Source organism: Heterocephalus glaber, unplaced genomic scaffold, assembly GCF_053883595.1.
Source record: "Heterocephalus glaber isolate CG9 unplaced genomic scaffold, H.glaber_assembly_v1.0 deba00001608, whole genome shotgun sequence".
In the NCBI taxonomy this organism is placed as follows: domain Eukaryota; kingdom Metazoa; phylum Chordata; class Mammalia; order Rodentia; family Bathyergidae; genus Heterocephalus; species Heterocephalus glaber.
In genome coordinates this window covers 40,403,889-40,525,194 of record NW_028258379.1, presented here as the reverse complement: position 1 = coordinate 40,525,194, position 121,306 = coordinate 40,403,889, and the positions used below count along the sequence as shown (strand labels likewise).

Sequence of the window (121,306 nt, the reverse complement as noted above, 5' to 3'; positions counted from 1 at the left end):
ACTTGCTCTTCCAAAGTCTGATCATTAAGTTTCTAAGGTCATCACCGTCGAAGAACCAAAAACTTCAGCCAAATGTGGTCCACGAATGCTGATGTGGAATCCAAAGCCACCCGGGCACAAGTGCATATGCTCAGGAAGAGCCAGGGAGTGGGCTCTCCATCCCCTCATCCTGGAGGGAGGTCCCTGGCAGGCTGTCCCCACCAGGGCCACAGTGCAGTTAGGGCGGGACAGCCCCATCCTGGGTACAGCTGTGTTGTGTGCTGCTGGCTTTGATTTGCTGCTTTCTGTTGAGGACGCCTGATCTTTGTTCATGAAGGACACTGGTCTACAGCTTTCTCCAAGGGCTTTTGTTTCTTGGCGGGGGTTGGGTCTGGCTTTGGTGCTGGGGTACTGCTGGGCTCACAGACTATGTGAGAGGGAAGAGAGGAACTACAGTTTGTGTTCATTCTTCTTAATGTGCTTCAGAGTATTTGGAGGTGGGGCCGTCTGTTCCTGGACTTCGGTGGGAGGTTGTGGTGAAGGATTCAGATCTCTCCTTGCTTCAAGTATCTTGAGATTTTCTATTTCTTCTTGAATCAGTTCTGGCAATTTGTGTTTCTGGAAATTTGTCCATTTCATCTAGCAAAAAAAGCCAACACTAAAATTATTACAGGAAAAAAACAAGCTTTCAAGATCTTTGATTTGGTAATGGCCTGATTTTATACCAAAACATAGGCGACAAAAAAGCCCGATGATTTGGGCTCCATCAAAATAAAAACATTTGTGCATCAAAGGACATTATCAAACATTCTAAAAGATAATTTACAGAATGAGAGAAAATATCTGCAAATCACATATTTGATAAAGGTTTAACATCCACATACATAAAGAACTGCTATAATTCCACAAAAGGTCAATCCAATTTAAAAATAGCCAAAGAACTTGTGTTAGTATTTTTCTGTCATTATCACAGAATACTACAGACTGGCTAATTTATAAAGAAGAGAAGTTTAAGTAGCTCATGGTTCTGGAGACACAGCCACAGCATCTGGGTGGGCCAAGTGCTGCATCACAACACGGAGGAGGAGAAGGCAGAGGGCAGACACACCTTAGAACCACCTGCTCTTCCGATGGCCAGCCCACTGCCTTGACAGTGACATGAATCCCCTCATGAAGGCTGTGCCTTCACAGCCCAATCTCTCTCCCAAGGTTCTGCCTCCCAGCCCCATTGCCCTGGGAGCCAACCATCCACAAATGCATCGGGCCTCCATCCAAACCACAGGAACTTGGGTAAGCATCTCTGCAAAGATGAGACACTGTGGCCAATAAGCACATGAGAGGTGCTCACATCATTTCTCATTAAGGAAACACAAATGAAATCTACAGTAAGATACTACCTCACACTCATTAGGATAGATTTAGTTTAAAGGGAAAAAAAGCAAAGGAAAGAAACAAGTACTAGCAAGACTTCAGAAAGCAGGAATCTCCATACACTGCTTCTGGGAATATAAAATGATGGCGTCACTGTGAAGAAGAGTCTGGTTCCTCCAATAGTCAAACAGAGTTACCATATAACCCAACAATTCTACTCCTAGATATATAACCAACAGGTGAAAACCTCTGTCTACACCAAAGCTTGCACACAATTGCTCATAACAGCATTATTTAGAATAGCCAAAAGGTAAAAACAACCCAAATGTACAGCAGATTAATTAGTAATCCAATTGTGATACATATATACAAGAATATTGTTCAACTAACAAAAGGAATGAAGTAGTGATATAGGCTGTAACCCGGATAAACTTCAAAAACAATATGCTAAGTGGAAAAAACATTCCAAAAGCACACATTGTGTGGGCTCTTTTATATGATCTATCCAGGACAGCCAAATCCATAAAAATGAGAGGCACTTAGTGGTTACCAGGGGGTAGGGAAGAGAAGAATGAAGAGCGGTTGCTAAATGGGCACAAGGTGCTCTAAAGGGAAACATTTTTAAACTAGAGAAAGAGTTCTACAACACTGTGACTGTAACAAATGGCACTGTACACTCTACAGTGGTTAGCTGTAAGTTATATATAAAGAAAATGTACCATGCTGATACGAATCAAAAGCAAGCTGGAATACCTATATTAATTTAAGAGGAATAGAAGTCAGAACTAGGAAAATTAAAAGAGAGAGGCATTACATAATGTTATAAAGGGCTCAATTCTTTGAGAAATAACAATCCTTAATGTTTGTGTATGGCTAACAGCATAAAACACACACACACGCACACACACACACACACACAGCAAAACTGATAGAACTGCAAGGAGAAATAGACTAATTTACTATAATGGTTGGAGCCTTCAACATGTATCAGTAATGTGGCAGATTGGCAGGTGGAAAACCAGCAGAAAACATAGCAGAACTGCACAGCACCATCAATTGGCTGGATCTAACTGACATCTACAGAACATCTGTCCAACAGCAGCAGGCCACACCTCCTCAGGCTCACAGAGAGCAATCGCCAAGACCAACAGCATTCTGGGACATGAAACACACTTAACACATGTAGCAGAAATTGTAGAAGTTACGCTCTCAGACCAAAATGGACTTGCACTAGAGACTCATTAACAAAAAGAAAGCTAGACAATCCCATAGTATTGAGAGATTTAAAAACATATAGATAAAAGACAAAATCTTACAAAACAATTCAACGTATTTTGAACTAAATGAAAATTAAAATATGACTTATCAAAATTTATGGCATGGAATAAAAGTAGTACTTGGAAAAAGATGTATAGAATTGGATGCATATAGTAGAAAAGAAAGTCACAAAGTTGCCTGTCCTGGGCTCATAGTGGCAATCTGCCTGCCTCTGCCTCCTATAAAGCTGAGATTACAGCTCTGTGCCACCATGCAGGGCTATCATCTAAAATCAAGCATTTAAGAGAGAAGCTGAGCTGGTCCCAGCACCCGGAGGGAAGCTCCCCCGCCGCCATCCCAGGCTCCTAGGGCAGAGAAGCTGAGCCAGTCCCAGCACCTGGAAGGAATCTCCCCCGCCACCATCCCAGGCTCCTGGGGCAGAGAAGCTGAGCCGGTCCCAGCACCCAGAGGGAAGCTCCCCTGCCACCATCCCAACTCCTAGGGCAGAGAAGGTGAGCTGTGCAGGCGCCAGAACCACACCCCTGCCCCCCCCCCCCGTGGAAATGAGAAGACACGTAAACAAGCCTCAAAAACAGACTTCTGGATCACCTACAGCAACCCCAAAGGGAAACGAGATGGAACAATCTGATACTCAACCAACTGGACTCTCTTAACTGGCAACAAAAGAGGATCTGGGAAAAATGAAATCAGAAATAATTACTCAGAAAACAGCAAAGAAATTGCTCATGGTGCAAGACATGATTAATAAATCTAGAGAGGACACAGATAAAAAACAGAGGATCTGAGGAGCATGATGGAATCCCAACATAGGAAACAAATGGAATCCATAAAACAGATACAAACAGATTTCCAAGAGATTAAAAACTCCATCAAAAGTCTGCACAGCAGAAGGAACCAATGTGAGGCTAGAATTTCAGATATAGAAGAAAAGATTGCAATTAGTGACCAGGAAAAGAAAAATTGCTTTAAAATTGTAAAGGAACATGAGAAATCAATCCAGCAGCTGCTAGATGATGCAAAGAAGAATAACATAAGACTGACTGGATTCAATGAAGAAAGAGGAGAGAGTGCAGATGACATAAAAAAAACTGTTCACAGAAGTGATGGCAGAAAACTTCCCAAGCAGGGGAACAGAACTTGACATACAGATAAGTGAGGCATATAGGACTCCAAATAGCCTTGATTAAAATCAAGCATTTAAGCTTCCTGTCGGGGATGTAGCTCCGTGGTAGAGCACATGCTTATGACACATAAGGCCCTGGACTCAACCTCCAGCACCAACCCCCCAAAAAGCAAACAACAACAAAACAATAACTTCTATTTTAGGAAATGAGGGAAAGGAGCAATATAAATCTAAACAGAAGAAAAGAAACACTAAAAATTACAACAAAAATTATGAAATTGAAAACAGGTAAAATTTGAGAAAATCAATGGAACTAAGATTCTTTAAAGAGATCAATAAAATTGATAAAACTCTAGATAGGCTAACCAAGGAAAAGCAAGAAATGCAAGTCATTAGTAACAGAAATAAAAGAGGGGCCATCTCTATTGATACCATGGACACTGAAAGGATAACATGGGAATATTAACAACTCTCTGTCCACAAGTTTGATTTCTAAGATTAAATCTCTTGAAAGATACAATCTGTCAAAACTCAAAGGGAACAGATAATCTATCTGAACACGCTTATTTCTTTTTTTTTTTTTTGGTACCGGCGATCGAACTCGGGACCTTGCGCTTGCAAAGCAGGCAGCAGAACCATTGAGCTAAATCTCCAGCCCTGAATATGCTCATTTCTACTTACAAGCAGAGGTGACAATTTTGCAGTACTACCAGCGGTAGTGGGGGTCTCCTTGCCCCAAACTCCCGCACTCAGAACTGACAGTCTCAGGAGTTGTAGTCTTCCAACAAAAGTCCTGGTTGGCAATCTCCCATTGAGATTTTAATTTGCATTTCCCTGATAAACACTGGCATTTAACATCGATTGTGTGATTATCATCTGTATATCTTTTCTGTATCTGTCCAAGTCTTTTCCCCTCTTTTATTTCTTATTTTTTATTTTTTTGGAGACAGGGTCTTGGTACGTAGCCCAGGCTGGAATTGAACGCCTGGCAATCCTCCTGCCTCAGCCTCCTATGTGCTGTGATTATCGGCATCTGCCACCCCGCCTTGCTTTTTCTCCACTTTTAGAATGGGTTTGGCTGTCCTGAGTTTGATAGATACTCTAGGTCCAACCTCTTTTTCAAAGATATATATGGAAAATGATTTCTCCCAGTGTATTTTTAATAGTAAATTTTTATTTTGATAACATTTGACATAGTCATTTTTCTTTTATGTCCTGTTCTTTATGTTCTTTTTATGTCCTTTTGGGTAAGCCAAGGTTGCAGAGAGCACCTACTACGATGTCTTCTGTAAACCCTATTGTCTTAACTTTTACGTTCAGGTCCACGATCCATTTTATTTTCCATGTTTGTGTTGGGGGAAGATGTGAACAGTAACGTGGGTGGAGGTTTATGTTTTTCCCTGTATTTGTTGAAAAGAATATACGTGTGGTTTATTTTTGGACCCTTCTCTCTGTTCTGTTATGCTATTTGTCTGTTCTTTTGCCAATATCACGCTTTCTTTAAAAAGTTAAATACACACTTACTGTATGACCCAAAAATTCCATTCCCCGGAATTGAATTTCGAGAAGGATGAAATATATACCCATACAAAGACCAATACAGAAATGGAGGACTCGTCCTCCACCGGACATTCGCCTTCAGCCGCCACCTCGACTCCAGCTGAGTTGACCTCCCTGGAGCAGCTGGACAAATAGCAGATTAGAAAGGCAGTGGAAGCTTTGTTGACACATTCTAAGTCCAGGAAGAACAAAAATGGATTGCTTTTGAATGAAAATGAAAATTTCTTCTTAATGGTGATATTATGGAAAATTCCAGGAAAAGAACTGAGAGTCAGATTGTCCTTGCCTCATAATATTCAATCAGATTTGTTTATTTACCGAGGATGAACTCCAGTCAGCTGAACAGACAGAACGCTTCTATAAAAAGCTTTTGAACAAGCATGGAATTAAAACAATCTCTCGGATTATTCCTTTCCGAATTTTAAAAACAGAATATAAAGCCTATGAGGCCAAGCTCCGCCTCCTGAATAGTTTTGATGTCTTTCTTACTGATGAAAGAATTAGGCGACTTTTGCCCTCGCACATAGGAAGGCACTTCTACCAAAGGAAGAAAATTCCAATACCTGTAAACCTTCAGGCCAAGAATTTATCAAAAGAGATCAACAGCGCTCTAACTGGGACTGTCTTAAACATCTCCAAAAGTGGTTCTTGCAGTGCTATACGCATCGGTCACACTGGAATGCAGGCTCAACACATCACTGAAAACAAAGACCAATATAAAAGTTGCTCAGGGACACTTTGTCAATAATTAATCAAAATCTGAAAGCCACCCAAACGAGGTCACCGAGCGAGGATCGGCAGCGCACACATCCTGGTGTCTGTAAGGGGAGCGCAAGGGCGGTCTCAGAACGCGCTGGCCGAGAGCCCCGCCAGGGTCCGCAGGCGGATCAGCCCCTCAGGGGGCTTCCGGGCGGCCACAGCCAGACTAGACTGCTGGCCGCACCGTGGGCGTGGCTCCGATGGGCCCAGACTCAGGACTCACTGCCGACTCGACCCGGCTGGCCACAGCGTGCAGAGCTGGCCGGAGCATCGCACAGCAGGGGACGGAGCACGCAGGTCTACGTCTGTGTGCCGCCCACTCTCCTCTTTAAAATTTGATTAACTTTAATTAATTTGGTGCTCTTGGTATTCATAATGATCACATTCATCACAGGGATTTGGTATCTGTACATCACACATCTTCATTCTTTCTTCCCCATTCCCCTCCCCTCCCCTCAGCCCTTCCCCTCACCTACAAAAGCTTTTCCCCACACTTTTTCCTTCTCTTCTTTTAGTCAGACTTAGCAAAGGGTTAAAAATTTAAATAATGCCAAGAGGCTTAGTTATAAAAGGAGCCCTGCCTCCTCACCGAATCCTCCCCTGCAACCTATTACTGACTCCGTAGTGACAGAGCAAGCTGTCCTGTGGGCGCCCCGTGTAACCCGGGGGGGCCCCAGAGCCTGCGCCCAGGACGCTGAGCACTGGGGACGCAGCCCCTCCGGGACTGGGAACACAGGCCGGGCCAGGCTGAAGAGCAGCAGGTCAGGACAAGCCCAGGCTGAGGCTGCCACATCAGGGCGGCCAGGGCGCAGCCCAGTGCCCTCCCCACACGGCGTCTGCCCACCTGCCCCAGTTCTGGGGGTGCCCAGGGCGCACACGCGCACCCCACACTCCCCAAAAGCTCTGAGAGCCACTGGCGGGCACCCGCTGCCCGCCCCTCAGCAGCTGGTCTTCTGAGGTAGCACTGTGCCTGAGCTGACTTTCTAAGATTTATATTCCTTCATCAATTTTATAAACAGAAGCCTTTTATTTTTTTGAGATCTTTTTACAATAAAATAAAGTACATATTAATCTCCTCTGATCAAAAATTGTGGAAACAGAAATGTTGTCTAAGGTTTTTATTGTTTTAACACAAATATAACAGTTGCCAGGTCATTTCTGATTTCCAAAATGTGAACCAAAAACTGTAATTTAACTAAAAGCCCTACATGTACAAAACAGATTAATTTTACCAAAATTAGGTATTTTTCCTCATGGGAAACAACCTCAAAAAAATCAGAAAATGCCACATGGTTTTTAAAAACCGCACACACAGCCCCCTGCGCAAACCAGCGGCCCTGCCTGTCCGGGCACAGGCCTGAGGCGGGTAACAGGCAGGACCCGAAAGCCCACGCTGGACCCTGTCCGTGAGTCTGGCCAGCAGCCTTCACCTTCACACGTGGAAGCAAACCGCTGTTTCCAGCCTTCGTCCAGAGCAATTCTTTTCTTTCCAAATACCGAGTGCAGTGATTTTCTTTCCAACCCTTCCCGCCTGCACAGAAACCTACTCCCGCCCCGAAGAGGAGGGCACAAGGGCACAGGCAGCCATGCTGAGACACACAGGTGCCTCCGCGGCCTCCCACAGTCAGGGGCTGAGCACCAGCAGCTTGTGAAGCTGGTAGAGAAGGGCACTCTTCCCTCGGCAGCCTTTCCGGTCAGCCTGCTCCATGACCAGCTTGGGATGCACCTAACAGGACGGACAAAGGCACCAGTCAGGCTCTGCGCCACATACATGAGACGACATGCACACACACGCGACAGGTGAGACAACCAGAAGCACTCTTCCCCTTGTCAGAACCGTTCATGTGCTCGTCTACTCTCAGACTCCAAACTATGTGTCTGAGAATTCAGTTTCAAATCTGTGTCTGATAACAGGGTAACCTGGACTGAAAAATCTCCTACTCTCTCCTGAGTAAAAGTGCATGGCAGCCTCAGCACAGGTGCTCGTTGAAAAACAGGTGAGTTTTCTCAAACACACCAGGCTCAAAATGAAGTGCTGCTTTCCAACTACTGCTGCCGTCCTATCAGCGTCTCGCCTACAGGTGTGGCGGCAGTCGTGGGAGAGCCGACGTCAGCAGTGCAGGGACCCGAGACAGGGGCACGAGCTCCAGGGCACAGTCTCACCTCACTGCCAAGGGAGGAGGAACCACTGCCCCGCTGGCTTCTTTACAGACGTCTGTGGCTCCGGAATCAAAGCCTAAAATCCCTCTGCTCCTCTGCCTGAAGCCACACCTCCTTTGGTCTCCCAACCCCTACACAGGAAGGGTGAAGGCACCCAAGACGGGCCTTGCCCTGCCTCACACTGTGTCCTCCACACCGTGATGGGGAGGCGCTGACCTGCAGGGGCACTGGAAAGAGACCTTCGGAGGGCCCGGAGGGCGAGGCAGAGTGGGCCCTCAGGGTCAGTGCCTTGTAAGAGACACCACAGGGGTCCCTGGCTCTTTCTTGCTGTCGTGCGAGGACACGGTCCTCACCAGAAATGGTCCTCTGCGACCCTGACCCCAGGCTTCCAGCCTCCAGGTCTGAGGGACAAATGTCTGCTGCTCCTCAGCCGCCCCTCAGCCGCCCCTCTGGGGAGCTTCCTTACAGCCGCTGAGCAGGCAGCACCGCGACCTGCAGCTCACGAGCGCCTGTTAGCGGACGGCAGCACAATGTCAGGAAGAGCTGCAGGGTCCCAGCCAGGGCTCGACCTGCTTTCCCAGGCCAGGCCCATCCTGTCTGCCCTGCTGACCTGTCACTCAGGGTCCCCAGAGCCCGCTCACCACCACTGCTCACTCTGCCCCGGGCTGTGCTCTTGGCAGCCTGGGCCGGTCCACCCAGAGGCCTCCCCGACCAGGCACCCGGCTGCTCACCTGCAGCTGCTTCTTACTCACCTGATTCCACTCGTAGGGCTTTTCATGCCACTTCGGAATAATCCTCTTTCTAGGCTTCATCTGACAGAACAAACTACAATTTACAAAAAGGAAATCCAGTTATCTTAATTATACAGTAGTAACTGAAAATACTACTGTAATTTAAAAAATTTAAATCCTATACATTTTCCTCAGAATTAGAACTGCAGTTTTTTGAAAGGTAAAAATTTTATGATATTTTCACTTGAAGCACATTAGAAAACACAAAGAATGGAGCTCAGCAGACTCAGGAAGGCTGTTATATTATCTACTGGGTCCGATTTTCATTAACAATTAGGGGTGCGTAAAGGCACAGGGCCGCGTGCCGGAGCTCAGGAACAGCTGCTGGGGGAGAGGGCCGAGCGGCCCGTGGGAGGGGAGCCCGCAGAGCACCACAGCCTGACAGCAGCCTCCAAAGCACCCAGCACCCACACCCGAGATGGAGAGCCAGCCACACTGGAGGGTCACAGGAAACAGAGCAGTGGGAGTCTCGGAGGTCCTCCCCGTGGAGCCAGAGCTGGACGGAAACGGAGCCCAGGTGGAAGTGGGGGCCGGGAGTGGGCACCCTCTGCCACTCCCCTGACTGACCGCATCCACTCTCCTCCCTGCTCCTCCAGGCCCTGAGCTGGCTCCCAGTCCTCTGCACTCTGGCTGAGTCTGGAGGAGTCCAGCGAGAGGCGGGAGGAGTGAGGGGTCTGGTCAGGCGACCGCTCAGCCTCCCGGGGCACTGCACCACCCCACCCCCAGCCACCCATCTGGGCACCCTGCCCACCTGAGCCCGGGGGTACCCATTTGTCATACCGCTCACACAATTCAAATCGTCTGAAATCCAGGCAGCCAGACAGTGGGCCAGCCGGAAGGGAGAAGCCCCTCACTGAAGCGCTTACCTCAGAAGTTTCTGACGCGCACTGTCCTGTAACTGCATGACTCTTCCTGGCCCCAGATACTTGGATCCATTCGGCCCATCACACACTAGCTTGTTGATAGCAGCCCTGAGAATATTAATCTGTAAATGAATGGTGACATAAATACTTACATGGCTGCATCCCATAGTAGATAAATCATACCTCTCAGAGTCACTCATGAGTATCATCAGTATGGCTGTTGGGAGGACTATTAAAACAACAGAAATAGTATCAGTCATCACTATCACAATTTAAGCAACAACAGCAAAGAAAAAGTTAAGAATCAGCAAGAAAAGTTCAGATTGTTCAGTGTCTTTTAAGTTATTTAAGGCAGGGTCTCACTGTATAGTCCAGGGTAGTCCTGAATTCACAGTGATCCTCCTGCCTCAGCCTCCTGAGTGCTGGGATCACAGGTGTGCACCACCATGCCCAGCCAGACTGTTTTGTGTCCACATGCTTGCTCTTATAGGTAACACCGCTGTGCATGTATGTGAGTCTTCCTCGGCTCTGCTGGCGATGTTCCCAAGGGAGTCTGACAAGCCCCTGACCAAAGTACGAAGATTTTGCTTTACCATCAGCCTGTCAGTTTTTAAGTTTACCTCAGTTACGAAGACAGGACAAACAGTTCCTGTAGCCCCGTTCCGTCACACCTCAGAACCCGGCTCCCTTGCTGTTAACCAGCCCCCCCCCCCCCGCTGTGTGGACCGGACCCATCTCCATCCTGTCCCATCTCTGCTCCAGGACGAAAACCCAGGCGCCACACTGGACTGCACATCCTCCTTTCCTGGCAGTTCTTAGCTCCTGCATGGTGCTTGTAGACTGTTTCCAAGCCTGCTCTGTCCAGCGTTGTTCTCGTGAAGACAGAGGGGAGGCGCCCTCTCATCATATTCTGCAGTGTGCCTGTGTCCCAGAGGATATGACCATGACACGACACTCCACAGGGGCAGGGCCTGCCAGCCTCTCTGCTACGAGGACCCACACTCCACAGTCACCAATCCTCCCGCCACAGGGCCAGGAGCACCTGCCCGAGCTGCTGGGCTTCTGTGAGAGCTGCCTCTCCCACACTGAGTTCAGCAGCCACCTCCCTCCACTGTATGGACACATGGGTATTTTGCACTCTGGCTACAACCTGAATAGAAAAGCCCTGCATGCAACAACACCGTGCTATTCATTTTCCTGCCCATGCCATTCAGGCACTGGCCACCAGGAGCTCCTCCTGTCTCCTGCGTCCTCTGACCCACCCCACCCCTGTGTCGTGAGCACAGCCTTCCTTCTTGGTGCTCCAAGAAGCTCCAGTCCACCATGCACATTTCCTGCCCCTCCCAGAGCCCACTGTTTCTCCAGGCCTGTTCCTGAGCCGAAGAACCCCATTAGAATCTGAGTGCTGAGCCCATTTACTTCCCTGGTGTCGCCGTCTCCTGGCCACCCAGAGCTGGACGCCGTGTGAACAGGAAGCCACGCACACACAGACCGACACTGGGTCTACAGCTGTCCATCCCGAGACATGAGGTCACACAGACAGGACACACCGATCTCATCTGGGCCACAAGGTCACTCTAGCTTCCTCCCCAACAGGGAGAGACCCGTCTCCCACATCCACCGACCTCCTTGTCCAAGCCAGGGGCGTGTGAAACAGCCTCAGAACTTCTGCCCTGCACCTCACAAGGAGCAACCTAACCACCAGAGGGCGACACTGGCACACAGGTCCTTGGTCTGCAGCTTTACGGTTTCTGGTCAGAGCTGCTCTCCGGGCTGCTTTCCTCCTCACCCCTTTGATGCACATGCGAGACATTTCAACACAGACCCCTATGTCCTGCCTGTGTCCCATCCCAGGAGCCCTAGCTGACACACACCCGTGTCCACCCTTTGGGGACAAACAGGCCTGTGGGTCTCGTCGCATGCACAGCCATGCGCCCACCACCTCCATCTGCATCAACAGCTCTCTGCCCCAGGGCCCAGGTCCCCTTGCAAGTCATTCTGGCAGCCACTCGCATCCTTCCTGTGCAGAATTATGTGCGTGTTTCGGGCATGCACTCGAGACTCTCACACACGACCCTGTGAAGCACACATTCTTTTTCCATTGCATGGCCGTGCCAGTTTGCCTATCTATTCCCCTGTAAAGGACATCCTCAAGCTCCCGGTTTTGGAGATGAGCCTGTATGAGCTCCCTGTGGGTGTAAGTCCCCAAATTTGTCTGACAAACAGCAGTAGGTGGGACTCCAGGGCCACCTGGCAGGAGCTGTCCAATCTGTTGTCCACATGCAGCGCCATCCTCTGGCTCCACCAGGAGCTGACTCCTGCAGCTCCGCCCTCCCAGCAGGGCCCTGTCCGCCCCTGCAGCCTGCCACCTCAAGGTGACAGTGGGTCCTCGTTTTCATCTTCCTTGTGACTCGTGGTGCTGACAGCCTCTGACTTGCTTACTGCCGTCCACATTTTCATTTAGTCGGTTTATTACTGCCTTGCAAGAGTTCCTTATATACTGTGGACACATGTCCTATATCAGACATGGGATTTGTATATATTTTATCCTACTAGGGGCCTTTCTTTTCATATTCTTAACACACCTTTCGCAGAGCATCTTATCGATTCACCTTTGATAGATTGTGTTTTCAGTGTTGTATCTATAAACTAAGGCCAAGTTCAAATGCATGTAGCTCTCTTCTGTATTTACTTCTGGAAGTATTAGTTTCATATTTTACAATGGGGTCTGTGACCTAAGAAGTTTTTTTTAGTTGGTTTGTTTCATGGGACTGGGACTGAACCTGGGGCCTTTTTATGTTTTTTGAGACAGGTTCTCACCAAGTCAGTACGTTGTCCAGGCTGGGCTCTAACTTTCCACCCTCCTGCCTTTGCCTCCCAGAGTGCCCAGATCACCGGTGTGCACCGGCCTGCCTGTCTCCTGCTGAGCCTTTCTAAGGCTTAGGCGCCTCACGTGAATGGATGGTTAACATCTAAGTGCTAATGTAAGCGATAAAGACATGGAGAAGAGGACCAGCCAGGCCCTCGGGGACTCCCTCCACTGACTCCGCTCCTCCTGTCCTCACCCTGGCACCTGTGCCCACCTCCCCCATCCCATGGACTCCTGAGAAGGAAAGGAGAAGGTGCTCCAGAGTGGCATTTCTCAACTATTTAGGAGGAAGGATCAGTTTTGTTTCTTTCTGCTTTACAAAATGCAAGAAAATGAATTTTAAGAAAAATGAAATGTAAAAATAAAAACACAAAATACAAGCACATGTTTTTCATTATTAGATTCAAAGACAAGCCAGGTGTGGTGATGGCTGCCTACAACCTCAGCTACACGGGAAGCTGAGGCAGGAGGACTGTAAATTCGAGGCCAGCCTGGGCAACGTAGTAAACCCTGTCTCCAGAAGACAAACAAAAGAAAAGTCTAGATTCAATGGACGTACAAATGGTCTTTCCAGTTGCTTCATAAGTCTAAAAAGCTGAACCTGGGCCTGGTGGCCCTGTCACAACCTGGCCGGCACTGGGACAGTGATGGCCCCACATGCACTCAGCCCCAGGCTCAGGGAGGCCCGCAGGGCACAAGCCGGCACTGGGACCTGGTTCCCTCCTTTCCTCTGTGAGCCACCAACCACTCCTGCTGCCCCGCATCTCCTCTGACGGCTCAGAAGCCCCGTGCAGGAGACAGCGCATGTGAGAGGCAGAAAGAGGGCAAGAGCCCTGCAGGCCAGGCCGGAGCAGAGCGGTGCTGTGCTGCTCACCTCGGTGATGTCCTCCACACCGAGCTGCACATCAAACGCCAGCTCCATGTCGTGCTCTGGGAGGATGGGGGCCGCTGTCACTGGGTTCCACCCTAGGCCACAGAGGACACCGGTGTAGCATTTTCCCTCCTGGTCCAGCCTGAATTAAATGTGATGAAAGGGGTTAGTCATTTCACAATTGGTAAGCCACAGTTTTAACATTCAAGAATTGACCAATAAACCATCCTACTTTCATTAGGGTTTCTTTCCACTTTTTACACTAAAAATTTAGATCGAATATGCACTGCAACAACAGCAAATTAAATATTTATGTTCCCCTAACAGTAAGTTTCTAATTGTCACTGTTGTGTGTAAGACAGTGGAAAGATTATTTTGTGGCATATAGTTTCCCATGGGCTGAGTTCTTCCCAGAGGGATTTTTAGAGGAAGCCATCCATGCGTCTGTGAGGCAGCCTAGCACGCAGTAAGAGCCTAAAGGCTGTGTGTCCATGCTCCTATCCTCAACAACTACACATACTTACTTGGGCTGCAAAGCTGCGCAACCCAGTTACGCCCCACACCCTGCCTCCTGTGTCACCCACCATTGCCACCTCTAAGGTCCCGCTGAGTCTGTCCGTTCCCTCCACCTGCTGCCACCGACCTGTCAAACCACAGCCACTTCCCCCCTGAACCCACACTGCAACTTTCACGCCAATGAATCTCCCCACCTCCACTGCTTCTGCCAACCTTTTTCTATGTTGCAGAGCAGGAGTTTTCCAAACAAATTCAGCAATGTCTTCCCTGTTGGAGGGCTTATAGTACTTTCCAGCTGTGTTCTGAACTCCCCAGGGCCCACAAGCCACAGTGAAATCTTCTTCCATCTCCTGCGCAGCCTCCCACAGGGCCCTCTCCGCCTGAGCAGCACAGGCACCCCTCTACTGCGGCCCCCACACCGCTCCCCTGTGCCCTCAGCCCCAGGGCCCCGAGGCCACTCAGTTCTCACCCTGCAGGAATGAGGGGTTTGTTTTGTGGGGTTTTGTTTTATGTTTTTGAGACAGGAGTCTCACTATGTTGGCCAGGCTGGTCTCGAACTCCTAAGCCCAAATGATCCTTCTGTTGAGCCTTTCTCATAGCAGGGACTACAGGCCTGAGCACACACAGCAGACGCGACAGTCAGTTTCGAGGCCATCATCCAACCCACAATGGGTCCAACAAGGAATTACAATGAACAGACACCAACACCAGATGCCTTTTAAAATATGTTGCTGATTTTCTTTGGTATTTCACTGGGAAGTAACATCATCTTTCCCCATCATCTGAAACAGTCTCTTCTCCAGCTTTACTGTGGTTTGACTGACAAAACCAGATATCCCATGAGCTGATCACCACAATCGAGCCTGAGGCCATATCCATCACCACAGCTGCCGTTCCTGTGCACTGACCAGGGCCTGCTCTCTCAGCAGATCTCAACCAAGTAACAGAGTCATCACCACGCAGACATTGACTCCCAGAACTTATCATTTTACAGCTGCAAGTTTATAGATCAATTAAGTTTTGTTTTTTGAGACACAGTCTCCCCAGGTTGGCCTGAACGGGGCTCAAAGGATCCTCCTGCCTCACCTCCCAAGTCCCTGGGACCACAGGAACGGGCCACAACACCTGGCTTACTTAAATTTTGATAAAAATAAAAATCTAGCTGGGCATGGTGGCACACACCTGTAATCCCAGCACTCAGGAGGCAGAGGCAGGAGCACCGCCTCAAGATCAAAGCCGGCCTGGGCCACATAATGAGTTCAAGGCCAGTCTGGACTATAGCAAGACCCTGTCTCAAAAAATACATATACAAGCAAAACAGTCTTCTTCTTAGCCATGTATGTGATTAGATATATACATCTACATATATTCCCTGTTTTCCTCTCCCCTTTTTCAGTTTAATAAAAATGAAAGAGAATCTTGCTTTAAGTAAACTCAAAAGACAGAGTCCTAAAATTCAGACTCATAAATTAAGTGTTAAGTATTTGCTTTATGAAACAGTTACAAAAATTTTTAAGTAACTAGTTCCTCTACATTATCAAAATAATTTATTGTAGTTTCAATTTTTGTAAAACCTTTCCAGGACAAGGTGATCAAAAATTAAGAGGTCATCTCATAACTCAGCAGAACCTCCCAGAGCCTCCCACCCCAACAGCTGTGGTGGAGCAGGCTGGGACTCAGTCACATGTACAGCTCAGCAAGGGCGGCCAAGGAGGTGGGCTGGCCATGACCCCAGAGAAGGCGGTGCTTCTCTCTTTACCTGCTCTATGTCTCATGTGAGGGAAGGTCACCTATGTGGCGCTATGGTTTGGATCCTAAGTATTCCCAAAGGCCTGCATGTTAACATCTTGGTTCCCAGCTGATGGTGCCACTAGCAGCATGTGGGATCTTTAGTGGGGGGTTTGAAGGAAAGAAGTTCGGTCACCGGGACATGCCCTCGAAGGAGATATTGGCCCCGCCCACCCTCTCTCTGCTTCCTGGCCACCGTGAGGTGAACAACCTGGCTCCACCAGGCCCTCCCACCTGATGCTCTCTGCCTTACCACAAGCCCAAAATGACGTAGTCAAGTGACCATGGACTAAAACCTCTGAGACTGTGAGCCAAAATAATATTTCCTCTCTAGAAGTTGATTTATCTCATAAATCTTGTCACAGTGATTGAAAGCTGACCAATACACAGTGAGCTTAATTCTCTTCTAGGAATCCTAAATACTTATGTGAAGTTAAGAAGCAGCTGTAAAATCACAGAAATATGTTTAGTTCATCTCTAATGCATACTTTGATTACAGCTGAAATTGTAAAATTATGACAAGAACCGAAGCATGTGCCATGCAGAGCTCAGCAAGACATTACCAGGTGAAATAACTCCTTCAAGGGAGCCACGTGCACAAGCTGGCTGCTGCCACCATTTGGACAGGTGACTTCTCAGATACTTTCGTTTAAAATAAAACAAGAGAGGAAGAACTATTCCGAGCTAACAGGCCTCTTTATGGGTCCCAAATAAGGACATATAGTTCCTTAAAAGTGAAATGTTAGCCAGGTATGGTGGCACACATCTGTCATCCCAGCACTTGGGAGTCTGAGGCAGGAGAATCACCATGAGTTCCAGACCAGCCTGGGCTACATGGCAAGACCCTGTCTCAAAATGGCCCCTGCAAAAAAAGTGAAATGTTAGTCAATCTGAAATGTCCACATAAAGAACTCTGTCAGATATTCAGAAACTGCTCCTGGCTTAACCTGCAAAGGTCCAAATGGCTGTGTCTGTGGGAAGTCATGAGGTTGTCTCCCTATGAAGCTCTTCCCACCCTTCTACCTCATCGTCAGACTGCTGCACAGGTTAAGATTTTTTAATTATGAAGCAGCACATGAACATTCTGCAGATGCTCCAAGCATAAAGTTGGTGCACAGACTGGCAGGCTGTGCCTTCCATGCAGTGTCCGCGTGTTTTCCCTCCTGCACATTGCTCTTATGGTGTGCACGGCCACTTCCAGGACCAGTGGGGTCAATGGTCCTGCACTGTGAATCAGAGAGGGTAGAGCTGCGGCCTAACCCATGCTGTGGCATAGCTAACACCTAGCTCTCTCTCGGGACTGACTGTGCCCACTCAGCACCAGCCAGCATGACGCAGATGCCCACTCCAGCCCCACAGAGACCATCCAGGGAGGCTCCCAACACATCAGCACACCCACCTGAGCAAAGCGGATATGATTCCCATCTTCCAGACTGCCAGTCTCCCAGCCGAAGTCCCTAACTTCATGAGGCGGCAGCAGCTACCTCTAGGGAACACTGTCCCAATGCCTCACCCACAGAACAAAATATGGCTGCTGTACCTTACCATGCTGCTTTTTTCCCCACCTTTTTTTTTTTTTGGTACCAGGGATTGAACTCGGGACCTTGCGCTTGTGAGGCAGGCACTGGAATCACTGAGCTAAATCCCTGGCCCACCATGCTGCTTTTTTGAGACAAGGTCTTGCCCTGTAGCCCAGGCTGGCCTCAAATTTGCAGCAAGCTTCCTGCCTTGGCTTCCCAAGTGCTGGGATGACAGGGGTGCGCCACCACGCCTGGCTGCCCAGCTACCGTGCTCTGTGGCTGAGCTCCAGCCACAGGAACTAGCTAACAGCGCAGCCCCCTTTACCCACTCACTACACTTTTATCAGCTTTATGGAGAGAATGTTCTGTGGCTGCTGTCTCGGGGCCTGGAAGCAGTGCCACGTCAGGCTGAGCCTGCCTGCAGGTCACATGGCCCTGGGCCAGGATGGCTGCCTGGGCCACCAGCACCCACACCAGCTCCAGAGCTGGGGAAAGGCAGGCTTCGTTCATCCCTGCACCCATCAGGACATCTTCTCAGCCTGGAGGTGTGCAGCTCCCCACTGCAAAGCACCGATTGCCAGGGAGGAGCCTGCACAGGGCACAGTGCCCACACTGAGCTACGCCCGCACCGGGCACTGCTCCAGCTGCTCATGGAGGCACCATGGGAATGAGGGCAGCGAGAGCAGCAAGGTACCCCGGGGCAGGTGTGGCTACAGATGAGGGGAGGTCAGCACCTTCGCTCACAGGCAGAGCCACGGGGCCTGGCCCAGCTCTCATTGGCAGCTCACGCAGGGCACCCATGGAGGAGGCACCAAGGAACTGAGTGAAGCCCAGCCCCCAGGCCAGGAGCAAGAGAGCAGTGCGGTCCCCAGGGGATTTCTGGCTCGGCAGTGGGGACAGCATACACCTCATTTTCCTCTCTCCACCGAAACAGAAGTTAAGAACTTAATTCTCCATTTATTTATCTTCCCTCTTCCCACTATGGTACAAAGAATGTATCAGAGGTGGCAAAAAGCCTTGAAGTCAGAATCAACTGTGACAGGACATGGACAGACCCACACTTGGCCAGAGATGCAGCTTTGTTTCCAACAGGTGGCCCCGGTGGCCTCTGCTGTGGCAGGCAAATGCCACTGGAGCAGGAGATGAGCTGCCCTGCAGGTGGGTCACCAGGGGCAAGACGAGTGTGCCCTAGCACGCCAGCTCCTGAGGAGGGTCCTCTGGGGCAGCACCCCTGAGACAGGCCAGAGAGACCTAATGATCCCCTGCTTGCCCAGGTGAAAGAACAGCTGTGGTGGAAGGAAAGGAAAATGCTCACCTCAAACCACCTCTCTCTCTCATCTTCCAAAAGTCTCTCCAAAGTGATTGCTACTGACTCAACAAATGGGCAGAGTTTGGACAAAAATTTACCAGGCCCCTCTTCCATTCCTGCCGGCCACCTAGCTAAGGGTTCAAAGACAGCTACAGAAGATCTGTGACACACGATGGTCCCACTTAGCATTTTTCAGCTTTTACCATGGTGTACAAGCAATATGCACCCAGCAGAAGCTGCGCCTTGGATTTCATCCTTCGCAGACGCTGCTGCATGACACATTCGCCTGATGCTGGGGCAGCCACAGAGCCCCAGCTCTAGCCACCCTGTGATCATGAGGAGAAACAACCAACACTGCAGGGCACTGTGTGGCTAAGACACTGTGCAGCTGGTCAGGATCGTCAGCGTGTTCTCCATTTCCAGTACTTTCAGCTTATGACACAGCTGTCGGGATGCGATCTCACACAAGTGGAAGGGTATCTGTAATCTTATTCACACTGTGAGACACAGTGTCTTACTTCTGGCTCCTTTAAGTTAAATTCAATAGAAATGAATATACTCCATCAGCTATGTGCAAAGCATTATGTACTGTTTATATATGTATCTTTCTTCTATTAAGCCTTTTCCCCCTAGAAAGATACTATTTTACCATACCAATTATCTGGGTGTTTCTTTTCTTTCCTTTCCTTTTTTTTTTGGTACCGGGGATCGAACTCAGGACCATGTGCTTCCAAGGCAGGTCCAGTGCCTCTGAGCTAAATCCCTGGGAATTTCTTAAATGTCCACAATATAACCATCTGCACTCTAGAGATTTAAAAATAACACATTGTTATTCAAATCCTAAAAAAAAAGCTTATTCTTTCTTTATTTATTTATTGGCACCGGGGATCGAACTCGGGTCCTTGCACTTGCAAGGCAGGCGGTGGAACCACTGGGCTAAATCCCCAGCCCCATAAAGCTTATATTTTAAAAGAAGAGCTGAAGCGGGAACGTGGTCTAGTTAAGGCAGGAAGGGTACTGAAACTACCGGAAAGGAATCTGCATGTTTTGTATACGCAGCATCGCACCCTTCTTGAGACACTATCGCTGGACAATCATGCTGTAATCCAGGTATTTACCTGGACTATGAAGATGCTTAATTGAGAAATATTTATCACATCACAACTAGAAGACGAGGCAAGCCAAACCCCCGCAATTAAAAATATACTAAATCCTTTCAGAAAGGAGGTCAGAAACAAACACAGGACACCAAACAGGGCAATGTGCATGTAAGCCACTGGACACCCAATCGGTGACTCATGACACACTTACCAAAATGGGTGTTTACGAAATGTCACACAGCCCAGAGAAGACCGAGCAAGCAAGGGGCCATTCACCCCCTCCGCCAACTCGGCCAACTTGCCTACTACCCATGCCCCAGGCCCACCAAGGAGCTGGGAAAGGCAAAGGGGGACTCCTCTCTTCCCTCCTGAGTGCAGCAAGGCCTGGTGTCAGTGTTGTTCCCACCTCACCTGCCAGGGTGGGCTGCTCCCCCTCAATCCCACTCTCCTTCTAGCTGCCACCCTCTGTGCACCACACGGTTAGTGCTTCACCCACAGTGGATCCTCTGAGGAGTCAGGTACCCAAATAAAACTTCATAAACAACGGCTATCTCCTTACACAGCTCTCTGTACTAACGCCTCTGGAAGAAATCCCTGCTAAACTTCAGCACAAAAGCAGCTCCCATCATCTCCTGGCCTCCCTGCCTGGGGCAGAGGGGCTGATGGGGCTCCCACTGTCAAATGGCCACCAGAAAGCGGGGCTCACAGGCACAGCCATTCACAGCAGGGCGACCGTCACCCCATCTGTGCACCTTGCTACTGGGGCTTCTTTCTGAAGGAAGTCCAAGCCCAAGCACAGATGTTCCTCCACTTCCAGCGGCTCACATCCTGCCACGCCCATCCGAAGCTGAAAATGCACACCATACACGGACCCCTGAACACCACAGCTCAGCCATGCAGCATGCTGCAGTCTTGGTTGGTGTGTCCCTCCTGCCTGGGGGCTGCTTGCACAGCATTCTGAGAGGATCAGAGCACTTACTGCAAGCCCAGGGAAGCATCAAGGTCCAACAAGAGAAGTACTGTTTCTCCTGCACTAGTGTCACTTGTCAAGAAATTCAGAAGTTGAATCATCATGAGCCAGGGGCCAAATAACCCCAACAACAAGAAGGCTGAATCAGAATGAAGCCCAGAAGGCTCAGCCAGGTCAAGCCATGGCCAAACCCTTACCCAAAGGAGGGAGGTGAGGCCCCACTTCTCCCCACCCAGGTTCTCACATGATCCAAGCCTACACACCGACAAGGCAGAGGCCCTCGCCCTACCTTAACTCGATCACTGGTGCAAACAGCATGCTGAGGAGCGCCGGGAGGCCAGGGATGGGAGGCATCAGCGAGGTCTCTCTCAGCAGCATGGTAGACCCTGGTGCACAGTGAACGAAGTCAGCGTCAGGCTGCACCACGCGCTGCTCAGACGTTGCTCCTTCCTAGCTGGCCCTGCTGGCCTGTAGCACCCCTCTTCCCCTGAGTCTGTCTCTACTGGTCCCCCTGCCCCCTGCTGCTCCAAGAAAGTACTCCCTATTCTTGGATCCCACAAACCCCGCAGATGGACCACACGAGGACCCCTAGGCATTAATCTCACTGAGAATAACTCATTTGATTACTCTTTGCCTTCTCCTCATTGGTCTATCAGGTTTCCCCAAGGTCAAGAACTCAGACTTGTTCTCCTTTGTAGTTAAAAATGGAGGGATGAGATTAATTCCCACATCTTTGTGTAAAAGGAAAATGGACAATGCTGTGCACGTGTGTGTGTGTGTGTGTGTGTGTGTGTGTGTGTGTGTGTGTGTGTTAAGTTACTGGGGCCTTCACACTGAGCTATATCCTCAGCCTTTTAAATTTTTTTGTTTTGAGACAGGGTCTTTCTAAATTGCCTAGGCTGGGCTTGAACTAATAATCCGCCTTCCTCAGCCTCTCAATGTGCTGAGATTACAGGTGTGCACTACCATGCCCAGCTTCCATTTCTTAAACTTGCATCAGCCGATGCACTTAGGAGACAGCCTAAAAGTATAACACGTAAGCACAAAGGAGAGGGAGGACACAGATAAACTAAAGCCCATGGCTCACCAGTTGCATTGACTAACAGTGAGGCTGCGACCAGCATCCTCTGGTGCAATTCTGCGGGGGTGTCACTAATGATGACCGAGTTGATGCTCTCCTTGTCGATCCAGACACACCTAGAAGAGCAGCAGGGCACAGGGCACTGATCCACCAACCAAGCCACAGTGAGAGCACCTCAGAGTCACGAACACAGATGCGACCAGCCCCAAGCTGAGGCAGCCAGCCCAAGCCCCTTCCTCTGGCCACTCTCCATGTGTGGCTTCCCAAGCTCCACCCCATGTGAAGTATCCCCATATGTAGACATCCAAACCTGCTCCTCGGCCCGACTCAGCACTGCGCTGCGTCCTAGCAGAGGCACGGTGCATCCACCTCAGCAGAGGCCAGGAGCAGCTCTACAGCCATCCTTCATTCCTCCAGCCCCTCATCACTGCCCCTAACCAAGCTCCAGCCTAAGGGTCCCACACCGGAAGGCACTGGGGTGCTGCTCTTTCTGCACCTCTTGCCCCAGCTCAGCTATGTCATAAGCAGCCTTAGGGCTGCACCCCTGCAGGGCCCTTCCACTTGGAAGCCTAGTGCATGCTTCACACACATGCAGACCTCCGGAGAGCTTGCAGGAGCATGCGCTCACTGAAAGGCCTGGATAAGGCTGAGCTCTGCATTTCCAGCAGCTCCTCCAGGCTCCTACTGCTTCTCAGGGACTGTAGGAAGCCAGGTTTAGTCAGTGACCCTTAAATGCACACAGCAGGGCTTCCCCACTGCGTTCAGATGAAGTCTTAAAAACATGGCTTACAAAGCTCACCTTCATCTGCCACAAGATCTAAGCCCTCTCCTCCCCAACCCAATTCTGCTATCAAACCAAACGCATTCAGATACGGAGGCTTTGGTGGAAGACACTAAAAAAACGCTAATAGAAATGGCTTTCATGGAGGAAAGAAAGCCTATCTCAGACTTGGGGCTAAAAGGAAAATTAGGGTGAGTTTAAAAAAGACATTCCAACAGTTTATGTATCAAGAAAGATTAGTTTCTCTCTGTTTTTCCCCCGGTACTGGGGATCAAACTCAGGACCTTGCTCTTGCCAGGCAGGCAGGGCACCACTGAGCTACACCCCCGGCCCAAGAAAGATTAGTTTCTGATGATGTACCTAAATTGAGGAGCAGAGAGAAACATTCATGGGAAATGCATCATACCTGAATTTGGATATTCTGGTCAGACTGTGACACTTCATCTCATAAGGGTGGAAAGGCCCGTGGAGGACAGTCTGCACACAAGACACACAGTGTGACCACGGGCAAAACTCCTCTCACCAGGAGCCCCAAGGGCAGCTCCTACTTTCAAACACTACATTTCCGTCACGGTATCTTCACAATGTGCTGGGGACCAGCGTGAAACTGCACTGGGCAGCTATAAAATAGCATTGAATTGGCTTATAATTGGCCATTGATTAAATTGTGAGTCTGTCCTAGGCCTAGTGAATTGCTAGAGAGCCTCTGGCTGGTGTGGAGAAGCAGAACTCCCCAGGCCAAAGGTCACAGCTGAGATCTCAATGGTCAGTGACACTGTGGCGTCTCTGAAAGCGAGATGGCCCTGCAGCTGGGGATTTGCCTCTTGTGCAGGCGTTCTCCCAGAGCAAACATTTGCTAAAAATAACACAGGTGGCTCATTAACTACAGCCTATTCTTGAAAGGAATGCGTCCCTCCCTTCTTACAAGCCTGGCTCTCATCAGCGCCTTAGTCCTGCTGTTCCCTACATCTGCCTTTACGGCCCCTGCTATGTTGTGTGATCAATAAAGACTGGCAAATCCAGAGCTCGAAGTCTTAGCCAAGAAGAGCTAAGACCAAGTCCCGGCCCCTCATTTGTCTCCTGCATTATTCTTTCTTCCTTCATTGTACCCTCAGTCAGGAGGTCAGGCAGTCCCCAATAAAAATGTAGTGAGAAAAAAGTACCTGAAAGAAGACATTTTTTCTGGAATGTAATTGATTCCCATATGTATATAGGAAACACTGCCCACTGTCTTAGTCAGTGTCAATTCTTTAACCACGCAGACCCAGCCACATGGCCAAGGCTGAGGTCGTGAACTCGGAGCCCCTGAACAAGGAGGGGACCATCCAGCCAGCTCTCCTCTCCACGTGCTGCCGAGGAGCATTCGAACTGCAGGAACCGAGACTATCAGCAGATCTGGATAGCTCAGATGCTGCACTTCCTTCCATGGATAAACTAGTACTCTTCGTCACTTTAGAAAGGAAAGTTACAATGAAACACTAGTCAGAGCTTTCCTCTAAGCCCCACCGGGCACAAGACTCCAGGTTTGCTCTTAGGAATACAGAGCCACTGTGGGAAAGGCCACAACATTGAAAAGCAGGAAAGTAAACTATCGCGACTACCGACACAACTCTTAGCCTATAATGTACAACGGCACAAGCTTTCCACTGTACTTCAAACAGCTCCTACAGCACACGTCACCTTGCAGCTCGGGGTACCCAGTCTACTGGAAGAGAAGCTCTCCAGCAAAATCTGAATCAGATGCTTCTCCTCATCCTTCATAGGAGAGGCCACAGACCCAGGCATCACTCCGTCTCCTGATTTCGAAAAGAGGCCCCTGAGAGCTTCATGGCTTTGCTAAATGAAACAAGAAGTTTCCTTTGTTAAAAGAAAAGAATTACATCAAAAGTACATTATCCCCACATAATCAAAACACTTCCTAGGCATAATCTTATTCTGACCTGTATACCAAGTAATAGAGAGATAGTTTTATGAAGTTCATTTTAAAATTTAAAAAAGAAATATAAAAGATTTTACTATGTTTCACCCCTCAGATACTTTGAAGAAGAAGCTTTTCTTAAAGAACTGTCTTATATACAACACTTACTTTACTGAGGAATATTACCATAATTCCTGCTTTCACACATTACATAGAGGATTTAACCAGTGCCTCAGCTAATGCTTTGCTAGACTGTCTGTCCTTTTCCAGTTCCAGCACTGTTCATCCCTAGCAGAAATTACAGAAGTACAAAGACAGATCTTCACCAGGCTCAAAAGTGGCCTCTCTTACACCTTCCAACCAAGAACAGTGAGTTTATAGGTGATTTTAAAGGACAGAGTTGAATACATTTTGGAATTGTAAACTATTTGAAGTCAATATTTCTGGTTTTCAGTGTAGTGGCTGTTTTCTTCCGGTACTGGGGATTGAATCCAGGGCCTGCACTGAGCTACATCCCCAGCCCTCTCTCCTCTCCTCTCCTCTCCTCTTCTCTTTCCTGACATGGTTTCACTAAGTTGCTCAATCTGGCCTCAGACTTGTGATACTTCTGCCTCAGCCTCCCGCGTAGTTTGGATTACAGGTGTGTGCCACCGTGTCTGGCTTAAAATAAATATTAATTATTTCAATTACAGAGATAATTCTTGGAATCCATTTTTTAAAAACAAAATATGAGGGCCGGGGATTTAGCTCAGTGGTCCCACTGCCTGCCTCAAAAGCACAAGGTCCTGAGTTCGATTCCTGTTACCAAAAAAAAAAAAAAACCACCCAAATATGAGCCAGGTGTGGTGGCACACGCCTGTAATCCTAGCACTCAGGGGAATGAGGCAGGAGCATCACAGCAAGTTTGAGGCCACCCTGGGCTACACAGGGAGTTCAGAGCCAGACTGAACTACAAAGGGAGACCCTGCTTCAAAAAGCAAAGAAACAAACAAACAAACAAAAATGAAACATTTTCAAATCTAATTTCCATTTCGAGGAGAAAACAGATTGAATAGGAAACCAACAACAACAATACCCACCCACCGCAGTTTAGTCTCAGAGAAGCCTTGAAGACCTTGTAAAAGGTCCTACAGATCTTGACAGCACGCCAAACGATGAAGAGCAACTCCACCCGTCCACTATGCTTCCGAGGAAGCAAAGCACCTCTGTCTCTCTCACACACAACCACCCACACAGGCACACGCTCCCTGGGGACCAAGGCACATACTTTGGACTCGTAGGACTCCTCTGCCAGCTCTGCGTGGCCTTCGCTGATGAGGACATCTCTGATGTTGATGGTGTCCAGCGCTCCCAAGCAGCAGTACACGTCCACGTGCAGGACATTGTGCACAACCGAGAAGACCTTCACCAGGAGAGTACATCTGCTTACCAGAGAGGCGAACCGCTTGCTGGCCCTGCGGCTCCAGTGCTCACCACAAACCAGAGACTTGGCCGAGGGCCGCATTTTGCAAATCTTAAATTCCAAAGCCTGCAAGACAGAAAAGCACACCGAAACAGTTTTATAAATGAGCGAAGCATTCTGCCCAAATTCCACTGAAACGCAACCTTGTTCGTGCATCTTGTCTGTGTCCTCCTAAAAATCCTGACAATCTGGGGAAGCAAGATCCCAGCTGAGAAACCTGCCTCACTATCAACAACAGCAGGGCAGTGTAACCTTGAGACGGCTTTTCTGGCGGGAAGGGGGTGGGTGAGCGTGTCTCCTGCCCACCTCAGCTCTGGCGCCAACACAACTAGAAGCCTTAGAAAGAGTATCAAAAAGTAAGTTAAAACAACTTTTCTTTTGCTAAGTTTGAAACTTTCCATCTATTTTACCTCATTCCAAAATCAATAATGGCAAAAATACCTCTGGCAATACATATTTTCAAGAGTAGAGACCCAGCCTGGCCTCAGCTGCCTGTGGAGAGGTGGTCTCCCTCCAGCCAGGCCCTTTCTGGTGCTCAACACCCACTTCCAGAGCCTTCTCCGCCTCACCTGGAAGGGAAGCTCGAGACACGGATAGGGAATCTCCATTAAGAGGTCTAGGTCTACGCGAGCACGGTTTCCATAGTCCACGAAGAATACCTACAAGGTAAGGAGAACAAGCCCTCTGATGCGGGGTCACAAACAACGTCCCCCTGAGCAATGCCAATACAGTGCTCTGCCCTAACTCCATAACCACAGACTTCTCAGAGTGACTTGGTTTTCCCTGCAGTCCTACTCTAATGGTAATTATTTATATCTAATTACCACCTGTATTTGCAGATTTTATATAAGTTGCTGTAATTCTGTCTCCTTTCTTTTTGAATGATTTGCTATACAAAAACGTACCTCAGCAGAATTTCCAGACACATTAAGTATCTGAGCTCTGAAGTAGCTTTTATCAAAATCCACAAAAGGTGCCAGACAGACCATGTCGGGGTGTGGGTGGACTGGCAGAGGCACCAACTCCAGCCTGTTAATTTCAGCAGTCAGCTTCTCAAGAAGCTCTGCATTCCTTTCATCAGTCCTATAGCCCCAGAAGTGTCCTACTTCCACCACCTGAAAAGAAGAGGGGCAGAGGGACAGGCAGAGGTAAAGCCTAAAAGTGGGTCACGGCACTTCACGATCGCCTTCGTGAGCATGTGCATTCCACAGGTTTCCCCAGGTGCTGACAGGAAACTAGAGGGGGTTCAGGACAACTACAGTAAGGAAATGTGGATCATGAATTCTGTTCTCCAGGCACAAGACTCACTAGCACACCCAAGTACCAACAGCATCGAGATTGGTTAGTCCAAAGGACAAGCAGCACCGTGGCTGTCCCCACAGCTGCCAAGGGCCAGGTGGTGTCAGTGCACACCCCACTGGATGAGCTGGCAGGTGGGGCCTGGCATGGAAGAGTGGAAGCCCCACCAAGCAGCGTCAGCCCCCGCTGCCAAAGACCATGGGGGAGCCCAATATCTCAGAGTTCCACCCTGTCAGGAATCCAGATTTCTGAATGAAATCTCCCAATGAGTGTAGCTATGGATTTACCAAGAAAGCATACAAGTATTTTAACTGAAAATTTAAAGAAATAAAATCATATCCAAATAACAATGGCGACAATGTTAGTCTTGTTGACATAAACTGAACAATACAAGCACATAACATTATGTCAATATTTTTAACACATATCTTGTTAAATATGGGTTTTTTAGCACTCTCTCACATTTTCACTGGCTTCAACCACCAGTGGCACGGGCACAGCTGCGCCACTGGGCAGCATGAACCACCCGACGAGACTATCCCATGCCATTCAATGGACAGTCGTGCATGTACCATAGTGGTTCGAGCCAGCGGGAATGTCAAATGTCAAATCAGAGCCTCCTGGCAGCCACATACAAATGAATTATGGCCCTGTCATGCACATGTTAAATGTACTGGATGTTTTAAAAGCTAACTTTGATTACAGAATATTTGTTTCATTTTCCATTCTGCATACATTCGAGTTTAATAGGAGCAGTAGTTCAAGTTCACGCACATTTGCTAGATGACTGCCACAGGTCTGGGCGTGAAGACTGTTCCATTCTCAACACTCATGGGAGTTCTGGGACTCAGCACGCCACTCTCACCTCTGTAACTTGGATGGTTAATAGGAGATCTGCCGCCCTCTGGGACTTGTCCAATGTGTTGAGTGAGACTTGCATAGGCTCTACTGTCTGCTTCTGGAAGTCTACAGTCACCCTACATAAAGTAAGTTTTGTTTAAAAAAAAAAAAAAAAGAATAACAATCAAGAGTTACTGAGAAACCCTCGCCTGTGGGAAGTTATCTGGACCTGCCCTGGCACTTCTACAAGAGGAGGCGGCTTGAACAAAGTCCCAAGCCCATGCTGCGGGCTGGATCTCGAGGCCCTCGAGGGCCCACGGCTGCGGGGCTGCTCCAGAACCACAGACCGCTGAGAGCGGGGAGCCTCGGGAGGCGGGCCTCGCTGCCTTGTCCCCCGCGCGCTCACGGGCAGGCAGGGCTTTCAGCACGGGACCGGACCCTGGGGGCGGACGGCCGACTCGCCAGGAGTGGGCTCACTGGGCTGTGACCGACCAGAAGAACCCATCCATCCCCCTTCCCTACTCCTAACGAGCCTCAGCGCTCCACCTCCCTGCCACCAAGACAGGAGCAGCCTTCCTCTCCCAGGCCCCTCCACCACGCAGCCTGAGCCATCGAGCACGGACGGAGACTTCTGAGCTTACACCTCTCCTCCTTTAAGCTTCGGGTGTTGGGTGTTTTGTCCTAGCTACAAGAAAGTGACAGATAGACCAAGGTGGGAGGACGTGAGGTTACTGGGAGTGTGGCCTTGAAGGCAATAACTGGAACCCTGGATCCTTTCTGTTTTGAGACAGAGTCTCATCGTGTCGTTTAGGCTGGCCTTGAACTCACTGTGTGGCCCAGACTGGACTTGATCTCACAAAGATCCTCCTGTCTCATCCTTCCAAGTGCTGGCATTACAGGTGTGCACTACCCCACCTGGAGACTCTGGGTCCTTTCTGTTGCTCTCTCTTTGCTTCCTGGCAGTCATGAGGTGAAGGGCTCCCTCCACCAAGTACTCCTGCCATGTTCTATCTACTGGGCCACCCCAGGCCCAAAGCCAACAGGCCAAGCAACCACTGAAACTGTATCAAAGTAAAGCTTTTCTCTTGTACCTTAATTATTTCAGGTATTTGTCTAGGGGACAGAAAGCCAACATAGCATGAGAGGATAAAGTTGATATTCCCTCAAAAGTGCATTTCTGCCCACGTATGGTGGTGCATGCCTATAATCCCAGCACTCAGGAGGCTGAGGCAGGAGGATCACCATGAGTTCAAGGCCAGCTTGAACTACACATTAAGACCTTGTCTCAAAAAAAAAAATTTTTTTTTTAAATGAATTTCTGGTGGCATCCTGAGCTGCCCTGGAAGGAGCATACATCCTAATAATTATGCACTATTCTCTGGGAATACATTCCAAAAGCCAGGGCTCTTACAGAGTATCTCTTTTGAAGGGCATGAGTTCTAAATCGAGGACCTTCAGTGCTTCCTACTTTGTAATCTCAGGAGTGGTTTTGACTTAAAAAAACTGAGATTTCACACTTGGCTCAATGCTATGTTAGGAGACACACAATTGTCTACTAAGCCCAAGAAATGCCATTCATCCTGTAGAGTAGTAAGACAGTAAATTCCTTCATATCCAAACTTCTGGATAAGAAAGACAAATGCGATAAGACATAAAACTTTCCCTTCCTAACACTGTCATCCTAAAAGGGAGGAGAGCGCTGTAAGAGCATTCTAACCCCCTTCCCTCGCTGATGAACGGCTCAGCCGTCACCAGCACTGTGCAGCATTGGCTGGAACTGGCTCTGGCAAAGCAGAATGGCCTCTCCATGCCAAGGCCTCGACCCCTCACTGCTGACCGCTCAGAAGCGAGAACGCCACGCACGGGAGGCAAGCAGAAGGAGCACACTTCCCTGCGTCACCTGCCAAACTCGCCCTAGAATCACCCAGATCACGAGTAAGCAGTGATAAATTACACTTCCTACCAAGGTGGCCAGAGGCAAGGACTCTGTTATGAAGAGGAGCAGCACACACAGCGCCTGCTGCCAAGAGCCAGGGCCCTGCCCTTCTCCACACACCAGGCAGGGGCCATGGCACTGCTGGGCAGCCTGTGCTGCAAGCACACAGGCACCCAGCTGCCCTGCTACGGTGTCTACCCTCAGCTGCGTGGAAACAAAACAAGTTCCACTCTGCTTAAAAAGAAATTCTCAAAAGGAAACATAAACATAAGAAGGCAGAAATGAAGTTAACATTAGGGCTTCATCCCTAATTTAAACTGGAAACTATATAAACACTCTCACTCAACCCTCTCAACAGCCTTGCACGACAAGCGGATCTATTACACAGATGAACAGCAAGGCTCTGAGAGGGTAAAGTGCGCAGCACACACAGGGCTGGTGAAACTGAGGTTCAATGGCAGTGCCACCTGACTACACAGCCAGAGTCTGTTACACGAGCTAAAGCTAAAGTGGGGCTCACGGTCCTGAGGAAGCAGCACTGGCAAAGGGAGCTGCAGTGGCGCCCTCCGGAAATACCTCGTGTTCCGGACCTTCGACGCCACCTCTCCCTGCACCTTCCCTTCTATGTCCTCGGCAGCATGGACACGGAGCTCCAGGAACACTTTCAGCTGGGACATCTTCACTGCCATATACACTGCAGGGAGGGTTTTAAATCTCTCTGTTGGGTTCCGGGAAAACTCCACAAAGGCTCTGTTCCACAAATATAAATAAAAAAGCATTTACCAAGTATCTGACTTTTTTTTTTTTTTTGGTACCCGGGATCGAACTCGGGACCTTGTGCTTGCGAGGCAGGCACCGGAACCACTGAGCTGAATTCCCGGCTCAGGCATCTGATTTTTAAAAACAATCACATGTAAATTTCTCTCAATAGCAGCAGAAATTCTCACTGGACCTCACTCTGCAATATTCAATAACTTGTTGGGATAATTAACCCATAAGAAGTATTGATTGATTTTTTTAAAAAGTCACTAGGGAAAATAGAAGTTACAATGACAATTCATCAACTTGAAGCTAGGTATCATCCCGTATAGTATAATGCAGAATAAATACTAAATCAACATGGAAGCATCAGCCAAGAAATCTTAATGATCATAGTTATAACAGAACGAAGGGGTTGGTTTAATATCACGATATAAAGCATACACAGAAAGCCACACCGTGCACAGCTCAGAGACCCCGGTGAGCCCCCAAACCACCACGGAGTCGATCGCCAATGAACACCGACGGAGCCCCGCCCTCCCCGGGCCCAACAGTGCAGAGGGCTGAGAACCCAGCCCAGAGCAGGAGACCTGCCGGACGTTTCCTGGAAGGAAGGAAAAAGCTGCACGTGGACACTATGTGTGTGTGCAGGGCAGCAGCTCCGGGGGACGAAGGACAGAGGCACCAGGTGGGTGGGCTTTGCAGTGTGCCGCTGAGGAGCCCTGTGCAGACTCAGAGCCCCACTGCGACAGATGGTGCATGGCACTCTCTGTCCTGGCCATGTGTCATTCTGGGTGACATGGGAGGGCCCCGAGCCACAGAGCGTGGTGAGGGCACCACCTGAGTCAGACCCCTTCCTGCAGAGCCTGCTCACTGAGCACCCTGCTGCCTGCAGCTCACCTCCCGAGCCCCTCTGCTGCTTTCACACCTGCTTGTCCTCATCCTCCTCGTCACCCCAGCAGATCCCTGGCTTTCCCCACTACCAGGTCAAGCATGCATTTCCCTCCTACCGCTGCCCAATTTGGCCACTTAGCCATGCACCCGAGCATCTCCCAGGCGCGCCTCTGTCTGCGTACTGTCTCAAGTGTTGCTCGTGCAGGTGTCATTTCAACCAGCCAATTCTTGTTTGCATGAGATACTCTCCTGCATCTGTTTGTTTATATCAATTATTTTTTGCCTACTTTCTTATTCAGAATGTTGTATTCACCTTTGATGTTTGTTTCTAGTGAAATCTAATAAATTCTGTTATTTTCTTTTACTAATCGTGTTCATTTTGTGAAAAATAACCTATAATTTTGTATTATAATCTATAAAAACTCTTACTATAAGTATATTAGATATAATGTTTATACTTCTCCAGAACTCAGTGGTATTCTTTTGGTTTTTTTGGTTTTTTTGTTGCGGTACCGGGGTTTGAACTCAGGACCTTGTGCTTGCGAGGCAGGTGAGGTTCCACTGAGCTAAATCCCCGGCCCCCTCAGTGATGTTCTTTTGTTTTGTTTTTGTTGTTGTTGTTGTTGTTGTTGTTGTTGTTGTTTTGGTACCGGGGATTGAACTCGGGACCTTGCGCTTATGAGGCAGGCGCCAGAACCACTGAGCTAAATCCCCGGCCCCTCAGTGGTGTTCTTTTGCAACACAAAATGGACAGATTTAGGACACAGACTGAACAGGAAGGAAGAGCCAAAGATCCGCAAAAGGAAAAACTGAGACAGTGAGAAGTGTTACACATCAAAGAGGAAAAGCCTGTTATGAGATGGAAAGACAAAAAAGACATCTCCTTATTGTCAGCTATTCACAATACAGAAATGATAGCACTTGAAAGAACAAAAGTAAAAAAAAACTCCAATAGTGGTCAGTGATTATAATAATTCTATGGGTGGTGTTGACAGAGTTGACCAACATGTAACAAGCTGGCCTATAATCAAAAAGCGAGGAAAAAATATTATTATAAAATATTTATGCACCTTCAGGATCAAACAATGGGAACTCCTTTGTTATTTATTCAAAACAAGAGGGTTCAGGGCCGGGAATTTAGCTCAGTGGTTCCACCTCCTGCCTCATAAGCGCAAGGTCCTGAGTTCAATCCCCGGTACCAAAAAAAAAAAAAAGAGGGTTCAAAAAGTCGTTTACAATTTAATTAGGTCTAAAGGACCAAATAATTGAAAAATATGGGATAGTGAAACACCAATCAGAATGTGCGTCATGGATGTCTTCGCCATTACATTTAGTGGGGAGACACTTTGTTGAAATTATACCACCCACAGAAAAAGAAGGAAAGGCCAATATGACAGTGTAAAGTGTTGTTCAAAGACAGACAATAATGCAAAAAGAATTCAGAAAGAGACTAGTTACTACTGCCCAGATTGTAACTCTGAATTGTGTACTGAATGTTTTAAGACATACCATACACTGAAAAATTATTGAATAAATCTGATAAAATTGTCATTTTTATATTTCCTATTATCTTATAAAAATTAATGAAAAATGCAATTTTTGGTCAGCCTGTATTTAAATAATTGGACTGGTAAGTAGTTAAGCACTTCTGTTTCTGTCATCCTCATCCTTCTTTGCAGGGCTCTTAAGTCTCTCTCTAGAAATACTGTCTGCTGGCCGGGGATTTAGCTCAGTGGTTCCACCTGCCTCGAAAGCGCAAGGACCCAAGTTTGAGCACCGGTATCAAAAAAAAAAAAAAAAAATTAAGAAGAAATACTGTCTCCTGAGCTCTGGACTACCTTCCTCCTGGTTTTCCGTTGCAAGCCTGCATCCCTTGCCCGGGAAGCCGGCTCCTCCTCAGCTCATCTCTCCTTGCTCTCCAAAGGCAATCGACAGCCAAACCCAAGTGCTCCTTCCCCACCTGCTGCCTCTTCATTTCTGCTGGCACCAGGTTGGCCCCACTGTGCTCCTGCCCGACACCTTCGAGACTCCAGACTGGCTTCCCCTTCTGATTCCTCTACCCCAGGTATGGCACGAAGCGCCTAGAACACAGACCAGAGCGGAGTATGTGGGGTCTCCGCGTGCCCACCTGTTCACTTCCTACTCATCAGTCTGCCACAAAAGGCCCCTGGAAAGACTGTGCCTGACCCCCAAATCAGAATCCATCTGGACGCAAAGCCTGCTCCCACCAAGCCATTTGCCACAGGTTGCTCAGTCCTGAGCTCTCCTCCCGTGGGACCCAGATAGCCCGTCCCACTGGCTGCCTCCCCTTACCCCAGGGGCCCTGGTGAGCGTCGCTGGTCCTGCCCTGGCCCTCTCCCACGACGTTTCACAGCAGACACATGCTCGCGGGGCTCACCACACTCCCCCAGCGCCCCCATGCACAGGGCGCCCCAGACCTCACGTGGGCTCTCCAGAGCAGGCCTGCAGTCCTGCTCACCACACTTGAGTCACAACAACTGGTACTGCCATCGCCAAAGCAAATACTGCTTCTGCCCCAAATACTGTGACTAAAAAGTCAAAATAATGAGAGTGCAGTAAAATATAATTAAATCCCAATAAAAAATTCCAGACAGGAAAATCTATGAAACAAATACAGACTCCAAGCCAGAGTAAAGACTAGTGAACAATGAGATCGCCACCTTCTGACCGTTGGCTTAACCAGGGAACATGGGATGCACCCAACCCAGGCCCAGGACTCTGTTCACAAATGGCAATGGGCCTGTGAGCTGCCAGGCTGGGGCAGTGATTTTAAAGCTGTGGCGAAGAGTTTGACTGCTTGCAGTTTATATCATATGTCAGAAAACTTCAGACACAAGTTTAATTCATTCAATCTATAAGAATGTTGAACGTAAGCAGGGCGTGGTGGTATATACCTATAAGCCCAACACATGGGAGGCTGAAGCAGGAGGGTTCCCATGAGTTCAAGGCCAGCCTGAACTACATAGCGAGACCCTGTCTCAAAAATAAAAGAAAAAAGGGCCAGGGATTTACCTCAGTGGTTCTGCTGCCTGCTGTGCAAGTGCAAGGACCCGAGTTCGATCCCCGGTACCAAACAAATAAACAAACAAAAAGAAAAGAAAAAAGAAAAAGAAAAGCCTAAGATTGTTAAGTGTACTTAGAAATGTTTTCTTTGTTGGGGTTATGAATTTGTCTTCAAAGAAATTCATAGGCCTACAAAGAAAACCAATATATTAATCATAGAAATGGAATTTAAAATGTTGAAGAGAATTAATCCAAACTGAAAATGTATTTAAGATGTTCAACTCAAGTAAAATGGACATTAATCAAAGAAAAAGTGTTTGTTCTCATTAACTAGACTTATAATGCTTTGTCAAGTTAAGAAAATTTTAAACATGGACAGAACATGGGAAAACATTTCTAATTTTCAAAACTGAAAATCAATTTTAAAACTGTTGTCCTTTTTGAGCATAAGCATTTCTTGTTGAAAATAATTCCCAGTGATTCTCCAACACATCACTCAATCCCAAGCTGCTAATAAAATGGGGCCAACTGAACAGAGCTTCAACTTGGGACAAACTGGTACTCACGACTGTGATCAGCGACCCTCATCCCAGGCACCCTCAGTGACTGACAGAGAGTGAACATGGGCCTTAGACCTGGCCCTGAAATGGTTAAGCAGCACGCTGGGCCCCTTCGGAGTGACAGCTGGTTACACGGATCGGATGTGCTACTTACTTTGCACCATCAAACACGATGGACTTGACCTGACCACACTGTCTAAAGAGGGACTGCAGTTGTTTATAGTACAGGAATCCGTAGGGAGGAATGCGCTTCAGCTGTAGGACAGAGCACAGTGCTGGCGGTTAGAGTTGCCACTCGGGCACTAAGAGGACAGTCCCCCACTGGATCTTGGAGCCGCTGCTCATCCTCCCAGTCAGGAAAAACACAGCTTCCCATCTTTTACCACAGCTCTATCGGTCAGTGTATAAATGGCTTTTAAACCATGACTAGGTGTTTTTCGTTTTGGGGGGTTTTTTGGTACCAAGGATCAAACTCAGGACCTCACGTTTGCCAGGCAGGCATTGTGCTGCTGAGCTACATCCCTGGCCCCATAACTAGGTTTTTTGGGGGGTTTTTTGTTTGGTTTTTTTTTGGTACCGAGGATCGAACTTGGGTCCTTGCGCTTGCGCAGCAGGCGACGAAACCACTGAGCTAAATTCCTGGCCCAACTAGGTTTTAATAATTAATATGTTCAACAAAGATTAATTCTTGCCCTGTTAAACTAGCATGGACCTGCAGCCCCAGAGCGAGGCTGAGGCAGGACTGTTTAAGCCCATGAGATCCAGACCAGTCTGGGCAACATAGTGAAACTTCATCTCACAAAAAAAGCCAGCATGATGGTACATACACATAATCACAGTACTCGGTGAGGCTCAGGCAGGAGGATTGGGAGTCTGAGTGCAGTCTGGACATCTCAGTAACTGAGGAAGACCTTATCTCAAAATTTTAAAAAGGGCAGGGCATGTAGCTCAGTGTGAAGGCCCTGAGTTCAATCCTCAGCACCCTAGTATTGTGCAAGAAAAAAAAAGGAAAATAGTCCAATTAACAGCAAAATTAAGATTTCTGCTTAGTTCTCTTTTATTTTAAAGGTATTAAAATAACCAAGCTGGGGCCGGGGATTTAGCTCAGTGGTTTCGCCACCTGCTGTGCAAGCACAAAGACCCGAGTTTGATCCCCAGTACCAAAAAACAAAACAAAAACAAAAAATAACCAAGCTGACTAAATATGCCTGTGGAGCATCACACCTCTGTAGAAGGACGAGAGGGAACCTCACTCAGGGAGAGCACACCACTCATTAGAGGAGGGCGTTTCCTCGGCAGGGCGGCTGTCCCAGCCCTCCTGCTCTTGCTGACCTCAAGGCCCACTGGGCCTCGGGGGCACCAGGCCAGGGAGGGCAGCTCAGACATGGGACCAAATCGGCTCCCACTCCGTCCCTCCCTGAAGCTGCCTGGCTCCTTAGGCAAATTATGGACTCACGGCCAGGGATTTAGCTCAGTGGTTTGGCCGCCTGCTGTGCAAGCTCAAGGACCCGAGTTCAATCCCTGGTACCAAAAACAAAAACAAAACAAAACAATAAAAATTTTTTTAAAAAATTATGGACTCACTATCATACTAGGAGATGATAGGCCCTCAACTCCGAGGGCCAGTGTGAGGCTCAGAGAAGCCTGCAATGTATTTTGCACACAGCTTCTCCCTGGAGTGCTAAGCAAACCAGCTGTGACTTAGCTTTCCGATGCCCAGCTACTAACTTCTGGCCTCCAGAACACATGGAAACTGATTAAGGTCCCTGAGGGACCCTGCATAATGCACATCTGAAGAAAGGACACCACTGAGGGGAGAGCAGAGACAGGAAACCAACAAAGGCCTCAGTCCGCTCTGATGAGGGCCCAAGCTGATGCCCCTCAGGTGCAGCTGCCCCTTCAGGCGAAACCATGCACCGGCACCAGCTGCCTCCGCGCTCCTGCTTCCGGCCCTCCTCACAGGCCCTTCCCTTAGGATAGACAGGGAGGTGTAACAACACCCAGAGTAGGCGAGCAGTGCCCAGCTGACTTCACCAAATGCTTTCCATCTCCCTACATCAGACTCGGGCTTATGCCAGCCAAGGAGGCCGATCAAAATCCAGTCCCAAACACTGTACTCCAGGTGTTGATGTCACTGTAGGGCATGAACACCTGGTTCACAGAGCTGTCCTCAGGCCAAAGCACACACCATTTAAATGCTGATTTCTAGCCCAGACCTTCCTAGACTGTAAGGACCCCAATTTGAATTTTAAAATAAAACTACTAAGCACTCTTTGAGTGGTTCTACATGCAACTCAGGGGATCACTGGTTTAAACCACAGTACTAAGCCACCAAGCAATGCCATTTTTCTTTGTGTATAATTAAGTTGCTAATTAATAAAATATTCTCAAATTTACGGAAAAGGGTCTTTAATGAACACACCAGTTCTCCAGGCTTTCTGGGAAGACTGGGTCTACAGGAAAGGAGGAAAAGCCTGAAGGCCAAGGAGAAGCACCTGAAGGGCCAAACACACAATCCTGACTTTAGAAAGCCCGAAGAGCACTTAAAAAAAGAGGAACAAGGGCTGGGGATTTAGCTCAGTGGTTTTGCCACCTGCTATGCAAGCTCAAGGACCCAAGTTCAATCCCTGGTACCAAAAAAAAAGAGGAACAAAATGCTCTGTGCTGACCACTTGGGAAAAATGACTCTGCCACACCTGGGTGGCTTCCCACCCTCTGCACCTACCACGACAGTCGTCTTTGGGTCTTTGCCAGCCAGCTCCCTCACCGCCATCTCCTCGTCAGGCTGTCCAAAGGTGAAATAATTGGGGTAAAAAGCACCTGCCAATACAACCTGGAAGAGAAGCTCAGGTTCACAAGGAAGCACCATCGCTTTTTCAGGTGTCCTCCCCGGAGTGTTAATCTCACCCCAGCAGAAATGCACACCCAGGGAGTAAAGGATGGTTATCTTCTGCACAGAAATGGGGCCTCCCATCTGTCAAGGGAAGCGCTTGGCCATTTCCCCGCGAAACACACACTGGGTGCATCCTTCCTCAAGGAGCTGGAGAGCTTCTTAGAATGGGGCTCCGGAGACAGGTGGGCTGAGCCTGGGCCTTGACTCGCTTTCTCCACCCTTGTCCTGACACTCACACCAATGGCTCAGACACCCCCCAGTGTGCAGACAGAACTCATCGAGCCCTGACCAAGGGCTGGCATCTCATAGTCACTTCTAAAAGGCATCCTGCGAAGGGTCCCTTCTTCAGCAGGAACACACCCATGAGAAGCACGCTACCCCAGAAGCTCCTAGCCTTCAGCCGCTTTACTCCAGGAAAGCACTTGCATTCCCGGCATGCCCAGTCCCCAGGTTTCCACCTCAAACCCCATGCTGCATGCCTCAACCACCTTGGAAGCCCTGCAGCACCTGCCAGGACACACTTCCCTGCAGAAGGCCTGCGAGGTTCCACACACACAGCTCTTCCTCTCCACCCACGCCTCCAAGGGCAGCAGGGGGACAGCCACACGCACAGGCTGCCTCCAGGGCACCTTCCCTGTCTGAAAGCTCCAAGAGAAGGGCCTCTCGGGACTGAGCTGACAGCTGGTGCTCCCCAGAAGGAACATTTTCTCTGGGAAGGAGAAGCAGGTCTGCATCACCAGTCCCACGCCAGGAGTGTCAACAAGGGAAGACAGGAACGGCTCCTACTTTCCAAACTTGGTGTGAACACAGCGGCCTCCAAACCTGCCCCGAAGCCAGGCTGGTATCTGTGGATCTCCCCCCTTCACCCACAGGCCAACGAGCAGAAGCCCCAGAGGCTCACCTGCAGGATGAAGCGCTGCTTGTACGGATACTCTGGGTCCAAGCTGGGCTGCTGCGGGTCCACATACATGTTGAACTGTGAGACTCTACTCTTCAACTCTTCATACAGCTCAGCCACCTATGAAAACACATTGAAATCTGCTGTGGGAACATTGGAAAAGACAGGCCCACTGAGGAAGGCCTTAGCACAAGGGTCCCTGACACCGACAGTGTACCACATTACCACAGCCAAGAAAGAATGAGAGGACACAAACACGCAATCTTCATGCTGAGAAAGCTGTTACCACTGAACACAAATTTGAAATTAAAGTAAGAAGACTGCTTACAAACTACACACGCAATAAACCTGAAGATCTATAAAAAGTGAATTATTGAATAAAAACCAATTTCATCAAGAATGACTTTAAAAGAGTTAGAAACCAGAAAGGATCAATAACTTATCGGGGAAATTGGAAATGTTGTTTTTAAATGTGCTGCTCAGTGAGAAAGGGGAGGGTGGAGGTGAGAGTAAAAATGACCAGGATGTGCTACATATGTGCACCGAGTCCCCAGAATGAATGTAGTTATTACGGACCACAAACATACACTACTAACAAAAAATTGTCCCTCAAAAGGCACTGGTCCCAAGTGCTTTTACAGACGAGTTCTATCGGTTTAAAAGAAACACACCCCCAGCTACTAAACTGATCCCTCAACTACTCCTGAGCACAGAAAGATGCTCATCCTACCAGGGTGACACAAACCTAATGCCAAAATCTGGTCGTGTTATGTACACATGTGTGTGCACACACAATGCACCAGCCAGTTCCACTTATGCTACACTTGCAGAAATTCTAGAGGAAACACTGGCAGTCAAAACCCAGCAGTGCTGTGAGAGAAAATATTACAATCACAGAGGTTCATTCCAAGAACCCAAGGCAAGATCAACAGCAAGAAACCCATAATGCATGCAATTAACAGTGAAAAGACCACTTGCTTATCTTGATACACAAGAGGTATCTGACAAGGTAACACACCCATTCCCTGCTAAACCATGGGGGGCTTCACCTGAAAAAGGTACTTTTGGGGACACAAGCAGGTGCCATGCTTCAGGTGAAGATACTGGCACTCCTGCTAGAAGAGGCATGCTCATTACAGCCCTGTGCATTGCTGGAGCTTGATCTGATAAATCAGTTTTATTTACCCCATTTAATCAAAGAATTTGTAACTTACCTCTCTAATTCTCTTGATTTGAATGTAATTTAGCCGTCCCCAGTCAAGTTCATCCTTTAAATACATCAAAGCATAACATTCAAAGTCAAGGTAATACATTAGAGTTTCATCTGCCTACTTTGTACATGCGTCTCATCCAAAATCGAGATAAATGTAAAATAATGCCATTGAATAGTGCCCTGGAGTGAACACCTACACACTCTCCAGGTGCTTCTAATTCACACTGAAGCCAGAATACACAGGCCCCAACCTCAAACGCTTACAGGGACAGCTCTTCTTAAGAGTTTACCTGTCCCAAAATTAAAAGCAGACACAACTTGACTGGGCTGGTAAAAACATGAGACAGGTGGCATACCAACAAGGAAGATATGATAGCTGAGTGTTTGAAACACAGCAGCTGTTTCGTTTTGCTTTTAATGTGGTACTCAGGATGGAATCCAGGCCCTCAAACATGCTACCTGGGCAAATGCTCTGGCAGTGCTGTAGCACTCAGCTACATCTCCAGCTTTTTTTGGCAGTATCTTGCTAAATCAGCCAGGTTGGCCTTTAACTTGCCTCCTGCCTCATCTTCCCAAGTAGCTGGGATACAGGCGTGTGCTACAACACCAGGCTAACGGGCCTCTTCACAGGGCAGCTTACGGACTCCTTGGTAGAGACCTACCAGATGCAGCAAACCTACACACAGACAGATCTAGCCACAGTCTTTGGAGCCTAATCAGTTAGGTAGAGAACAAATTTGACAAAAAAAAAAAAAAAAAAAAGAAAGAAAGAAATGGAGACTACTGGGCTAAATTCCTTGTAAATTAAAAAGAGCAAAGGCTACAGGGTTCTTCATTCTGAACCAACACACACTAGCCCACCACCCACAGCCAGGTCAGTGGGCAAGGGGGAGCTGTGGGTAAGCAGCACTGCCAAAGACACAGCAAGAAGATCACGGCCTGCCAGCTGCAGACAGCTCATGACAACTGTCTACAGTGACAGCCGTTCAGGCCTTAGTGCCACAGAGGCAAACACAGTGACGGAGCTGAGAGAGACTCGCAGGCAGTCTGATTCTTGCAGCTGTCCACAAGGAAACAGAAAGGAAACGTGACCAACCTTGGGATGCCGCAGCTCTCCCCGCTGTCGACAAGCCTGCCACATCTAAAAGTAAATGACTACAGTTTCAAAACAATTTACTGATTAAAATTTAAGGTTCCAATTTCAACACAATGATCAGGAAAATGTACTGATTTAATGTTTTCAACCAATTTCATGAAATTGGCCCCCATCCCCACCCAGCTCTTCTTCCAGTAGTTTGTTAGTTAACAATGGACGTCAGTGACCCTACACATCCCTCCGCTCCTGCCAGGGGATGCGGACGCCCTGCAACCTGTGGCGGCCACCGCAGGTGGTGCAGGCACTCACCTTAAACGCCTCCACAAGCGCAAGGGGGTCACTGTTACTGCTGCCAGAGAAGTTCACTTTGTTCCTGCAAACAGATAACAGAAGTCTCAAGGCCAGCAGCCAGATGAGGTGAGCCTTATGACACAAATGTTAAATACCTATATCCATCAAGATGCTGCCGAAAAGGCATCGCAAAAAAATTCTTCAACGAAAGTCCAGCTGCTAACAGAAAACACAGAGAAGGGAGATGTTAGACGGTGGCTCCATGAGCTCCTTAGGGCCACCCGTCCTCACACTTACCGATGATGAGACATTCATCCAGGCATCCAAACACATGTCCCAGCACTATGAGTTTACCCAGCTGCTGACTGACTGGGAGCTGGGCTAACACTCTTCCCAGGAAGGTCAACTCGCCATCATGGGGGCTTTCGTCTTCTCTCTGCCCACTAACCGCAAGTGCACCCACCTTTATAAAATAAATCAGCGCTATTACCGAGTACTGATTCATGCACACCCTTTTCATCCTTACGGCAGAGAGTGCAAAGCAGGAAATAAAGACCAAATTTTGGCGACTAATGTTCTAAAAGACACCTAAGTCAATTCATGCAAGGTTGATGATACCACAAAAATATTTTAAATTTGTTCTTCAAACTTTTACTGTTTTACTATTTTGTAAAAGTATGACATTGGGAGGTAACAAGAGGTTCACAAATGTCTACTTAGCTCACAAATTAACAAATACAGAATGCACAGTAATAAATAAATGACCCAACAACCGTAGCACACAGTCACTCATCATAAAAATTTAAACTATGTATGAGGGAAGAAAAAACTTTCCTTAACTTGACAAAGTGTATTTCACAGAAGCAGGTATCACATCTGAGGATAAGGCACCAGTAGCATCCCCAGCTTCAAGGGTCAGAAGCAGAATACCCACAGCCCCAGCGGTGTGCGGACTAGGACCCAGCCAGTCCAAAGGCCAGGACCGCACACTGGAAGAGCCGCGCATGAGTCAGGAGTGGGCCATGGAGTCCAAAGTGGAAGAGCAGGGCTCCAGTAATGGGCAGAGAGCAAGGACAAAGGGGAGGAGTGGACTAGGGGAGAGTGAGGAACAAACTGACGGGCAACAGAAGACCAGAGCGCATCAGGCAAGAGGCACTGGGGATGCAAGGGCAAGGTAAAGGAGGAGAGGGTGCACCTTGGCAAGACCCGCCACAGGGCTGCTCTGAACAACAGGCGTGGGACCGGAAGTCACCCCTCAGTGAGCAGAGGCTTTTACAAGCACATGCTGACCATTTACAACAGTCAAAACACCTAAAAGATTGTGAAATTTAGGGGCCGGGGATTTAGCTCAGTGGTTCTGCCGCCTCCCTTGCAACTGCAAGGATCTGAGTTCAATCCCCAGTACCAAAAAAAAAAAAAAAAAAAAGATTGTGAAATTTAGGTTCCCCTACTAAAAAAAAATCTTGGCTTTTTCCACCATTAATGAATTCCACACAGCCCTACCTCCTTCAGTAGAAGGATGGTGCGCTCAATGTCACTCAGACTAGGTGGAGAAAGGGCAGTTGCCAGCAGAGCTCTCGGTTCACCCATGTCAAGTAACTTCACTTTCAATATTGTGCTTCCTAGTGGACAGCGCTGAGGAGAACAAAACGAGTTTAGAGACAAGAAGAGAACGAAATTAGCCTATTCACATGACTGGTGTTCTAGAGCGAGAAATAAGAGGAGAAGCAAAGAAAAAAAAAACAGAAAGGTGAGAGAGGAGAAGAGAGGAGAAAGAGACAAAGATAGGAAGTGAAAGAAGGAAAAATAGGAAGACAAGAGAAATGGGCAAGAAAGAGAAAGAGGGAGGAGAGAGGAAAGACAAAGAAGAAAGAAAAAAGTGGATCCACAATTATTCACTACAAAAGGTAACAGAAAACAGCAGTACTTAAGGATAATGCTCTCGTAAAGTCAGCAGCTACCAGAAAACATTCTTCTCATTAAGAATGTGAGGGGGGGCCCGGGGATTAGCTCAGTGGTTTCACCACCTGCTGCGCAAGCACAAAGACCCTAGTTGATCCCTGTGCCAAACAAAAAAAACCAACAACAAGAACAGGAGAGGGGAAAGCGCCTAGTGCTTAGTAAGTGGTGAGTTAGTTCTGTGACCACAGACAAGCGCAGTCAGTGAGCTTTTGGGGATCAAAATTATGTGACATTAAAGTTATAGTAAACTGTTCAGAAAATCACTTTTCTATAAAAGACTAACTTTGCAATGCCTGAAGCACATTACCAGCATCTCCGGTTTGACATGATCAGGGATGCACGTGTCCCAGAAGTCCCGAGGCACCAGTCTGTAACAGTACCCTTTAGACACCCGCCCAGCACGACCTGCAAAGGAGAGAGAGACACTCAGCACCACTCTGCTCAGAGGGATGGGTAAGAACAGCTGTCACATCAGTATCTTCTACCAGACTAGTTACTCAACACTTCAGAATAAGTTACCATGCATATTAGTAAATTATTCTAAATTTATTCAAAATAAGAATATCCTGAAAAGTAAGAATAAGTTAAAATAAGATTAAGTACTGACTTCTACTCAGTGATCAACATTATAAAATCTGATGCGGGCAGGGGATTTAGCTCAGTGGTTTCACCACCTGCCTTGCAAGTGCAAGGACCCGAGTTCGATCCCCAGCACAGAAAAAAAAAAAAGAAAGAAGGCACCATAAAATCCGATGCCTATTTCTGTTTGTTTTATTGAGACAGGGTCTTGCTGTGTAGTTCAGGCTGGCCTTGAACTCACTATGTGGCCAAGCTGACCTCCAACTTACACCTATCTTCCTTCCTCAGCCTCTTGAGTGCTGGTATTAAAGGCAAGTGCCACCACCCAGCTCCAATGTGTATTTCTTTAAAAAGAAAAAATTGAACCAGGTATAGTGGCACAGGCCTATAATCCCAATACTCTGGAGGCTGACAAACTCAAGACCAGTCTGGGCAACTTAGCAAGACCCTGTCTCAAAAAATAAAAATGGGCTGGGGATGTAGCTCAGTGTGAAGGTCCTAGATTCAATCCCCAATTCCACAAGAAAAAAGATGCAAGAAAAGAAGAAGGGACAGAAGGAGACAAGAGGGAAAGGGAAAGGGAGAAGGAGAAGGACAGGAAAAGGAAAATAACCTTGGTCTCATATGCAACCACATTTCCTGTGAATATACAGGTTCCTATTAGTAACAAATAGAAGGATGCAGCTGGTGACAGAAGCTACAGCTCATCCACGGGCTGAGACATGTGCACTGGTCAGAGATGAAAGGAGCTACTCCCACCCCTCTGTCCTAACTTCTCAGCGAAAGTGCCCTTCACACTACGTGACTATAAATGTGAGTGCACAGAAGTCAGAACCAACCTCAGCCCACAGAACCCATGCCACAAATCAGATGTTCTAAAGAAGTGGGAGTAGGGGCTCAATAAATACTAAGCTTTTAAAAATAGGGTCCCCCAGGGCTGGGGATTTAGCTCAGTGGTTCTGGTACCTGTCTCACAAGCACAAGGTCCTAAGTTTGATCCCCGGTACATACATACATACATACATACATACATACATACATACATAAAGGGTGCCCCAGGGAGCTCGCCTTCCCCACTGTGAGGTTGGAAAAGAATGAGAAGGCTAGACTTCCTCCACACCCTCCCAGGCCTATATGCAAATAACAGTAGGTTTAAATAGAAGATTCCAAGGTAACCACAAAAATAAAAACCCTCCTAGAACTAATTAATGAACTCAACAAAGTTGTAGGATAAAAGACCAATAACCAGGAGGCAATATCCTGCTGTAAGAATCATTCCAGGTGCCAGGCAACTAGAAATCACTATCATAGTCCAAATTCCACCCAGGTTATTCAAACTAGCTATATTCACCACAGAACACCCAACATCCATGACTTAAAGAACAGCTTTAATCTGGCTCATGGTTCAACTTAGAGGAGGAGAGGTTTAATTGCCTCACAGTTCAGGGGATTCAGTCTATGTTCAGATGGCTCCTAGATGAAAATGTCATAGCAGATGGGCCTGGCAGAAGAAAGCTGCTCACCTCATGGCAGCCAGGAAGCAGAGAGACAGGAAGAGCTCAGAACAAGAATACACACTTCCAAGACACACCCCTGTGACCACCTCTTCCAGCCAGGCCCCGCCTCCCAACAGCACATTCAGCTATGAACTCTGGATGGATGGATCCCCCATAGCACCCTCCAACCCAATCACCTTTCAAAAGTTTCACCCCTGAACACATGAGACTTTAGGGGGGATATTTTAGATCCAAACCATACATTCCACCCCAAAAGCTCATATCCAGGGCCAGCGATTTAGCTCAATGGTTCCGCCGCCTGCCTTGTAAGTGCAAGGTCCCAAGGTGGATCCCTGGTACCAAAAAAAAAAGCTCATATCCATTTCGTTATGCAAATGCTACAGTCACTCTGAGTTGCCAAAATCTTTTAAAACTGACATTTTTTTTTTGTTGTTACCGGGGATCGAACTCTGGTCCTTGCGCTTGCGCAGTAGGCGGCAAAACCACTGAGCTAAATCCCCAGCCCTGAGTTGCCAAAATCTTAACAGTTCCAGCACTGCTGAAAAGTCCAGCTCCAAAGACTCCTCTGAGACTCAAGGCAAACTCAGCTTTGAGCATCTCCAATTTCCTGGGGTCTCCACTGCACCGTTGGCTTCACTCTTACAGTTTCACACAGCATCCTCTCAGGGCACGCTGCCTGACCTCCCAGGCCTTCCTCTGAAATCTGAGTGGAGCCCTCCATGACCTGATAACTCTTGTATTCTGCATCCTCGAAAAATGAGTACCAAGGTGTGCCACCAGGTTGAGCAGGAGTAGCCTGGCCCCCCTGGACCATCACATGGCCTCTGATGGAACATAGGTTCACTTCCCCAAGAGGGTCTGAATGAACAGGGCACCCTAGGGCTCTTTTCTCTAAGCAGAGGCTTTCAAAGGAGTTTACTCTTTTATACCCTTGAGCCCTCGAAGGGTGTGGTTTAGTATATTTCTGAGATAACATCAAGGAGTCTTTCCTATTGTCCTGATGGAGAGTACTTGGCTTCTTTTTTTTTTTTTTTTTTTTTTGGTATCCGGGATCGAACTCAGGTCCTTGTGCTTGTGCTTCAGGAGACAAAACCACTGAGATAAATCCCCAGCCCACTTGGCTTCTTTTTAATGCCAATCTTTTCAGTAACCATGCTTTCCATAGCCCCAACTTTACAGGCACTTTCTGGTGAAAGTGCAAATATTTTACATCTTTTGGCTTTACTATTTGCTCCCAGTTCTCACTAAAAATCTGACTAAAAGTACCAGCAATACCCATGCAACAGCCTGAACACTGAGCTGGCTTGAAATTTCCTCTGCCAGCTCAATTAGTCCTCTACCTTTAAATTCAGCCTCACACAAAGTCTTAGGACATGGGCAAAACATAGGTGGATAAATTTTTTGCCAAAATGATACACATATGACCTCTGGTCCATTTTCCAGTAGAGTCCTTGTTCCCATCTGAAACCTCAGGAGTCTGTGGACTTTATTATCCACATTCCTATCAGCATTTGGTCTTCTGAGCTCTTGCCCAAATCTCCTAACAATCTCTGCTTACTCTGCTTACAGCATTTTAGGCACTCTAGCTGTCACCTCCAAACCTTTCCAAACTCCTCCCACAGGCCAGTTCCAAAGGCTACTGAACCACACAATCAGCAACAACTCAACTCTCAGTATTAATTTTCTGTATTAGTCAGTTTCCCACCACTAGGACAAAATACTCAACACCTGTAATTTAAAGGAAGAAATATTTATGTTGGCTCACATTTCTGAGGATTCAGTCCGTGGTTGTTTGGCTCCAAGGCAGAATATGGCAGAGGAAAGCTGCTTACCTCACAGCATCCAGGAAGCTGAGAGACAGAAGGGGGTGGGGGGTACCCTCCAAAGGCACATAGCACATTTAGCTAAGAACTCATCAGTGGGTCAGTGTTGCTATGATCCAATTACCTTCCAAAAGCCCCACCTCTGAGACTTCGGGGGCAAATTTCAGATCTAAACCATAACACTTGCCAACTAAGCTATCTGCCCATCGTGCCTTGTCTTTTCCCCAGAAACCCTAAGGAAAGCCATGGCCGTGACCATCCTCTCTCTCACTTCCTGGCCCCTGACTCCCAGAGTCTCTTCCATGTAACCTTGCATGGTTGCAGCACCTTGTCCACCTCTGTACAGTGAGTCTCTCCTGTGGCCACACCTCAGTATCCACCTCACAAAAGAGCACAGACATAACAGAAGGAAGGTTCTGTGGTGCAGAGCCACTAGACATCCACAAGCAGAGAAACAAATCCTGAGCTAAAGCTCACACCATATTACTCAACTCACTGAAGTGGAAATTGATGCAAAACAGATCCTGGATCTAAGTGAAAACTATGAAACTGCAACAAGAGACACAAGAGAGCTGGGCACAATAGTGCAAACCTGCAATCCCAGCTACTTGGGAGGTAGAGGCAGGAAGGTTGCAAATTCAAGGCCAGCCTAAGCAACTCAGCAAAACCCTGTTTCAAAATTTGAAAATATTTTTTAAAATGGCTGGGGATGTAGCTCAGTGGTAGAGCACTAGCCTAGGTTGTGCAAAGCCCTAGGTTCAATCCCCAGTACAAGAAAAAAAAAAAAAGACAGGAGGGTATACAAAAGAGAACTGCAGAATCCAGGGCTACACAGAGAAGCACAGGAGTAGTGTGAGGCAGGCCCTTCCCAGCAGTGCAAGGGTTCTGTTTCGATCACACAGACCTGTACACACTAGCGTGAGTGCAACTGAACGAGGCCTACACTCCAGTGGTGTCGTGCAGGTGTCTACATGCACTCAAGGGACTCTGCCCTGTTCTTGCCACCTCCTATAAAGGAAAAATTGCACAATAAACATTTTCTAATTATAAAACTTTTAAACATATAAAAATGTAGAAAAGGATAATCCCAAGACTGGCCCCATAAATTATTTTTAATGTTTTTGCATATTTATTTCTAATTGTTTTTCTAAGCATATTTTGGGGGTCAGGGTAGGGCCACAGGTGAGACATGGTGGGATAGTCTGAGCCTAACGCTCCTTTCCATCTGTGTGATGATGCCCAGCTTGGTCCAGGCCCTCGAGGCCCAGCTGGAGCAGCGCCTCTACCACAGCCTCTCTGGACAGGCTGTTCAGGAGAGGCAATGCAGCAAAGTGCTCAAGAGTGAGGACTGAAGTAGATGACTGGGCCGAATCTCAGTCCCATCATTCTGCAGGAGGACACCGGGCAATTACTACTTCCCTGCATCTCAGAAGGCAGTTAATAAAGATACTGTGCACTCCTCTCTTGCTTGTTATAAGGGCTGAGGAAATAAACCACTTACAACCGTGTCTGCTGTACTGTAAGCACTTACAAATATTGCTTTATTTTTTGATGCAGTAGCTCTATTTCTCAACAGTTCCACTCAGAATGGTCTTGTACCTTCCCTCCAGAAGGTCCTCTAAGAAAACACAACTGCTTCTCAGCACATTCCCAAATGCTGATGCCACAGAGCAGCACGACATCCCTCCCGCCATGCCATGAACACACCTCCACTGCAGCCCAAGCATCCTTCCCCCCAATCGACCCCACACCTTCCCCTCTGCTGAGTGATACATGCAGATGACAAAGCAAGCCCTGAGCCCACTGTGGAGCCCATTTAGGAAAAATACCCTAGAATCACCAAAACTTGGAGAGAAGGCTTGCCAATTTTTTTTTTTTTTTTTTTTTGATACTGGGGATCGAACTTGGGACCTGGTGCTTACGAGGCAGGTGCTGGAACCACTGAGCTAAATCCCCAGCCCCAGGCTTGCCAAATTTAAGGAAGGGATGCATCTGGCTTCCTATCTATGCCCCTAAATTTTAAATCTCACTGAAAACAGTGTTATACTCCTTCTGTTATGTCTGTGCTCTCTTGTGAGGTGGATACTGAGGTGTGGCCACAGGAGAGACTCACTGTACAGAGGTGGACAAGGTGCTGCGACCATGCAAGGTTACATGGACGAGACTCTGGGGGTCAGGGGCCAGGAAGTGAGTGAGAGGCAGGTCGCATGTTGAGATGACAGGGTATCCGTCCCTTATACTCAAGGATGCCACATAATACACTGGAAGAGGAAACGTGGAGTTAAAGGACACTCTGACAACATGAGATGTTGAGGTTTAAATTTCAAACTGGCCCCAGTAAAGTACATGAGTAAGAGTAAAAATGTAAAGCCGAGTTTCTAAAAGACACTGCCTGTGCCCTGTGTCACCTGAAGTCCTCGGTGTGCTTCACCAGACATCTTACCTTTCCTCTGGTCACAACTGGTCTTAGAGGCCCAACTCAATCGCAGACTCTGATAATTTGTATCTTCATCACAAACCAGGGTTCTAGTCAGACAAAAATCTATAACTGTCATTTGAAAAAAAGGAATGTAAACAGCATGCTAACACCAGAAGAGACTGCTGTATAATAAATCACAAAGCCCAGTGATAAAACAACATGAGCATACAGGCCTGGGAAGCAGTGTGCATGCAGGAGCCTCTGGAAATGCACTAACTGCCCAGAGCAGGGAAGCCAAGGTCTCTTTCTTGCTAAACACTGGGAGTCCCTGGGCACAAAGAACGCCTAACCCCTAACACCCCGCGTACCCTAAGAAGGGCCTTCTGTGTCTGTGTCTGTCTTTCTCTCTGCCTCTGTGCTCCAGGGTCGCCTGTCAGGCACCGGCAGAGCAGGCAACATGGCTATCTGACGTAGCCACCTGGCCTCCGCCCTCACTGCGTGCTCACTGCACCACCCTCCTCCGACTGTGCTATGTGATGCCCCACCCCAGCCTGCAGCTCCCTGGTCCTCTTCCAACACCAGTCCTCACATTTTCACTGCCCATGAAAACAGTGCCAGCTACGTGCAACTCCCTGGGGCTTTAAAGCCCTCCTTTCCAACACCCTGGCCTCCCACCTGTTTTAACAACTTCTTCTTATCAAGCCCCATCCAAACAGCACTCCTGACCCCCACCACAGTGTCAATCAAATACCCTCTGGGAGCCAGAACTCTTCTTCCCTTACCCGCACTCCTGGCACTCTGTCCTGCGACCTCAAGGTCCCCATTTGTCAGCGGCCCCTCAGCCCCACCCCACTTCCTTCCTGGCCACCCAACTGCAAGTCCAGGGGACATGGTGCATGTAGCTCAGCCCCCTGCTGCCTCCACTGTGCTTGAGCGTCTAACAGCTCTCTATCCAGCCCATGTGGCCTGTACAGCCCTCGTGGTGACGAGAGGAAAACACAACTGGCCCTTCCTTCTCGGTAGCTCGCCACCTGCATGTGTCTACTCCATGTCTTCTGTTGGAGCCTCTTGCGCTTTCTCCACCTCTCTCCACTGAGGGCCAAGGCTTCTAGTTCACCCGGCAGGCACAGGCACCTCCAGGGCCACCGTGACTCCAGAGCCTTAATCTAAATCGCCATGAGTTCTCACCCAGCTTGGCAGGACCGCCCTGCACCCTCCAACTCCTCTCCTCTCTCTCCTTTGCCTCATTGTACTCTGTCCACAGAGCGATGCTGTACACGATCTTCAGGTTACGCAGCGTCCCTTCTCAAAACCTGAATGGCTCCCCGCCTCGCTCAGGGCAGCAGTCTGGCACAGGGCCTCCCAGGCCCTGGCCTCTCCACCCTTCCCGCCCTGGCTTGGCCTCATCTCCTTGCTGACTGAGGGCACCAAGCACCCTCTTCCTGTAGGCACCCTTGGACTCTCCATTCCTCCACCTCACCTCCTCCTCAGAGAGCCACATGCCACACCCCCTGCCCAGCAGGACCTGGCTCGTGTCCCCGTGTCCCGGGGAGAAGCTTTCCCAGCCACTCCAGCGCTGGCGTCACAGCCCTTGCCAGCACTCCATCTCCTCCCCTCCCCTCCCTCTACTCAGCTGCACCACCGCTGAACGCACTGCACACATGAACTGATCTCATTCCTCTACCCGACCCACATCTGTCCCTGGACGTGTCCTGAGCACAGACTCGGCCGCTCTGTGGAAACTTGCTAGCCTCCCTTCCCAGTTCAGCCCTCTGCCTCCGTGCTGCTGTGGTCTGTTCCCTAGGTCTGAACCCCACTTTGGCATAGTTCACTGCCTTTTTCTCCCCCTTTAAATACTGGGGATGGAAGCCAGGGCCCCGCTCCAGGTGGGGAGGAGGGCCAAGTCCACCAGAGAGCTACATCCTCAGCCCTTTTATTAAAACACTGAGACAGAATCTCACAACGTTGCCTGAGCTGACCTGGAACTTGTGATTCTCTTGCCTCAGCCTCCTGAAGAGCTGGGTGTACAGGTGTGCACCACTGCACCCAGCGGAGCTCACTTTCTCAATGCAAGTCTTTGTTCAAAGGTCACTCCCTCAAGGACACACTCCCACATCAGCCTATGTAACCATTTTCCTTTATAATGCCAGCCCTTTCCTTGACTTTCTTTCTGATTTAACATTCGTCTCTGCCTGAAACCACCTTTGTTTCCTGCCAGTCATCTGTCTCTTCCACCGGAATGCGTCACCATGAGGATGGGGACTGGGTCTTGCTCAACCCTAAACTCCTCGCCACATGTCCAGCTTTCAAGCAAGATGAGTGAATTGAGGAGACTCACTAGTGGTTCACCCCCAGCTCTCAAGGACCACATGCAGAGGACTAGATGGTGCACTGCTGGCTCCAGGGCTGCACAGTACCTCTCCACACTACCTCCAGGAACAGAATTACCCGGGCTCCTCCCCAACACTGCCTGCTTCAGCCACAGAACTCCCCCTGGCAGCCCCAAAGTTCTGCTCACCATAGGCCCCTAGGAAGGCCTCCAACTCAACCTGAGATCAGCCCCACCAGTGACAAGGGAAGTGGCTGCTCACAGAAGCATGTGCTGAGCTGACAGGATTCCCCACAGTTTCTCCTCCAACACAGGGCCAGGAGGAAAGGGACAATTCCCAATGACGTAGTATGGGGAGGCGGCTGAGAGGGATCTTACCATACTTAACATCTGGAACAGTGACGGAGCTCTCTGCAATGTTGGTGGACAGGATGATCTGTCAAATATCAAAGAAAAGAAGCTCACATCATCCATCTGGTCTGGACATTGCTAGGCAGAGTAAAAAAACAAAACAAAAAAAACCCTCAATCTTGAAAATTATTTAAAAGTTTCTTAGTGTAAATACTAAACTTGATTAAACTTTGATATTAGCCTTTTTCCTATTTTATCCAGATCACAATTGACTCAGAAGCCCCTGATGGGTGAAAAACAAGCCACGCACAACACAGTAGATGCTTGAGAGTAGCAGGCAACATACAGGGCAAGGAATTGCTCCCGACCCTGCTATGGAAGTATTGGGGAGGGTCCTGGAATTACCAGGGGCAAAAAGCACTACCAGGTCAAACCCACAGCAAGGGCTGAAACTGTGAGTGCCCTGGAATGCCACCCAAGGTCTACATTACTCCTAGATTCTAGACCTCCCAGAATCAGAAACTGGGCCTCAAGCTCAGGGCCCTGGTCCCTGATCCCCTCAAGCAGCTTTGAAGGATAGGAGAAAAGACAACTCCAACATTTACACAACAGTCACACACAGCCTTCCTGAGATTAAGGAAGTTAGAAACCCCCATAGGCAGGATTTGGACCACAGCTTCTAACTGAAGTCACCAGAGTAGTGTCAGGGACACCAGGATAGCCCCAAAGCTTGAGAGATGGCAAAGAATAATGCAAAGGCATCAAAACCCATGAGCAACAACACCTTGAGTTAAGAAAATAAAAGGAATCTCACTTTTTAGCAAACTGATTTATAAAATAAAGCACAGCTAAGTAACAGCCAGCTCACCAACAAGTATTTGTGTAAGTCACCACAAGTCGTAACTACACTGAGAGAAGCATCTTTCCTAAGCATAGTCTCCAAGGAAAGTTATCTAAAACGCTTAGAACTTGTCTTCCCAGCCTTCTTACCTTTCTGTACCCAGGGACTGGACTTAAAAATATATTATTTTGTTCTTCTAAAGTCACACTGGAATGGAGTGGATAGACCTGTAACCTAAGAAACAAATTACTAAAATAAAATATCATACAATACACATGAGATGTAAAAAGCAAGTAATTATTCACTAAGATAATTAAATTACATAAAACAAAGGATGTAATGGTCTAAAGTAACAATAAAGCTGTATCATTCTAAGCATACCTTTTGTGAACCATGTTCGTGAGAAGTCCATGCATATAGTTGATTTCACCTAGACCTGAGGGGAAAAAAGATTTGTATTTATGGCTAAAAATCAACTTCTAATTTGAAATGACATCTTTTTCCAAGAGGGCCTCATCAATTATTATTATTATTATTATTTATTTTGGTACCGGGGATCGAACTTGGGACCTTGCGTTTGCGAGGCAGGCAGCGGAACCACTGAGCTACATCCCCGGCCCCTCATCAATTCATTTTATTTGAATTTTTTATCCTTTTTGCCTAAGTATATCAGAATTTTAAGTAAAAATGCACAATGACATTAACTAGTAACTCAGAATACAGAGAAAGTCGTACTCCTCCAGTGCTTTCCTCTCTGCAGCAGTGATTACAGATAGGTGTTGGATGCATGAGCACTTTTAATTTCTTTCCACAGATTTTCCAGATTTTTTACAATGTGCAAAATCTTTCTGATCCAAAAATAATATTTTGGGCCTGGAGGTGTAATTCAGTGGTAAAGTGTTTGCCTAGTACACGTGAGGCCCTGGAAACAACAACAACAACAACAACAAATACACACACACCCACATGCATGACCACCAGATATATAGAGTCCGCCAAAAAAAAAGTGCACATCAGGAAAAGAAAAACTTGTATAAATACTTTAATACTAAATTTACTGAGACATCATGAGATTAATACAAGACACCTTTGCCCTCTATGATTACGAGAGGTGTGTAAAGTGGTGGCTGTGAGCTTCCAGACAGTTATTAGTATGGCAAACTACTGAAGCACATACACATTTTTTTGGTGGTCTCTCTCTCTCTCTCTGTGTATCTCTCTATATGTACACGTACATATATATAATATGCATATGCATACACATTTAATATGTGTGTATATATATGAAATGTGTGTATATATATGACTGGTAGTAAAGACACAATAAATCTTTTTTATTAGGTTAAAAATGTACATTTGGCATATAACATCTGTATGTACTTGTGCCTCTTCCCAAGTTATCATATTTCATTACGTTATGTGCTAAACTTTTTTTGCATACTTCAAAAAAACAGTCAAAGTCCCAACCCAGTAACTCACAAGGTGACCTTATTTGGAAACAACCACTGCAGATGCAATTGTTAGGGTGAGGTCAGGTGGAGCAGGGTGGCCCTCAGTCCTGCAGGTCCGCTGTCCTCATGAGGGGGGAAGACACAGAGGATGCCAAGTGACACAGCACCGATGTGGGTGATGCAGTTGGAAGCCAAGGGACACAGAGAACTGATGGCTACCACTGGAGGCCGGAAGGGGTGCACTCAAAGCCTCGAAGGGAGCACAGCCTCAATGTGGAGCATCTGGACTCCAGAACGTGAGAAAATGAGTCACTGTTGTTATGAGCCATCCAATTTGTGGTACTTTTTTTTTTTGGTACCAGGGATCCAACTCAGGACCTTGCGCTTGCGAGGCAGGCGCCAGAACCACTGAGCTAAATCCCTGGCCCTGTGGTACTTTTTATAACAGCCCTAGAAAATTAACATAGAACTGTTCCCAAGATCACTTAGTGAAATACATAAATACATGATAAATTTGGATTTACATAAGCATATAATAAAAATATAACAAACCTAAATTAAAATACCACTCATAAATATTTTTCAGTCTATATTTAGCAGTTTAAAGTGTTTATCTCGAGCCAGGGATTTAGCTCAGTGGTTCTGCCACCTGCCTCGCAAGCACAAGGTCCCAAGTTCAATCCCTGGTGCCAAAAAACAAAAAGTGTTTATCTCAAGATGGGCATGGTGGCACACACCTGCAATCCCAGTACTCTGGGAAGCTGAGCCAGGAGGATCACAAGTTCAAGCCCAGCCTGAGTAACTAAGCAACTTAGTGAGATCCTGTCTCCAGGAAAAAAAAAAAAAGAAGAATTTAAAGGGCTGGGGATTTAGCTCAGTGTGAAGGCCCTAGGTTTGCTCCCCAGAATTGTGGGGGAAAGGTGTTTATCTCATTTTAGGTATTTTTAAGTGAGAAACAATAGGGCTCTGCTTTGGTGATTCTTTTCCTTACAGTAACATTATGCACACAGTAGTCATCTGATAAATATTTATGAAGACAAATGTTACTCTACCCCACTGTCAGCTAATGGCTATTTCCTACACATAAAAATGAATCCATATCCTGAGATCTGAAACTCACATGTTGTGTCCCAACATGTAAATGTTTCTCTAGATGCATGCTTTTTGCTCTCCCTCACTTCAAGCACAAATGGTAATATCTTCTATACATGAACTTTCAACAGCAGAAGAGACTGTCATGTTTCTTCGAACTATACTACTTGGATTTAAAAATCATTTTGAAAAAATACAGTTTAAGGGCTGGGGATTTAGCTCAGTGGTTCCGGTGCCTGCCTCGAAAGCACAAGGTCCCGAGCTCGATCCCTGGTACCAAAAAAAAAAAAAGTACAATTTAACACAAATTAATCTTTTCAGAAAGGTATAACAGACTATTTTTTCACACACTGAGAAAGGAACTCAAAGATTAACCTGACTATTCTCATAGTATTACAACGTGTGTTATTGTTACTAAATAAGCTTTAATGTAGACTAATAATTACCTCACATTTATAACCATACAAATGAGTCCAAGTTTAACAAAGTCCAATGTCTTACTGAAAATTTGGAAGGTGGCAAGATTACCTTTAAAAAGTTAATCTCTTGGGCCAGGGATTTAGCTCAGTGGCACTGCGCCTGCCTCCCAAGTGCAAGGACCTGAGTTTGATTCCCAGTACCAAAAAAAAAAATAAAAGATTCTAAAAGATTCTCATTGTCAATAAGAAATCCTTTTGGCAACGCAAAGGTTAACAGTCAGAAGTCAAACTGAGGGGCTGGGGATTTAGCTCAGTGGTTCTGGCGCCTGCCTTGCAAGCATAAGGTCCCAAGTTCAATCCCCAGTACCAAAAAACAAAAAAAAATCAGAAGTCAAACTGAAAGCCACATTTGTTCACAGTCTCAGTGTCTAAAAGGAAAAACAGATGTGGAGAATACCATGTTCCCTACCTGGTGCTAGGCAGTGCTGTCAGTCTAGGTCAGAAGGTCCTGACATTCATACCTGGCAAAAACACCAACACACTGCTCCTCTCTGACACAAACTGGGCCCCTGATTTCTTGTTCCTGTCAAAAGGTGAGGTGCACAAAAGTGAAAAAAGGTAGAACATCTGCTCCACTGCAAGAACCCCAACCCTGCTGTGACCCTGACAGCTCCTGCAGATCACGGCACGTGACACCTTTCACGGCACGCACATAGAGGAGCCGAGGCCAGGGGGACCGCACCCTGCCCCAGCAGCACTCAGGCCCTGCGTCTGGACTCCAGGTCCTCGCCTGGGGGACACCCTAGCTGTAAGTGTTTTCCTGGTTATTCAGGTACTGTAACCCAGGACCCCAGACAGAAAACAGTCAAAATAACTACAAACTCCTGTCAGAGACCAAATTATTATTAGAAAGCATTTTTGCAGAAATCATCCATTCACTGCCCTGCTACCATCAGTACATTTATTTTTGTGTGAAATTGCAACTCTCCTTCCTCCACAAGCCCTGAGATGGAGAGACAGGTAAGAAGCAAGTGAACAACAAGGCCCCTTCGGGTCAGCAAGAAGACCATGAAAGAAGCAAACAGAAGCAGTCAGTAAAAGAGCTAGGGGAGGGGTACACACACAGTGCCTGTTCAGAGGGAGTGGGTAGGGTGCTAAGGAGGCGGCCACAGCAAAGCCAAGGAAGAACAATTGAGCCTGTGCCTGGGAACAGTAACTGCAAAGGAGAAAGGCTTGTGATAGGTGGACTATCACCTCTCTCTGAGCCCACCTTGGCTCAGCCACGATGGTCAAAAGGACAAGCCTGGTTTGTGGATGGGCCTGAATGGGATGCTAGCAATAGCCAGCATTACAGCGCCACCCAAAGGTGTTGGAGAAGAGCCCTTCCCCAGCAAGAGGATGCTGAGCAGCACATCCGGTGCCCTACTTCACGTGGAAGGAGATGTGGCCATGAGGTGGGTCTACTCCAATCAACAGGCAGAAGCTAACAGGTGGGCCAGGTGGTCGGGAACTTGGAAACCACAAAGCTAGAATACTGATAACAAGGAATCTGAAAGAGAAGCACCAGGGCAAGCCTTCCAGAGAGGACATCAAGGACACGCCCACAACAAGCCAATCACTGCAAGGGAGGCTTTCAGTGGGCAGAAGGACTAGCAGCTATGTGACTATTAGTTAGCCTTCCCCAGTTCCTCAAAGGCTGCACAATGCAAAGTGGCAGGGCAGCAATATTCTGGCTTACGCAGACTCAACAACATCCACCTTCCCTATCCAAGGCTGAGCTGGCCACTGCTACTGATGACCACACCCTGCAGCGGGGGCCAATCCCAAGTCCTAAACACAGTGTCATCCCTGGGGATCCAGCCCAGCCAGCTGATGACAAACTGATTCCATCACTAAGGGGATAGTGGGGATAGTGACACTCTATTCTGGACTCAAGTATTCCTTCCCTGCTCCTTAAACTCCTATTGTACCTCTCTCTCTGGACCTAAAGGTGTCTTTTTCACTTCCACAGGTGGCCACACAGCAGAGCCTCCAGCCAAGGAGGCCAGTTTGGTAGTCAATGGGCTCGGGAAACTGCCCAGAGGTCACTAGTCTTACCATGTGCTCAAAAGCGGCTGTTTTAAAAGGATGATGAAAATGCCTGCTATGGGCCCCACTACTGCACAGTACTACAGAAAGTGGCAAATGATGGAAGCCAAACACAAGAAAAAACTTTTGAAAGCAACAGGAAAAAAATGATATGCTGCCTACAAACGAAACCCCAATAAAATGAACAACCACCTTCACAGTGAAACAACGGATTCCAGAAAGCACAAGGATGGCATATCCAAAGTGCTCAAGAAAAACTCAACTAAGATGCCTGCATTCAGCAAAGCTATTCTTTAATAATGAAGAAAAACAGAGACTTTCCCAGATAAACAAAAAACTGGCAGTCTGGCTGTTAATCTGTTTATGATAATTAATTTGATAGAGACTGATAAATGAATCTGATGCTGGCAAAAAAACATTTTTAAAGAAGGGTGTAAAGGAGAAGGGGAAAAAAAGAATTGATGGGTGGGGGATATAGCTCAGCAGTACAGCTCCTACCAGGCAAGCATGAGGACCTGAGTTCCATTCCCAGTACCAAAAAAAAGAAAAAAAAGAATTTAGGTATGTTATGTATGTACCAATTCCCCACAATGAATGTAATCATTATGTACAGTAAACATGTACTAATAAAAATTTTAAAATTTTTAAAAACAAGCTTTGGGAAATATACTGAAAAAGAAATGTATTAAAAATATATAATAGGGCCAGGGATTTAGCTCAGTGGTTCCATCGCCTTCCTGAAAGATAAAGAAAACAATAAAAGACAAATAATAGAAAACAGACAAAAAGGATATTGTAGTCTATCATGGCCAAAGTGCACCTTGATTTAATATAATTGTTGTACACAATTTATATATTTCTGGCCTATTACCTGGTTGTGTTTATCATAATTAACTTGAAAAGGACTTATAAAATAAATAAATCTGATGCTGGTAAAAGAAAGTAAATTTAAAAACGGATAGAGAAGGGGAAAAATAATTAAGATGTGTTACATACATGTGTCAGTTCCCCACAATGAATATAATCATTATACACTGCAAACATGGACTAACAAAATTTTTTTTTTGGTACAGGGAATCGAACTCAGGTCCTTGTGCTTGCAGGGCAAGCAGCAGAATCACTGAGCTAAATCCCCAGCCCACAAAAAATGTTTTAAAGGAAAAAAAAAAAGGGCAGAGTAATAAGAGGAAATTCATATTTTTGTTTTTGTTTTGCTTGCTGAGACAGGGTCTCACTATGTACGTCAGGCCAGCCTTGAACTCACTACGCAGCTCAAGCTGGCCTCAGATTCATGGTGATTCTCCTGCCTCAGCCTCCTGAGTACTAGGAACGTATTCCAAGTCTCCTAGCAAAAAGAGGAAAATGCTTTTTTAGAATAATCTCAGAATAACAGAAAGCAAAGCAAATTTAGAACACCATTAATATAATAATGGACTCAGACAAGATCATCAGTGGGTGTTAAAGCTACCGGAAGAAGCCTGTTGGGTAGCATCAGAGACACCAATGCTGAGACTCAGAAACCTTCTGAAACTCAAGCAAGATACACGAAAAGGAATCCACACCTACTCTCTGTGGGCTGTAGAACATCAAAGATAAAGAATCCAGGTGAAAGTTGGCCAGACTAAAAACACAGATTTACCCAGAATGGGCAATCAGACCAAAAGGTGACTTTTTACTGCAATAACAGAAGCCAGAAGATTATGGGAAAATATCATCAAAATATAGAAAAGACAATAAAAATAGGTGTACTCTGCTATCTCATAGTAAGGCATAGCTCAATAATGTTACATAAATGAAATTAGAAAAAGAAGTATAAGGAGATATGTACATAGCAACTTAGACTTTATATAGGTTGAGCATCTCTAACCTGAAAATCTGAAATGCTCCAAAATCCAAACTTCTCCTGTCTCTGTCAAAAACTTTGGATTCTGGAACATTGTGGATTTGGTGTTTTCACAATAGGGATGCTCATGGGGCTGGGGATTTGGCTCAGAGGCACAGTGCCTGCCTTGTAAGCACAAGGTCCTGAGTTCCATCCCTGGTACCAAAAAAAAAAAAAAAAATCTTTCACATTAGGGATGCTCATCCAGAAAGCCTATGCAAATATTTCAAATCTGAAAAACCCCAAAATATGAAACACTTCTCACTCCAAGCATTTCAGATACTGGATATTCAACCTACATCTAACAAAACTAAATTTCAAAATGAGATAAATGCATATGTTAAATAGCAAGATTAAGTGATTTCACAATGTCAAACCATTGTGCTGCATACAGTACTTTTCTTTTGAGGCAAGGTCTCACTTTGTAGTGCAGGCTGGCCTTGGACTTGAACTCACTATGTAGCCCAGGCTGGCCTTGAACTTGCAGTGATCCTCCTGTCTCAGCCTCTGGAGTGCTAGGACTATTGGCGTGTACCACCACACCCAGCTGACAGTAAATACTTGTAATACTATTGGTCAATTTTTAAATGTTTTAAGAATGAGAAAGATAAAAGAAAATTTTAGCTATATAAAAACTGAAAACATTTACCAACAGACTCTTCCAAGAATGAAAGTGATCCAAGAAAAAAAGTCTAAATTTCATAACTAAGGACTCATGTGGGGCCGCATGGCTAAGGCCTATAAGAGAAAAGCCATCCCAATAATCTAGTCCTGGTTGCCAGGAGGAGGTGGAATCTACATGTTCATTGTTGTCCTTAAAATGTAAGTGCTATTTATGAGCTGTAGTAAAAGTGGCACAGTAAAACTTCAGTAATAGAGTGTGATATTTTAAAATTATAGACTCTAGTCAGCACTTCCAACTAAAACTGTCCTTCTGAAGGGAAAACATGTCCCAAGTTCAAAGAATCAGCTAAAGAAATCAATGCCGGGACTACAAGAGAATCCTGCTGAGCATCAGGAATATATCATGCTAACAAATAAAAACAAAGGCAAAGACAGGCTTCTGATAGATTCTACTAACGCAGTAAAGTTCCCCAAGGAGCAATGTGACAGCTATCTATCTGTCTGAGAAACTATTCCTCCTCCAGGCTACAGATCCTAGCTTTTAACCCTAAAGCTGCACTCAGCATGACTCACTACTTTACATGCAAATTGCCAGTAAAACACTTCCAAAATACTAGTCTGGTTTTAAAATATATGCAGTGGCTATTGAAAAGATAGCTGCAGTGACATCTTCATACTGTAAAAAGTTTCAAGTGAGTGACAAGGGCTTCAAGTCACACGCACACTGAAGCACAGGAAGACTGCCTCTTACCCTCTCTCCTTCACCTCCAAGTCATCAAACAGCTGAATGAGGGAGACAGCAACTTCGTAGACATCCTTTGTTATCAGTGGCTCCTCCAGGAGACAGGGAGAGAGCTGAAAGCAGTAAAAGGAAAAGGCTGGAACACTAAAACAGGATTACAGAAGAAATGCGGCGTTGGATGGTTACATTCCCCTTTGGTACATCCCTCCAACAAACACTCCCAGCAAAAATAACACCATGTGTAGCCAAGCCTTGACCACTGGCTGTGCTCGGGCACCTGACATGTATGGTGCTGTACTCAGCAGCCACCTTTGCCAGTCACTGGAGCAGGGGTGGGATCAGAGCTCCAACACAGATGAAATGCTCGGCAGGAAATCTGCTCTGAAGGCACAGGACGAGCTGCCCTGGAGGTCTAGAGCCAAGGAGGCTTGGGTCTGCAGCCCATGCCCCCGCCTGTCACAGCCCTGCCTCTATGAGCCCTACAGTTCCACACCCTCCCAACTGCCCATTGGAAGTGCCGGGAATGGCAGGGTCACATCTGCCAATGTGCCATTAGAGATAACCCCATGAGGAGGCTGTCTGCCAGGGCTGAGGAGACGACTAGACTGCTTTCAATTGTGTATTAAAACAAAGCCAACCCAGGCCCAGGCGGCTCAGAAGCTCACCTCAAGTGCCTCTGCAGAAGGCCGGGCACCAACCACAGGTGGCCATGCCTGGAGGCAGGCGGAGACGCAGCCTTCCAGGAGCTGACGCCACAGCCTGGGACGCATCCCTACATCATCCTTCAAGCAGCTACACCAGAAGCCCCACAAAACCTATTTACAGGCTTTCTGAAATTTTCCTGGAGTGAGAAGAGCTGGTTACCACATTCCCACTGGCCTTGAACCACTGGTGGTACATTCGTGACTATCCTATCGGGCGGCTTGTACAACTGGTGGTACAAAAAGATCTAATCACTAATAAAATTAATAAAAAGCAGCCCAATAATCCCTTTCTCATTATCACTACAGTTCTGGCGATATGACAAGCTCACTTTGTTTATTAATCATTCTGAAGAAGCATGGCTAATACTTTCCTGATATACCAACCCTATCTTAAATACTTCTGCTTTACCCAAACAATAACCAATATTCACCATAACACAACTGTACAAAAAGAAGAAAAAGGTGTATGTTCCACAAACTCCAACAGTAGTATCCAAACCCACCCACAAATAAGCCATGCTAAAAGCATGTCACTACTCACAAGTAACTCCAGTGAGTGCTAGAACCCAAAACTGGTGAGAACTTTTTAAACACCCTGATAGGGCACCAAACATAGCCCTGCTTACCCATCAGCCCTGAAAAGATGATGAAACATAGTAGTTATGGGCCTTGTTGTGTGCCAGACCTGGAACAAACACAGAGACCCAGACCAACAGTCCACAGCAAGTGTAAGTGGGGGGTCAGGAGATGGGATGCAGAGTGTCCACCCAGGCCACGCTGCCATTCTTCCCACTCAGGTTCGCCCATTGTGATTTTGTCCTCAGAATGAGGCAGAAGCCACAGTGTTTCTGTCCTAAGTAGAGGCCCTGGAGCCTGGGACTTCTGCCAGTACAAGGACATCACATCTTGGCTGGCCAGCAAATCCTAAAAGACAAGGAGGGAATCCATGCAGCAAGAGAGATAAAAGGCCTTGCAGGCAGTGGGGAAAGAAATGGTGCTAGAGACAGGTGGCATCCAGTTGAAGTGGATTAATTCCTAACAATAAGAATTAGATCCTATTGGGCCAGGAATTTAGCTCAGTGGTTTCGCCACCTGCCGTGCAAGCACAAGGACCCGAGTTCAAATCCCAGTACCAAAAAAAAACAACCAAACAAAAAAGAATTAGACCCTATCCAGAGTGCGTAAAGGCTGAACTTCAGGTTGGAGGGGTGTGGACACGAAACACCTGCACAATAGCCTTCTTTACACAAAGAGCAGACTCACTGAGAGAGAAATTAGGGAAACAATTCCTTTCAAAATAGCATTCAAAAAGTGAAATATCTAGGAATCGATCTAACAAAGGAAGCAAAAGACCTCTACACTGAAAACTACAGCACTCTGAAAAAGGAGATTGAGGAGGATATAAGAAAATGGAAAGACATCCCTTGTTCCTGGGTAGGAAAAACCAATATAGTGAAAATGACCATACTTCCAAAACTACTATATAGATTTAATGCAATACCGACTGAAATTCCAACAGTATATTTCACAGAACTAGAGAAAACAATCCAAAAATTCATTTGGAACCAGAGGAGACCTAGAATAGCAAAAGCAATTCTAGGCAACAGAGACATGGCAGGGGGTTATCACAATCCGCAATTTGAAACTATTATGAAGCTACTGTGATAAAAACAGCATGGTACTGGCAAAGAAACAGACCTGAGGATCAGTGGAATAGATTAGAAGATGCAGAAACAACTCCAGACATACTCAGCCACCTCATCTTTGACAAAGGAGCCAACCACCCTCATTGGAGAGAAGATAGCCTATTTAATAAATGGTGTTGGAAAAACTGGATTTCAACCTGCCAAAGATTAAAACTAGACCCATATCTATCACCACGTACTAAACTAAGATCGAAGTGGATTAAAGATCTAAATATTAAGACAGAAACACTAAACTTGCTGGAAGATAAGTTAAGTAGAACTCTTGAAGACATTGGCATAGGAAAAGACTTTATGAACAAAACCTCAGTAGCACGGAACTAGCACAAAGAATCAACAACTGGGATCTCATCTTATTCAAAAGCTTCTACACTGCAAGAGAAACCACCAACAGAGCTAAGAGACAACCTACAATGTGGGGAAAAAAATTTAGCAGCTGTACCTCAGAAAAAGGACTACTATCTAAAATATATAAAGAACTGAAAAAAATCAGACCCCCCCCCCACCGGGCCAGGGATTTAGCTCAGTGGTTTCGCCGCCTGTTGTGCAAGCACAGGGACCTAAGTTAGATCCCCAGTGCCAAAAAAAAAAAAAAAATCAGACCCCCCAAATTCAAAGACTCAATTCAAAAATGGGCATCTGAAATGAACAGACATTTCTCAGTCAAAGAAGTAAAAGCAGAAAATAAACATATGAAAAAATGTTCAACATCACTGGTCATTTGAGAGATGCAGATGAAAACAACACTGAGATTCCACTTCACCCCAGAAAGAATGGCTATCAAGAAATCAACCAATAACAAATGCTGGTGGGGGTGTGGGGAGAAAGGAACCCTTCTCCATTGTTGGTGGGAGTGTAGACTGGTGCAACCACTGTGGAAATCAGTATGGAGACACCTCAAAGAACTAGGACTAGAGGTCCCATTTGATCCAGCTATTCCCCTGCTGGGTATCTTCCCAAAAGAATTAAAAGCATCATACCACAGCAATATATGTGCACCCATGTTTATAGCGGCACAGTTTGTAATAGCTAAAGCTTAGAAACAGCTTAATTGTTCATCAATTGGAAATTGGATAAAGACGATGTGGCTTTTTTTATAAAATGGAGTACTACTCAGCCATAAAGAATGAGAAACTAGAGACATTTATAGCTAAATGGATGCATATCGAGGCCATATTCTTAAGTAAAATAAATAGGACACTCATGTGTAAATACCAAATAGTTTCTCTGGTGTGAGAAACTGAAAGTGTAAATAAGGATTAAAATGATTAAAACCAATAATTGATAGGGCTGGGGATGTAGCTCAGTGGTTCTGGTGCCTGCCTCGCAAGCACAAGGACCGGAGTTCGATCCCTGGTACCAAAAAAACAGTAATTGATAATTTGAAATAGGAAGAAAAGGTCCAAAAGGGTAGGAGAAGTGGGAGGGGAAGGGGAAAAGAAAGAAGGGAAAGGAAAAATTATGAGAAAAGGAAAAAATGGAAACAAAGTCTTTTTATATAGGGAAGGGTGGAGAGGGTGAAGGGCACCCAGGGAATGGGGAAAAAATAAGAACCAAGATATATCATGTACAGGTACAAGCACCCAATGATAAATGTAAACGTACTGTATACCTAAAATGTACCAATAGAAGAATTTAAGCCAAAAAAGAAAGAAGAAAGAAAGAAAGAAAGAAAGAAAGAAAGAAAGAAAGAAAGAAAGAAAGACAAGACAAGACAGAAAGACAGACCTGTAGCCGGGCCTGAGGACGCTCTACTTCTGGATCTCCATGGCAGATGTGCACCTTGGATTCACTGGTGTGCACACCGACATTCTATGCACCTTTCTGCAATACCAACTTCCCACAATGAATGAAATTGTCTACTGCAAGTTGTACTATGAAAAATAAAAGATGAAAGAACACAGAAAGGGAAAAGCCACAGCCGGCAAGAGAAAACCCCAGGAGTGCACCAGGGGACCCAGGGAAGGTAAGATCAGTGGCCAGCAGCATCCGACCTCAGAGGCCAAGGAAGCCAAGGGCAGAGCTCTGCTGCCTTAGCAAGAAGGCCACAGAGACCCAAGTAAACACACTGCAAGCTAGGCAGGGACAGCAGGGCCACGCTGAGAACCCAGGATGACCGGAGGTAGACACCCTGAGTCCACACAAAGTTTGCAAAGGCTATAGAGAATCTCGGACCAGAGGAGGGTGCTTTTGAAGATGAAAGAAACTCATTTATGTTCAAATGTGGACAACCAAGGAAGACGAGAGAGATAATAAGGTAAGAAGAGGCTGCAAGATCCCTGAGAAGGGAGAAGGGATGAGAGAGAAACATGGGCAGAAAGGCCGTGCTCCACACTAGGAGGGAGCCTCTCCCTGGGGGCCTGGAGAGAGAGGGAAAGTCATATGACACCAGTAGGAGTAATAACACAACTGGGACCTGAACAAAGGTCCTCTGACTTCAAAAACTATGTGACAGAATCTATACAGAACGCAACTTTCATAGTTCAAAAGTAACACACAGGGACCAGACATACACCTCAGTAGTAGAGCACGTGCTTAGCATGGACAAGGCCCTAGGTCTGATCCCCAGTGCAAAAAACAACTTTATACAATCAAGTCTTGCATATTCATTCACTGAACTATTTACTGTGCGGCTCTAGGTACCACAGACAGGGCGTTTCATAAGCAATGCTAAGCCAGGGGCTCACTAGCCTGCTAAATGTAACCCACCACAAGCTGAAGGGGGCCTGCCTGCCTAGATGCTGGCTGTTTCAACTCCAGGGGCTCAGAGAGCAAAGGCCCAGGTCTGACCCACTCCTCACCATGCCCACAAGGAATCATCTAAATGGCTGTGTGCTCTGACATACAAAACAAAGCAACATCAAGAAGAATTAAACTTTAGCCAGTTGAAAGACTAGTAAACCACCTCACATTACAAAATGGTCAGAAAAAGCCAATGTTATAAATAAGTATTCCCTCCTCCCGACCTGAGTAAGGAGAGCACTTTCTGACTTGCTTCTGAAGAGAACAGAAAGGAGAAAGGAAAGAGAAAGTAACATTACTCTGGAGAACACAACCTTGGCCAGTAGATCAAGGTTAAAGTCACCAGTGATGAGTCATGGTAACAATGTGCACCCATGACAGCTAACAAAATGGCACTTTACCATGTGGTCTCCAGTCTAATCACAAGAAAACCAGCAGTCAAATCCCAATAGGGGTGTGTCCTACGAAACACCTGACCAGGACTCCTCCAGACTGTCAAGGTCATCAACAAAGAAAGGGGCTGTGGACCACGCCTGCCGCCTGCCTCGCAAGTGCAAGATTGTGAGTTTGATTCCCAGGACCAAAAAAAAAAAGCAAAGAAAGTCTGAGAAGCTGTCATTGCCAAAAGGAGACTTTTTAAAAGTACTACAAACTAACAGGATTATAATAGGTGTTTACTATAAAATTCTTTCCATTTTTCTTTGAAATACTGTTATTTAAAAGCTGGATAAAAAGAAGCGCTACATTTAATGGTCATCATGGGCCTGCCTCTGACATGATTTGCTTTGCCAAACTGTCTTTGTAAGTCAGGTGAACCCTCCATGTAATAGAAGATGGGCGGAAGTGGAGGGGTGCGAGGGATGGAACCCAAGGCCTTCACACGTTGAACAAGTGCTCTCCGCTACACTATACCCCTAGCACCCACGCCCACAGTCCCTGTGTTGTGTTGTTGTTTTGTCTGCAGTAGTGGGACTGAACCCAGGGCCTTCACACTGAGCTTCTTCCTCAGCCCTTTTTACTTTTCTTTTCGTACTTTAAGACAGAGCCTCACTAAGTCACTAAATTGTCCAGGCTGGGCTCAAACTTGCAGTCCTCCTGCCTCAGCCTCTCAGAGTGCTCGGATTACAGGCATGTGGCACCAACCTGGGTCCCAAATGTTTTTAATATCCAAACTCCTATTCAGAACAACTGGGAAGCACCCACCAAAATGACATACGTACACATTCTTTGACCTAGCAACTCTCCTTCCAGGAATGGATGTTCTAGAAGACACAGCCTAAGGGATCCTTGGGGTTCTCATGCGGACTGGGGGCATTATTCCCCAGGGAACATTTAGCAATCTCTCGAAGCATTTCAGCCGTAGTAAGGGAGGAGAGTGAGAGGTGTTCAATGCATCCAGTGGGTGAGGGCCAGGAATAAACGTCCTACAACGTGCAAGATGGCCCCACCATACAGAACGATCTGGACCCCAAGAGCACTGAGGCTCAGAAATGCCGACGTACAAGATAGACTCTGACATACATAGTGATATGTGGGCAAAGTTATTCACTTTTGTAGTACAACCAGAAATACCTGAGATTCACATGAAGGAATGTTATATTATCTCTAAAAAGAAAATGAGGAAAACTACATACCAGTATGAAGAAATGTGGAAAACTAGGTCAAAGAGCAAGGTGAGCACAGAATGCTACCACATCAGAGAAAGAGAGCAACAGCATACTCATCCTTTCTGCACAGGCATAAAAATGTGTGCAAGGACACACACGTGTAAATACCGAATAGTTTCCCTAGTGTGAGAAACTGAAAGTGTAAATAAGGACTAAAAGGTATAATAGGTAATGTGAAACAAGAAGAAAAGGGGCAAAGGGGAAGGGAAGTGGGAGGGGTAGGGGAAAGGAAAGAAGGGAATGGAATTAATATGAGAAAATGAAAAAATGGAACCAAAGTCTTTGTAAATAGGGAGGGATGGAGGGGTTGAAGGGAGGGCAGGGGAAGGGGGAAAAAATAAGAACCAAGGGAGATTATGTAAAGGTGCAAATTTCCAATGATGCATGTCATTATACTGTATACCTTAAATGTACCAATAAAATAAAATTGTTTTAAAAATGTGCACAAGGAATCATAAGAAACCCTAACAGTAGTCTCCTCTTGTAGGAAGGCTGTTGGATGGACAAAAGACAGGAGGAAGCAGGACGAAGTGGTTCTTTGCTTTGCTCTTTTTTCTCTTGCAGTGCAGAGCCTTGAACCTGCTAGACAAGTCTGCAGGGGACAGCAACATTGATTATGCCCAAAGCAGGCTGTAAGCAGTGCAGGCTGTAAAGAGGTGAGCTTCAAATTGGCTCATTTTAAGAAGTGAGTCTGACTGAAACTTACATGACTTATAGGAGCACCTCATAAGCACCTCAGCGGCGCACAGGTTAGCATGCCCTGCCCGCCAATGGCCAAAGCCAAGACCAGAGTCGTGGCTTGTGAAACTGTGGGCCTCAATATGAGATAACACAGCAGCTGAGTCTGAGTAGCTCACACCCAGAGTCCATTCCTATAACTAAAATCTTTTTTTTTTTGGTACTGGGGATTGAACTTGGGACCCTGTGCTTGCAAGGCAGGCAGCAGAACCACTGAGCTAAATCCCTGGCCTTTGACTAAAATCTTCTTGACTAGAAGGACAAGGTTCTAATTAGAATCCTATATTTTGTCTATTCTATTCCTAATTTGAGAATTCTTTGTCTTTTCCCTTTACAAGCCTTGCCTGCACAGTATCTATAGCAACTGCACAGCTGCACATTCTCTCAGGTAGTCCTGTCCTCGCACGTAGCTCACCTTTACCCCAATTGATTACCAATAAAAATAAGTAGCTTGGACTAACCAGAGCCTTTGCTGGTTTCTCAGCACTGGCCATCCTGGCTCCCCATTTCTCTGTCTCTTTAGTTCTACCTTTTAGTTTTTCTTCAGCCTTGCATCGTACACTGGGCAGGAGACTGGAATCTATTGCAGAGGTTTCCAATACAAGTCCTCCACCACTGAGCTGCACTCCCAGCAGGGGCAGGAAGACCTGTCACACCTGCTTTGACTTTTGATGTCCAAGTCCTCTAAATGTGCCACCCTTATGAAAGCAATTTTAAATCCACTGCAACTTTTCATAAGAATGTGTTCTACCAATTCTTCACTGTCACAATGCAAATCCTCCTCCTGCACCTTACTCTGGAAAATTTAAGTTTAATCAAAGCTGTATTTGAAATAAAATTACTTTCTCCCACCAAGTGAATTTACAATTTGGAGCTGACCAAAATCTGACATTTTCTTTTTCAATGACGTGAAACCATCCCTGAAATTGTCCCAGGGATGTGCACTGTATTTATTGTGCTCAGCATTTATGACAATATACCTAGGAGCCCCTTCCTTTACTCCTCTCCAACCTTTTCCTCCCATCTCTCTGCTCTGACTACAAATAGGGATTTGCAGCCATAGATGGTAAATACAGGTTTATTTGGATCAAATACAAAATTCTGCTCAATGTAACAAACAATACATCGCAACATACCCCACTACGATAAATGTGCTGCAAGTCATTAAGATAGTACTCTTCAATCGAATGGGGCACGCCTTCCACTTCAAAAACATACGCAGGATTCATCTTGTTCTGAACAGGAACAGCAAAGTAGTCTGCAAACTCTTTGCAGTTGATGGTAGCCGACATCAGGACGACCTACCAAGAAGAAAGACCACTCAGACACACAGTGACAATGCTGATCACTGAAATGGAAGCACTGGGCACCCAGGCACATCTACGGCATCACTCCTGTATTCAGTAACTTTTGCAACTTCTAAAAATATCTTGAATTAAGCTCATGTACTGGACAAATTGTTACACTTCAGAGAATGCTCGGAGACACTAACTTTTACTATTCTTCTTCAATTATTTTAGCAAATGAGAAAACACATTCCTTCAAAAATCTAAGTTATAATTGTACCAGGAAATAAATTTTTAAAAATAAGTTACTAGATAATGTGCTCCAGAAAAATGAGTAAACCAACAAAGAAAAAGACAAGAGGTCCGGAGAACCTTGACTATACCCACGGGACCAGAGGCACCCAAGAAAAGACCTGTGCAGCACCAAGGGAACCAGCCCGGTGCTCAGTGGTTTGGCCTATGCAGGCTTGGGGCTGACTGCAGTTTCCAGGTCTGCCAAAAAGAAGACACAGCAATATCAAACCAACACACAAAACCAACAGCCTTCCTACGCAACAGTAGCCTGCCAAAAATAAGTTAAGGAAACAAGTCCATTTACAATAGCTTCAATAGATGATTGAGAGAGAGAGAGAGAGAGAGAGAGAGAGAGAGAGAGAGAGAGAGAGAGAGAGAGAAAAGGAAAGAAGGAAAGAAAGAAAGAAGGAAGGAAGGAAGGAAGGAAGGAAAGAAAGAAAAGTAAGAAAGAAAGAGAAAGAAAGAATACCTAGGAGTCAACCTAACCAAGAAGACAAAAGGCCTCTACAGTGAAAATTACAGAACACTGAAGAAAGAAATTAAGACTTTAGAAAATGGAAAGGCCAGGCCAGGGATTTAGCTCAGTGGTTCCACCACTTGCCTCGCAAGCAGAAGATCCTGAGTTCAATCTCCAGTACCAAAAAAAAAAAAAAAACAGTAAGGCCATTGGTAGAACTAATATCATTAAAGTGACATTATTGGGCCAGGGATATAGCTCAGTGGTGCTGCATCTGCCTCCCAAGTGCAAGGTCCTTAGTTCAATCTCCAGTACCAAAAAAAAATGACATTACGTTACCAAGAGCAATCACAGAATCAATGTGATTCCTATTAAAATACGAACAGCATTCTCACAGAACTTTTTTAAAATCCTAAAATTTATATAGAAACACAAAAGAGCCAGAATTGCCAAAGCAATCCTGAGGGGAAAAAAAGCAATGCTGTAGGCATCATCATACCTGATCTCCAAAGCCATAGTAATAAAAACAACATGGTATTGTGACAAAACCAGACAGGTAGACTAATAAAACAGAACAGAAGCACAGAAACAAGCCCATGCACCTATAGCCACCTGAATTTTTACAAAACAGCCAAAAACATACACTGAAGAAAAGATAGCTTCTTTAACAAATTTTTCTGGGAAAACTAGATGTCCACATGCAGAAGACTGAAACTAGATTACAATCTCTCACCCTGTACTAAAACCAAATCAAAATGGATCAAAGATCTAGATACAAGACTGGAAACCCTGCAATTGCTGGAGGGAAATAGTTGAAGTCATAAGCACCAGCAAAGACTTCCTGAAGGACCTCAATAGAGCAGGAAATAATATCGAGAATCCACAAATGGACCACATCAAATTAAAAAGCTTCTGCACAGCAAAGGAAACAATCAAGAGTGAAGAGACAACCTACAGAACTGGAGGAAAATCCTTCCAAGCTACTCTTCTACTAATCTAGAGGATTAATATCTAGAATATATAAAGAACCCAACACCAAAAAATCAGTAAGTGGGCAAAGAGGAATGAAAAGCCCTTCTCTCATACATTCTCCAGTCCCCTAGAGCAGCAAAGTGATGGACTGCCGAGTTCAGGATGCATTCATTTAGCACCGAGGATGAACTGGTCACCCGGCGGGAAAAGAGGAGAAACTTCTCCCCAAGCAAATGATCAGATTAGACCCTTGGACACTGAGCACCTCATGATTTAGAAAACAACTATCTTCCAGTAACAACAAATCCTTAACAATTCCATGCTATACTGGCATACATATTCCTATTGCTACCAAAGATGGTTCCCAAAGGACTCTGCTTAGCATAGCTGGATTTTTTTAGAAGACATAATTATTCTAAATCCTTCACTGTTTTGCCCTAGTTCCAATCTTCCTCCTTTTTGTTCAAATGAAAAAGGATATTTAACCATTCCCCCCTATGACCTTCAGTAGACTCATGACCTACACCTCTAAAACAGCCATTGATGCATATATTGTCCTTAAATTTCAAAACCCTTTGGTATTTTGGTGCTATTTCCAAAATGATGATTTCAGAGTCATCCCTTTAAACTGTGGTATTTATTCAAGCAAAAGCAAAGCTCCAAGACCCAGCATTTCATTATAGTCAACTATCATTAGATCATTTTCTGCAGCCTGGACAAAGTGCCAGAATTGAATGCAATATAATAACCAAAAAGTATTTCATAGTGCGTCCATAAAAGGACACCTTCCTGCCCACTCCATGGCAAGACCTGGGGTACTACACGTGATGGCCAATTTTAAGAGACTGGGCCCAGTTGTTTCTGTTAAAATAGGGAGAAACAAACTAGACAATAAATCTCAAGTATTTATGTTACTCAGAATATCAAATTTACCTTCACAAAACGTGAATTTGTTCTTAAAAGTTTTCGGACTACCAACAGCAAGAAATCCATTTCTTCAGTGCGCTCATGTACCTACAATATAAAAAGGGGACACTCCACATGGCATCAAGGAACACACATGGCACTGCTGAATGAGCAGAGGGAAAGGGGGTCTTAATGCACCCCTGGGGGACAGGGGACCAAACCATTTCTCGTTGAATGCAGCTCTCCAGGGAAATGGCAACACTCCTGGGTAAGAGGAAACAAAGGGCATCTGCCCACAAATCAGAGGGTACATGTGGGTCACTGTCATTTCTGTGTCTCTTTAGGGCCTTGGCATCTGGCAGAGCAATGTCGAGTATCCTTGGCTCTTTCCACTTAATGTTAATAGATTCCCCAGGTCACTATGACCACTAACAGAGCCCTACCCTACCCTTCCCAAGCACAGAGGACGACTGGGCCCATTGCTAACCCCTCTGTAACCAAAGGGCTGCACATACCTGCATTGTAATAAAAAGTATTAGAAAATAAGGGAAGTTGATTACTTATTTACATTAACTATTTGTATATGTTTATATATAGCCCAAGACAGTTCCTTTTCATTCAATATAGCCCAGGCAAGATGGGCGTGTCTAGCCTACAGCCTGTGGTTGGAGGCTCATGACCTCCCTACACATCTGCTGACTCCTGCCATAGTCTAAAGGCTCGCTGTTATTTTAGCAAGTGCAGGGACATTATGATTTAAATCTAGATGTCCCCCCAAAGCCTCATGAGGTCATAGGTGGAGCTTTTCAGAGGTGGCTGGATCTAGAGTGTGTGATGCTGGGATTAAAGATGTGATGCTGGGGTTGATTCACGGTGCAATGCTAGGATTAATGGTGCTCCACCTGGGTGTGAGTGGATAGAATATAAGGGACAGAAAGAGGGCTGCTATTATCACTGTTTGTCCCTTGCTGCTTGCTACTTTTGCTGCCTTCTGCCTGCCATGAATTGTTTCTCCACTGTGATGCGCCCATGCCATGCCACCCTGCCTTGGAGCCAGCCAATATGGACTGAAACCTCTACAAACTGTGAACTGAAATAAACCTTTCCTTGTTTGAGTTTGGGTGTTAGGTATTTTGTCTCAGCAACGAGAACAATAACTAAGACAAGGGATATAGAAGTAGCAATCTAATACTGGCCAGGGAGTCACATATCATGTTCCACAATAGGCAGAGTATACCTCACACAGATGGGCAAGGTTGGCCCTGGACAAGCTGGGCCAGCCATAAGCAAGTAAACCAGGACACGGTTAGGGTCTGAGGTAAACAGGTAGAAGTTGAAGAGCAGTGGCACAGGGCCTTCTTAGAGAAGCAGCTGCCTCCTAGCCCTGCTCAAACAGAGATGGAGACATAGATTAAGCGACCCAAGGATCCACAGCTGTTCCTTCCCACTCTGCCTCACCTGGACCAGCCAGGGACAAGGGTCATTTCTGTAAAAGAATCTAGTTACTCTACTTGGTCAGGATACCTCAGTGGACAAGGGGACAGTAAGATTCTCCCTGGAGACATTTGTCTGCCACTGTGCAGAGCAGCCTAAAGTTGAAGAAGGGAGCCTTCTCCTCAAAAGAGGTAAAAGGGCTGATGCTTCTTTCTATAGCAAGTTCTATTCCAGGCCCTGTGGTACATCTTGCTACCGTTAATTGACACACACATCAAAAGCGAGTGGCAAGACCTCATGCCAACCACAGCCCTATGGTAGGATTTCAGCCTCTACTAAGCTCCCCAGCCCCACATCACACCCCTGCAATCCTATGTGCTAAGTGGTACTTCTGATCCCTCCAGAAAAGAGCCACATTTTCAGGCAGAGGTATTGATAAGGTTTTAAACACAGGAGTTTGGGGTAGACCTACTTCTGAAGCTCCTGGGAAAGTTGCTGAAACACATCTTCCACCCAGAAAAATTACTCTTGAAAATACAGCTGGGCATGGTGGTGCACACCTGTAATCACAGCACTCTGGCAGGCTGAGGGTGGAGGATCACAAATTCAAGCCCAGCTTGGGCAATTTACTGAGATCTTATCACAAAATGAAAAGTAAAAAACAACTGGAGATGTAGCTCAGTGTGAAGGCACTGGGTTCAGTCCCCAGTACAGGGAGGGAAGAAAGGAGGGAGGAGAGAAAGAAAAATACAAACATCAATCAAATATTCCTTCCTACCAAGAAAAGTCCAGAAAGTGTAGGGGAAGGGGAGAAATAAAAAAAACCTAAGACAGGCACAGAGATAAGGGTTACAATACTTTATTAGAGTTTTTACATCATGGCTAATTGGAGTTCTATATTCCCCACTTATCTATATATCAAATTCTTTTTCCTTGTTTGGGAAGTTTTCTGCCATTACTTCTTGAACAGGTTTTTTATGTCATTTGCGCTATCTCCTGCTTTTTCATTGACTCTGATCAATCTTATATTATTCTTCTTTGCATCATCTAGCAGCTGCTGGATTTCTTGTGGTCCCTTGCTATTTTTAAGAAATCTTTCTTTTCATGATCACTAACCACAATCCTGTTTTCTATATCTGATATTCTGTCCTCACATTGGCTCATTCTGCTGCATATACTTTCAAAGGCATTTTTAATCTCCTGGATATCTGTTTAAGTCTGTTTCATGGATTCCATTTCTTTCCTCTGCAGGGCATTCATAGTTTCCATTATGTTCCTGAGCTCCTCTATCTTTTTATTTGTATCTGTTTTACAGTCACTAAGCATGTCTTTCATTCTGGTCACCATCTTTGTAGTTATCTGAGAAATTATTTCTGCTCTGATTTTTTGTAGAGCCTTGTTCATCTGCTTTGTTACTTCCACTGTTACCACCTCAGAGTCCAGGTGGGTGGCTTTCAGAGTGTTCCACCTCATTGCCCTGAGTTTGCCTTTGGTGACCTGAAAGCCTGGGGAGGTTGCAACTTGTTTAAGTGTCTTCTCATTTTGTATTTTTTTAAGTTTAATTCCTAGGTTGATGCTTATAAATTACTTATGGTGAGCAGCGTTATTGCCAGTATTCAGAACCCTTAGGAAATGAACACTTCTCAGAGGCGTCTGCCAGGTATACCTGCCTTTTGGTTTTGAGTCTATTGCAAGATCCTACCTCTTCAATTTATTGAGGATGAGAAGTTTTTGCCTATGTGGCCCAGCCGGTGGTTCTTTGGCACTGGCCTACAGGGTATTTTTTTTAAGACCCTTAGGCAATCTCAGTCTTGGTATACCACAAAGAACAACTAATTAGCACAGTTATGTCACCGTGGCTAAAGTAGTACAATCAGCAATAACAATCACATCAAACACAGCCTAAAAACAAACTGTGGCAACTATTAATTTTCCACCTTTAACCACATGAAATGGATTTGTGGTTATATAACAAAATCTAAAACAAACCAGAAAATTATATGCAATAAAAAAGTCCTTAAAATGGCAATTTTACCTTTAGGGAGGAAGCTTTAAAAGGGGCTAGGAGGGAAAAAAATGGAGAAATATATAATAAAACACATAATAGAACACATAGTAGAAAAATAATAAAGAACATAAAGAGAAAAGAGAGAAAAAAGAGGAAGAGATTAGAAGCAAGGCTGGAGGACAAAGGAAGATCATGCGAATTTTGGGAAACTGGTGAAGAAAACAAGAGAGAAAGACAAAGGAAAAAAGAAAAACAAGAACAGAACAGAACAAAACCAACCAAAATAAAAACCCAAAAACTGTTCAAACAATCAAGAAAAAAAAAAGAAAAGAACAGAAACCAGAAAAGAGGAATAAAGAAAAAAAAGTCAATTCTGGCATGTCTCTGCTGTCACTGGTAGACAATGTGGGCATACAGTCCAGATGTGAATTGATTAATCCCAGCAAGCCAGCCATAGCTTTACAGTGGGGTAGTAGATAATCCCAGCCATCCTGCACCCTTAGTTCCACTGAATTTCAGGCTGGTTTCTGGCTATAAGGCTGGAACCAGATTCGCTGAGCCTACAACAATCCATATGCCCCTTGCCACCTTGAACACTGCTTACTGCTGACTTGAACTTCGCTCCCTGACCTCGTGCTGACTGGAACTTAGCACCCTCACCAAGATACAGAGAGTCACTACATGGAGTCAGCCCATAGCTGTTTTGAGTTCCAAGCTTAGTTAGGCCCTCTCCAAGATGGCTATCAGCCAATCACCCTCTCCTGGGTGAGGTTTGAACCTGAATAACTTACCAGACAGACTGCAGACTACTGCATCTACTGCTCCATTCCACTGGTACATTTCTCCATGGACACCTCTGGGGCTGCCAGTAGTCACCATGCATCTGCAAGTTTGACCCACCATTTTCATGCCGTGAGTCCAGGCTCTAGGAGAAAGCACTGCTTGCTACCTCCCTCTTCTTTGTTGCAGGCTCTTTCTTCACTCTCTCCATGGATTTCAATTCTTGCTTCAGATCCTTCCTGGGTCTTGGGGACTCACTTCCCTCCTTCTCATCCTCACACTGCTATATTCCAGGGTCAGGACACCAAATCTCAGAGAGGCTCTTTCTCTGCTGCTCACCACTCCACCATCTTCCCCAGAGTTTTTCTTGGAAAGGTAAGTAGATTGCTATCTCTTTTCTAGCCCCATAGTGCTCAGGGTGGAACCCAGGACATTGCCATGCCAGGTTAGTACTCTACCACTGAGCTGCATCTCCAGCATCCCCTTTTTTATTAAGTATTGTTGTCCTTGACTTACTATATAGAAAGTTCCTGCAGGTGGCTGAAAACATCCATACACAGTCACAGTTCTTGCAACTGTCTGTCTGTGTGGCATGGTCCACCAAGGGTTGGCAACTCCTTGTAGAAAATGGACAAAACAGGGCCGGGGATTTAGCTCAGTGGTTCCACTGCCTGCCTCACAAGCTCAAGGACCCAAGTTCGATCCCCAGTACCAAAAAAAAAAAAAGGAAAGAAAATGGACAAAACGTATCCCTACCTTTGGGGCCTCAAGGGCTCTATACAACCACAGACAGCATGTAAACAAGAGAGGGACACTGCTCCAGGAAAACCTGCTTTACACAGGTGGGTGCCAGATCTGACCTGGGGCCAAAGCCTTCCTACACCAGCTCTAAACAAGGAGTCTTTTCCTAATCATTCTTCAATAGCCCATCCATATTTTGGGACAAAGAACAAAGATTAAATACAAAATTTACATTCCTAAGTAGAAAGGGTAGATGCAGACCCAAAGTACTGACCAACTCATCACAAGAGGACACAGTGAGGGAAGCTGTCATCCTGCTAAAGCAAGGACCCACACAAGAGGCCAGAAAACTCACTTCATCAATGAAGACATGCGTGAATTCCATCAGACTCTTGGCGCTGACTATTTTCTGAAGCAGGATTCCGGTGGTCATGTAAATTAACCTGGTGTCTTCTGTTGCTATCTTCTCCAGCCCTACCTAAAACCAGGGAGGGAAAAGAGAAAGGGGCAAGAGTTCAGGTTTCAGTGGCTCCTACTTAACTACCCAAAGAGGCTATGTCCATTTCATAATGGAGGTAAGAAAATATTATTATATTTCCAAAGATATATAGAGTCCAAATTAACAGTCAAGTTCTCAAGATGACTTTTTTGTCTTTTGTCTTATCTAGTGATGCTTCTGCCCACAGACTTGCATGTAGTACCACCATGCATGAAGACACCTTCTCGACTACAAACATACAGCTATTAAAGCCATGAGCCTGAGGGTTCACACTTTTGTCCTGTTCAACTAAGAAAGAAATTAAGTTATGTTCAATAAATTCAGTTTCATTATTTTTGTAAATTATGTCACCATTCTATTCTGTAATGGTTCCATTTTAATTTCCAGTAGAAAATAGTCATGTCCTATTGTCAACTTATGCAGAATAAGAGACTGACAATGAGAGAGTTTGCTTCCTCTCTCTTCTCACCTGGTAACCCACCAGGCCGCCCAGGGCCCATGAGCGCTCTTTACTGATCCACCTGGCAATGCTGCTGGCTCCTATCTTCCGTGGCTGGGTAACCACAATGTTGCAGTAAGTAGAACGCTGAACATAATGATCCAAGATGTACTGCGGGAGTTGAGTGCTCTTGCCACTTCCTGTGGTGCCGTGTATAATTACCACAGAATTGCTTTCTATCAAAGAAATAACCTGGAATTTAAAAAAAAATAATAATTAGCTTTCAAAATTGACACAAAAGTAGAAAAGTATCATCTATCTTAGAAATACTTTCAGGGTTTATTTTTCTTCAATTTAAATTACTAATTAACCACCTAAACATCACAAAAGAGCACAAGAAGGCTACAAAACAGTTGCTACTTTTAAAACCAATTCTACTACTATAACTACTAACAGCTATGGAAACCAGGCCAACATAACTTCAGCTCTCTAGGTCTCAATTTCTTCCACAAAAATGAAAATACTAAAAAATTTCATTTCAAACTGGGCAAGGTAGCGCACACCTCTAATCCCAGCACTCGGGAAGCTAAGGCAGGAGGATCACTATGAGTTTGTTTGTTCGGTTTTTTTTGGTACCGGGGATTGAACTCAGGTCCTTCTGCTTGTGAGGCAGGCGGCGGAACCACTGAGCTAAATCCCCAGCCCATTGTAACCAATCTGGCTTATTTCTTTTTTTGGTACCGGGGATTGAACTCTGGACCTTGCGCTTGCAAGGCAGGTGGCGAGGATCGCTATGAGTTTGAGGCCAACCTGGGCTACACAATTGAGTTGAAGGCCAGTCTGAACTACACAGCAAGACTCTGTCTCAAAAAACTTTTTTTCCTTTAAAATTATTCAGATGAACTTTTGAGACATTCTTCTGTGTGTGTGTGTGTGTGTGTGTGTGTGTGTGTGTGTGTGTGTGTGTGTGTGTGTGTGCTGGGGATTGAACTCTGGACCTTGGGCATCAGATGAACTTTTAAGAAGTTAACTTTGACTTTTCCACTTACAGGTTATACAGACTATTCTAGAACCCTAATTCCACTCTTCCCACACAACTTCTTCATTGCCACCCTAAACTTATGTAAACTCTCCTATCATTCCAGAAATTGACATGATCGGGGAATACAAATTAATTTTAATATTGGCCTCTAAAAATGAATAAAATATACCTATCCTATAAACATTGTATGATTCAATCTTAAGCAAAATAAAATTTGGGACAATTTCTATTTTATCTATAACTGTTTCTTCCACTAGAATAGCCAATAAAAATTTTAATACCCTTTCTTTAACCATGTTTAATAACATGCAATTCATTAGAAACCCAACCATCCTACTGCTAGATCTGAACTGGCATTGGTAACAAAATGATGTGTATTCAATGACTGATCAAATCAGGGGCAACGCTGTAAGAAAAACCTAATGGAAGGCTGGTTATATATTTCAGTGGCCCTGGATTTGATCCCCAACCCTGCAAAAGCAATGGAGATGCTGGAGTGTGTTATTTCTTTTTAACAAGACCCAGCAGTAAGTTTCTAAGTAAGAAGCTCTCCCCAGGTGGGGCAGGCATGCAGACAGGAAAGGCTGGGTGAAGAGCTCAATGCCAGGAGATACACTCAGGTGGAGGCTAAATACATTAAGCACAGGCCAAGAGGAACATCGGCGCATGGTTATTGCATAAAACCACGCTGGTCCACATCTGCAATCCCAGCACTCAGGAAGCTAAGACAAGAGGACTGCAAGTTCAGTGCTAGCTTGGGCTACATAGCAGGTTCAAGGCCAGCCTGGACCACATGGACTCTGTCTCATGAAATGAGAATAAAAACTCAAAACTACCTCCATCTGCCTCAGGGCCTCACACCCACAGGTGTGCTCACCTAGTAATTTTCACATTCTAAAGAACAACATTGGGCTTCAGGAATTTATTCAACCAGCAAAATTACATTTACAAAAGTAACTTTACCTTTTCCTTACATCGATTTATAGGCAAATCAGGATATGTGTAAGTTGTCTCTGGGATACATGTCACATTGCTTAATTTAATCAGAGATGGTCTTGGACCTGGATTCAGACAAAACAAATAAAGACAATGATATATCTTGCCTGAAAAAAGATGAAGTAACCAAGCCAATGTTATATCAAATCTGCATATATGGCATGTACAGGGCACACAGGCAGATGCAAAGAATGCATTTTCACAGGCTAACTCCACCAGCAGTCTCCTGAGAAACTTCCCCAAGTAGCCCACTGTTAATGATGCAGACAATCAAACTGAGCATTCAGATCCTGCCTCACAGCCACCACCGCGTGGGCTCACGCACCTCCTAAGGCAAGCACCTGCAAAACACAGTACTCACTCTTTCATTAGATGGTACTGAAAAGGATTCCAGCAGAACACATCGACATGTTAACTGTGTGTTCCGGCTGATAAAATAAATTAACAGTAGCAATAAATAAATCTCATCAACTTACAAACTACAGGTGCGGTGACAAGGGCCAAACTCAGTTTGCTAGGGTGCTGGGAGTGATGTTTGAGCAGCACTCCCTACTCCATGTCCTATGAATGTGTGCATCGCTCAGCTGCCACCTCGGATCCCGAATGACCTGTGGCTATCACTCCATGCACAGAAGCAGCATCGAAATTCATGAGGTACGAGGCTTCTCTGGGCAAGAAGTCTCACTTCCAGAATAGACTCAGGCCTTCCTGCCTCTCTGCCAGACTCCCCCTCTGCACACCTCTCTCCCACAAAGCCCCCCCTCCCTGCCCTCCTTCTTTCTTTCTGAACCGACAGCTCCCCCTTGCCACTGTCTGCCTTTGTAAACATAGCCTTCAACCTTTACTTTCATAGTTGGTCTAATAATATATGATTAAAATGTGGTTACTTTCTATATATCATAAGTGAAGTACATGTTCATATACACACTGTGCACACACACACACATGTGCTGGGACCAAACCCAGGGCCTCCCATGTGCTAGACAAGCACGTGCCTCCAAAGCCCTGCCCCACCCCTCCGTTCCGGTATTTGAATCAAGTTGTGTGGTCCTTGTTCTCAATTTCAAAAGTGGAGGGGCAAGATCTCAAAGCAAAACCTGCTCCTTTGTGGGAAGCCGAGCCCCTTCTCCATCCAGCCCACTGGCCTGGAAACAGTCCCCAAGTCCTTCTCCGCACAGCCTCCCTGGCCCTCACCACCCTCCCCAGCCACTGTGGAGCTCACTGGAACTACAGGGTTTCTTTGCAACATATGTCACTGTCATGCACCACTCCTGCCAGCTCTGAAGAGCATCAGCGATGCCTCCTCCTCCCAGTTGGTGCGCCAAGCCCAAGAACACCATTGGGAGGAGGAGGAGAAGCCACTGACCTCTGAGAGAGGCACACACCGCAGGGGCAAAGGGAAAAGCAAGCAGCTGGGGCGAGTGGGAAGAGCTATCCAAGGGAAAGCGTGGGGTCTCCTTTCTCTTTCTAGTACTGGGGACTGATCACACGGCCTCTAAACTGAGCTACATCCTTTTTATTTACTGTAATATTTTTTTGAGACAGATTTTTCGTTGAATTGCCCAAGCTGGGCTTAAACTCCCATGGTGCTAAGATTACAGGCCGGTACCACCACATCTGGCTGTTATGACCACTCTTTTAGAAGGACAAAAGAGGAAGTGCTGAATGTTTTTGCTAAGAGACTTTAAACCCTGGTTCACAGTGCTGCTAAGTGAGTCCTGTTACTCTGACAATATTGACATGACTTACATAACCTGACTACATGTATTCTGAAGGTCTGCTGCTTAGAGACAGAAATTACAAGGAAAATGCCCGAAGCCCCCACAGCGCTGTCTGGTCCACAGCTGTACCCTTGTGCCACAAAACACCACCTGACACTTTCAGGTCACTGGATGCAGCAGCCCACGAAGATGCAGCCCTGCTCTGCACAGCCCCGGGCGGGCGGGCGGGCAGGCAGGCAGCAGAGTTGCTCACAGCATGTGCGGCTCTATGACTTCACATCTCCAACAAACAAGAGACCCGTCAGGATGATCCAAGGCAAGTCAACAAACCACACAGGACAAAGGGAGGTCAGAGTAGCATGAGAAATACCACAACCTGAAAATCTGCTATTCTCATTTTCCCTTTATGTCTCTCTCTTTTTTTTTTTTTTTTTTGGTACCGGGGATTATGTCTCTATTTTAGATGATTAACATTAAAATGTTACATGAACCGGAAAAAAACAGAAATTATAAAAACTGCTAGTTCTCTTTACTAAACTGCCTCACCACGTCATCATCAACCAAACTTAAAACCTAACCAAAAAGTTCCACAGTCAGAGATCCAAAACAGTGTAACGGATTTTCACTGACGGGCAGTATGTCTGTCAGTGCATATGAGGAACAGTATTTCCTATCTTCAAATCTAGACAGTGTACATGACGGAAAAGAAGTCTAATTACTGCTGTTCTGACTAACCCTGACATTAAATCTTTGAAATACATAATTATACATCACCCTCTCAAGGGTGGGACAATGTTCTGCATATAACGCGGAGCCCGCCTGGAAGAGGGAGGACTGTTTCCCTTCTCAGACAGTCCATAAAAGTTGCCCTCTTGAAGGCTCAGAAGAAAAGCTCAGAGAGGGATGAAAACAATCACTAAAAAACATCCCCAGATTTAAAAGGAGGCAGCTTTGTGGCGTTTCATCAACACCAAAGACTCCAGCCCAGGAAAAATTCAAAAGTTCAACATGAAAGCAGAAGAACCCTGAGGAGACCACAATGTGGAACCAGATCTTACTATTTAGGAATGACTTCATTTGTCCATGCTACTCATTACTGATCTTTTAAAAGTGTTTTACTTTACCTTCCCCAAAGAGTTAAAGACATCAATATTACAGTGAGGCATGCCCACTCATGCTCATAGCAGCACAAGTCATAATAGCTATATGTCCATCAACAGATGAATGGATAAAGAAAATGTGGTATTTACACAGAATGGAATGTTACTGTGCTATAAAGAAGGAAAAATTTGATGCATTAGTAGGAAAATGGACGCACCTTGAGACCATAATGCTAAGTGAAATAAGCCAGACACACAAGCCTAAATATCACATGGTTTCTCTTATATGAGAAACCCAAGATGTAAATAATTTAAACAGCAGATGCTGGCTGCGGCACGCCGTTAAAGCTGCACAGTACCTCACCGCACTGGCAGGTACCGTCCTCTGTTCAGTCATTCAGGACACTGCCAAGACTTCTCCCAGATACACGGTAACGCAGTAAACAACTCCGTACTTCTCTTAGCATAAGCAAAAACTGCATCAAAGGGCCTATATATTTTTCTCTTTTTTCGGCACTGGGGATCGAACTCAGGACCTTGCACTTGCAAGGCAGGCATGGGCACCACTGAGCTACAACCCCAGTCCCTAGGCCCACATATTTTTAACTATCACTTCTGCTAACAGTGCAGTCACTACATTATTGTTGTTCAGACAAATCTCCCTCCAGAGGCAACTAAAGATGCTAAGTAAAACACAAAAACATCTTGTTAAAGGCATGGAAGGGATAAGCAGCCAATGAAAAGATACCAAGCCAATGTTTAAAAACAGACAGGAAGGCAAAGGCCTCAGGCTGCTTTTGCCTTAAGATGAAAGATGAATGAGAAATTAACTATAATACAGCCTGGTGGCATTAAAAAAATGAAAGGAAAATATTGTCCTAACTTCAACTTCTGTCCTCACTCACAGCACAGGTATACATACGATAGAAGGACAGGAGACAGAGCTTCTCAGCAAAGTGGGCAGTCTGTATAGATGACTTTTTATAAAACAAAAATCCAAAGGGCATCTTCTATCACATGAACAGGGTCTAAGGCTAAAAATATAACAAAAGCAACTCATTCCACCCTCTCCACAGTGTGCCCTGGGCTAAGAGGTGTAAAAGGACCCTTCACTTTTTATTTACATATTTCTGCTTTTTAAAAATTTTGTTTTAGGGCCGGGGATGTAGCTCAGTGGTGCCGCCGCCTGCCTTGGAAGCGCAAGGTCCAAGTTCGATACCCGGTACAAAAAAAAAATTTTTTGTTTTAAAAAGTTTTTTGTTTTAATGTTTACTATAAAAAACTTAATTCCTATAAGTTTTTAAATGAAAATTTTAAGTACTTTTAATGAATAGTAAAGCAAGGGACGAAAGAACAGACTATTTAGAAACTATATTTAAGGTAGAACAAAATGAATACTTTACAACCTATCACACACTTACTCCAAAAAAGATCCTGATCTAACAAGCAATATAAATTCCCTAAAGCACATAATCTTTTAATGTGTGAACTACCCACATATCACCACATTTAAGGTTTTTTGTGGGGGGGTTGCTTTTTGGAGACAGGGTCTCGCTGTCATTCAGGCTGGCCTTAAGCCCCCTATGTTGCCCAGGCTGGCCTCAAACTCACAGTGATCCTCCTGCCTCAGGCTCCCAAGTCCTGGGATCACAGGCGTGTGCCACCATGCCCAGCTATAAGGTATTTAAAGAGAGCTGCTTACCTTGCCTATGTGTTGGTTGGTCACTGCCATACATGTCAAATTCTTGTGCTTCTAGTTGTCTGTATTTGTTAATATACTCTATCTCTGAACTCCTCTGGCTGAACGATCTGAAAACAATAATACAAGTTAGTGTGCCACATGATCTGGACCATCAACATGACTGCATTAAGAGGCTTCTGGAGAGGAGACTGACTGAGAGCACTAACTGCTGAGCTGAACAGCCTACTGGGGTGGGGTCCAGCTGGACCAGGCAGGTCATGGGGTGTGCCCTTGGGAACTGCATCTGCCCTGCCCTTCCTCCTGGGCTCTCCCCCAGCTCTCTACTTCCTGGATGACATGAGGTGAGCAGCTTCCTCTGCCAGGCCCTTCAGAATCTTTGTAACGGTTATCACAGGCACACACAGAACCCTCCCTTCATAGCCTCCTGACTCTGTTTTGTTTGGGTTTGACAGTGACTCCTTTTTCATACTGACAACTTTCACAATTTCTTTTTCATGCCTATTTGCCGTGGCTAGAATTTCAAGTATTATGCTGAATAGAAGTGATGAAAGTAGGCATCTCTGCTTTCTGATCTTAGAAGAAATTTTTCAGTCTTTCCCCACTAAGTTGTGAGCTTTTCATATATGGCATTTATTATGTTGACAGTTTCCTTCTTTTGTTGACTATTTTTATATAAACCTCTTAAAAAGCAGGGTATGGTGGTGCATGCCTACAATCCCAGCACTCAGAAGGCTGAGGCAGGAGGATCACTGTGAGTTTCAGGCCAGCCTAGGCTACAACATAGTGAGTTCAAGGCCAGCCTGAACTACATAGTAAGACCCTGTCTCAAAAAAAAAAAAAAAAAAAACCTCATAGAAACACCATTTTAACTTTTTTTAAAATGAGCCAATTGGGCCGGGGATTTAGCTCACAGTTCCACTGCTTGCCTTGCAAGCGCAAGGACCGGAGTTCAATCCCTGGACCCAAAAAAAAGAGCCAATAAGTCAGAACTTTTAATTCCATAGTAAAGGATTTGAGGGAGGTGATATAGGGTCGCACTACATAGTTCAGTCTGGCCTTGAACTCACTGTGCAGTCCAGGCTGGACTCAAACTCACAGTGATGCTCTTGCCTCAGCCTCCAGAGTGCTGGGATTACAGGCTTGTACCACCACACCTGGCTATAGCAAAGGATTTAAAACAAAAGAAATGAATAACTGATAATGTGAAATAGGAAGAAAAAGTCCAAAGGGGTAAGGGTGGTGGGAGGGGAATGGGAAAGAAAAGAAGGGAAAGGAAAAACTATGAGAAAAGCAAAAAATGGAAACAAAGTCTTTGTAAATAGGGAGGGGTAGAGGGAGTGAAGTGAGGGCAGGGGAATGGGGAAAAAATAAGAACCAAGATACATCATGTACAGGTACAAGTTCCCAATGATGAATATAACTGTACTGTATACCTGAAATGTACCAATAAAAGAATTTGAGAAAAAAAATAAAACAAAAGGGTATTAGTCTCCCCACAAAGAACAATCTTTAACTGGAATCTAATGCTACTGAAAACTATAGCAGGCAGACTTGACTGTAATATCTAAAAACTTGTTCCTAGCCCCTTAGTTTGCCTTCCAAGATTCCCTAATTTGGTATTGCTATGTATCTCCTTGTACATCTTAAAATTTTACATGGATAAACACACATATTACAAATGATATGGTCTTTTTCATCTTGAGCCTTTTAAAATGTTGTATTATTTAAGCTAAGCACGGTGGCGCACACCTGTAACCCCAGCACTTAGGAGGCTGAGGCAGAAGTGTCAAGAGTTGAAAGCCAGTTGTGAGTTCAAGGCCAGCCTGAACTGCACAGCAAGATCCTGTCTAAAATATACATATATATTGTACACGTATATATAATTTACCTAAATATAGCCTAGAATACCATGACAACCACCAAAACAAAAATGACCTGTTTAACAATTTAAGCTTTATGTCTTCCACACAAAAATCCTAATAAGGTTGTGATTTATTAGAAATAATTCATTTACTGAACTTACTAAAATATTTGATAAAATCTAATGTTAATCTGGTTTTATCCTAATAAAGAGGAAAAATTAATAAAATGTACCTCCTTATCTTGATTTACAAATACTACCTATGCTCTCTTTCTATATGGTAGTAAAGAAAATACCATAGAGAATGAAATTTGGTCTCTGCTTTAATCTAACAATTTTAGGATAAAGAGAAAAAGTAAAATGTGGAACAATACAAGTAGCATAACCAAGTACTAGAAAGCTGTTTCATGCAAAGAAGTTCAAAGGAAGGCATGAAGTAGTAAGAAAAGGTCTGATGCGGGCAAGGGGTACAATAGCAGACAGGTGTCCACGGGGTCCAGTGGCGAGGGAGATGGCCTCCAAGAAGCCGCCTCTGTGACTAATCACTGACCTGTCCACCCTTCCCCAGAGGACACTCCCATCAAGAAAGCCCTCCTGTCCTCCAGATCTAACTGGGGAGCCACTTCAAGTGTGTTAAGTAGCACATGGTGATCTGCAGTTGCCTTACTTGTGTCCTTGGAAGGCCTCTTGAAGCAGGAACGACGGCTGTCCAGTTCACTGCCACATCCACAGCCCCATCCCTCCAGCCCATGGTATGGAGCCAAAAACATCTGCTGAGCGACTGGATGCCAGCAGTTACAGTGCAAGATAGAGCAGCAATGAATCGGACAGCATGAGAAAAAAACGGGGACTAGAACAGCATCCAGGGGAAGAATAGAGCCAAGGAAAGAATGTGGATGAATTGAAATGTGGGTTGGCATGTGAACTAGACCCTGAGAAGGAGAATTACAATGTGGCTACATGAAAGACAAAAAGCATAAGCCTCTGAGAAGAGTCTGTGTAATCAAAGCTGAGGGATCCAAAGTGAGTACTGCAAAATGGGGCGTTAAACAGGGTACTGGGGTGGTACAAGAAGGAAAACTAGGCAAGAAGGCATGATAATTCAGACTGCAGAGGGCTTGGGAGGGAATGTGGTTTATGGTTCATATTCAATATATTCTGAGGGCCAGGAATTTAGCTCAGTGGTTCCGCCGCCTGCCTCGCAAGTGCAAGGACCTGAGTTCGATCACCAGTACCAAAAAAAAATAATAAACCTAATATAGTCTGGTATTTTTTGTTAACAGTTCAGGGCAAAAAAAATTTTTAAGCAACAAGGTATTCAAAGGAAGAGGTGGTGATATTCACTGCTTCAGCATAAAACTTGGTAGGACATTTCTGTCATGATAAAGTCCATTCCTTTTCTTCTCCTAGTACTATATACAATCTCATGTGAAAACCTTGTACTGAAGATAATGAATCCTGATGTCTTTTTCCAGCACATGAGAATAGGGGCTATAGGATGACCACACGTCACTCTTGATTGCATGTGGCACACAGGTCTCGTGAACAATGTCTCTTCTCTCGGCTCATAGGAAGGAAAAGCAATAGAAAAACCAAGTATTATAAAAGAAGAAACCAGTCTAGTCACTTACAGAGATCCAGAGTAAAAGACCCTTTACACCCTAATGAAACAGGCCAGACTCGGCCTGTTAGAATTCATCCCCTCTAACAAGCAAAATTCTTGAATAGGAAACTATCACAATAAAGCCCAATGCACATCACCACTCACCTAAACACAAGTGTCAGTGTTTCATCTGCAACTCCAAGACAAAATGCTAACATGGTATCTACAATGAACTGTAAGATTGTGTTTTGAGCTTTGTTTCTATGTCTCTTTTTTCCTGATAACCCATTACTGCCTTAGCACCATAGAGCTACAGAGATTACTAAGTGCATTTTAAAGTCCTTATAATGTCCTCTAGCATTTCAGCATTCTTATATAAATTACTATTTTGCAAGAAAAATGAATACAGAATGTTGTATTTGCTAAATAGTCACACATGACGATGTCAGCATGCTTTGTCTATGTTGCTCAATTACAACACACTTCCTCGGAATGTGTATTTTGCACATAGTCAAGTCTGATCTGTTTTTCCTGCTTTTATTAGAGGGGACAGAGACCTGGCTTCTAAATGGCCTGGAAGTTAAGCTGAAGAATAAAAGCAACATGGTTATTTTTAGAGCTCTACAGGCATAAAAATACAGCACTAAACTGTGACCTACAGCTATACACAGCAACGCATCACATCATGAGACAGTCTCCGCTTTAGCCACGAGCACATCTGTGGTGCTTCTGAGGGTGTGCTCCATTTCACTGCCAAAGACACGTCCAACGGGCTTGGGACCAGCATCCACTGCTGCCGGCATCTTTTTCAAACAGAATGAGCGCGTTTAGAAGGTAGACCATTAAACAATTTGTGAAGATTCAATAGTAAGTTATTTTTGTCATTTCTCCTAGCTTACTTACAAGGTGAATTAATGAGCATTCTCTCCAAATGAAGACATCACAACCTCATTCCTAACATAGAAAGTTGTTTATTTCAAATATAGTTTCAGTGGGTAAATCGGGAGGCTCCTTCCTTCAATAGAGAACACATCCAGGAGAAAGAGAGATGCCTGAGTGAAACACAGCTTCATCTCCAACCTGAGTCAACTCTGGCAACAGCCCCACGTCAGACTCATCAACTTGGCAGGTAAGTGCTAAGCCTTTTCTGTACAAAGTATAAATCAAAAGTGTCTGAAATGGTATTTTCCAATGCATTAATATTTTAAAGCTTCCAAAGAATTCTAATAGCAAGTGTTATTTTCAGAAATTGTTCAATTTGTAGATTACCCCTGACTTTGTATTTAATTTCTGTTTAGCAATATAAAAGTATTTTCAAAGCTTGACTTTTGGCACTGACCTACTTAGAAATGAAAAGACTTTAATCCATGTTCTAATCTTATATTGACCTGCATATCTAACTAGTGAAAAATTCATGCACTTTTCTGGCAATCTTATTTTAAGCCAACAAATATTTGCTCATCAAAATCATAAAATTATATGTAAATAGACAAGTGAGAATATTTCTACAGGCTAAAAATGCCACTTTTTGGCTGGATGAAGTGGTCAAAACGTGATTCCTACAAACCCACACACTATGCTGGCTCAGACGTAGTGACAAAGACTCTGCTTCGGGAACTAAAATGGCATCTAAAGGAGAGAGACAGATTAATACAAGAAATCGAAAATGAACAAAAAGTAAGAAAAACAGGTGTGGATTACAACTGGCTGAGAAACTACCAGAATTCTTACACAACTATCCCAGCTACTGAACAAAGACAACTTGAAATTCTTTGCTCACAAATTCAACCTTGCCAAACTGGAACTGTTCTCAGCAGGTAAAAATACTGTGTTCTTTTCTTATGTTATGAGCTACTGCCAAGTCCAACTTCTTCACATAGTAGACTGAAAACCGTAATCTAATATGTAAATTGTGTGTACCAAATACCAAGTCACCAAAATCACTAGAGATAAAACAGACCACAATATCTAAGTATATCTCACTGGTAAGAAATTTTTAAAATTACAATCAAAACTTAACTAGACACATAACATGAAAGCCATATGCAAATTACTCACAGGGCGGGTGACTGGTACACAGCTATGTTACAAATGCTGCATTTTGGCGATGAAGGGATACGCCAAGAGAGATTTCTGAGTTAACTCTTCATTCCCTAGATTTCGAGAAGTTTTGGCAGAAAACGATGTGCTGCCATGGGAAATAGTCCACATCTTCAAGCAAGTTCTGAGAGACTTCCTCGGCAGCTTGGACCATGAGAGTCACGGAGACAGCCCACAGGAGACCCCAGAGACGGGCTGTCCCCCTCCCTCTGCACCGCCAGGTGCCCGTGCCCAGAGTTCGGGCAAAGACGAAATACCTACCATTTCTAGTTACGTAGACAGAAACATACAGAACAGGTTCCCGTCATGCTCATACAGAATATGGAACCTACCATATTATTACCCATCAAGCTGGGGAGGCATCTGAAACCAGCAACTTTTATGACACCTTAGAATCAGAGCTCTTATTACAAATACAAAAAATGTGGCTTCAAGTTTGTTTCAAGGTCAGAAGTTAAATTCCTGTGGATGCAACCTGTTTAAAATCATAGTCTTTTCTTAACCATTCGAAATATGCAATGTTCCATTTAACAGTATGCTTTTAAAGAATATGTTTTCTAAATATTTTGAAAAAATGTTTGAAGTATTTATGCCTCAAACACAACTCACTAAGGCAATTTAGTATGAAGTTTGACAAATTCTGTGTGAAACTTAGCTAATCTTGACTTTGATTCTAAAAAACTATGTACAGAATAAATGCTTGGTGTAAATTTTATCTTTATAATACAACACTGAAATGAAAAGAAGTCAACATTCCATTCCATGTCACTCTCAACAGGGGACAGGGAAAGGGGCAGGGAGGCAGAAATAGCACGCAGTTTAAAACAGAGCAGTGCTTTATCTGGACACGCAGATTAATTTTGTTTTCAGATTAATTTTTAACCACAATATCTTTTATCTCAGCATTAAAGGAAAACATTTTAAAAGCACAGCTCTGTATTATTTCAGTAAAATTTTTTAAAAGCCTGATTTAAACAGTAGTAGCTGCTACTATCAAAGAAAAGCATTTGCCAAGCACTGTGGCACATACCTACAATCCCAGCACTTGAGAGGCTGAGGCAGGAGGACCACGAATTTGAGACCAGTCTGGGCTACATGCAAGATTCTATCTCAAAATATAAATATATAAATGCATAGATAAATAAAATTTTTAAAAAGAAAAACATTCAATGCTGACATGTAATTTAAATCTATACTATGCTCATATGAAATAATATATAAACTCATCATTTCATAACTTCATTAAAGAAGAAAACTATACATTAGGTTTATATGTTTTGATAAAGGACTAGCATCTCTACCTTTTCTGTTTGATTTTTTTTTTCTTTTTGGTACCAAGGATCAAACTTGGGACCTTGCGCTTTCAAGACAGGCGGTGGAACACTGAGCTAAATCCCCAGCCCCTACCATTCTTGATAAAGGTGAGATCAAAGACTCTTTGTGTACCTTCAAGGTATCTATAACTTCGTATGTTTAGATTGTGGTTTTCTTTCATCTACAAAGAAAAAAACTCAAGATCAGAATTAAAAATGCACTTTTTAAAAACCTACTTCTGAGTTTGATCGCCGGTATCAAATGAAAAAACCTAATTCTAACTCTTTTCTCTCAGCGCTCCTGACCAACTACTTCTACACCACCGATGGCGAACCTCTTAGCACATTCAATGGTACAAATAGCCCACTGAGGCACGAGCGCCACGGGTTCACTACCACTGCTCTACACCACTTTCAATCGGTCTCAATTCGTCCCTAAATGCCAATCATGTAATAAATAGTGCTTCACAGGACAAGGAAAACAGAAGCAGAATCCTAAGTACAACTAAAATAAAGACACTTCTCACTGCTGCTCATTTTCTGTTCTGTTTTCATGACATGACCACCTTGGGCTTCTTCAATCACAGCAAGATTGCTCAGAAGGGAAACTATCTGTGGCAGATAAATGTCCCACAAGCACACAGGTGCCTCTTGTGCTGTGAACACAGAAAATAGAAAACATGGGTTTTAAGAAAATATCATTGTCTTCATGGCAAGAACAAAAATTTGTTTTAAAAAAAAACCCTTTGAGTTTGCCTCTGAAACCCAGTACTAGAGCCAGTGGCTCCTCATTCCGTGAGGAGTGAGGCACCCTGCAGGGCCACTGCATTGGACTCTCCCTCCACACACCATGCCCAGTGCTTCCCAGGCAGGGCAATGCTCCATGCTCAGACAGGAGGAAGCTGCTTTTCCAAGAAGCCCACCACAATGCCAGCTCCTCAGGAGGCTGAGGCCAGAGAACCACCTGCACCCAGGACCAAGGCCAACCTGGACAGCAGTGAGACCTTAGCTCAAAAACAAACAAACAGGAAGCTCACTGTGGCTGACAAAGTCAGTGGTGTATGAAGTGGGCAGTGGCGCCACTCTGCCAACCAGGATGAGGATGCACGCCCTGCACCCTGAGTCACCAGGTTTAGGCGGACGGGAGGGCACCGAGTTGAGCTTCTCTCTTTCACTTTGCTGTTGGAAAGAAACTAAAAACATGTTTCTTGTAAAAAGTTTTAGTTTAGAAAGTTTAAAACTATGGTTGTTTCTAGAAAATCAATAAATCAAATAGAAACTTTAAAACAACTTTCTGAATATTAAAGATCCAAGTTTTTATACACTGGGGTGTTTATAATACCTAAAGCTGGCAAAGGAGTCTGGGTCAAAAACGTAAGGAGTAAAAAGGGGAAGAACTACTGGGAATGCTTCAGGGACAGTTTATCATGATAAAGTGGGCCGGGGATTTAGTTCAGTGGTTCCACTGCCTGTCTCACAAGCGCAAGGACCCAAGTTCAGTCTCCCGTACCGCCCCCCAGAAAAAAAACACTAAAAAAAGAGAGTGAAAGTGGTGTGAGCATAGCAGCTACAAACTTGGTAAGACAGGAAGCAGTCAATAAATTCATGTAAAAGCATTCTGAATATTACCTGACACAACAGGCTGTCAAACATTAGCATTACTAACTAGCCCAATCCAACTCACGTCAAAATAATTTTTCTACCTACCAGGCACATACACAGTCAGTGTCGTTTAACCCTAACCTTGGAGGTCAGTGATAATGCTCCCTTTGGCACAGAAGCAAACAGCCTCAGGTCTGTTAAATGCCCAGCTCAAGATAACTGGCGGAGCCGGGCTCACACCCAGTCTGTCACACATCACCCAAACTACCTCTGTGCTCCAACATGCAAAGAACCAATGGCAAATTTGACTCTTCCCCTTTACATGCTCACAGGCAACTTAAAATCAACAAGCTCAAAATCAAAGTTACAAAAGTTTGTTTTCAAACCAGGCATGGAGGGGAATACCTGTAATCCCAGAATTCAGGAGGCTGAGGCAGGATGATTGCTGCAAGTTCAAGACCAACCTGGGCTACATAGTGAGTTCAAGAACAGCCTGAACTACATAGAGAGACCCTGTCTCAAAAAAAAAAGGTTTGTTTCTTTTCTAGAAGGATAAAATTCAAGAGAGGAAGCCACTCATACATACACCATCAAAACAACATCCAGGTGGGTATGGTGGCACATGCTTGTAAGCCCAGCACTTTCGAGACTGAGCCAAGAGGATCACCACAAGCTCAAGGCCAGCCTGAATTACACAGAAAGATCCTGTTTCAAAAAATCCAACCGGGCTGGGGATTTAGCTCAGTGGTTCCAGTGCCTGCCGCAAAAGCACAAGGTCCCAAGTTCGATCCCCTGTACCAAAAAAAAAGGGGGAAACAAAATACACACAACATAACATGTAGTCTCTTAACTTTGGGCTGGGGATTTAGCTCAGTGGCTCCACTGCCTGCCTCGTAGGTACAAGGTCCTGAGTTTGATCCCCAGTACCAAAAAAAAAAAAAGTCCAACCCACATACCTAAAGCATAACTCTTCATCAATTAACATTTTCCATCTCAGTAAACGACAGCACTACCTGCCCATCCGATTCTACAAACCAGAATATCACAATCATTTAGCAGGGCGCTAAGCAAGTTGCTGTCTAGTTCTGTTTGTTCAAATGCTTTGTTTTTGTGCCACTGAGGATTGAACCCAAAGCCTTTACACAGAACCACATCCCCAATTTTTTCCTACTTTTATTTTTTATACTAAGACAGGGTCTTGCCAAGTTGCTATACTGCCCAGCTGGGCTTCAACTTTCGATCCTCCTGCCTCAGCCTCCCAGGGTGCTAAGATTACAAGTACATTATGCACCACCACACCTGGCTAGCTGTTTGCTGAGAAGGCCCCACTCCCTCTGACTGTTCCAGCTGCTCCTTCCCAGTCTTCTCCAGTTGACCAACCCCTAGACACCAAGCATCCTACCTAGGCCTGGGCCTCTGCTCTCTATGCCCACCCACTGGGACCTGGCGCCTACAGTCTGAGTGAGTTTCCCTCACTGGTCCCCAAGCTTTCAAAGCTTCACATGTCTGGTTCTGGACAGGCTCCTTCCTCAACTCCAGACTGGCCCTCCTGCCCCGGGGGGATTGTGACCCTACCACAGTCAGCTCTCTTGCAGCCTTGATGCCTCACTGAGGCCCACAGCTCCGGTGCTCAGCCGGAAATCTTCCCATCCTCTGTGGTCACTTCCCCCGCACACATCCTATATCTGGTCCAGCAACAATGCCCTGGCCTCTCTCTTGAGTACATATCCCAAACTCAGCTACTGCTTTCTGCTGCACTCCCTTAGGGTCTAAGCCACCATCCTGTCTCTTGTCTGGATGATGTACTAGTCAAGTTCTCCAGAGAAACAGAAGCCAGCGGCCACAGACAGGGTTATTTTAATAGCTCACATCATTGTACAGGTGCGGGCCGGGGATTTAGCTCAGTGGTTCCGTTCCGGCGCCTGCCTCACAGCACAAGGACCTGAGTTCAATCCCTGGTACCAAAAAAAAAAAAGAGTCTCAGGCCCATTGTACAGGTGCAAGTCCAAAGGCTGTGGGGCAGCCTGGACGCCTGGACACCTAGAAGAAAGCTGCAGAGCTCCTGCTCAAGGGGGGCTGGTCTTGCTATATTCAGGTCTTCCGCTGATTGGACAAGGCCCGCTCACATCATGCAGGGTAACCTGCTTTACTCAAAGTCTACTAACTCACACGTCAGTCTCATTCAAAGCACCTTCACAGGAGTATTCAGAGTAACATTTCACCATGTGTCCGGGTACCATGCTGTTGCCATGGTGACATATAAATTAGCCATCACCATGGTATCAACTCTGATCTCCTTGTTTCTACCCATGGCCCCCTTCAATCACACAGCAGCCCTCCTGTTAGAGCCAGATGTCACGCCACATCACGGCTCAGCTTAAAACCCCAAAGCCTTCTTCAGTGCTCTGGCTGCCAAAGATAAAGCACCAAAGCAAACTTCTCACCATGATGATGACTTAAACTATGACTCATGAGCCCCATCACATCTCTGGCCTCATCTGGTACTTCCCCAGTTGCTCTACTCCTGCTGTACATGGAAGACACAGGAGAAATACAGCAATGCTTTTTGAACTTTTTGCGGGGGAGTACTGGGGATCAAACTCAGGACCTCGCGCTTGCCAGGCAAGCACTGTGCTGCTAAGCCACATTCCAGCAGCAATGCTTTTTAACCCATGGGAAAATTACCTAATAAACTGAATCTGTTAAACAGACAAAAAGTTCTTTTAAAAAAACATGGACTTTGTGGGTGTGTTAGCTTTCCACCACTATAGCAAAATACTTAAATAATTAACTTGAAAAGGTGTATTTTTAGAAAAGGTTCTAGTCCATGACTGATAGGCCTGTAGCAGGTAGTGCACCATGGTGGAGACCCATGGAGAGAGCCTTTCAGCTCATAGCCAGAAAGAAGGAGGTGTTCTGGGCCAAGGGTTTAGCTCAGTGGTTCTGCTGCCTGCCTCAAAAGCGCAGGGATCCGGGGATTTAGCTCAGTGGTTTCGCCACCTGATGTGCAAGCACGAGGACCCGAGTTCAATCCCTGGTACCAAAAAAAGAAAGAAAAAAAAAAGCACAAGGATCTGAGTTCGATCCCCAGTACCAAAAAAAAGGAGGTGTGCTAAGTCCTATGATCCCTTTCAAGGCCACAGGCCCAGTGACCTAAGGACCTCTTGTGGGCCGCCTCTCAATGGTTCCAATAGCACTGCCAAGGGCACCAAGCCTTCATTCAACATATGCCCCTTTGGGGACACGTAAGATCCAAACTACAGCCATGGTGACTAGAAAACAGAAATCCTCAGAGGCCAACAGAGCCAAGCTAACATCTGTGTGAAGCCTAAATACTGAAAGACAACACTGCAAAACTTAGGAGTCACACACCACATTCTCTAAGACATGCAGACTGGGACAGGTCAGCTTCTCAACTTCTCTGCTCCCTGACTGCCTGAGATTCAAAGTGAAGCCTCCCTGTCTGTTAGGAGGACAGCCACCCTACACAGTGTCCAACAATGTTGCTTACAGAAGACACAGCAGGAGGGAAAACTGAGATGAAGAAAAAGAATCCAGGTGAAAGCAATCATCAGACACTGGGAATGTGAAAGCTCTCTGCGGGGAAGCTCTCTCTGCAACAAATCGAATTTTAAGGTGTTCAGTCAAAGACACAAAAACTGAGAATTAAATGAGAATATCATGAGCCAGGAGTTAGTAAGAGGCATGAAGGCAGCACAAGCAGAAGGACAATGGGAGTGGTGCGTGGCTCCCAGCCACAGTTGAGGCTATGGACTGGGACCCCACTGGAACCCAGGTACAACCTGGAGAACTCTCGAAGCAACAGACGACAGCCGCCAAGTTCTTCTTCTCCATATGTCAAGATGAAGAAACAGAAAAGTGAGGGGAAGTCAAAAAAACTGAGACGCGGGCCGGGATTTAGCTCAGTGGTGCCACCACCTGCCTTGAAAGCGCAAGGCCCCAAGTTTGATCCCTGGTACTAAAAAAAAACAAAAGAAAGAACTGAGAAGCGCTGTGTAAGGTATGAATTCCTCGCTACGAATGTAATCACTATGTACTGCTAACGTACTAATAAAAAAGTTAATCACAAAAAAGAAACAGGAAAGTAAGGACAAAAGAGCATAACATACAACTGTGCAGTGTACCATGTGAAAGAGGGAAAACAAAACTGGGAAACCCAAGCAATTGCTGGCAATTTAATTTACAAAGCATTCCAGCACTCTTATGTAGTTCACCAACCATTCCCACTCCCAGCACTCTAACCTCACTACAGGAATTTAAGCAACACTTTATTCAGAGAGAAACAAACTCACTGCGATGCTCACAAGCATGTGCACACATACATTTCACAGAGCAATTCTCTCAACTACACGTCACCTGGTATTTTCTGGTTCACTCTTTTAATATTTTTTTTTCTTTTCCAGTGCTGGGGATTGAAGTGGGGTCCCCATTGCTGCCAAGAAAACATTCTACCACCCAGCCCCAAGAACTACAAGTTTAAAAAACCAGTCCAAAGTGGTTAAACTGACATTTTAACCTCTACTTTTAGTTTCTGACAAGGTCAATAATAATTAAATTACTATGTAGCAATCCATTATTTTAAAAAAATACATTTTGCCTACTAAGTTTAAAGAAGTACTAGAACATTAAGTAGAGGTGGCACAGGATCATTTACCAGAATGATTCAAGGAAATAAATTGTGTAAAAATATAAACAAAACATCCCCTCTAGAGTCACAACCTAACAAGACTAACTTTTAAAAATTTAAAAATGGGGCTGGGGAGTTAGCTCAGTGGTAGAACGCTTGTCTGGCAAGTGTGAGGCCCTGGGTTCAGTCATCAGCACCAAAAAAAAATTTTTTTTAAGAAAAAAAAAACCCAACTTCAAGGGAACTAAAAATTTTTAAATGGCTGGGCACATTGCTCACACCTGTAATCCTAGCCACTAGGGAGGCTACAGCAGTAAGATCACAAGTTCAGGCCAGCCTGTGCCACACAGCAAGACCCTATTTCAAAATGAAAAATAACAAAGGGGCTGGGATCCAGCTTAGTGGTAGACAGCCCCTGGCTCAATTTCCAGTACTTCAAAAAAAAAATTTTTTTTTTAATTGATGCACTACATCTCCCTCCTACTGGGGTTCTAAACTTGAGTGAAGGGGAATAGTGGAACTCCTCCAAGATGGAGGGACTTCTCACTCTGGGTTTCCTTAAAAATGCAATAACTAGGCCTGTCTTCTAAAAACAGATGGTGTCCTCCTTCCTTTTTTTTTTTTTTTAAATTCCCACTAAATTCACACAAACAGTAACAGAGCAGCTACTTGAGCCAAGGAACCATGAGAAGAGGAGAGTTAATAAAATGGAGCAAAAACCTGGCATTCCTACTCCTTGATGTTTACCCAAATGAACTAAAAACGATGTCCACACAAATGCAGACATACATAGACATCTACAGCATCTTTATTCATAAGTGAGTAACTTGGAAGCTACCAAGATGCACTTTGGTAGTGAGTGCAGTACATCCAGCCACGGAATATCAGCCAGGGCTAAAAAGGAACGAGGTGTAAAGCTATGAAAAAGACAGGGAGGACCCTCAGATGCAGAGCTAAGAAACCAATCCGAAACACTGCAGGGATTTCAACCGAACAGCACCCTGGGAAAGGCATAACTGCGGAGGCAGGAAAAAAGACCAGCAGGCCCCAAGGGCTAGACAACCCTTGGCAGCGAAGCTAATCCATAGGATCCCAGGATGGTGACAGATACACCCCATCCACCATCTGAAACCGCAGTGTGCGCACGCAGAGCACCTCCAAGGTCAGTCCACGACTGGGGCACATCTGTACTGGGTCCTCAACGCAGCACACACACCCCACACTGATACAGGCGTTAGTTACGCAGGAAGGTGGGAAGGAAGGGGGTCGTATGGGGGCACTGCTCAATATTTCTGGAATGCTAAAAGTAGCTTCAAAAAATACAGTCTATTAGCCAAGTGTAGTGGTGTCCGCCTGGAATCCCAGCACTCCTGAGGCTGAGGCAGGAGGACTGCCACGAGTTCGAGGCCAACCTGGGCTCCATAGTGAGTTCAGAGCCAGCCTGGACTACAAAGGGAGACCATGCTTCAAAAAAAAAAGGAACAAAAAAAGTACTGTCTACTAATAAACTTTACAATATTTTTGAACCGGACACTGGGGAGACTGCTTGCTGTGGGGTAAGACTAACCTGCTCTCGGGGGGCACCTGGGGGGTGAAGCTGGTGGCCACTTGAGCAGTGGGAAGAGCTCAGGCTCAGGGTCAACGGGGACGCCCCGCCCGCCTGCCGCCCCGCACCCCACCTCTTGAGGGCGACCCCACCCCAAGGCCACCCGCCCACCTCCTGAGGCCCGGTGGGGTGGAAGCGGAAGCCGGGGAAGGTGCCGCGTCCTTGCGCAGAGTCTCCTCCCTGGCCACCTTGGCTGGAATGGCGGGCGGAGAACCCAGCAGCTCCACATTGGTCACGGCCTTGCCGATGGTGAACCAGTCGTTGATCTGGTCGACGGTAAGCTTGCGCAGCATGGTAGCAGCCGCCTCAACCGCCTGGCCCGAGTGGCGGGAAAAGCCACCACGTGACCTCCACACCACAGGACTGTTCCAGAAGCCCCGCCCCGCACGTGTCGGCCAATCACAGCGGCGAGTGCGGGGCGGGGCCAGGAGGTGCTGTGGTTGGCCTCCTGCCGCCTGCCCCTTCCTGCTGCGCGAAGCCTGCTGGGAGCACTAGCCCGCGAGGCCCGCCGGGACGGGATTACAAGCATGGGCGGGAAGGTGTTGGGGCCGGAGAGTCCAGACCCGAGCCTCTGGCCTTTGGCAGCGGGACTTTTATCCTGCGGGCCATTACCGGCGGAGAGTTTGGCTGGAGTTGTGGCTGCTGACCCTGGGCCTCCCGACGCCTGTGCAGGGGAGAAAGGCGAGGGGCGGTCAGGGAGGGCCAGGTGGAAGAAAAGCAGGAAGGAGGCCTGGGAGAGAGAAGCACAGCGAGGGAGCCCGCGAATGACCCCGAATGCACGGAGCCCTGGGACTGAGTTAGGCCCTGGCAGGGGGAGTGATCTTCCTTTCTGAATCTGCATCTCCTCAGGCGGCGCCCTGCACACAGCAGGGCCAAAACAGGTGTGGACGACATAGGTGCACTGTGGCCTGAGCACGAACCAGACAGGCTTCCTCTTTCTGAATGCATTGAATAACAATGCACAATCTACCTCTGTCTCCCCAGCATTACCTGGCTGAATATTCTAGATTTCACTGAATAGCTATGATTAGGGCAATCGCATTTTCTTTTATTCCAGTTTCAAAACAAAAATAAAAGCACCGGGTCTCCCTCTGTAGTCTACGCTGCCCTGGAACTCACTGTGAAACCCTAGCTGGCCTCAAACTCTAGATCATCCAGCCTCAGCCTCCTGAGTGCTAGGATTCTAAGCATGTGCTACCACACCCCGCTTCCTCTCTTAATTGTTAATATCTGTAACACTCAAATCACACACTGTTCACAATACTATATGTTACAGAAGGTTAATGAAAGAGCTAAAAGCAGCACAGGGTTTAAAGAGGTCTACAGAGGTAGAAAAGGCAGCCATCTGATACAGTGTGCAGATGTTTCTGTGGGAGGACAGATCAGGGGCTTAGAGGTCAGAACGTAGTGGCATAACTGTAGAGGTGGAGGCACAAAGCTGTTAGGCAAAGTCCAAGTCTGGATTGCAGGCAGATTCAAAACTATCAGCTTGAAGCATGCTATGTGTGCATCACAAGCAGAAGAAACCATGCTGAGCTGAAGCCCCAGGGACAGATGGAGGTCACTCGCCTGGCAGTCACCTGTGCAAAGCCTGTGGTAAGTAGGTGACCAAGTGATGGGGCCAGTGGTGCTGCTGTGCCAGCTGCAGGGTATTCCTCCTTTTATAAGTCTTGGGTGATAGGCACAGTGGCACACATCTATGATCCAATCACTTTGAGAGGCTGAAATAGGAAGATCTCAAGTTCAAGGCCCAACTGGCTAACTTAGCAAGACCCTGTTTTAAAAGGGGAAGAAGGAGGCCTAGGGATATAGCTCAATGTGAAGGCCATGAGTTTAATCACAGTACCAAGCCAGATGTGGTAGTACACGCCTGTAATCCCAGCACTCAGGAGGCTGAGGCAGGAGGATTGCTGTGTGATAGAGTTCTCTACTGGACAAAATGGCCTCAATGGTCCTACATTCTAAAATGGCTCCCATTCCTAAAATGGTTCCCAATTATGGAAATGAGCCATTTCAGAAAAGTGAAACCTACCCTCTCTGGAGAAGCAAAGTCTAACTTGTTGCTCCACCCTGCTACCCATGTAATCCTTCCCTTCCAATTACCTGGCATCCTGGTGCTCAACTCTCAGGATACTCTCCCCATTCCACCGCCCTGTATAAACCTCACCCCAGTGAGTCTCACCCTCTCTCACCATTGTTCGAGGCAGGCCCACAGTTCCTTCCCCAATAAAGCCCTTCCTCAGGTACTCCTGTTTTGCCTTGTTTTCCTTCACTGTGAGTTTGAGACCACCCAGGGCTATGCAGTGAATTCAAGGCCAGCCTAAACTACATGGCAAGACCCTGTCTCAAAAAAAAAAAATCACAGTACCAAGAAAAAGGTCTCAGGTAAGGGGTTTGCATCTCGTGTATTCGATAAGTTCACATATCTGGCTTTTCTGCTGTGATTTGGTATCCCCATCCCCATGTGCTTCCAATTGTACTCAGTAAGTTAATTTTCATTGGCATGAGTAAGTTGCCAGTCTGGGCCTTGTGGCTGTGACCCAGAGGCAGTGATTCGCCGAGCAAGGTGCACCCTGATGTCTGTGCTCAGAATGGAGTAATTCACATCAGCTGGTGCTTCACAAGATGGAGCAACTTGGACCAGGTACAGCCTGAACACTGCTGTCCACACAAGGACACAGTCTGCTCGTCGCAGTGGGTCAGGTGGGTAAAACACCAAAGGAGACTGCAATGGTCCAGGCCAAGCTCTGAGAGGGAGGGTGGATGGCAGAATCAGGAAACATCCCCAAAGAAGGGTCAGAGAAAAACAACCAGTGGAGCATACAAAGGAAGGAAGATGGCAGGAGAATCACCAGGCATGATTGCCAGCCACCATCACAACCTCCGTGCCCCACAAGAGCCACATGGATGTGAGATAGGGTGACCAGAAGAACACACACATCCCCATTGTGAAGCCCAATCAGTTATACACTGGAAAATGCCCACCAAAGGGCCAGGGATGTAGCTCAGTGGCACCGTGCCTGCCTGGCAAGTGCAAGGTCCTGAATTTGATTCCCAGTACCAGGGAAAAAAAAAAAAACCCACCAAGGGGTTGATAAGGGTCGGCTTCAGAATGGCATAGACAGAAGCCAGGCCAGAGAATGTGATCTGCTGGTGCCTCAAACTGTGTTCCAAACCAGGAGTCCTGGCTCCAAATCCTAGCCTTGCCACTACTGTTACTTCCTCTGGGTCTTCTAGCCTGACTTTCCAAACACCACTGCCCCTGAAAAGAGCCTCCTAACACAGAGCCATGGAGAAAGACTCTTACTATGTCTTTCAGTGTCGATTGGAAATTATCTACATACTTTATGTAAAGACTAAGACATAATGCTAAATTTCACGAAATATATTGAAAGTACTTGAAGCAACTCCAGAACTTATATTTGCTTTCCTACCACTCCTCCCACGTGGTATCACCCTTTGTGTGTTTGGGAGGAAGAGAGTTGCTCATTTTCTGAGACATTTTCTTTCCCCCTTGACCTTTTGAGGGACACTGCCTTGATGTTTTCTCACTTTGGAAAGTGGTTCTTGCTTTCCTGGTTAAACACCAGGTAATTTCGTGTGGTCCCAGGCCCAGCGGCTTTGGGATACCTCCACCTGACACAGTACTTCCTGGTGCACCCTGCAGCAGAAGCCACAGAGCCTCTGGAAAACGCCACTCTGCCCATGAGAGAATCCCAGTAAAAACAAATGACATCTTACCAGTTTTGACCCCAGGGATTTGAAAGCTTTCAAACTGTCACTGGCTAGAAGTTTAGGCCAGTCTTGCTATGTAGCCTGAACTGGCCTCAAACTCACAGCCATCCTCCTGCCTTGGCCTCCCAAGTGCTGGGATTACAAACATGCACCACCACACCAGCTCTTGCTTTAGTAATAAGAGAAATTAAAACTAAAGTGACAGTATGAATTTACAGGCTAAAGCTTTAATTGGAATGAAAGAGAACAGATAGAGAAAGTACTCCATCTTGAGTAGCTGGAGGCAACATTCTCTGGTGTAGGACTTCAAGCTGGCCCACCCACAGAAGAACGGAGACCAGTTTTGATGGGTTACTGTGGTGGGCCAGGTCTGGTCCATCATTACCAGGGCCTAGTTTTGTAGCTCCAGTGCAGTCCTCATGGGAGTAAGCGGATTCGGTTCCCATGAAATGATTGTCTGCCTGTGGCAACTTCAGTGAAGTGAGTCTGCTTTTTCCAGGGACCCAGTGATACTAGTTCAGGGCAGTGGCTGGAGACTTTCCACCATTGCTCTAAGGGGAATGGGTCTAGAGGTTGTAAAAGCTGGCAGCTGTATGTCCCTGTGATTCTTGGAAATTACTTTAGTTCTTGTGTCCTGTGTCTTGAATTAGGTACATTTAGGGCTAATAAACTTTGATGACTAGCATGCCTATAACAGAGCTGAGAAGAATTTGAGAGTTTTACAAAATGAAGGTCAAGCTTTCTTCTAGTTTTAGTTACCTTTTGAGCATTTGTAGGCCCAAGTAAAGTCAGAATTTTTAGGAAATATATATATATATATATATATTTAAGTCCTTGATTGTCTTAGAAAAAATCAGAAATCAAGCTTTTAATGAGGTACAAGCTAAGGGCCCAGGATTTTGTTTTCTGTCCCTGTGGATACGGTGGTCTCTGTCAGAAACCACACTTGGAGAACCAGTGCCTGGAAATACCAAACTTCTCAAGTTCTGCATACACTTTCATTCAATTTTAGCTTTTTCCCTTTAAATTGGAATCATGTTCATTGCTCTTCATTCTTTCCTGCATCCCATCCTTCCATTCCCCTCTTTCTCCTCCTGCCCAAACACTAAACATACTGTGCATCTGGTGGTGATTATTCACTCATTCTTAGCTTGTCAAAAACTACTCCACTTTCTTTACTGAGTGCTAATTTTCCTATGTATAGAATTCTAAATAGTCATTTAAGACTTCCTCTTTGTATTTCTTTTTTCACAGTTCTGGGGACTGAACCTCAGGTCACGCACGTGCTCGGCAGTACCCCCACTGAGTGACACTCCTGGCCCTAGTCCTTAGTTTGCTATGGTTTTATTCTGAGGCTTTGGCTGCTGACTTTTCATTTATCTGCATACTTGATTTCATAAGGGATTTTGAACCTTTGGAATGATTTTTTTAAACACTTTTGGGAAATCTTCAGCCATTCATCTCTTGAAATATTTCTGCCCAACTCTTGTTCATTTCCACATCGTGAGTTCAAGGCCAGACTGAACTACATAGCAAGACCCTGTCTCAAAAAACTAAAAAACAAACATAAAACACTTGTCCATTTCCTTGTAAGACTCCACTCAAACCTGATGCTGGGGATGTAGCTCAGTGGAAGGCCTGAGTTCAAGCTGTAGCACACACAAAAAAAATTTTTAAGAAAAGGAAGAAAACACAGCTAGATGTACACTGGCTGCCTTGCTGTGCGGCCTGTCCCTCGCCTTCTCTCTGTCTGTGCTCTGTCTCTGTCTCCAACTCTAATTCTTTCAATGTCTTATCTTCTGCTAAGCCCATACAATTCTTTGGCTTTTTTTGTTTTTTACCCATTAGCTCGGTGGTTTTGTTTTTCCAGCTACCTGCTGGATTTCCCCCTTTCTCCATAGTAAGCATTGTTATTTTTAAAGACTGTTAGATTCAGCATCTGGAGCTCCCACGGAAGTGTTTACATCAGCTGTTGAGAAGAATTAATATAGGGCCGGGGATTTAGCTCAGTGGTTTCGTCGCCTGCTGCGCAAGAACAAGGACCCAAGTTCGATCCTCGCACCCAAAAAAAAAAAAAAAAAAGAATTAATATGCACAGAATAGCCACATAAAAGCATGCAGAGCAAAAAGATGATCCAAAAGGAATCGGGAAACACCCTTCAGATGGGAGACTACTCTGCCCCTAACGAATCACGTAAAGAGGTCCCTTTTTCTTTGATTTTTGGGACTGGGGATCGAACTCGGGACCTTGCACTTGCAAGGCAGGCAGCAGAACCACTGAGCTAAATCCCCGGCCCCAAGGGGTCCTTTTTTAAAGCTGGCCAACCCGTCATGTTTGCCTAGCACTTTCCCGGTATCTGCAGTAAAAGTCCTGCGTCCGGAAAGCGCGTTAGTCCTGGGGAAATCTGGAGTTTAAGATCACTGTATTACAACGCGAAGGGACACCACCCAGCGCTCCCACTCCAAGCCCCCTCCGGCCGCCGGGGACGCTGTAGCGCGCAGGCGCAGCCTGTGCGACGCGCTGACGTTCGGAGCCACTGCTCCTTCCGCCTTCCCCCTTCCCAGCGGGCTCCGCGAGGCGCCTGCGCACTTGGTGACCTTCGAGAGTGTGTGGTGGGGTCTGGCGCGGCCTGCACGATTGTTCCTGCCGAGGTGAGCGCGGGCCCGAGCCTGTTGCTCGGGTCGCTGTGGCCGGGACTGAAGAGGGCGCCGGACGAGAAGGTCTGGGAGCGAGGGAGCGGGAGGGCGGGAAGAGGCCTCTGTCGCCCTTGAGTCAGGCCCCGCCCGCCAGCTGCGCTGTGCTCTGTTTCGGACCGAGGGAGCTGCGAGAGGGTCCCCGGGGGTTCGCCCCCCAGCCCGTGGGAGGTGCCTGGGCCGTGGCCCCCAAACTGCGAGGTAGCTGCCCGGGGTTGGTCCGACGCCCTGAGATGCCGGGGTCGGGTCCTCAGCGCCGGGCTTAGCCCTCAGGACCACCCCTCAGCCCTGAATGGTCTCAGGAGCGGGACGCTGAGCCTTGGAGCAGATCTCGGTGATGAGGCCTGTGGACCTCATTTGATGCCAGTCCAGCCGTGCTCACTGCGACGCGGTCTTGGGCATATTTCTCACCCACTTAGGAAGGGGTAGAACGGGAAATAAGTGTGTCAGGCACTTACTAAGTTCAATGTGGGGAGCATTCTTGGAGTAAAAAACTACTTTGACCTCCAAGCCCCTGAGATCTGGCCCACCTTCCCTCTCGTAGTTAATCCACACTATTTTACATGACAAGTGCTTGATATTGCCAGACTCTGAAGACTTGGCAGGAGTGATTCGCTTAAGGGCCATAACAGCCCATTGAGATGGGTACTGTTTATCCCAGTTGGACCTGTGAGATCGCTGGGAAACTCTGTTAGCTAGTGGGTGGGGGCAGGATTTGAATCTAGGCGGGCAGCCCCCCTGGCTGTCCCATTCCTCCCTGCTCTAACTCTTTCTGACCTCGGGGTCTTGGCACATCAGTGACTGCTGGAGCCGCTTCAGGTATTCTGACTGCTCTCGCTCAGCATCTTGCACATGCTCAGTTCACGTTTGCCGAGTGAACACAAATGTCACGATGCGGGTTTCCATGATTAGAGGTCAGCCATTGAGCTTAGAATAGGTTGGGCTTTTGAAGGATCCAGTTTTGTGTGAGTCTGTTACAGTTCGGGAGTGTGGAAACCCAGCGAACACTGGAGATTTGACTCTTGTGTATCCGCAGTAGCAGAGGGACTGGGTGAGTGGAGCAGTGGTGGGTAAGTGAGGCAAGAAACCCACTGCAGGCAAAGTGGAGGTTCTGAGTGAAATGAGAAGTGCTTGGACCCGGGCCGGGGATTTAGCCCTGCGGTTCTGCTGCCTGCCTCACAACCGCAAGGTCCGGAGTTCAATCACCAGTACCAAGAAAAAGAAGTGCTTGGATCTCCTGCTGCCTGACAGCTGGTGGAATGACCACCTTTTATCAGCCCAGATGTTACAAAGCTTTGCTAAGATGAAAGTGAAGGCCAGGCTCAGCAGCACATGCCCATAATCCCAACATTTGGGAGGCTGAGGCAGGAGGATTTCACAGTCAAGCCCAACCTGGGCATGAGACCCTGTCTTAAAAATAAAAAGGCCTTGCGCAAGCGCAAGGACCCGAGTTCGATCCCCGGTACCAAAAACAAATTAAAAATTAAAAAAAAAAAAGGCCTGGAGATTTGGTCGTAAATTGCAAAAGTAATTGAAAGCATTGAGACCTGAACATAAAAAGCAAACCATAAATTCAGAATTTAATGGCTTTCCCATCAAGTCTAGTAATTAAATAATATTTGTATTTATTAAATAAGTTCTTCCACATGTGGCCCTGCGTCTTGTGCCATCTGTTTTGTATTTAACAGTGGACCCCAGGACTAAGCTACAGCTGGTCAAAGTGCACCCAGGCCCAGGTGTTAGTTCCATAAGGAAATTGCCATACCCTGTTAACCTCAAATGCAAGCCTTTCTCAACATGCTGCTGAAACTCATGTTTCTACTTCACAGCAGGGTGTGTGGTTTTGCGCATAGCCTTACTGGACAATTAGCTGGGAAGGGCATCATGGTAGCAGGCACTGAGATGAAGAAATGAGGCGTCACTGAGTGCCAGGGTGGTGGGACAAGTTTGAAGAGCTATGAAGAGCTGTAGAGGCACCGCACAGGTCGGGGACACAATAGTTCCAGCCCAATAGCTGCTCTCTGTCGTGGGGAAGGGTGTCAGACTTAATGAAAATCTCTTACCAGTTAGGTTGAGAACACCAGCCATCTTAATATTTATCACTGTGTTCATTTTCAGATGCTTCAAAGCTTCATTAAAAATGTCTGGGTCCCCTTGAAGCCATACTATACCCAAGTTTACCAGGAGATTTGGGTAGGAATGGGGTTGATGAGCTTCATTGTTTATAAAATCAGAAGTGCTGGTAAGTTCCTGCATGTTTGATACATTGGCAGCCAGGAGAGAATTACAGTTCATCTGTGAAGGCACTGTGGCTCTTAACTGGACACGTGTATGAGAACCACTGTGGTCACTCACAGAGTAGGCCCAGTGTGGGTCAGCTGTGAAAGGCTTTGTGGAGGGGGGTTCGGAGCAAGACTGTGACATCAGGCAATTGATTTGTCCTGCCTGCGATAGTGGTATTACATCTACGTAGTTGGTGTCCTTCATCTTAACAGATGCAGCCTGAAATATCTAAGGGTGTACTGTCATGAGCTATATTGCTTTAGGGTACCTTTTCACCTCTTCTGAGGATTTGAAATTTCTTCATGACAAAATTTGGAGAGGAGGAATAGCCATTGGGTTCTCAGTGGAGCAGATAAGGACCAAGCATGTACTGCAAAGCCACTGATTGAGAGGAGGAGAGGGCCAGGGATTTAGCGGAGTGGTTCTGCCACCTGCCTCGCAAGCGCAAGGTCCAGAGTTCAATCCCCGGAACCGAAAAAGAGAGAGAGAAAAGTTGAGACGACTGCAGTTGAGGAGATGGGAGGGAGTAAGAAGCCTGCTCGCCACTGTCCATAGAACGTCTTTGATCGAAACTTTACCACGTCTCGGTTGTTTGGCCTGCAGTAACTGTTACCTTCTAGAAGCTTCCTGTAAGTGTAACACTTTTCCTGAGCTATATCACCTTCCACCAAATCTTGACCGTAGCAGTGAATTAGACCAACTAAAGGCATTTTTATAAAGCACTGATATGACACACTTTTCCCTTTTATTTTAGATAAAAGAAGCAAAGCTTTAAAAGGTAAGTTTTTTTGCTTCTTGAAATGATTGGAGGGGCCAGGGATTTAGCTCAGTGGTGCTGTGTCTGCCTCATAAACACAAGATCCTGCGTTCAGTCCCTGGTACCAAGGGGGGAAAAGGAAAGAAATGATTGGAAATGAAGAATACCATTTTACCTTTTTGTTGTTGTTGTTGTTGTTGGTACCAGGGATCGAACTCTTGGGACCTTGCACTTGCGAGGCAGGCGGGGGAACCACGGAGCTAAATCCCCGGCCCACCATTTTATGTTTTTAGGACAGGTTATATCATTGTTCTGAACTGAAACTGATACACAGTTCAGTGAGTGTGTGAGAAAAAGTAGAGGGACCAGGGCCTGAACTAATGGTGAGACCTTGTCTCAAAAAACCAAAAAGAAAGAATAATTACAATAGCTGATGCCTCCAGTAGGGGAGCACAGGGTAGCCATGTGAGCATGCCACCTTGTGAAGTTCGTAATCATGTATTTTTAAAGTGCTTCGAAAGAAAGCACCTTACATCTTTATGCTCTGGTGCTGGGTATTTCTTGTTTCCCCAGTGACAAAGAAACTGTGGTCATTTGAGTGTCACACAAACCCAGCACTGGCTCCATGGGCTTTGGGAAGAGCCATTTCCCACCTCTCCATCTTCGCCCCTGCCAGTGGGCTTCTGCTTGCAGGTAGCATGTTCAGGAGCCTTCAAATGTGCTCAGTGTTCCGTGCAGAAATAATGAACACTGAGCATTTTGATAGCACTGAAAATTGTCATTCACTTTGTGACTTATACTCCTTTCATAATAGACTGCATTCTGCTGCTTTCTTCCTAAATGATTTCCTTATTGTGCATCTTTTTCAAAAGGTTCAAGTCCTGCACCTTCTCATGCCCATCACTAACCAGCTGTCTTGAGTGCACATGGACGAAACGTCAGTCTGCCTGTAAATCTAAGCCAGCTGTGTCAGATGGGAGCACAGAACATCACTGTAACCTGCATAAGTAGTGTTGGCTCTGAGGCATGAATAAATGTACCTGTGAGATGCACCTCCCCATTCTGGGACTGTTTTGTGTGTCCCCTCGCAGACCCTCTGTATGTAGCAGCTGTCCTCATACCGCCCACCCCCTCCCGAAGAGCCCGGGATGAGGAGTGCACACCTTGGTTGTTCACCGCAGGGCTTGGTGGTCCAGGTCCAGGTACTCACTCGGATTCTGATACTCAATAAATGTCTGTTTAGCAAGCGGTCCTGCTGCTGTCTCCTGGCCTCTTCGAGCCTCTCTCTTCACCTTTGGGATGTGGAGATGTTGATTATATAATCTCAAACTTGGAACTATTGTCAGGATCAATAACGGAAAGGAAGGGAAAACATTAAGTTGTGAAATGCTTTGGAAATAAGATAGCGTTAGATCACACAGGCAAAATTATAAACTCTGTGAGGCATTTTTTTCCTGGAAATCACAAGGCATAATAAAGCACAAAAAAGTCGATGGATGTTTCTTCTAGTTAGGCCAATGTCAAATGAATAGTGCATAACTTTTATCTCCACGTGAGGCAGTTACCCATCCCTTCCAGTCGCGCACACAAGGATTGTAAGGCAGTGAGTGGAGTGGAGCGAGTCCAGCCGAAACCAGGCGTTTGCAGGTCAGAAGAGGAGCTGCAGAGCAGAAGCAGTGCCCAGTCCTGGCATTAAGATCCTCCCTTCCCCCAACCACAGACCTCCCTGTTTTTCATCTGGCCAAGACAGGGCTGGCACTTGCTGTGGGGTTTGCCTGAGCCTCATTCTTCTTGCATAAGATGGGGCTGAGCCTGCCTGTGCCCTCCCTCAGCTTTGGAGTTGCTGGGCACAGTAAGCAGGAGCGCCTTGTGTAGGCAGCATGGGATCTGAAGACTCAGATCCGATGGAGTCCTGTGTCATGCACTGCTCCAGTGGTATCCTGAGCTGGGCACTGTGGTGCAGGCCAGGTGCCCTGTGTGTGACTGATGAGTCCCTGGGACATGCTGATGCCCAGGCTTCAGAAATTGCTGCTTATAAGGAGAACAGGCTGCAGCCCTGCCTTGCTACCCACTGGAGGCCCGATGTGCACTGCTGATCGCAGCACGGGCCCCGCACACCACCTCTGCCACACACCACAGTGCATGTTGTCTGCTAATGAGGTGTGGACCTCACAGGAGGACAAGTGACGCTGAGAAAAAGGCAGTAAAATGCCAAAGGTCACAGCACTGGGCCCGGATGTGCACTCTTGTCTGGAAAGGAGGTGAGGACCAGGTGGAAGGGATGTCTGGCCTCAGAGTGCTCCCAGAAGAGCTGGGCCATTGCTCTTCCACCCTATTCCCTAAGGGTTCCTCAGCCAAGATGGCTGGGTGGGTCAGTTCTCTGGTACAGGAGTCTGTGCCCTATCATGATGTCCATCCATCACTTGTGCAGAGCAGACGTGAGCGTGTCAGAATGGATCTGCTAATCACAGAGAGAAGCAACTCCAAGGTCTCGGGGGGGCTTTGGAGACAGCAGGTCGTGTACTGCAGGTGGCCTGTAGGTGGAGCCGGAGCTCTCTTGCCTGCGAGGCAAGTGTGGGGTGAAGGACACAGGCTGCGGGAAAGGGAGGGCACGGGCAGCTTCAGGAGGAATGCCAGACTCGCATTCACCCGCCCTTCCATAATGCAGTGCTACTGGGGAGTAATCCTGAAGGCAGACAGGTACTGAGGACCCTGAGCATCTGCAGATGGAGTTTTATTTTCATTATTTTATTTCATTGTATTAATTCACCTTTTTTGTGGTACTGAAGATTGAACACAGGGCCTCACAATGCTAGACAAACACCACCGCTGAGCTATGTCCTCAGCCCTTTTCTGTTTTGAATTTTGACACATTCTTGCTAAGCTGCCCAGGCTGGCCTTGAACTTGAGATCCGCCTGCCTCAGCTCCTGGAGGAGCTGGGCTTTCATGTGCCAGATGTAGTTTTAAATGATACATTTTTAAACTAGCCTCACGTGAGCTGCTGGAGGAATCACCTGTTCTTGCTTGTCCCTGGATATCTTGCCAGGCTGTGCCCTCCAGAGACCTTGGCAGGTGTGGTTCCCACTGCCCTCTGTGGGTTGCACCTGGAGCTGACAGGTCCTGAGCATAACTCAGATCTGCACAGCACCCTGTGAGCTCTCACTGCTACCGAGTTCACGGTGAAATGGAGGACAAGACTAGATAATGAGCTTGCATCAGAAGATGATTACCTGGTTAGCAGACCGGTAAGTTAACTAGCAGAGCCAGGATTCGAAACCTGAGTGTCAGAACTGGGACCTGGGCTATAGTCTGACCTCATGTACCTGTATTTGTGTCGGGCCACGTGTTACTATGGCCCACACAAGGCCGATTAGCACACAGTCCCTTTCCTCCCAAAGTTTAGAGTCTAGTGAACAGGTAGTGACAATGCTTGGCAATACACATAGCAGTGCACATCTGTGCCGGTCCATGCTGGCCATGCATCACACATTGGGCCCGGACACCAGAAGCCCAGCTCCTGCCCAGCAGCCAACTCAGACCCATGGATTTGCCCTAGACCCTTGCTCAGACAAACCAGTCACAGCAAGGCATTGCTGGTACTATAAGGAAACTGTACATAGACTGGAATTAAGTGACACCGAAGAATTGCTGATTTTATTGTCATTAAGTATCACAATGATGGTATTGTGGTCATGGAGGAAGATGTCAGTTTCAGATATGTGGATGCCATTATGAAGGTGTTAAATGATATCTGGGAGGTACTTGAAAAAACATTGGCAAGGGCGAGCACGGTGGCCCACGCCTGTAATCCCAGTATTTGGGAGACTGAGGCAGGAGGATCGCCATGAGTTTGAGGCCTGCCTGAACTACACAGTGACATTGTCTCAAAAAACAATAATAATAAATAAAATACATCAGCAAAGACTAGTGAATCACATAGATGGGCCTGAGGAGGCTAGGGTGTGCACGCACAGCCCAGTTCCCAGCACTACAGAAATACAGAAAACCACTGGCGGGATCAATGACAAGAGAAATGTGATTCACTGTCACTTGTGGAATTTGGGATCAGATGCATGGAAACAAGCTACATGATCCTCTACCTTGGTACGTGTCTTAACTTCCTGCAATGAAAATCCAAAAACTACGTGAGCAAAAGCAAAAACAAGCTGTGTGAGCAAAGCCTTTGTCAGTCCTGTGATACATATTTGAGAAGCCACCCCTGTGCAACCCCAGGAACTCAGCGATCCTGTGAACTTGAGTCAGTTACTCAGACGTGGTTCAGGGTTTGTTACCAAAATGACCGCAGAGTCAGCTGTATGTTTGGTTCTCTCTTAAATAGCGATCTCATAACAGCCCTGGGTTAGCAAACCAGCCCAGAGGGAAGAGAGTGTCAGAACACTCCCATTTAATTAGAAACAAAAATTTATTCTTAAAAATTAAATTTACAACCCAAAACAGATGTTCACGATGTTTCTATATTGTCATCTTGGTCTGCTTTCTTTCAAATATAATAACAGTCTTTTCCTGCCATCTTTATATTTTGGAAATATATTCTACTCTATTCAAAAAAGGTCAAGCATTGCAATTTGAGATATTTCCCATATACTTTTGTCAAGTGAATAATGTTTGGCTGAGAAAAAAATTGAATTTATGTTTCATATGAAATAAATTCAAATAATTTTTTTAAATGTGAGGTGAGCAATTGGTAGGTGAATGTAGAACTTATCCCAAAAAAGACCCAAAGATTTAAACAGCTCCCAGCTGCTGGAAGCAAGCCTCAGCCCTAGCACACTTGCTGTTGTAGCTCCCAGGGTTCCCGGACAAGTTAGGGAGGCAGGCAGCAGCCCAATGGCGCTGGGACACCTGAGGTAAGCTGCCTCCTTGCTCCCACACCCAGAAGAGGTAGGTTTCACCTGACAGTGAAAGAGCATTAGGGAGAGTATCCACTTCCAGCCACCTCTGTAACCCCCAGTGGTTCAGGCACCTGCGACGTTCACCCTACCCCACTGACACAGCCTGGCTGCACCTGGCATTGCCTTGTGAGAACAGGGGCCCCGCAGGCCTCACCTCACCCCTCAGCAGAAAGTGAGAGACGGGCACTGGCCTCTAGTACTGCACCTGCCCCCAGCCTCGCACCAAAGGCAAGGTGCAGGGAGAGGGGTAAAGACTCATGGCTGATGGCCAAGAGACAAGGCCTGAGAGGAAGTAAAAGATGCTATTCCCACCTCAGCAAGACCACAAATTTGGTCACAACACTGGAGCTGGCATATTACAAGCATCTGGAGAACTGTTGGAAATTAGGAATAGTAACGGTGAAAGGAGAACACAGTAATGAAATTTTGAAAATTATAGTAGTACCAAATATGGCACAGTACTGCAGAAAAAAAAATTTTTTTAAGGGCTGGGATGGACCAATAGCTCAGGGCTCCCTGGGTTCAGTCTTCAGTACCAGATAGACGATAGATAGATAGACAGACAGACAGATCTCTGCCGATGCCCTGTCCGCGCAGCTGGTGACCCACTGTATGCGACCCTCTGACAGGCTGCGAGACCTTCTGGGTGGAGCTGCCCTGCCTGAGCCCTCAGACAAACTCCTCAGGGTCTCTCAGCCTCTGGCTTCCTGTCTCTAACTTGAGGCCTCCTGAGTCAGCTCCCAGCTCTGTAATTCTGTAACTCATGGATTTATGTTGAACCTAAATTCCATTATCCAAAAGTGAATGGAGCTGCAACTGTAGGGTAAGAAGTCATAAATTGCAGATTTATGGAAAGGTCATGACTTCATCTCTTTTTTTTTTTTTTTTTTTTTGGTACCAGGGATCAAACTCAGGCCCTCGCGCTTGCGCAGCAGGTGGCGATGACTTCATCTCTTTACACCTGATACCTAACATCAGGCCAGGCATTGATAGCAGGCACCCTAGTTTTTTAGTGGATTTAATTAAATAGAGATGCTAGTTTAAAAATGGTTTTTCAGCCAGGTGCGGTGGTCCGCACCTGTAATCCTAGCTAATTGGGAGACTGAGCTGGGCAAATCACAAGTATGAGGTCAGCCCGGACAACATAGCAGATGTTGTCTCATAAAAAAATCTTTCAAAAAGTTTCCCAGCTCTTGATAAATACACAGATCATCTAGACAAAAAGTTAACAAGGAAATTCTAGAGCTGAACCAAGCTATTGAACAAACAGACTTAATAGATGTTTACAGAGTGTTCCCACCCACAAAATCGGAATACACATTCTTTTTGGCTGCACACGGGTCATTCTCCAGAATAGACCACATGCTAGCTCATAGGACATGTCTAAGTAAATGTAAAAGAATTGAAGTAACCCCCTGTATATTATCATACCATAGTGCAATAAAATTGGGGATCAATAACATAAGAAACCACAAAACCCCAACAAACACATGGAAACTGAATAACACCCCCTTGAACAATCAATGGGTCACAGAAGTAATTAAAGAAGAAATTAAACAGTTTCTACAAGTAAATGAAAATGCCAGTACAACATACAGGAATCTATGGGACACAATGAAAGCAGTTCTACATGGGAAATTCATAGCAGTGAATGTCCATATTAGGAAAACAGAGAAAACTCCAATAAATAACCTAATGCAGAACCTCAAGTTCCTAGAAAAAGAAGAGCATAATGAATCCAAAGCTCGTACAAGAGAGGAAATTATAAAGATCAGGGCAGAAATCAATGCAATGGAGACTAAGAACAATACAAAAAGTCAATGAATCAGAGTTGGTTTTTTGAAAGAATAAATAAAATCAATAAACCTTTAGCCAACCTTATCAAAAAAAGGAAAGAAAAGGCACAAATACATGCAATTAAGAATAAAAAAGGTGAAGTCACAACAGATCCAACAGAAATCCAGAGGATCATCAATACCTACTTTGAGAACCTCTACTCCAATAAAATGGAAAACACAGAAGAAATGGGCAGATTCCTAGATACATACGAATTGCCAAAGTTAAATGAAGAAGATATAGAAATTCTAAACACCCCAATTACAATGAGTGAAATTGAAAATCTAATAAAATATTTACCAACAAAGAAAAGCCCAGGTCCAGATGGCTTCACTGCTGAATTTTACAAGACATTTAAAGAACTAATGCTATTAATCTTTAAACTCATCAAGAAAATTGAAAGGGAAGCAATACTTCCAAATTCATTCCTGGAAGCAAGTGTTACTTTGATCCCAAAACCAGGGAAAGACCCAAACCAAAAAGAGAACTACAGGCCAATGTCCCTAATGAACATAGAGATGCAAAAATCCTCAGCAAGATACTGGCAAACAGAATACAGAGGGTCATCAAGAAGATCATATACCCTGACCAAGTCAGATTTATCCCAGGGATGCAAGGATGATTCAACATTCGTAAATCAATAAATGTAATACACCATATTAACAGAGTCCAGGACAAAAACCATATGATCATCTTGATAGATGCAGAAAAAGCATTCGACAAAATCCAGCACCCATTCATGATAAAAAAAAAAACCCTACAGAAAATCGGAATAGAAGCTCTTTATCTTAACCTGATTAAGGCTATCTATGAAAAACCAACAGCCAACATCATACTAAATGGTCAAAAACTGAAAACTTTCACGCTAAAATCAGGAACAAGACAAGGATGCCCACTATCACCACTCCTGTTCAATATAGTTCTGGAAACATTAGCCACAGCTATTAGAAAAGAGAAAGAAAAAAAAGGAATAAAGATAGGAAAAGAAGTTAAACTGTCATTATTTGCTGACGATATGATACTTTACATAGAAGACCCAAAAAACCACCAGAAGACTTCTAGACTCAATTGACAGATTCAGTAGAATAGCTGGATACAAGGTCACACTCAAAAAACAATAGCCTTCTTGTACACAAATAACAGACTCACTGAGAGAGAAATTAGGGAAACAATTCCTTTTACAATAGCATCCAAAAAAAATGAAATATCTAGGAATCAATCTAACAAAGGAAGCAAAAGACCTTTACACTGAAAACTACAGCACTCTGAAAAAAGAGATCAAAGAGAATACAAGAAAATGGAACGACATCCCTTGCTCCTGGGTGGGAAAAACCAATATAGTGAAAATGGCCATACTTCCAAAACTACTATATAGATTCAATGCAATGCCAATTGAAATTCCAACAATATACTTCACAGGACTAGAGAAAACAATCCAAAAATTCATTTGGAACCAGAGGAGACCTAGAATAGCAAAAGCAATTCTAGGCAACAGAGACATGGCAGGGGGTATCACAATCCGCAATTTGAAACTATTATGAAGCTACTGTGATAAAAACAGCATGGTACTGGCAAAGAAACAGACCTCAGGATCAGTGGAATAGATTAGAAGATGCAGAAACAACTCCAGACATGCTCAGCCACCTCATCTTTGACAAAGGAGCCAACCACCATCATTGGAGGAAAGATAGCCTATTTAATAGATGGTGTTGGAAAAACTGGATTTCAACCTGCCAAAGATTAAAACTAGACCCATACCTATCACCATGCACTAAACTAAGATCGAAGTGGATTAAAGATCTAAATATTAAGACAGAAACACTAAACTTGCTGGAAGATAAGTTAGGTAGAACTCTTGAAGACATTGGCATAGGAAAAGACTTCATGAACAAAACCTCAGCAGCACGGGAACTAGCAGAAAGAATCAACAACTGGGATCTCATCTTATTATAAAACTTCTGCACTGCAAAAGAAACCACAAACAGAGCTAACAGACAACCTACAATATGGGAAAAAAATTTTAGCAGCTGTACCTCAGACAAAGGACTACTATCTAGAATATATAAAGAATTGAAAAAAATCAGAGCCCCCCAAATTCAAAGACCCAATTCAAAAAAGGGCATCTGAAATGAACAGACATTTCTCAGACAAAGAAGTAAAAGCAGAAAATAAACATATGAAAAAATGTTCAACATCACTGGTCATTTGAGAGATGCAGATGAAAACAACCCTGAGATTCCACTTCACCCCAGAAAGAAGGGCTGCTATCAAGAAATCAACAAATAACAAATGCTGGCAGGGCTGTGGGGAGAAAGGAACCCTTCTCCACTGCTGATGGGAGTGTAGACTGGTGCGGCCACTGTGGAAATCAGTATGGAGACACCTCAAAGAACTAGGACTAGAGGTCCCATTTGACCCAGCTATCCCCCTGCTGGGTATCTTCCCCAAAGAATTAAAAGAATCATTCCACAGTAGTATATGCTCGCCCATGTTTATAGTGGCACAGTTTGTAATAGCTAAAGCTTGGAAACAGCCCAAGTGCCCATCAACTGGAAACTGGATAAAGAAGATGTGGTTTTTTATAAAATGGAGTACTACTCAGCCATAAAGAACGAAAATCTAGAGTCATTTATAGCTAAATGGATGCATATCGAGGCCATACTCTTAAGTGAAATAAATAGGACACACGTGTGTAAATACTGAATAGTTTCTCTGGTGTGAGAAACTGAAAGTGTAAACAAGGGTTAAAATGATTAAAATGAATAATTGATAATTTGAAATAGGAAAAAAGGTCCAAAGACGAAGAAGTGAAGGGAGAGGAAGGGGAAAGGAAAAGAGGGAAAGGAAAAACTATGAGAAAAGAAAAAAAATGGAAATGAAGTCTTTGTAAATAGGAAAGGGCAGAGGAGATGAAGGGCACACAGGTAATGGGGAAAAAATAAGAACCAAGATACATCATGTACAGGTACACGCACCCAGTGATAAAAGGAAACGAATTGTGTACCTAAAATGTACCAATAAAAGAACTAAAAACAAAAAAACATCTGAGGGGGCTGGGGATTTAGCTCAGTGGCACAGCACCTGCCTTGCGAGCGCAAGGTCCTGAGTTTGATCCGTGGTACTAAAAGAAAAGAACCAAACAAAAAATCTGAGGGCTGGGCATGGGCAGCACTCAGGAGGCTGAGGCAGGAGGACTGCAAACTCAAGGTCAGCATAGACTACATAGTGAGACTCTGTCTCAAAAAAAAAAAAAAACACCATGGTGGTGCGCACCTGTAATCAGCGACCTGGGAGAGGATGCAAATTCGCCTGTGGAGTCCAGCCTGAGCAGCTTGAAAGAACCTATCTATCAGTAAAAATTTTTTTAAAAAGGGCTGGAGACATAGCTCAGTGGTCCTTGGATTTACTCCCAATACTACAAAAAAAGCTATTTTTTTAATTAATCTGTACTGAATATACATGGACTTTTTCCTTGTCACAATTCCCAAAACAGTGCAATCGAACAACTACGTACACAGCTCTTGCACTGTGTTGGCTATATGTCATCGAGAGGTGATTTAAATTTAGGGAGGACCTCGAGGTTCTATGCAAACAGTACCCCTTTGTATAGATGACTGGAGCTTTGAGGATTTGGGTGTCCACAGAGGGCCTTGGAACCAATCTCTCACTAATGGCTGGACAGCGAGGGGCCACCGTACAAGTGCACACACGTGCACACCCACACGCTCACACACGTGCACACGGAGCAGATGAGCTGGTGTCACTGCTGACTCCCTGGGCTCCACCCACAGCCCCCCTGTGTCCCCGCCCAGCCGTGTGGTCTCCGTGCTGACCAGGCCCCTGGGCAGGTTGCCCGTTCTCTGGGAGCCGGCCACAGCCCCCCGCTGCCCGCCTGACCACCTACCCTACTGTCAAGTCCCAGGATGCCTGGGGTTGAGCCAACCGGCTCGAGCTGCCCGCCAGATCTTACACTCAGCCTCAGCCCCGGCCCCTCCTGCCCCTTGTTTCCCTGCCTGGGCACCCAGCCAGCCACTAGGCCCTGGCCCTCCTGGGTCCCAGCCCTGGCTGGGCCTCGGCACAGAGTGGGCCTAGGAGAAGGTGGCTCTCCGTGTCCCTCTCCGTGCCTGCCCCTGCTGCTCCTCCTCTCCTCCTGGGGATCTTGGTGCCTCAGTGCACTGGGCCCCTGTGCCACCCATGTGACATCTGCCCACGCTGCCCTCCTGCAAGAGGCTCCTTCCTGTCTTCCTGGCCTGACACCTGCATGGAGTGTGTGATGGGCCAGGCGCATCTTCCTGTACCAGCTGTGGGGCTCCAGCCAGCCTGTGAGTCCACTGCCTCCCCGGGGCTCCAATCCGCGTAGCTGGTGGTGATTTCCCTTTCCTGGAGCTCTGCTCATCATTTCTCACCATCACTGACATCCGCATTAAATTTGACTCCTGAAGCTTTCAATTTTGTGCAGTTCCACTTGTTTGTTTTTGTGATGCCGCACACAGAAGCCAGGGCCTTGCACATGCCAGGCAAGAGCTCTACCC

General features: G+C 45.9%; 3 protein-coding genes and 1 pseudogene across 9 annotated transcripts; 3 read left to right on the top strand and 1 right to left on the bottom strand.

Annotated features, from left to right (window-relative positions):
* Window positions 1-5,356: 5,356 nt before the first annotated feature.
* Window positions 5,357-6,059, top strand: LOC101698671 (ribosomal L1 domain-containing protein 1-like; annotated as a pseudogene).
* A 1,114-nt stretch (window positions 6,060-7,173) lies between these two features.
* On the bottom strand, window positions 7,174-100,926 carry Tdrd9 (tudor domain containing 9). Of its 6 annotated transcripts, none has more exons than XM_004837467.3 (36): window positions 100,667-100,926; window positions 85,823-85,929; window positions 81,267-81,364; window positions 79,292-79,513; window positions 78,679-78,801; window positions 73,388-73,468; window positions 70,582-70,746; window positions 61,901-62,004; window positions 57,077-57,138; window positions 53,975-54,029; window positions 53,743-53,827; window positions 52,780-52,837; window positions 50,097-50,201; window positions 44,042-44,139; window positions 43,276-43,407; window positions 42,070-42,235; window positions 41,928-41,991; window positions 41,791-41,854; window positions 41,482-41,526; window positions 40,387-40,440; window positions 39,176-39,292; window positions 38,107-38,214; window positions 35,536-35,636; window positions 30,721-30,894; window positions 28,234-28,345; window positions 26,975-27,184; window positions 26,639-26,728; window positions 25,875-26,135; window positions 24,370-24,525; window positions 23,096-23,166; window positions 21,915-22,024; window positions 21,117-21,213; window positions 13,628-13,766; window positions 9,888-10,006; window positions 8,983-9,055; window positions 7,174-7,796 (listed from the first exon to the last, which is right to left on the bottom strand). In XM_004837467.3, the coding sequence occupies exons 1-36, from the start codon at window positions 100,846-100,848 to the stop codon at window positions 7,695-7,697; spliced, it is 4,110 nt and encodes a 1,369-aa protein (XP_004837524.1). In that variant the 5' UTR covers window positions 100,849-100,926; the 3' UTR covers window positions 7,174-7,694. The 6 variants fall into 6 exon arrangements, 5 of the variants coding, with proteins under 5 accessions (XP_004837524.1, XP_021099407.1, XP_021099405.1 ...); XM_021243748.2 differs by having other exon boundaries at window positions 100,744-100,877; XM_021243746.2 differs by lacking the exon at window positions 43,276-43,407.
* On the top strand, window positions 89,872-92,471 carry Rd3l (RD3 like). Its single transcript, XM_013065318.2, has 3 exons — window positions 89,872-90,415; window positions 90,798-91,103; window positions 91,444-92,471. The coding sequence occupies exons 2-3, from the start codon at window positions 90,805-90,807 to the stop codon at window positions 91,751-91,753; spliced, it is 609 nt and encodes a 202-aa protein (XP_012920772.1). The 5' UTR covers window positions 89,872-90,415; window positions 90,798-90,804; the 3' UTR covers window positions 91,754-92,471.
* A 5,879-nt stretch (window positions 100,927-106,805) lies between the features above and the next one.
* Window positions 106,806-111,275, top strand: Atp5mj (ATP synthase membrane subunit j). Of its 2 annotated transcripts, none has more exons than XM_004836876.4 (4): window positions 106,806-106,942; window positions 109,103-109,226; window positions 110,022-110,045; window positions 110,897-111,275. In XM_004836876.4, exons 2-4 carry the CDS (start codon window positions 109,103-109,105, stop codon window positions 110,929-110,931), a joined length of 183 nt encoding a protein of 60 aa, XP_004836933.1. In that variant the 5' UTR covers window positions 106,806-106,942; the 3' UTR covers window positions 110,932-111,275. The 2 variants fall into 2 exon arrangements, with proteins under 2 accessions (XP_004836933.1, XP_012921740.1); XM_013066286.3 differs by having other exon boundaries at window positions 106,828-107,011.
* Window positions 111,276-121,306: the final 10,031 nt, after the last annotated feature.

What these genes read in the sequence shown, in the direction of transcription:
- Rd3l (XM_013065318.2), top strand. Translation starts at nt 90,805, where the DNA reads ATGCCACTTTTTGGCTGGATGAAGTGGTCAAAACGTGATTCCTACAAA. An exon ending in ACTGGAACTGTTCTCAGCAG is followed by an intron (nt 91,104 to 91,443) that starts GTAAAAATACTG and finishes TTCATTCCCTAG; the next exon opens with ATTTCGAGAAGTTTTGGCAG.
- Tdrd9 (XM_004837467.3), bottom strand. Translation starts at nt 100,848, where the DNA reads ATGCTGCGCAAGCTTACCGTCGACCAGATCAACGACTGGTTCACCATC. An exon ending in ATCGTGTTTGATGGTGCAAA is followed by an intron (nt 30,895 to 35,535) that starts GTAAGTAGCACA and finishes TTTGTGGAACAG; the next exon opens with AGCCTTTGTGGAGTTTTCCC. An exon ending in GCACCAGTGATCGAGTTAAG is followed by an intron (nt 13,767 to 21,116) that starts GTAGGGCGAGGG and finishes CATTTAATTCAG; the next exon opens with GCTGGACCAGGAGGGAAAAT.
- Atp5mj (XM_004836876.4), top strand. Translation starts at nt 109,103, where the DNA reads ATGCTTCAAAGCTTCATTAAAAATGTCTGGGTCCCCTTGAAGCCATAC. An exon ending in TTATAAAATCAGAAGTGCTG is followed by an intron (nt 109,227 to 110,021) that starts GTAAGTTCCTGC and finishes CTTTTATTTTAG; the next exon opens with ATAAAAGAAGCAAAGCTTTA. An exon ending in AAGAAGCAAAGCTTTAAAAG is followed by an intron (nt 110,046 to 110,896) that starts GTAAGTTTTTTT and finishes CTTTTTCAAAAG; the next exon opens with GTTCAAGTCCTGCACCTTCT.